General features: G+C 40.8%; 1 protein-coding gene and 1 pseudogene across 2 annotated transcripts; both read right to left on the bottom strand.

Moving 5' to 3' along the window:
- Window positions 1-6,654: 6,654 nt before the first annotated feature.
- LOC129043476 (nucleoside diphosphate kinase B-like) lies at window positions 6,655-7,350 on the bottom strand (annotated as a pseudogene).
- Window positions 7,351-30,363: 23,013 nt separating this feature from the next.
- Window positions 30,364-131,161, bottom strand: GDA (guanine deaminase). Of its 2 annotated transcripts, XM_054501935.2 has the most exons (15): window positions 130,836-131,139; window positions 86,453-86,541; window positions 79,271-79,442; window positions 71,486-71,573; window positions 68,587-68,692; window positions 63,100-63,127; window positions 59,376-59,483; window positions 56,824-56,931; window positions 54,573-54,670; window positions 51,388-51,455; window positions 41,289-41,435; window positions 37,316-37,446; window positions 35,157-35,184; window positions 34,254-34,320; window positions 31,641-31,839 (listed from the first exon to the last, which is right to left on the bottom strand). In XM_054501935.2, exons 1-15 carry the CDS (start codon window positions 130,956-130,958, stop codon window positions 31,785-31,787), a joined length of 1,416 nt encoding a protein of 471 aa, XP_054357910.1. In that variant the 5' UTR covers window positions 130,959-131,139; the 3' UTR covers window positions 31,641-31,784. The 2 variants fall into 2 exon arrangements, with proteins under 2 accessions (XP_054357909.1, XP_054357910.1); XM_054501934.2 differs by having other exon boundaries at window positions 30,364-34,320; window positions 130,836-131,161.
- Window positions 131,162-144,179: the final 13,018 nt, after the last annotated feature.

Below are 144,179 nucleotides of genomic sequence, written 5' to 3'. Positions count from 1 at the left end.
ACAGCCACCATGAATGAAACCTGCAGCATGACTTGGTCTTGCGTGTCCCTTGCCTGGGAGGCTTTCACAGAGAAATAGGTAGGATAACAAGGGGGCAAAAAAAGTTCCATTTTGTTCAGTGCATAGATTAAATATTCCAGGTTGGAAAGGACTTTCAAAGTCTTCTTCAGTCACCTAACCTGTGGTTGAATCACCCCCATGTCATCCCTACCAAGTCATTGTCCAAACTGTGTTCAGATACTTGCAGTGATGATAAACTCACCCTTCCCAAGGCAGTCTCCATTTCTTGTTTGGGCAGCTGTGATTGCAGAAAATTCTGTAGAACAAATAACATTGTTTTGTCTCCAAGTTTCCAGTGACTTTCTGAATGTTACCTTTAGAGTCATTTAAAACAAATTTGTAGGCCTTTATATATTGAAAGATGGCTCCCCAATCTGTAACAAATTTTCCTTTCTACAGGTTAAATATCACCAGTTTCTTTACCTGATGCTGCTTTGTCATGCAGCTTGGTCTCAGATGATTCTTAGATGGTCCCAATGAACATATTCCAGTGTTTCCATTGGAAAGAACAGACTCTAGATGAAGCAGGGATAAAAGCAAAATTTAAAGGCAATTTTCTAGCCATAATGAGAGATATGTGTTTAAAATTCAGGATACTGAGTTCTAGAGGTTTCTAGCCACATTGGGTGAGGGCCATGCTTACTCTACACTCCCACGAAGTATACTTAGCTTTAGGCTCCTTTTACCTGAAATATGTAGGCCCAGGTGACCTCTTCTCTCAGGTAACTGTTTCTCAAAACCATGTCCTCAGAACACCTGGATTAGAATCACTTGGGGTCCTATGACTAAGGTCTCACCTTAGTCCTATGAAATCAACAGCTTTTGTGGTAGGGACAGCGGAAGCTACTTTTTTTTTTCTTGAGACAGGGGTTCGCTCTGTCGCCCAGGCTGGAGTGCAGTGGCGAGATCTCTGCTCACTGTGAGCTCCACTTCCCAGGTTCCGTCATTCTCCTGCCTCAGCCTTCTGAGTAGCTGGGACTACAGGCCGCCCACCACCATGCCCAGCTAATTTTTTTGTATTTTTAGTAGAGACAGGGTTTCACCGTATTAGCCAGGATGGTCTGGATCTCCTGACCTCGTGATCCACCCGCCTCGGCCTCCCAAAGTGCTGGGATTACAGTCAAGAGCCACGCGCCCGGCCAGACGTTAAATTTAAACAAACTGCCCAGGTGGTTCTGCTGAATATGAAGGGGGAGAACCATGGTTCTAGCCTGTACTCTTGGCTCTGCTTGTCTTTCTCTTTATTGCACCAACTGAATGGGAATAATAGGAAAGCTCAACAAAGAAAAATGTCAAATGCTTCAGCAATTCTAAGAGGGAGAGCGAGGAACAGAAAAAGAAGGAGAACAAAAAGGAGGAGGAAAAGAAATAAAAACTTTCATTCCTTTTCTTATAACCCAAGATCCCCCTTCCCTAATGCTGTAGCTCCCGCAGGTACTTAAATTTGGCCTCAGCTGCAGCAGCCTGTGGGTGTTGGAGTAAAGGACCTCGCGCTCCCTCTAGAGGCCAACAGTACTAAGGGCAGGGAGAACTGAAGGGTAGTTGAAAGTGAGGTGAAAAGAGACGCTTGTTAACTAACTCCTTTGGCATCATTCACTCTACAGTCTTCCAGCACATCAGTTCTCAAAGTGTGGCCTGGGGAACCCAAAGAAGGGTCCACAAAGTCAAAACTATTTTCATCATAATATAAAAATCTGCCTTTTTTATTCTCATTATGAATATACAGAGATTTCCAGAGGCCACATGACATGCTGCACTCCTAACAGATGGAATATAGAAGCAGATATGATAATCCAGACTTTTTAAATTAAACCAGACATAAAAGTTATTTAAAAACAATGTAGCTGAGCGCGGTGGCTCATGCCTGTAATCCCAGCACTTTGGGAGGCCAAGGAGGGTGGATCATTTGAGGTCAGGAGTTCGAGACCAGCCTGACCACATGGTGAAACCCCATCTCTACTAAAAATACAAAAAAAATTAGCCGTACGTGGTGGTGCATGCCTGTAGTTCCAGCTACTCAGGAGGCTGAGGCAGGAGAATAGCTTGAACCTGGGAGGTGGAGGTTGCAGTGAGCCAAGATCACACCACTACACTCCAGCCTGGGTGACAGAGCAAGACTCTGTCACAAAATAAAATAAAATAAAATAAAAAAAAACAGAAAAAAAAGCTGCTGTTCTAATTTTTTTGAAAATATAGCTATTTCTCATTTTTAAAAAATGTTATTTATATTAACATATAATAGGTTTGTTATTACTTTTAAGTGAATGAATTAAACTTTTTGTTTTAACTTCTAATACAGTAAATATCTAAATATAATCGACATAAACAAAAACTCTGGGCTCCTCAATAATTTTTTTTTTTTTGAGACGGAGTCTCTGTCGCCCAGGCTGGAGTGCAGTGGTGCGATCTTGGCTCACTGCAAGCTCCACCTCCCGGGTTCACACGATTCTCCTGCCTCAGCCTCCCAAGTAGCTGGGACTATAGGCGCCCACCACCACACCTGGCTAATTTTTTTGTATTTTTAGTAGAGATGGGGTTTCACCGTGTTAGTCAGGATTGTCTCGATCTCCTGACCTCGTGATTCACCCGCCTCAGCCTCCCAAAGTGCTGGGATTACAGGCGTGAGCCACCGCACCCGGCTCCTCAATAATTTTTAAGAGAGGTGAGGGGTTCTAAGTTTAAAAAGTCTGAGAATCACTGTCTTCAAACTTGGCTGCCCATTGGAATCAACATAGGAAGCTTGAAAAAAATACTGGTGCCTGGATTCCACGCCCAGAGATCCCTATATAATTGTTCTGGTGTTCAGCCAGTGTATTGAGAATTTTTTAAGCTCTCAGGTGGCTCTAATGAGCAGCCAAGGCTAAGAACCACAGTGCTAGTCTAAGGATATTGTGGATGTCAAAACAAACACGGCCATGGCTAAGGATGGAGAAAGCAAATATGGTCCATAACAGCAAATACAGACAGAAGAGCAAGAAAGAGTGGACTATCATGTTACCCCAAAAGTACAACAGGGCAAAGGGGATATTTGTAGCTCTAGTAATCAGACAAAAAGTTTTTCTCCTGCCAAGGATGTTGGATTTATTCATACACCACTGCTTCACCAGCTGGGGAAAAGGAAACTAGATTAAAATGCCACCTAGGTGAGGATTTGAGCAGTTTGGGAGACATAAAGTAATAAAATCTGTCCGCACAGCCAGACCTCAATCATGGGAATCAAACCAAAGAAATATGCAGAACGCTCTTCTGGTTCCAAAGACTCCTGGTGAAGGCTAGGGGTGTGGGTTACGGAGGGGGATTCAGACCTATCAGGAAACACCCCACGGTGTGAGGGACACAGGTGAATTTTTATAGCCTCCAGCCTCTCTCAGAGGATCAATTCTTAGCATGACAAGCAGGTGCCAGGGGAGGAGGAAGTAGAGCTAAGTCCTTGGGCTTCAATTGGGTCCAGAGCTATGAAAGTGAAAGGGGTGATGATCAGACAACAGCTTTCAAGCTGAAAGAGCTCTCAAGCTTTCAGATAACCTGCTGCCCTTCAAAAACTTAAATGTTGCTTTAGGATTTTCTACTCAGATATTATGCTCAGATTAGGCTTTGAAACTAAACATTCAATTCAGTTAAACAATTAGCTGTACACTAATTTACAATTATGGCAGCTACTATGAAGATGGTCTGTCTCTGGGTGGAAAGAAGATAAAAGAAAAGAGAAGCTCAAAACAATAGTGATAACTAATATTTATTGAGTATTTACTATACCAGGTAATGTATTAAGAACTTTATATGCAGTCCAGGCACAGTGGCTCATGCCTGTAATCCCAGCACTTTGGGAGGCTGAGGCGGGAGGAGCACGAGTTCAGGAGATAGAGACTATACTGGTCAACATGGTGAAACCCCGTTTCTACTAAAAATACAAAAATTAGCTGGGCGTGGTGGTGCGTGCGTGTAATCCCAGCTGAGGCAGGAGAATCGCTTGAACCTGGGACGCAGTGGTTGCAGTGAGCCGAGATTGCGCTGCTGCATTCCAACCTGGTGACAGAGAGAGACACCATCTCAAAAAAAAAAACCAAAAACAACAACAACAACAACAACAACAAAAAAACTTTATATTCATTATCTCATTTAATCCTCTCAAGAACATGGTGTCTAGGAAATTGAGGCTAGGTGGCAGCTTGCCTCCAAGATGACCACCACGAATCTTATCTCCCTGGAATTCACACCTTCACATAGCCTCTTCCACATTGAATCAGGGCTGGTCTGTGTGATCAATGGTATATGAAAGGAGTGACAGTGTGTGACTTCCAAGGCCACATCATAAAATGCATTGTGTATTCCATTTTTATCTCTTGGATCACTTGTTTTGGAGGAAGCTGGCCACCGTATTGCTAGGACAATCAAACAGCCCTGTGGAGAGGCTCATGTGGAGAGGAGATGAAGCCTAAGGCCAAAAGCCAACATTAACTTACTAGCCACATTAGTGAGTCACCTTAGAGAGGGATCCCCCAGCCTCAGACAAGCCTTTAGATGATCATAGCCCCTGCAAACATCTAACAGCGACCTATGAAAAACCTAGAGCCAGAACTGCCCAGACAAGCTGCTCCCAAATTCCTGACCCACAGGAACTTTTTTCTTTTTCAGTGTTCCTGAGAGAACTGAGCCCACACTGCCCATGGCAGTAACCCTGATAATGTACCCTTCCTTATATTGATTTTCTCCTTCCCTGCTCATTCTTCCAGTTCCCTTTCTCCTGTTTCCTGGGATCACCTCCCATGTTCTACACCCGAGTTCTTTTCTCAGACTCTGTTTTTGGGGAGAACCCAAACTAACACAAACATCATGAGAAGTGTGCCTTTTTAACAGATTCAGATGATCTCCTGCTAAAAGCATATTAAACAAGGAGTTTAAATTTAGAGAACGAGTTCATCCCTATAAGGTTTTGTTGTTGTTGCTGTTTTTCCTGGCTACCAAGAAAATAGATTTAGAGATTCCTGAAAACTTCACCCAAATTGATACGCATGACTCAGTTTGATTTCATCGGTGTTTGTTACAATTTTCTTTTTTCTTTTTCTTTTTGTTTTTTAGAGACAGGGTCTCACTATGTTGCCCAGGTTGGTCATGAACTCCTAAACTCAAGCGATCCTTCAACCTCAGCCTCCTGAGTCACTGAGATTTCAGGCACAGACCACTGAACTTGTTTTTTATTGGCAATTTTCAACCATGAGTTTTTCTCACCTGCAGATTCTGACCTTGGAACTTTATTGTTAATAAAATTTCTCCCAACTTCAAGGGCAGCTGCCCTGACAATTGGGCTTTTAGCCAGCATGGCCTGTCTAGTCTTCCTGGAGTAAATTTTGACCTGAAACCAGAAATAATCAAGCTTTTAAAGAACAGTTTCTAAAGAAAGACTGGCTATTTATTGGCTCTTTTCTTGGGTCACCACAAAATCTTTCTTTGACTCTTAGCCAAGTCATGAATATTCTCTTGACATCCTTGGTGTCCCAGTTTTGGTCTGTGTAAAATATTACTGAACATAAAGATTTCCAGGGGAAGCTGTCGAAAATCATATTAAGATATACATATCCAGCCCTACTTAAAAGCTGGATTGCGTTGAGTAAAGTGAGCACAGATACTTTCCAACAGTCTGTCTCCAAAGGTTCTCACTAAGTTGACTTGAAATCAGTAATTGGGGGTGCAGTTATAAGAAACAGTTATTAGAAACAGTTATTCCTAGGGTGATCAACTCATTGTGGTTTGCCTGCGCCCAGTTCTAGTACTAAAATTTCCATGTCCCCAAATACCCTCAGTCCCGGGAAACCAAGACAATTGATGACACTACATATTTCTGATGGTTATGTTTCCAGATTAGTTCACAGAAGCCTAATTAATCCTTGATACAGCTGAAATTTAGTCCTGGATCATGGTTAAGATAAGATAGGTATTGCGGTAAGTTTGTAAATTTCAGGACTGATTAAGGAAAAGATGAGATGGCAATATTGCACAACAAGCTTATTTGATAGTGCTGTGACAAGGTTGCATAAGAAAAAAAGGATGTTCTTCCTACCAAGAGCTGGTCTAGAGAGAGCTGCGGGCATGGGGCCACCACCTGGAAGGGAAGAGGGCAAGAGAGCTCTGAGTGGAGAGGGAAATGGGAGAGGGGGTACACGGGTCTAGGCAGTGTCACTCAGCAGCAAGGTGGGGAGTCTCTGCGTCAGAGTTCTGAAGAGCAGCAAGTCTGTTGGGGTTTTTAGTAGCTACAGAATGTATCTTATATATGGCTAACAGGTGTTGGGTGCAGTTTTGTGGGATGTGCAAAGAAGTCAGGCTCTAATTGTCTAAAAACAGGCTTATTGGGGCTATATTTAAAGTAATATGTGTAAAAATTTGAATTGGTGCTGGCAGGCTTCGAGTTCATGGTCCTAGCCTGCTGCGAAGAAGTTCAACACATGAGGACCAAGAAATAGGGCCCATCGTTGACCCATTTACATCACATATGCATTCAGATTCCTTTTTGTTTGTTTATTTGTTTGTTTCCAGTTTCCAAAGGCTTTATTGCTAAATATCCTTTAGAAAAGAATGATCAATCCTGTTGCTTCCAAGTCAATGGAATGAAGAACCATGTCCAGGGACACTCCAAGCAGTGCTAAAGGAGACCACTTCTATGTCCACCTCCTGTTCATAGGCCCAGTCATAAGCACAAGACTTGTAATCAACCAGCTCTTCAGGTTAAGTTTTTCCCACTCACAGACTCTGACCTTGGAAATATGTAGTGCCATCAACTGTCTTGGTTTCCCAGGGCTGAGGGTATTTGGGGACATGAAGCTATAAACCATAGGCTGATTTATTTTTCAGCACTTTTTACTGAGTCACTGCCATGAATGATGTCCCTGCCAACCTGAATGCAGAAGTTCCCGCCAGTGGTGCCTGGCTTAGAATCCGTTGGATTGGTCTCCCCAAGCATCATTCGGCCTGTCTCCACTACACTCGGTCCCTACTCCATGGCCATGAGTTCATGTACTTCACCAGCCCAGGGAGGAATGGACAGTCTTTCAGGTCAGGGTAGAGCTGCTTCAGGTGTTCCTCAGAGGCCCAACGGTGGAATCCCTTCAGCTCAAAGTGCCTCATGACATTGCCCAGCAGGCCCCACTGCACACCGTGTGGCTTCATGGCGATAAAGGTGCGCTAGAGGTTGGACACGGTCTGGGAAGCTGATGGGGCAGGCAGTGGCTGCACTGCAGGAGTTGAGAGCTGCAGTGAACTGCACCCAGATTTCCTATCATGAGCATTAGAACACATATCGCTCCTGCTTCAGCCTTGCCAGTGAGAACAAGAACCCTCCTCTGCAGATAGCCCTGTCTCACTCCTTCCCATTCTTGTGCTTCCTTCTTCATACACCAGTGATGAATTTCCCATGACTTGGGGAGAAAAATCCAACTGGAAGTGGAAGGAGATAGTAGTGGTGGTGGTGGAGGGGGTGGTGCGGGGGAGAGGAAGAGTTAGTGATGAATCATGAATACTTAGGTAATATAATGGGACAGGCTTGGGCAGGAAGAAACACTGGGGCAGGACAGTTTATGTGAAGAACAAAAACGTTCTGGGAGATGTAGGTCAGAGCAGTGCCCTTAAGTCAAAACCACCGGCACTGTAGAGATGAATATTGTAAACAGCTTTTATTTTAATTCAGGCTGTCCCCACATCCAACCCCCCTTTTTTAATTTGCAGGAATCCTCCACCTTGTGTGGTGTCAGTGGGATGTGGTACCTCAACTCTTACCAAAGAATATCAGGATGAAGTCTTCCTCCTTCACACCCATCATGGAGGTGGGGGCACATGACCCAAGCTGGTTAATCCAATGCCCAGGGACTAGAGTTGAAGGGCAGTTAGCATCTTTCACCATGTACCACATGGTTATGGTATGCAGTGATAGAAGAGGCATTCAGTACTGGCATGTCCTCTGGAAGTGGAGAGCTGATTTTAGATAGCCCCAGTCAGTTGCTGTTACTTGCATCAAAGAGTCCTGATTACATCATGACCTCTCTTTGATCCAGAAGCTGTAAATTTCTACATGCCTTCAGGCAAACTCAGCTCTGTCTTCAAATAAAATAGAAGCAAATCACATACCTTTTTTCCACTTAAAGACAAATTCCTTCCAAGGATTATCAATATATTTATTAATCTCTTCTATTTATGGGCAGAAAAAAGTCCCCATGAATTTAAAATGTGAAAATATTTTTATTGACTTAAAGGTATAATAATTTTAGGGAAGCAAAATAGTTGTGTTCAATTATTGTCACAGCAAGATGCCTGTAAAACTTATATAATTGGATTGACTGGCACTGTTAATGACTCTTCAGATATGTACAAATCTAGTCATACACTCTAAAATTTGCAGAGACAAATCAATTTAATATGTTTTATTCACTTTCTAAGTTTAACATTGGGATATATTCTGATTGAATAAAACATTCAGATGTGCTCTAATTTACATTTTGCCCACAAAATAATTTCCAATTCTGTTTCATTCATACCATTGTTTAGTATTGTGGTTGTGCTCGTCATTTCTTAGCAAGGAGGACATAAGTTTCATCTATTACCAGCTGAATGATTTGACTCAAAAGGCAATTAAAAATCACACTCTTGGGAGGCCGAGGCAGGTAGATCATGAGGTCAGGAGATCGAGACCATCCTGGCTAACACAGTGAAACCCCATCTCTACTACTGAAACTACACACACACACACACACACACACACACGCACAATTAGCCGGGCATGGTGGTATGTGCCTGTATTCCCACCTATTCGGGAGACTGAGGCAGGAAAATCACTTGAACCCTGGAGGCGGAGGTTGCAGCAAGCCAAGATCATGCCACTGCACTCCAGCCTGGGCGACAGAGCGAGACTCCATCTCAAAAAAAAAAAAAAAAAATCACATTCAACCTAGACAATGTTACCAATTGAGCCACAGGTCAAGCCCAGGTTTAATGTAAAAGAGGACCACACTGGGAGTAGGCATGAAAACTGAGAGTCATGGTTCATTGGACACCATCTTTGAATGACTCACTTGGCCACCTGCTTTTTATTTTCTCTATAAAATGGATTAACTATTGCCTGACTGTCAATCACTATCACTTTCAAGATATCTTCACTTAATAACAGGTTGTTATAAGGATTAAATAAAGCTTGGGAAAATTCTAGTGACTTCTCCCTATGGATGAACAGAGATAGACTCAAACTTGAAATGATACAAATCTAGTGGGCATAGAAAAATTCTGGATCCGAAGACTTCAGTGGGTTAAAAGGATGGACTTACTTTAGGAACATGCAATTCAATAGAGGTAGAAGAAAACTCCAACAGTTGGATCTATAGATACTAATGAAAAAATTGATGAGTAGATGAATGACTTAATAGACCAATGTGGAAAAGAATGAAAGCTTTAAGTAGATAATAAAACAGTGAGATATGAAGAACTAAAAATGCTTCATCCAGATTTTTTTTAAATGCTTCAGTGGGACACATTAGTTATCTTCAAATATGTGAAGACTTTCATAAGCAGACATGGTAGACTTGTTCTTGAAAGGGGTATCAATGGGTTACAGGTGAAAGTCTGCAAGAACAATTCTGGCTGCTCAAGAGATATTCCAACGTGGCAAGAATGGAAAGAACATTGGGACTTAGTCTTGAGCTGCCCATCACTCTCAGGGCTTAAACAAGATTGAATATTCATTGCTGGAAATGTCAAAAAAGGGATCCAAATATCCCTTTGGCCAGTGAGCTGGCCAAGCAAGGTGATCTTTAGAGTGCCCTTCCAAACCTGAGATTCTAGATTTCCAAGCCTTGACACTTAACATCTGTCATGGAACCATTATAGCACCATCTGTCCAATTTCCCTGCTGATGATTTCACCTGACTATGTAATCCTGGAAGAGGGGGTGATGCCCATTAACTTGTAGCTGGTTTATATAAGCTAGAGCAAGCTGTGTGGTTTGAATCATGCATGTGTCCATAGGAATCTAAAATAATTGGCCAACTGTAAGCAGTGTTGTTGAATTTCATATTTTGTGAATATGTAAAATGCTTTGAATTACATTGAAACTTCCTAGGTTAAATTTAATATGTTCATGGACATTCATTATTTTCTCGTATTTCCACAAGTTAGAGATACCTTTCCAATGGACAAATCTTTGCCTTTTATCTTAAGGAGCTGAGGTGATTCAAGCAAGCCATTTGGAAGTTCATAATTTTGTGTTTTTTTCCTCGTAAAATTGTCTTCATGAAGGAATTAAGTAAGCAATATTTGTTTTCATTGAGAATATAATTTTATTTACAACTGATCTATTGTAGAATTTGGGTTCAACCTAGGAAATTGTTTTCCTCACATAAGAAAAAATATGTCCAGTTGCTTGCTAGAAAAAAATCATTACTTTTTTTGTACATTTAAGATCATGAATTTCTATTCTACTGGTTGTCAAAATAAAGTTAATTTAACTTATTTTTTCCTCTGCCATTGGCCCTTTTGGAGGGAGACTGGTCATTCCACAGTCGTTCATTCAAGCTTTGGCCACTAGGTGGAGTACTAGTTAAACATTGGCTGGCCTGCTTGCAATCTCACCTTGCACTTGAAAAACGCCAATTTTTTAGTCTTGTTATCAAAAGGCCAATTTCATTCACTTTAAAATAATCGTATTTATTCTAGCATTTGTCTCACATGGAAGTATATATATATTTTATCTGATAAATAATTTTTTATGTTGTCCTGTAAGAAAATAAGCCACTTAATAAAATGAGTTCCTCATCAAGGGAGCTGTGCAAGCAGAGGCTAGACAACCACTTGGCAGACAAGTTAGAAACAGAATGACGTTTTCACTGTAAATATTTTCGTGTGTAGTATTTTCTGAAAACAAAGATATTCTCTTACATAACCAGAGTGTGATGACCAATACCATTATCTTACCCAGGGGGTGGCAAATTTTGGCCTGAGACTCAGTCAAATCCAGCCCACCATCTATTTTTGCAGGGCGCCCTAGATAAGAATGCTTTTAGATAGTTAAGCTCTTTCTTTCCTTCCTTCCTTCCTTTCTTTCTTTCCTTTTTTCTTTCTTTTTTTTTCTTTCTCTCTTTCTCTTTCTTTTCTCTCTCCTTCCTTCCTTCCTTCTTTTCTTTCTTCTTGCTCTGTTGCCCAGACTGGAGTGCAGTGGCACGATGTTGGCTCACTGCAACCTCCGCCTCCCAGGTTCAAACGATTCTCATGCCTCAGCTTCCTGAGTAGCTGAGATTATAGGCATATGTCACCATGCCCGGCTAATTTTTGTAGACATGGGGTTTCATCACGTTGGCCAGGCTGATCTCGAACTCCTGACCTCAAGTGATCCACTGGCCTCGGCCTCCCAAAGTGCTGGAATTACAGGCATGAGCCACCGCACCCAGCCAGTTAAGCACTATTTAACACATGAATATATGATATTCATGTTTCAATGTTCATACACTAGATTTATCAGAACTCAGCATGCTCATTTGTTCACACGTCTGTGCCTGCTTTTGTGCTGCACATGCAGAATTTACTGCTTGTGACAGAGACCTGCCGAGGTTCTCTCACCGTTTGGTCTACAGAGCCTAAAATAGTTACTCTGGCCCTTTACAAAGAAAGCTTGCAGATCCCTGATCTAATCAACAAACGTTATTCAAATCTTTCCAATTGTCCCACTAATGTCCTTTATTTGGCCTGGAATCCAACCTAGTTATTTAACTTCTGTGGACCTTGGTTTCTCTCTTTGTGCGATTAAAATAGTAATAGTTCTTTCCCATTTAATTTTTGTGAAAATTTTATGAGTTGATTCAATAAATCTCTTGCAACAATGGTTGGCCTATAGAATAACCACCATATTAAGTGTTGGCAATTGTTACTACTTCAATCTTAGTTTTACTTTTCATTTTCAAAAATTCATATATTTGGCCAGGCGCAGTGGCTCATGCCTGTAATCCCAGCACTTTCAGAGACTGAGGCAGGAGGATCACTTGAGCCCAGGAATGTGAGACCAGCCTGGGCAACATAGCAAGACCCCATTTCTACAGAAAAAAGAAAAAAAATTATCTGGGCATGGTGACACATGTCTGTAATCCCAGCTACTCAGGAGGCTGAGGTGGGAGGATCGCTTGAGCACAGGAGGTTGAGGCCGCAGTGAGCCATGATTGCACCACTGCATTCCAGCCTGGGCAACCGAGTGAGACCCTGCCTCAAAAAATAAATAAAATGATATATGTATTTTTTAAATTAAGCAATACCTACATTCAGTACAAAAGTTAAATGGTACACATACAAAAGAGAATGCTGCAAAATGTTTCCCTGCTACTCTCTCCAAAGGCTACTGCTTTGGGAAATTTTAAATAACTACATAGTACTACATGGTATTTTTTAAAAACTTTTTTTTTTTTTTTTTTTGAGTCGGAGTTTCACTCTTCTTGCCCAGTCTGGAGTGCAATGGCAGGATCTTAGCTCACTGCAACCTCTGCCTCCCGGGTTCAAGTGATTCTCCTGCCTCAGCCTCCTGAGTAGCTGGGATTAAAGGCATGCGCCACCACGCCTGGCTAATTTTGTATTTTTAGTAGGGTTTCTCCATGTTGGTCAGGCTGGTCTCGAACTCCCGATTTCTGGTAATCTGCCCGCCTCGGCCTCCCAAAGTGCTGGGATTATAGGCGTGAGCCACTGCACCCAGCCAAAAATCTTTTTAAAATTAATTATTATTATTGTTATTTTTTTCGAGACAGAGTCTCCCTCTGTCACCCAGGCTGGAGTGCAGTGGCATGATCTTGGCTGACTGAAAACTCCACCTCCTAGGTTCAAGCAATTCTCCTACCTCAGCTTCCCAAGTAGCTGGGATTACAGGCATGTGACACCACACCCAGCTAATTTTTGTATTTTTAGTCAAGACAGGGTTTCAGCACATTGGCCAGGCTGGTCTTGAACTCCTGGCCTCAAGTGATCCGCCCACCTTGGCCTCCCAAAGTGCTGGGATTACGGGCATGAGCCACCGTGCCCAGCCACTACATGGTATTTAACCAGTGCCTTGTTGGTGTACTTTTAGGTCATTCCCAATTTTTTGCTATTATAGTTACAAAAATATTCTTGTGTTTGTGTATAGAGTAAATTCCTCAATGTGATACAGAAGTACTGGGAAGGAAAGAGCATGAGGCCTTTAAATGATATGAAAGCGAGGAAAGGAAGTGCTGGGTAGAGGAAGGCATGGTCCCTGGCTAGGACTCCACCCCCACAGACTTAGATGAGGACAGGCATTTCCTGCCCAAATGTTGCATTTCCCAAGACCACCCTGGCCTGCCACACCCCCATCCTGTGTCTATAAAAACCCGAGACCCTAGCAAGACAGACATACAAGCTGCTGGATGTTGAGAGGAGCACATAGATGGAGGAACACATGGGTGGCTGGATGTCGAGAGGAATGTACCAACAGTCACCAGCAGAACAATGAGTTTTGCTGGGGCAGCCAGAGGAGAGCCCAGGCTGCTGAGCAGCCCGACTCCAGAGGAAAACTTTCCCACTATATCCCCTTCTGACTTCCCCCAAGTTACCTCCACTCAGTAAAACCTTGCACTCATTCTCCAAGCCCACGTGTGATCCGATTCCTCCAGTACACCAAGGCAAGAACCCAGGATACAGAAAGCCCTCTGTGCTTGTGACAAAGTAGAGAGTTTAACTAAGCTGGTTAACACAAGCCACCCATAGACGGTGAAATTAAAAGAGCAAAACTAAAAGAGCACCCCGTAACACACGCCACTGGGGCTTCTTAGGAGTCATAAACATTCACCCCTAGACACTGCAGTGGGGTTGCAGCCCCACAGCCTGCCATTCTGTATGCTTCCCTAGAGGTTTGAGCAGCAGGCCACTGAAGAAGCAAGCCACATCCCCATAACATGCCCTACAAGGGGGACAAGGGAACTTTTCCCATTTCTACTGGGGGCTCGTGAAGGACATGAATATCTTTATTTTTGAGCGTTGTTAGCAAATTTCCCCTTTGAGAGATTGTTCCAATTTACAGTCTCACTGGAAGCATATGAGGGAAATGTTTCCTCCAAATATGAGATTATCGTTTTAGGAGTTTAACAAACTGATGGCTGAAAATTGGTAGTTCCCTTTTTAATTTAAAAATCTCTTATTAGTGAAAATGAACATCATTATCTATTAAGAATCAGTTGTATTTCCTCTTCTGTGAACACTCTATTCATATTCTTCGACCAATTTTTAAAAACAATTGGACATTTTCTTATGAGTTACAGATATTAGACATTTACAAAATTACGGCCGGGTGCGGTGGCTCACGCCTGTAATCTCAGCACTTTGGGAGACCAAGGTGGGCGGATCATGAGATCAGGAGTTCGAGATCAGCCTGACCAACATGGTGAAATCCCGTCTCTGCTAAAAATACAAAAACTAGCCGGACGTGGTGATGCTCGCCTGTAATCCCAGCTACTCAGGAGGCTGAGGCAGGAGAACAGCTTGAACCTGGGAGGCAGAGGTTGCAGTGAGACAAGATCACGCCACTGCACTCCAGCATGAGCGAGAGCAAGACTCTGTCCAAAAAAAAAAAAAAAAAGAAAAAATTACTCTGTGATATGAACTGTATTTTTAGCCCAAATTGTCAATTGTTTTTCAATTTTGTTTATGGTGATTTTTAAATCATTTGAACTTTACTGTAAAGATACAGAATGATAATATGATACTTTATGGAAAGTTCCAAATTAGTATAAAAATCTCAGCTGGTGAAATGTCTTGACTTACTAGGGGGACAGTGGAGTGGCATGCAAAGAACCTGGGCTTTGGGCGTGGCTAAGCTTGAGTTGAATCTTCTGCTTACTAGTGGTGTAGCCTTTCTGAACCTGTTTCCTGATCTGTGCAACAGGGAACGAAGGTGGCAGAATATGCCACTCTAACACATGTCTCTCTGGCATAGGGATTAGTTTGAGCTGAAAGCACTTGAAAAATAGCAAATGCAAGGAGAAGGTTTCTTTGAACTCCTCTTATTTGCCTAAAGATAGAAACTCCAAAAGGAACTCAGTTGTCATTAATCCCCTCCCCAGGAGTTTGATCAACCAGGGAAGATCAACTTTGATCACAAAATAGGAGACAAGAAGTCAGCACCGCACTCAGACAAACTTTGTCATGAACTATTAATGGGGTTCTGGACACAGTACCCCAAAATATGTTACCTTGGTGATATGGTTTGGCTGTGTCCCCACCCAAATCTCAACTTGAATTGTATCTCTCAGAATTCCCACATGTTGTGGGAGGGAACAAGGGGGAGGTAATTCAATCATGGGGGCCAGTCTTTCCCATGATATTCTTGTGATAGTGAATAACTCTCATGAGATCTGATGGGTTTATCAGGGGTTTCCACTTTTGCTTCTTCCTTATTTTTCTCTTGCTGCTGCCATGTAAGAAATGCCTTTTGCCTCCTGCCATGATTCTGAGGCCTCCCCAGCCATGTGGAACTGTAAGTCCAGTTAAACCTCTTTTTCTTCCCAGTCTTGGGCATGTCTATCAGCAGCCTGAAAACAAACTAATACAGTAAACTGGTACCAGTAGAGTGGGGTACTACTGAAAAATACCCGAAAATGTGGAAGTGACTTTGGAACTGGGTAGCAGGCAGAGGTTGTAACAGTTTGGAGGCCCCAGAAGAAGACAGGAAAATGTGGGGAAGTTTGGAACTCTCTAGAGACTTGTTGAACGGCTTCGCCCAAAATGCTGATAGCAATATGGACAATAAAGTCCAGTTTGAGGTGGTCTCGGATGGAGATGAGGAACTTGTTGGGAACTGGAACAAAGCTGATTTTTGTTATGTTTTAGCAAAGAGACTGGCAGCATTTTGCCTATGCCTAGAGATTTGTGGAACTTTGAACTTGGGAGAAATGATTTAGGGTATCTGGCAGAAGAAATTTCTAAGCATCAAAGCATTCAAGAGGTGATTTGGGTGCTGTTAAAGGCATTCAGTTTTATAAGGGAAACAGTGCATAAAAGTCAGAAAATTTGCAGCCTGACAATGTGATAGAGAAGAAAAACCCATTTTCTGGGGAGAAATGTAAGCTGGCTGCAGAAATTTGCATAAGTAGCAAGAAACCTAATGTTAATACCCAAGACCATGGGGAAAGTGTCTCCAGGCCATGTCAGAGACCTTCACGGCAGCGACCCCCATCACAAGCCCAGAAGCCCAGGAGGAAAAAATGGTTTCCTGGGCCAGGACCAGGGTCCCCGTGCTGTGTGCAGCCTAGGGACTTGGTGTACTATGTCCTAGCCCCTCCAGCCATGGCTGAAACGGGCCAACATACAGCTTGGGCTGTTGCTTCAGAGGGTGGAAGCCCCAAGCCTTGGCAGCTTCCAAGTGGTGTTGAGACTGTGGGTACACAGAAGTTAAGAATTGAGGTTTGGGAACCTCTGTCTAGATTTCAGAAGATGCATGGCAACGCCTAGATGCCCAGGCAAAAGTTTGCTGCAGGGGCGGGACCCTCATGGAGAACCTCTGCTAGGGCAGTGTGGAAGGAAAATGTGGGGTTGGAGCCCCCACACAGAGTCCCTACTGGGGCACTGCCTAGTGGGGCTGTGAGAAGAGGGCCACTGTCCTCCAGACCCCAGAATGGTAGATCCACTGACAGCTTCCACTGCGTGCCTAGAAAAGCCACAGACACTCAACACCAGCCCGTGAAAGCAGCCAGGAAGGACGCTGTACCCTGCAGAGCCACAGGGGCAGAGCTGCCCAAGACCGTGGGAACCCACCTTGTGCATCAGCGTGACCTGGATGTGCGACCTGGAGTCAAAGGGGATAATTTTGGAACTTTAAAATTTGACTACCCTGCAAGATTTCGGACTTGCATGGGCCCTGTAACCGCTTTGTTTTGGCCAATTTCTTGCATTTGGAATGGCTGTATTTACCCCCATTGCATCTAGGAAGTAACTAGCTTGCTTTTGATTTTATAGGCTCATAGGCAGAAGGGACTTACCATATCTCAGATGAGACGTTGGGCAGTGACTTTTGGGTTAATGCTGAAATAAGACTTTGCTGGACTGTTGGGAAGGCATAATAGGTTTCAAAATGTGAGGACATGAGATTTGGAGGGGCCAAGGGTGGAATGATATGGTTTGGCTGTGTCCCCACCCAAATCTCACCTTGAATTGAATCTCCCAGAATTCCCACATGTTGTGGGAGGGAACCTGGGGGAGGTAATTCAATCATTGAGGCTGGTCTTTCCCGTGCTATTCTCATGATAGTGAATAAGTCTCATGAGATGGGTTTATCAGGGGTTCCCACTTTTGCTTCTTCCTCATTTTCTCTTGATGCCACCATGTAAGAAGTGCCTTTCACCTCTCACTATGATTCTGAGGCCTTCCCAGCTATGTGAAACTGTAAGTCCAATTAAACCTCTTTTTCTTCCCAGTCTCGGGTATGTCTTTATCAGCAGCCTGAAAACTGACTAATATGCTTGGCTTTTGAGAAAACAGCAGAAGCAGGAAGGTTACTCTCTGACCTTCTCCCACCCATCTCCCCTGAGGTAGGTCAAAAAAGAATCCTCTGACCTTCCTCTGAAGCAGGTCATAAGACCCTCATTCTAGGGGTGGCCTCCCTATACCTGGAGAAAAGGAAATGTCCTTATCTCTGAAGACACAGGGACACAGAGAAGAATCTGACCAGACAGGCCTTGCTAAGTTCCCCCCAGTTTATTACCACTAGATTATACTTCCTTTGCCCAATTATACTTCTTCTGCACAACTGTCCACTTCATCAAGTCAAGCATAAAATACACACAGGTTTACTTGTTTCTTTGGGTCTTCATTTCTGAAGGCCCCTATGTCACATAAATGTATATTAAATACATTTGTATATTTTTCTCTTGTTGGTCTGCCTTTGTTATAGGAGCCTCAGCCATGAACCTAGCAAGGGATAAAAAAAGACATCTTTTCTTCCCTGCATTATCATATCTCCCATTTATTCTTCCAAGAGCCATTCATCTTTCCTAAAAATCACTTAGTCTCCCTTAAGTGGCTGACATCTCTCCTCCCCATGTCCTATTAAAAGAGTATATACACTGTCTAATCTCAGCACATTTGGGGGTATTCACATGTTTCCTGTGAGGCCCCCAAACACCTAATAATAAAAGTTAATAATTGTGGCCAGGCACAGTGGCTCATGTCTATAATCCCAGCACTTTAGAGGGCAGACGCAGACAGATCGCTTGAGCTCACAAGTTCGAGACCAGCCTGGGCAACATGGCGAAACCCCATCTCTACAAGAAAATACAAAAATGAGACAGGCATGGTGGCATGTTCCTGTAGTCCCATCTACTTGGGAGGCTGAGGTGGGAGGATGGTTTGTGGAGGTTTCAGTGAGTCGAGATTATGACACTGAGTGGCGGAGATTGCGCCACTGGGTGGCGGAGATTGCAGTGAGTAAAGATTGCGCCACTGTACTCCAGCCTGGGTGATAGAACCAGACCTTGTCTCAAAAAAAAAATAACAATAATCATGTATACTTTTTCTCCCATTGATCTGCTGGATGTAAGTCTATCTTATTGACCCAGCTACGGAACCTAGGAGGGTAGAGGAAAAAGTCTTTCCTCCCCTATAGGATAAAGGACGTACCTCATAAGGTGGTAGTGAGGATGAGAGAAAATGGTGCATGGCCAGGAGCAGTGCTTGACGGCACCCAGAATCCAACCACTTCCTTCCACCTCCACTGCCACTGCAGTGGACTAAGCATCGTCATCTCCTCACACACCCCATAGTCTATTCTGCACACTGCAGTCACAGATCCTGTGAACATTTAAGTCATATCACATCTGCTCAAAGCTTCCAACAACTCTCATCTCCTGGAGTAAGAGCCAAGGTCATCACAGTGGCCTCAAAGTTCACAAGATCATCCCCCACTCTAGCTACTGTCACTGTGTTGACTTTCGTCGTGAAAAATTTTTTTTGTTTGTATGGCCAAATTTATCAATCTATCAAGTGTTTGTGTAGTCAACTATGTCGATCTATCTTTTATGGCATGTGAGTTTTGAGTCTTGCCTTCCCCATATGGGAGTAGAAAAAGGATTCTCCCATGTTTTCTTTTTAGTATCATTACGATTTCATATTTTATACCTGAAGCTTTGATTAAATCAGATTGAATTAGAATTAGTTTGAATTATATTTATTCTAGAGTGACATATGAGAAAAGGAGTCCAAATTTTTCTTGCCTGAAGATTACCTGATTGTCCCAAATCTATTTATTAAGTAAACAGATGTTTTGCTTTTCAATGTTAAATGGGATTCTATTCTTTGACTATATCATAATGCATTTTCCAATCCCCTATTGCTGGGCACCAAGGTTATTTCTCTTTTTTGTTTTTTGCTATTTTAAATAGTGCTGAAGTATACAATAGTTAGTTTCTAGTTACAATGTTGAACCTTGAACTAAATATTTAAGGATGATTCTCTTTTTTTTGAGATGGAGTCTCGCTCTGTCTCCCAGGCTGGAGTGTAGTGGCGTGATCTCGGCTCACTGCAAGCTCCACCTCCCGGGTTCACACCATTCTCCTGCCTCAACCTCCCAAGTAACTGGGACTACAGGCACCCGCCACCACGCCCAGCTAATTTTTTTGTATTTTTAGTAGAGACGGGGTTTCACCATGTTAGCCAGGATGGTCTCGATCTCCTGACCTCGTGATCCGCCCGCCTCGGCCTCCCAAAGTGCTGGGATTACAGGCATGAGCCACCGTGCCTGGCCAGATGATTCTCAAATCATCTGTACTCTCAAATATTTGTACTCTCAAATGCTATGAAAATAAAAATGAGAAAGGAAGAACAAGTAGTCATACCTTATTTTCTGCTTTAGAACTCATTAGAATTGAGCAGTTTCAGAAAGGCCACTGAACTACTAGTTATAGAGACAGAAAAGTTGCGGATTTGTTTGAGGAAAGTTTAGTAAGTTGGAAAGTCAGTGCTTTTTCTAAATCATACCTGAAATCCCATCATTCATTTCTTCAAGTTGTGACTTTGCATCTCCGAGAATACTTTGTAGAAATGGAAATGTCTTTGTTTAGGCATGACACTGAGGATTTGGCACTGGTGCCTCATACAGGATTGGTTTCACATGTGAATACCAATGTGAAACCTGGCTGAGACTGAAGGGTTAAAGAATTTTGAGTAGCCATTGAGGAAAAAAAAAGTATAAAAAAATCTAGTCAATAGTTTGTCACTGTGGGCAGAATCTTATCCAATCAATTTGGCTTTGGGTAATAGAACAAGCTTTAGTCCAGTCCAGAAAGTTAGGAGAGGAAGGCAGGAAATTCTGGTCCTTCCCAGTGTGGGGGCTGCACCTGGCTGAGATTTCATATCTCAGAGGAAGTGATACCATCCTATCACGGACTGCAGAGTCCAGCGGCACAAGTCACTCATCCTGTCCTCTCATAAACTGTAAAGGGACATTCAGCTACTATCGGTATGTAGCTGAGAGGCGGGCAGGAGGTGGCAGTTATTTAAAGGCGGATGGTTATTTCACAAGTGTTAAGTAGAAACATAAAAAATACTAATTGGATAGTCAGACCAACTGATTGTAGTAACAGGGTTTTGTTTCACCTCTTCACTGAAGAATTATAACTCAAACTTGTGTTGCATAGTGGCAAGAAGACCCCACCTTCATTCCCACCCAATTCAAGAAATCAGCTGCCTGTTTGCTCTGGTCATAGGGAATAACAAAATTCCGTTTTAATGGCAAGTAGATCTTTAGTCAAGGGTTGTATGATTAGCAAAAAGAAGAAGGAGGAGAAGGAAGAGGAGGAGGAGGGAGGAGGAGGAGGGAGGAGGAGGAGGGAGGAGGAGGAGGAGAGGGAGGGGGAGGGGGAGGGAAGGAAGGAGAAATAGAAAGAAGAGGAAGAAGAAGAAAAGAAGGAGAAGGCAAAGAAGAAGAAGAAGAATTTTTTATTCCTTTCTTTTTTTATTTTTGAGATGGAGTCTCGCCCTGTCGCCATGCTGGAGTGCAGTGGCACAATCTCAGCTCACGGCAACCTCCGCCTCCCGGGTTCAAGCGATTCTCCTGCCTCAGCTTCCCAAGTAGCTAGAAGAATTACTTAATAAAATAAATCTTATGAGACCCAGGCCTTTGAGAGCCTTAACTGAAGGCAAAAAAAAAAAAAAATGTTATTAAGAGGACAACCCAGCTTCTGTTTTTCTCTGGGGCCTTGAAGTCTCTTCCATTTCTCCTGCTTCTACCTGCAGTTTGAATCTGCTTTCTCATCTGGCCCATTGGTGGCTCCAAACATCCACAGGCAAATGGGAACCTTGGCCCCTGAATTCAAATGTCATATGTGTCCAGTGACTCCAGCAAACTCTCTCAGCTTATTTGGGTCCTGAATCCAAATGCCGGTGTCTAGTTCATTAATAATCCTCTTGGAGCTAGTGTCATGCCAAAGGAGCATGGGGTCTGAATGAACCTTAGCTCTCTCATGTAACTAGTTTTGCAGTGGCTTAACCTCTCTGAGCCTCAGTTGACCCAGTTGTAAAGTTGGGGTAGTACAAATTCACAATTCTTATCTGAAACCCTTGGATCAGACATGTTTTAGAATTAAGAATTTTTCCCCCCAAAATACTGTGCTTCTACCTGCAGGTTGAATCTGCTTTCTCATCTGGCCCATTGATGGCTCCAAACAGCCACAAGTAAATGAGGAATTCAAATGTCATATGTGCCCAGTGCCTCCAGCAAACCCTCTCAGCTTATTTGGGTCCTGAATCCAAATTCCAGGAAGAGAGAATTGCACTGGTCTAGCTCGGATCAGTACTTATACTTGGCCAATCATCTGTGATGGTGAGGGATGGGATGTCAGAGTACAACATACTGCCGTTTTCCAGTATGAGCATGAGGAAAAGGCAGGAAATCCAAAAGCAGAGTATGGCCAGTGTGGAGAAATGGCTATCACCTTTGTAAGGGACAGTTCAGCCAAGGCTGCTGACTGGCAATTTAGGTCATGCAAATTTTTTTCCATAAAATAAAACTTTTTTGATTGCATAAAAATTAGAAATGTCTAACAAAGAACCTCCTAAACAGAATAATTAAGCCTTGGAAAATTACCTATGTAACAAAACTGCACGTTCTGCACATGTACCTCAGAACTTAAAGTATAATAATAAAAAATTTAAAAAATACATGATATTTGCACATGTATTTGTCCTTGTGTTTCTCCTTTAAGCCTTTTTAAGTGAACAGCGTCAATGAGTTTCTTCAGATAGACTTCTGTCAGTCTAGGTGATCTCCATTTTTCTGTTTTTTTTTTTTCTTGGGGGTCTAATTTCAAATTACCATCATCCATGTAATCTATTCTAAAGACAGAAGGCAAACTTAGTTTTGGATATTTTAACAGGTTTTATCATTTACAAATTATTTCGTTCATGTGTTTGAGTTGTCAGGAATTTTTTTCCTGTACCTTCAGTTCCATGCTCTTTCCTTCCATCCAGAAGCTTCTTGGGAAAGCAACTTGTCTTTCCTGAAAATGAGTGTTTTCACCCAGACCATCCATGATTTCCTCCTGAAGTTGTTTTACTTTCTCTATGGCGTTTTTGGCGTTGGTCACTTGGGAGTGACAGGATTTTGATACATCTTTGAGTGACTGTGTCTATCTTTGAGGTGAAGCCATCATCGCTCCATGAAATGAAAATGAGGGCTCATTTTTCTGTTTTTTGTGGAGAATGTGTATGACATCCTCAAGTAAAAATCTGAACCTGTTCAAATATTTATTAAGTCCTGCCAAATTCTCTTTGTAACTTCAGAGGAGTGGCTGCTTGATCAACTAGTATAATCAGTCTAATTGATTACACTGACTTTAAGATATTCTTCAACCTGAGCAGAAAATCTTTTGACTAGCTTTTTTTTTTCTCCTCCAAGTATGCTGGCTCTTTGCTATAATAATTGGAGCAGCATATATCAGAATCTCCCAGACAGATTCAGAGAGACTTAGGCCGTGTCTCAAGCATTCACACACCATCTCCAGAGACCTGCACAGCGGCTCCAGGAACAGCTGGCTGGGAAGACATTTTGCTGGCAATCGGCAGGTCTTCCATGGCTTCAAAAGGCACCACTGCTCTGCCTCCAGCTGCCAGTATCCTGTGGGCCACAACTAACTACAAAAAAGCCTGCAGCTGTGGAGCAGTCGGCTTCCAACCCAAACAAGTGCCTGGCATCCAGGACAGGCCATCAGTGGGTTGGGAGCCACGTTGTAGAAAGACAGCGCTCCCTGATTTTGATCTGCTCACTGCAAAAATAGAAAGTGGCCGGGCACGGTGGCTCACGCCTGTCATCCCAGCACTTTGGGAGGCCGAGGTGGGAGGATCACAAGGTCCGGATTTCGAGACCAGCCTGGCCAATATGGTGAAACCCCATCTCTACTAAAAATACAAAAAATAGCCAGGCGTGATGGTGCATGCCTGTAGTCCCAGCTACTTGGGAGGCTGAGGCAGAAGAATCGCTTGAACCCAGGAGGCAGAGGTTGCAGTGAGCCGAGATCGTACCACTGCACTCCAGCCTGGGTAACAGAGTGAGACTCCGTCTCAAAAAAAAAAAAAAAAAAAAAAGAGTTATTATTTGTACAGTGCATTTGGGCCAGTGGAAAATGCTGACTGCAGCCAGAGGAGATCATTCATGAGCTCTGACCATCCCAATCCCTGGCTGGCCCTGCAAGAAGCCTAGAAGTTAAAGCAGTGCCATGTCATTACCCATTCTGGGCCCACAAGTATGTCAGGTAGTAATGGTGGGGCACACTGCAGCAGAAGACCTGTGTCCACACCCATGGGTGAGGCTCTTTCTCCTGAGTCCAAGTTTCCTTTGGCAGCAGGGAAAGTTTGATCCCACCTACAAAGGTCACAGGACCTCTGTCCACTGAAAGGTCCTCCACCTGTTTGTGTTTGGTCAGTCCAGGTGGGCAGGGACAGAGCCCTGAAATACCTCAACAAGGGTATAAACTAACAGCCCTGGATTTCAATAACAGAATTAGCAATGTCTTAACATTTCACAGATTTTCTTTGGGGCCAGCTTCCCCATTCCAATCCATGGATTCCTGAATCAGGGGAAGACTCTCCCCCAGTGGTAACTTAAGCGGCCCAGACTCTTTACATCATGTTGCCCTGTCCTGTCCAGCTCATGGCTCCTAAGGGTGCCCTGCAATTGGTCTCCAGTCCACGAAGTCATCTTCAGAAGTGTGACTGCCTCTGCAGAGAAAACAGGTCATTTTTGACTGAATCTACCACCATTTATTTCTTTTCTTCTATTTTCTCTTTTTTTTCTTTTTAAGGCAGGGTCTTGCTCTGTTGCCCAGGCTGGAGTGCAGTGGCATGATCACAGCTCACTGCAGCTTCAACCTCTCAGGCCCAAGTGATCCTCACACCTCAGCTTCCCAAGCAGCTGAGACTACAAGTATGCACCACCATGCCCAGCTACATTTTTGTTTGTTTGTTTGTAGAGATAAGGGTCTCGTTATGTTGCCCAGGCTGGTCTCAAACTCCTAGCCTCTAGTGATCTTCCCACTTCAGCCTCCCAAGCTGCCAGGATTATAGGCATGAGCCACCGTACCTGGCCTCCATTTATTTCATTAAACAACATCTCCCTCTCTTAGTATTTCACTGGGATTCTGTCATGACTGACTCATCCTCAGTATCTTTTTTTTTTTTGAGACTAGGTCTAGCTCTGTCACCCAGGCTGGAGTGCAGTGGTGTAATCTCGGCTCACTGCAACCTTCACCTCTCAGGCTCAAGCCATCCTCCCACCTCAGCCTCCTGAGTAGCTGGGACTACAGGTGCACACCACTACATCCAGCTTATTTTTGTATTATTTTGTATTTTTTGTAGAGACAGAGTTTTGCCATGTTGCCCAGGCTGGTCTTGAACTCATGAGCTCAAGTGATCCACCCGCCTCAGCCTCCCAAAGTGTTGGGATTACAGGCATGAGCCACCACCTGTAATCCTATCCTCAGTATCTTTACAAGAGAACTGTCAGCAGAGGCTGATCTGGGGTCTTGGAAGATTCCAGGTTCAGGCTCCAGGTGCCCAGTGGAAGTGGAGGATGGCATCTCTGGCCAGGCTTGTGGGAGGGTAGAGAGTGGCCACATGCCTAATGAAGGAACAATGGTTTATCATTCATTTAAAAAGAAAATGGTCATTTCAAAGTTTATATCATATCTCTAAAGAATGTACTCACTGTGGGGGAAATAAGAAGGCTACAGAGGATTTTAGGCTGGGCTCTTTGATTTGCAGGTGACAGAAACAAAGCTGGAGGTAACTTAAGCCAACCTCAACTATCAAGGTGCCCCACAATATGTGGAGCAGCAGGAGTCACGGTAGCCCTGGGGCCTCGTGGGAATCAGGGAGTCACCCGTGCAGGGGCTACTCCGTCTGTCGCGGGTCCCAGAGTCAGGAAAAGGTCTCCAGGTGTTGATGGGTAGGGTTCACCCTCTCAGGTTTCTGCATGTGGTGGGAACTTGGCTGGCATTTCCTTCCCCACCTGCTGGGGCAAGGCCTCCAATTGGCTGGGTGCAGTAGCTCATGCCTATAATCCTAGCACTTTAGAACGCGGAGGTGGGAGAATCACTTGAGACCAGGATATCAAGATCAGCCTGGGCAACAACAACAAAAAGTTATCTGCCAGTGAATAGGAAAACCACCAATGTACGTGAGACCCACAGTTTCTGCACTCAGTGAGCCTGGTGCCTTCTCTTCATTAGCTTACACACCTGATTACACCTGGTCCTTGTCATACCCAGGATGGCTCTCCTCACTACACCCACTGCCTGACCATACCAAGGTATTTGTTGGTAATACAAATTCTTGGGCCCCAGGACAAACCTACTGAATCAGAAATATAGGGACAAGGGCCTGGAAACCTTCATTTTGAACCAATACCTGTGGTGATTCTTACGAAGACTGGATTCGTCCACTTCATTCTTATCTTACTTTTCCAGAAGTCAAGTCTTTATGATGAGCTGCTATTGCTCATGCTGAATGCTCTGCTCGAAATACCTTTTTGAGTTTTCACATGGAAAATAAATTCCCACTCTTCTTCCAAGCTTAGATGTCACTTCTGTGAAAGATTCACCACCACACTTAGCCCTCTGTAATCTCTGCGGACTATATACCCAACAGAACCCAATTTCCCCCTTAAACAACCTTAGCTCTCTATACATCTGTCATAAACATAACATATTGTCTATGTATTTCCTCTTACCTACCATCCCAGACTGTGAGTTCCTCAAAGAGATGAATGTTATTTTTAACCCTCAGAACTGACCCGTACCTGGTATTTATTATGCATTGGATGAAATGTTGCTTAAATGAATGTTGATTAAAATTTACAACTTCATGATTAGTAAATTAAATATGACTTAATAGGCCATTATTTTATGTTTTCTGCATGTACAGATTTCTATCTTCCAAAAAACCAACTAATTAACCATTTTTAAATCTTTCAAAAAACCAACTAATTAACCTTTTTTAAGTATGAAATTTACAAAGACATAAAAAGCATAAGAGAACAGCCAAGTATACTTCAGAGCAAACTGACTGATTAATTATAATTTCTTTTAGATTAAATTATGCCATGTTAAATGGTCTACAGTACTACAAACAACATTAAATGAGTATTTTATATGCATTTATACTGACTTATTTAGTCAGGGCAATAATTTTCTAGGGAATGTGAAGATTTTCTAGGGAATGTGAGTCTCATCATGAGTTTCTCCCATAAGTTACAATAAATAATACATCCATAAGAGATTGCAAAATTGTCCTGGATGACATAAAAAGCCTATTACCCAGGTCTAATAAATAAACAAACAACCTAAACTCCATAGCTTCTCTTTTACCCCCACGTTTCTGAGTCACTACCATGAGATTTTACGGGATGGATAGCATGCCATTGCATTATGCCAGGACACGTTTATGATGCTGGAGGGTTTGTTGTGGTTATATAAATTAGTCCAAAATACGTTAAGTTGCCAATTCATCTTTCATAGTTCCACTAAGAAAGTTTATGAATTGAAAGAAGTGTGTGCACTTGTATTTCTGAGCCCCTTAATTTATCCTTTTGAGGTAGGAGACAGGCACAACCTTGCTGACCAAAACAGGATCTGGTCTAAACCTTGTTTTCTGGTCACAACCTTGCTGACAAAAACAGGATCTGATCTAAACAGGATAAAGTGAAGAAACTGGTAGGAACCAGCAGATGGCTACCAAAGCAATCCATAGATGCCCTCATTGCTCATTAGCATAAGACACTCCCACCAGCACCATGACAATTTACAAAAGCTATGAGGATGACCTGGAAGTTACCACCCCTTTGCTAGAAAATCCTAAACAAACTGCCCCTCAATTTGCATTCATCCACCCCTTAATTTGCATGTAATTGAAAGCAGGTTTAAGTGAGTATAAATACAGTTGCCAAGAACTCATATGTTGTCAACTTTAACTACACTGCCTATGAGTTAGCCCTGCTCTGTAGGGAGCAGTACTATTCAATAAAAGATGCTGTCTAACACTGAATTCTTTCCCAGATAACCTTCCTGGGCAAAGCTCCAATTTGAGGGCTCATCTGTTCTGCAATACTTTGATAAATTAAGCCTTTCTTGCCTTTATCTGTTGCTGTGCTTCAGTCAAGGTTTTCAAAGTGCTTTATAAACACAAAGTCATCCTTCACTTGTTCCTTAACTCAGGTGTGGATGAAACCAACTTTTGTGGAAGAAAAACAAAAACAAAAAATCACCAAGGCCATTTGAAGTCTCTCAAGTGTTCCAGGACACCAAATTTAGAAATCTGAAACACACACACACACACACACACAAACAGAATTCTTGCTTGGGTTATTCATTTATGGGTTTTATTTGACAGCAGTTAACCAAAAGTCTGATCTGGAGACTGGCCCAGACTAAAAGGACAGAAGTTAATTTCACAGTGAAGCTACAAGTTCAGTTTTCAAGTGAGTGGATGTCATCTGACCAAATAACCATCTTCCAGGGCCGTTATTTCTGCAGTTTGATTTGACTGCTTATGACTCTGGGTTCTCCTTCTACAGACAGGGAACAAATGTTTGCTTCCTCTCTACAGAAGCCAGGCAATAGAGGAGGGCCCAAGTGGAGTATGAAATTCTGTGTGATCTGTTTTTGTTTTTTTGTTTGTTTTTTTTTAATTGCATTTTGTACTGGAGAGAAAACATTTATTTTTTACTTTTTTTTAGTTACCATTGAAGAATTTCCCAACAAAGTTTTTGTTATAGAGAAAATGCTTTTAGCTCTCTATCTATACTCCTGCTCCAAAATTTAGATTCAACTATTATAGAAGCATGAACAATTTTTTAAGTATGATAAATGCAATGTAGTCTTACAATGATGTGGTAGTAGGTTAGGGCAGGGCTAGAGATAAAAGTGATAAGTCTGAATTAGTTTAAAAAATTAATTACACTTTAAAATGCTGTCATATCAAAGACAGAGAACATCTCCCTTTTATCAAGTTTTAAAATAAGATGAAAACAAAACACCTGCTGCCATTGGTGAGAGTTACCTGTGACTTCTGTTCCAGTAGTTCCAGTAACTAAGTGGCCTCTTCATGGAGTCTTAGAACACCATAACACAAGTCCTGTTTTGCTACTGGGAGGTATTTATCTTATAAACAAATCTTTTTTTTTAAAATCCTGAATTTAGTACCATGCAATAATTTGCACGTTTATATATTATCTGTTGTAATGCCCAGTGTCCACAATGTGCAAACTGGACATATATTATTGCTAAATTAAGCATGTGAAATTTCTTTTCTGGATATTTTATACTAAATTGATCTTTAGGAGAAAAATAAAGTGCTTAGTAATTTGTGGGAAGCAGTTTCATCATGCCCACTGCATCTTGGGACCGCAGTTTCTACCCCTTGCATGAGTCTGGTGAGACAGAACAATCACACAGCAAAGTAAGTGAAGCAACTTTCTTCCTCACAGATAGGCAGCAAGGGACAATAAAAGCTTAAGATTCATGGCAGGTCTGTCAAGGCTCAGGATAGTTTCCCAGGGCAGTTAGAGTCAGCTACATGCAGTCTAGTCTGCATGTAGCTGAGGGACCTTCAAAGCATGCTCCACTCTGGGTTTCATACCTAGGGGATACTTGACATCCTGGGCTAAAGCACCATAAGATCCTGTTTCAGGAGGGATGGGAACACAGCCTAGTTTGATCTGGCCAGTTGCTCTTTATCTGAGAATGTTCCATTTCCAGCACATTCTACAGTTATTCTGAGAACTACAAGAGAGAAAGGGGGGATGAGCTGGGTCACCAGTGCAATCCGAAGACTTGTTCTGCAAGCTGCTCAGACATTGGGATGAATTTATAGACCTAATCTACTACTCTCTTTATGTTTCATATTACAAATAAAAAAATGAATATATAATACTGTTGAAAAAATCAGATGCAAAGTGTTTCTATGTAAAGGAGGATCCATAATATCACTTGATTTAGATTCTAAAATATATACTGATAAAAATATTTATAAAATTATTTCCATTTTTATTTGGTCTATATTAATTTTTAGGATAATAGCTACCAGATAGTGAGCACTCATTGTGTTCCAGCTGCTAGCTTAAGTGCTGCCTATGTATCTTTTTATTTAATCTTCATGACTGTAAGGCAGGCATTCATGTTATCTCCATATCACAGAGTTAGAAATGGACCCGTGGAAACTTAAAGTAATATATCTGCCACCCAGCAAGGCAATGACCAAACTTAGATTCAAACACAGATCAAAAGATTCTGGAATATTGCTTCTGAATTGCAGGTGATTCCTTAGAAGCTCAAGAAACCAACTGGGGAATCATCAGCACCATAAAAAAGTAGAGAATAAAATAAAATGACATAGAATAAAATAGTATAGAAAATAGCCCAGGGCATCACAAATAAAGTATTTTTCTGTGAAACTTTTGTTTTAAATACACATGCACATATGTCTGTGTGAACTGATTCTTCATATAGAGTGCATTACTCACTCTGGGTAATGTCTTAAAATATATAAAATATACACTATGCTGAAATCAAAAGCAATAGCAATCTGCTTCTAAAAGGCTGAACATTCGAGCTTAATTTTTAAAAGCTATGTATAGTGACTATCATAGGATGTTAGATACATGTTGGCTCACAGCTAAGTATTCTATTCTATTTTTTAAAATTCATGCTAAAAGAAGAAAAACATTGTAAAATCAATTTCTCTTCCAGCAGATTGATAGAATTCACAACAAAACCAAACAGAGAGAACTCACAACAAAAAATAACGTAAACACAAAGTCTCATTTATTTTTGTCTGAAGCACATAGGAGCTCACTCAGCACAATAACAGTAAGCGAATCATACAAATATTGAGAAAAAAATGTTCCTATGAATACATACATGTATATTCTTAAGAGTAGCGATCAGGAGTTTAACAACAAATGTAAAGTGGTTTTCTCTAAAGAATGCTTTCTGACAGGCTTTTGGGTTGGAAATGGACAGGTAAATCACTGTCACATAACAGGTAAGCTAAGAATAACTTCTGTTACCCAAGTCATTTGAGCCCTGTGGACTGTGAAAGCCCTCTTGGAATTTACATTTAATTTCATCATTGGCCTGGTTGACTCCACATTTCACTAAATTTGGACAAGATCCACAAAGCAATTCCTCAACTCTCAATCTTTCACACTCAGGGCTATGAGAAGGAAAGGCAGTGAGACCAGGTGTGAACACATGCATGGAGACCAATGTTAGGATTTTCTAACAGTATCCTTCTGTTTCTGCACTTCCAAAGTCATACCTAAACTGGCTAGTATATCTGAAATTGCTAACATCTCCTTGAAGCTGTCCAAAAAAAAAAAAAAATTTCAAAAATTCTTAACAATCCATACAATTTAAAAACCATTTCAAGTCATTGCCTATAACATACTTCTTAGTTTACCCGTTAATAACTCACACCATTGCTTTTAAGCATGTGAATGTTTCCAGCAATCATCATCAACTTTAAAAATGGACAACAATGAAAAGATGTCTAACAGTCTCCAGAAGCATCCAAATTTTGGATCTCTCCCACGTACAGCACAAGGTAGAATTGATACAATGTGCCTTCCAGCTTGCCTTTAAAGCTCTCCATATGTCTAGTTCTGAGGTGAAGAGATTAAAAATAGGAAGAGCCTGGTAGGGAGTGAAGATTCAAAATGCATTGCTAGATCTCACACCGGTTATATTTCCTCTCTAAGATCTCAGCTGCAGTTGCCAATGGGGATATTGGAGGGTACACTTTAAAGTTGGCTAAGCATTACGGGGAGAGTTTCCCACCATTTCTTTCCCTTTAACCTGTAGAAGTCTTTCTGAAGTAAAAAAGAGTTTTAATGGGGGCTCAATGCTCACAGCATTAACTTAGAAAGACCCTTGGCATGAAGGGAGCCTGTTCCAAGATTTCCTCTTGGGGTCTGATAATTCAACGAGAGAACCAGCCAAGAGAATAAATTAGGAAACAGTCTCCTTGGTCTGTTTAGGACAACCTTTCACATCCTAATCTTTTACTTCCCATGTTTCCCTCTCATTTGAAAATGAAATTTACCTTAGCTGACTAGCCTGCTTTTGTGTTCTGGTTGTAAAAATATTTTGTGAATTTATGATAATCGATACTTTTGAATTGTTTTTACCTTTCAAAGTGTATTCTGTTGAAAATACCATGGAACATTAAGGAAATGGTGGAGGATGGGGTGAGGAGGCTGGTAAGTGAATTGTTTCTTTCCTGTCAGAGAGCAAGATATTAAAACAAAAAGTGACAAATAAGATTGGCTTGGAAAAGTGCCTCTCCACAATTTAGAAAGTCAACCTACATTAGGCAAAGGCTACATTTCAAAGTGCAGAAAATCTGGCCCCAGGTATAGCTAATGCCTGTGGTACAGAAAAAAAAAAGCATATATAACATTCAGGAACACCGCACTTGGAGAAATAAAACACATAAGTTATAAGTGATGCGGAGAGATCAAAGTACATATAAACATTTCAACACATCCTATTTTTACTAGGAAAGATATTCAGGTCTTAACACACTATCAGAGCTAAATTTAAATGTTTAACAGGATGGTTGTATACGGCCATTCCTACTGCTTCTGATGCTACACTTATTTATATTTACTGCACATGAGTCCTAAGTCTACATGAAAACTGATGTTCAACATCAAAATGTACACCCTTAAAGAAGGTAAAAGTGTAGGATCTTGCAAATGCTAGAAGCAGCTACTGCCTGTAAGTGAATCTTACACATTTCATCCAAATTCCTAAGCCTACTCATTTGGTTAGACACCATGTAATCAAGTTCCTTTGGCAGGGGTTGAGGGATAAAGCTGAAGATTCTTGCTAGCCCCGTAGAGAAATGGGGAGAAATTTGGCAAGGCATCTTTGACATGGCTCAGGAATTAGAAATATTGGAAATACAGACTAAGACTGGAAACTGGGTTTACTAAGCTACTTATCTCACAAAACAAACTCTGTTGTTTATTAAAAAAATAAAACTAAACTTTTGTTCCCTCTTTAGGTGTCATGTATACATAATCAAATCTAAAAGTATTTCTATTAGGGAAAAAATGGGGCCAATTACTGCTAAATTAGCCAAGTATGTGAAAATAAAATTTATACTACAGGAGGGGGAACTGTGTTTTTTGTTCTGTAAATATGGAGTTAGCTATATTACATAAAGTTTTCTACTATAAGGTAATATTAAAGAGTCACCCCTAAGCTCTAGGAATGAGTGTTATAATATATGAAGAAAGTCTATTCCTTTTCCTTGCTCAATTATAGTATTTGTAATTAAATAAGAAAAATATAGAATTTAAATAACATTCACACCAATACTTAAAGATTTATCATAAGGTCATAATTTGGTTTTAATTCTAGGTTATGGAAGCATAAAAATATTCTTTGCTTTGTAATGTTCCTAGATGTCTAGTAAGAATTAAGTCCTATTAACATAAATATTAAGTAGGACATTATGTACTCTTCATTATCCGAAAATTCTAATATCCTAAAAATTATAAGGAGTTAAACAGAAAACTGGATAAAATTAGAAAATAGAGTGCTTTCAATACACAGGGTTTAAAGATTTTTAACAATATTTCTTTAACAGGATTTGTCCTTCATTTTAAAGTTCTAGCAGACTGATATCTGAGTATGGAATTTCCAGAAACTACAACACATTGTTTGGATGGAATAGGCCATGGCAATGGAACCTGTCCTGTTAGTATTGGCGGCTCCTGGATGCCAGCACTTGCCCCAGTTCACGAAGACTCCAGTCTACATAATTTCCATAAAGCATGGAATTTGTTTCTCTTCTAATAAAATGGAAGCAATAACATCTCACAGTTATAAGTTGATTTTAAAGTACACAAAAATACAACTATTTATGCCATGGAGTTACATGAATAATATTCCTAAGAGACTTTAAATCTTTAATACCCAACTTCTGTCAAACACTTTGAAGCACAAAACTATATTATGAAAGCATGTGGCATTCAATTTCTGACATTCATCCCCAAAGAAGGCAAAGCACAACACTAACACATCTCTGAAATGCAAATTCCATTAAGTGCAAATTTCTAAAACACAAGGTCAACCTAGAAACACGTTTTAAAATTCAACAAGTTCTCTTTTTAAATTAGTATGCTCGGTATATAATTTTCAAACACAATCTGAAGTGATTTTCTAACATTTGTTCTCAGTCTAACTTTTGCTCCCTCATAAAAATATACTCTCATGGGTCCATTTTCAGTCTTCTAATTTTTGCAATTATTAGCTCAAAATATCTAACCTTTTAGGAACATCTTTTCTTTCCATATTTTCAAATATGAAAAAGGCTTTGCTTAAGTCTTATCGTAGGAACACCACCAGTAATAGCATTCCCTTCTGTTTGAGCTTAAAGTAAGTCTGAGCAGCTCCAAAGGGAGACATTTTCATGAAATTTATGAACCCTCTCAACCAGAGTTGAGAATTAGGGCAACTTCCTTCGAACTATTTGTCAAGTGAATACTGTAACTAGACACAGAAAGGGATAGTCATCCCAAGAACAAGGTACTATTTTTTGACTTTCTAACTCCACCTGGGCACAAGGGAGATGCAGAACCACGCTAATCCCAGGAGAACTTCATAGACGCCCGAGGGTCTTACACTGAGCTGGAAAACGGAACCACCTGCTTTCCGCCCACATAAACCTCTTCAATATTTCGATCATCTCCTGAAAGAAAAATCAAGGAATCATGTATAAAATCCTTTTGTGTCAATAAGTATCTTCTTTGCCATTGGGAGAGATTTTTTTAGAGATACTTCTAGGAGAGGAAATACTAAAAGCTGCTTTCCCCTCACCCTCAGATTGTTTATAATCTGAACAGGAAGATATGACCAGTAGAAAATGCCATAGCTAATTTGATGATTAGGGTCTGAATTCTGCACCAGAGGCAGAAATCACATAAAGTTGAATCAACCCCCTATAGCTGTCCTTTCTCAGCTGAAGTGGTTGGTTTACATTTTGCCCCCACTGAGAAAGAAATACTACTCTTATGCTCCAGAATCAGCTCCACAAGAAGTAACACATGCGTCTTTCCATCTTGAGTTCACTCAGTCCTGGGCTCACTGAACAGAATGCGAGGCAGTGTCGAATCTTCTGCATTACTGCTTCTCTCTCTCTCAGTGAATGGAATTGAATGTGAGTACATCACCAGCACGTGTGGTGAGACTCTACTACATATTTGTCACAAAAACATGGTAGGGCAGAATGTCAGATACCAAATGAGTACAAGGGGGTTGAACATGAAGATGTCTTCACCTTTGGCCTTCCATTCCTCAGCTTAGAATTTATGACTACAGGGAGTCATGTGCATTTCAAATAGAACCTTTAAATAATGTGCCACCAATGGGCTTGATGCTTCAGAATGTTAAAAAAATAATGAATCAAAGCAAATTATCATCCATAGAGTTTAATATATGGTAGGATAAATACATAGAGCCATACCCAAGAAAAAGACAGGGAAAGGTTTTATTTAATATTTAGCATAGAGACATACATCTACCTACCTAGATAGAGGAACTTCTGGATAACAGCCTAAAATGGAAAATAAAAGTAATAAGAAAGACTAATTTGTGCTCTTAGAAAAGTAAATTCACAGCTGATAGTGGTTGACAAAGCCCAGAAATACGAATTTATTTCTCAATGGCAAAATCTACTTCTATTAATTAAAAAAGAAGTGGCTATGTGCTTTATAAAAACCTCCCAGAACAAAAAATAACCCACTGGCAATTAACAGAAGTTCACCTATTGTGTGAAAGTTCTGGGTATGTAACTTTTGAGTCATCAGAGAAAAGGTATTATATAAATTAAAGAAATTAATTTAGTAAAATAAATTCAAATATTTCAAGAGGGGTATGATGTAAGACAAGCTCATCCAACCTGCCTTATTTGTTGTTGTTGTTCTGTTTTGTTTTGTTTTGTTTTGTTTTAGGCTTTTAGCAGCCTGAAGCCATGGTTTTTAGTTTCTGTCTCTACTGATAAGCAGAAAAGGATGAGGGAGGGGGCTTTACTGGCACAACCCGAAACAGAAACTAAGAACTCCCTTGGACACCCCTGATACAAGAAAAATGACTAGGGCTATTCCCTAGAGCCCTATTCTTAGAAATTTACTCTAATCAGAGAGTAAAAGAATAAACAATGTGAAAATAATGATGGGGTCAGCACACGCTACCCTCAAATCAAACACAGGAAGGTCACTCTGACCCTCCCCTTACCCCTTACCCCAATGCAGGTCATGAGACCATCATGTAAGGGGTGCCCTCCCTATACCTGATCTCTGAAGATAAAGGATCACAGAGAAGAATCTGAACAAGCAGGCCTTGCTAAGTTCCCTCTAGCTTATTACCACTGAATCACACTCTTTGTCCAATCATATTTCTCTACAACTCTCCACTCTTCATCAAACCTAGCATAAAAATACCCAAGTTTACCCGTTTCTTTGGGTCTTCACTTCCTTATGAAGGCACCTGTGTCACATAAAATTTATATTAAATAGGCCGGGTACAGTGGCTCATGCCTATAATCCCAACACTTTGGGAGGCCAAGGCAGGTGGATTACCTGAGGTCAGGAGTTCAAGACCAGCTTGGCCAACATGGTGAAACCCTGTCTCTACCAAAAATTAAAAAAATAGCTGGGTGTGGTGGTGGGCGCCTGTAATCCCAGCTACCTGGGAGGCTGAGACAGGAGAGCTGCTTGAACCCAGGAGACAGAGGTTGCAGTGAGCTGAGATCATGCCATTGCACTCCAGCCTGGGTGACAAGAGCAAAACTCCATCTCAAAAAAAAATTTATATTAAATAAATGTGTATGCCTTTCTCCTGTTAATCTGTCTCTTGTTATAGTGACCTCAGCCTTGACCCTAAGATGGGTAGAGAAAAATATATTTTTCCTCTTTTATAATAACAAATGGTACAAACTTCATATAATACAGAATTTTTCTTTTAAAATCTTTAACATATTTATTATTGCAATTACTCTCATAAGTAGATCAATTTAGAAATGGCAATACTTAATTCTTTTTTTAGGAAGAACTCAATATCTTACAAGGAATTATTTTTCAGGTAAGATGAACTAGTTTATTTTATCCATAGAAAAACATTTTATAATAAGAGAAACAAAGTTCATTTTCTTATAAAATTAAAAACATTGACATAGCATAGTGCTCAAGAGCCTCGCCTCTCGTAGTCAGAAAGTCCCAGGTGTGAATCCAAACCCTGCCTACTAATCACTGGCTATGAGTCTTTATGTAAATCACTTAGCCTTCCTTAAGCCTCACTGCCCCTATAAATTAACATGGCAATATTAATAGTACCTACTCTCTTAGAGTTGCTCTGATGATTGAACAAAATTAGGTATGGAAGTACCTAATCCCATGCCTACCCAAGCACATAGCAAGTGTTCAGTGAGTGCTAGTTACATTATGGCTGTTTGTAGCCAAATACATTCAAATATACAAACACATTCAAAATATAAAAGTTTTGTTAATACCATTATTCTTAACATTGCTGTCATAAAATTATAATAATTATCAAAGGGCTCTAGTGTCCATTTTAAGATTTTCCTGCATTCCATTAAAAAGTTTCGGTTTCTATTTTCTTTTCTACAGGGAAGCTATTATGACGACTTTATGAAATAAATGCCTTTTGATTAACTTTCTTTTACTTACCTCAGAAATATCACCAAAAAAGTCCCCATAAAACAGGTCAATGGGAGAGTCGGATGCTTTGGGGTTGATCAGGATGGCATCAAATTCCTTGCCCACTTCAAAGTTTCCAATCTCACCATCCAGCCCCAGGGCTATTGAGAACAAGTGAATAAACAGTCAGGATTGCAAGCCATCAGACCACACTAATGTCTCAGTTTGTAAGGACAGATTTTGCCAACATGTCACTAGGAGAAAAAAAACATTAGTATCTTAACAGTGAGACAGAAAATCACTCTCATTCTAACAGGTCACAAGACTTCTACTTACATAAAGCAGAGTAAGCACAGGAAAGCAAAATCTGAGAATGAAAACAGTTCCCTTCATTACTGTATCATAACTCTGGTATGTCTCTATTTCAGCTCTATCAGTGCACTTCATAGCCCAGCTGGTCTATGCTTTTCATTTATCCCTCTAAGAAATGTGATGATTAACATAATACCTTTATTCTTTTTCCCTTCTATTCTCCCCCAACACTCTAACTCCTTGCCTTGCTTTTTTTTGTTCTTTCTGTTCCATGAAATAGCTGACAAGATTTATTTTCATGGCAGTGAAATGAACCTTGAATAAATAAAAAATAATTATCCTTTTGCATATTTGTCAATGCAGGCATATCCATCAGAAATTCCTTAGTTTAAATCCTTTGAATGGAAAAAAACTCACTTCTCAAAATGAACAGATTCTCATAACTCAAAAGTCTCAATGCTTTTGAAAACAGACCAATCTATTTGCAACCTCAAAGGTTTTCTGGTCACCAGAGAAGAATGGTCTTCTAAAATAGAGCACAGGCCAATAATATCTATTGACTTGGCTCATCTCATAGCTACAATTCATGTTCCAAGATTATTGGATATCAAGGAAGAACATCTCTCATTTTTATGATTTAGTTTCAGAAAGATGGGGGTAGTTGGCTTTCTTCGCCAACGGAGGTATTGGATCTAAAGTTCCTTAAAGCCTGTAATCTGAGGAAGGTGTACACTGGGGTCACAAATGGAAGTATGGAAGGTTAACCAGAGTGCAGTATTATTTATTTCAATTTTCTTTTTTTTTTTTGAGATGGAGTCTTGCTCTGTCATCTATGCTGGAGTGCAGTGGCGCAATTTCAGCTCACTGCAAGCTGTGCCTCCCCGGTTCACACCATTCTCCTGCCTCAGCCTCCTGAGTAGCTGGGACTACAGGTACCCACTACCATGCCCGGCTAATTTTTTGTGTATTTTTAGTAGAGATGGGGTTTCACCGTGTTAGCCAGGATGGTCTCGATCTCCTAACCTCGTGAACTGCCCACCTCGGCCTCCCAAAGTGCTGGGATTACAGGCGTGAGCCACCGCGCTCAGCCTTATTTCAATTTTCACATGTGTTTGTTGCATTCTATCACCGCTAAGACAAAGTTTCACGTGAAAATATTGAATCGATTACCTTTGTTAGGCAATATCTAATACACTATATTTCTACCTACAGGTATCCAGAAGTTGTGGCGTTTCTCTAAACACTGACTCAGAAATCTTACTTGTTCTTAAAAGATTCTTTAAAGGGCAACTCTTTTATTCTCAGAAAAGAAAAATGGCTTTTTAGCTAAAGTACTCTCTTTAGCAAGACAGGGGTATAAAAATAATCTGAAATGTTAAAAGGAGCCAGGTGACTTCTACTAATTGTATGGGAAAGGACTGAATGTAATAGAAAATCACTGAAAATTCTCCCCTCCTTCACTGATTACTTGACTTCTTTTTGCCCTTGACAAAGAAACATGTCAAGTATGAGTTTTTAATGACTGAATTCAACTGAATTCAACTGAATTAATGACTGTGCATTTAATAGGCCAGATAACCAGGTGCAATGACTAGGGTTTAGGCAAGTTTGATGGTATATATAAACCAACTAGGTTATTCAGTAGAGCCTGGAGACTTCAGGAATGAACCAACCAAAAAAGACACAATTCTTTTCAGTGAATTTGTAAACTGATATAAATTCAAATTGTTGCACAGAGATCCCACTGGGCTGGTAAGTGACTCAAATGCATTTCAGGAAATAGAGTTTTGCTGCCTTTGGAGTAAATGTTGGTTCTGTGAAGATCATTTCTGCTCATCTTGATCTTCTTGAGAATGAATGTAAAGGCCATGGCAGTTCTGGGAAAATGTCACACTTTAAATACAGATCCATCCATCTCATTTTACTCTGACTGTAGTAGAGAAACAAACTAAGGAAAAGAAATTCCATGAGTAAGCCCAGCGACCCAGAAAATAGATTTAAAAGCTACACAGCAAAGTAGAAATGATTTGGTAGGCACCCATGCTGACTTGATCAAAGAAACAGAATCCTGATGAAGTAACTCACAGAGAGCCTAGAACTCAAAAAGCACTCTTTAAATACAACTCGTTTGTACCACAAACACAGATGGTAGAATAACTACTCAAACTCAAATTCAGATGTGAAAAGACAATGGTGGTATGGGTGAAAGGTTGTAACACTTATTAAAATAGTGGGTGATTTGAAACTTGGGATTTTGGAAAATGAACCATAATACTTTGGGAAATCAAAAAAACAAAACAAAACAAAAACAAAAAAAACCCTGTATTTGTTTTTCTTGAAATGTGCTTATGGTGTTCATCATAGTCCCCAACACTCAGAGAACATCTGAGAAGTTTCTCTTCCCAGGATAATCTTGGCTTCGATCATCCTCCATTTGTAAGACTCAGGGTATCTATCATAAATCTACACCCAAATATGTTTCTAAATCTATATCTACATTTTAATTTCTCACTAGCTACCTATGGTTTCATGCTGTGTTTCACTATCATCCATTCTGATTACATTTATAATTCTAAAGTGACTTAAAGAAATACTGTGACCAATTTTTACTTTTTTCCATAACAATACAGTTACACGTGAGAATTGGGAAAAGCTGACGAGCAATATTTGCATATCAACCAACTAAATTTTTACATCTTTATCCTTTTAAAGAGGTTTGAGTAATTAGTGTACTTAAGTATATGAACCAAATGCATGGTCTTGGCAGGGATTTATACAGGAAGATACTGTAGTGGAAGGGCAGAAGGTAAGAAATCTGCACGCTGGCATCTGATTAGGTGGATTCAAATCATAGCACACTGTGGCTTGACAGCCGTGTAAGCCTCACTCAGGCTCCTTGTTTGTAAAACGAAATGAATAACAGTGGTGGTGAAGATTAAATAACAACACATATAAAGTATGTGGTATGATTCTTATCACAGGGGAAGAGCTTAGTAAGCATTGGCTACTATTTTACTATTATGATCATCACTTAGGCCACTGGAGAGGAAGTTACTTGACTCAGTGGAAAAACGGATTCTTTAATTTATTTATTTGGAGACAAGGTCTCACTCTGTTGCCCACGCTGAAGTGTAGTGGCACAATCACTGCTCACTGCAGCCTCTACCTCCCCGGGTTCAGATGATCCTCCCACCTCAGCCTCCCAAGTAGCCAGGACTACAGGCACACTCCACCAAGCCCAGCTAATTTTTGTATTTTTTTGTAGAGACGGGGTTATGTCACATTGCCCAGGCTGGTCTCAAACTCCTGGGTTCAAGCAATCTGCCTGCCTCAGCTTCCCAAAGTGCTGGGATTACAGACGTGAGTTACTGTGATTCTTAGGTACCTGGCCTAAGAATGGATTATTTTAAAGCACTCATATCCATGTAACCAATGTAATATCCATTAAAACAATTAATATGATAACTGTGTCTCAGACATCTATTCTACCAAAGACAGTGAATTCACTAAGGAATGATTCCTCCTTCAGTGAACTTCACTTTACTGGCTGAGTTCTGGGTATGTTACATGAGATGTGATCATCACAAATATTGGATTTTCCTAATACCAATCATGCACCTTCATACTACATCCAAAGACACAGATCAGCATGGTTGTATATTGTGTGAGAGAAAAATGTAATAGTCATTACCTTGGCTTCCTCCAAGAGTAGCTAGTCTGAAGACTTCTTTGAGGGTGAGGCTTTTCTCATTTACCTTATTAATTAAAAGGATATTGGAAACCATCACTGCTCTTCTGATTGCATCAAGCATGGAATATGAATAGCCACCAGCCACGTCTACAGTAGGTAAAATAAAACCAAAACAGTAACCTTGTGAGGATAAATGGAATAATACATATATAACATTGTTTTTATGACAGATATTCACTCCTTAATATACTTTTTTTTAAAAAGCTCTTAACTATAAACAAAAGATAGTCATAGACTAAGATTTAAAGCAATTCAAAATCTGTAATTAGTGTCAAATGCATACTTGTATTAGTTTCCTACAGCTGCTGCAACTAATTATCACAAATTTTCTAGCTTAAAACAGCAGAAATTTATTCTCTCACAATTTGGAGGTCAGAAGTCTGAAATTAAAGTGTTGGCAGGGCCATGATCCCCACAAGAGCTCTAAGGGAGAATTCTCCTTTGCTTCTCCCAGCTTCTGGTGGCTCCTGGCATTCTTTGGCTTGTGGCAGCATCACTCCAATCTCTGCCTCCATCCTCAAATAGCCTTCTTCTCTTCTCCCTGTGTCTTCTATTTGTCTCTCTTTTCCTGTCTCTTCTAAGGGTATTGATCACTGGATTTAGGACCCACTCTATTTTAGAATGATCTCATCTTGAGATCTCTTCCTTAATTATATCTACAAAGACCTTTATTCCAAATGAGGTCACATTTACAGATTCCGATAGACATCTTTTAGGGACCCACAATTCAACTCACCACAATACTCAAATGGTTTAAAGAGCCAAAAGAAACTCTTATCTCTGAAGAGTACATGAACTCTCACAGAAATTGTTGAAATATGCCTGCATAGTTATAAAGATAATTTAGAAAATATGTGGTTTAAAATAAGCTCATGGTTCTATTCACTAAAAATTTATCCTAACCTTGTTCTAATCCAGATGAGAACTTTGGGAAATTAAAAAGCCACTTCTTTGTAATTTTTATGAAGAGCTTTTAGAATAAACTTGTATATTTTGGGAAATTGGTGTAATAAATGAGCAGTGCTAATGTAGACAGCTCTATATTTTGGTAGGCATCATTAAATGAGGAATGAAATTTTAGTGATTTAAATAAAGTCCCTAATCATAATCAAATGAAATACTACCTTTAACAAGAATGAACATGGAGTTAAGTGAGTTTGTATAAATAAATTTCAAGTAAGTTAGTATGTTTTATTAAAGAAAAACGTACTTATAGCTAATAAAGTAAGCTTCATATTTCAAGTGTTCCTTCTGTCATTTCTAGGTAGACATATGTAATTGTTAGTGCCTCTATATATGTTGCCAAAACAAAATAACTGCCTATTTGGTAGTAACTCCAGATTGTAGCTCAATTTTATGCTCAACTATCCTACATGTCCTTAAACTTGTATTTAAATTAGAGAATCACCCAGCTCTCTAAAAAATTTCATTACATCTACTTAAATTACTAGTCTATGTTAATATGTAGTAACCATCCCTTAAATCTTCATTTTTATCATAGCTAGGAAAACAAATACTAAGAAAACAAATACAATTTGGGAACTACACACATTAAGCTTTGAAATTGTCTGCTGCTTCTTTCTTTATTGCTAAAACAACAAAAATGTTAAATATAAATAAAGGTGGAATAAAAATTATATCACTATGTGGTATAAAATATGTAAAGACTAACTACATTTTATAATATATGGGTAAAGACTGGAAGTAAACATAGATAAATGAAAGCAATGCAGTTAGGATGGTGTGAATATGGAAGACTTAAATACCTGCAGTTATAAAAATAAGGTACAAAATATCACAGAAAGTAGCATTTTCCTAAATACCTACTCAAAATTAACCTTACAGAAAGAATAAGTATAGATTAGGAAATAATGCTGTGCAATTTACTGGAAAAAAATTGAGAGATGCCTTATGATGTTGATTTAATCATCCTATATTCTTCTGGCTGCCAATGTTATGTCAGTAAAATAACTGTAAACCAAAAAACAATTTTGTGCTCATCAAAGAAAGAACTCTGGGCTGCATAATTTCATGGTATTTAGTAAGAGTCAAGCCTTTTTTTCCAGGGATTTCCACTGTGATAGTAACTTGCCAATTCTCCCTGACTGGATTAGCTTTGTAATTTTCCCCTTCCATCTACAACACATTTAATGTAGGTGGAATCCCTACTTTATCATAAGGCTAGAGGCACTGTGGCAGGACAGAAGGAGAAATCATGAATATCTACATTTTACAGACCTGGTTTTAAACTGTGCACATGGAACTTTTTGCTTTGTGGACCTTTGATCAGTTACTTAGGACCTGTGAACCTCAATTTTCTCAGAAAATACAAATAACATCACATATCTTAATAACTGCAGAGAAAATTCAGTTACATAACCAAAGTGCTGAAGAATGAGGACCAAAGGGTGGAAACTGTGTGGAGGAGGGAGGAAAATTGAAGCATTTTCTCAGAAGATCTGCCCCCTTACCCCACTACTCCCCCAGGACCATCACAATGAAGATGGTATCATTACTTGCTCGTCAGAGTCAACATTTGGACACTATTATTTACAAGAAGACTCTAACAAAATTATACAAGAGCAAAAACTTAAACCAGAGGACAATGGAAAGATTAAAAAATGATTTCATATGTATGTGCTCATTTCCTATGCATTCATTCACTTATTCAGCAATCATCTACTACACTCCTTACATGTGCTTGATTTACTTAAGCACTTGTAAATAAAACCTATGGGCTTCCCACACGAGCGAGCTAACTATCCTGTTGGGGAGAAAGAAAAGAATCATATAAACAGACACATATTAACAATAAATTGTTTTCACTTTAGTGATAAAGAAAATGGAGATGAAGGGCCCATTTTGATAGGATGGTGAGGGAAGACCTCTTTAAGGCAATGACATTTAAACTAGGACAAGAATGAGAAGAACTCAGCCATATAAACAGAGGCAAAAAGGGCATTCAGACAGAGAAACAATGCATACAAGACTTTTGAGAGAAGGGAGTATGATTTATAGAGAGGACAGTCAGGGTATTCATAAAAGCCATATCTATTCATAAAAGATAGCCAGGGTGAGGAGGAGAGAGTAGTGTGAGATGAGGCTGGGCAGTGGATGGGTGTCAAACCATTGCAGAGCTTTGTGGGCCTTGTAATGAGCCTTACACACTCAAAATCTCATTGAAGGGTGACGAGCACGAGGGGGTGACATGATCAGATTTTCATTGTGATTCTTTTGTAAATCACAATGGACTGGAAGGGCCTAGGGTGGGTATGAGACCCATTAGGAAGCTGGTGCAGCAGTTCAGCAAGAAATGATGGCAGCTTGCATCAGGTGGTAGTGACCAATGAGGGGAAAGGGGATGGTTCCAGGAGAGATACTAAGGAGTCATGAGGTTGGACATTGTGTTGGGGAAGAAGTGAGGGAGAAGAACGTCCCAAAGATAAAGATCAAGTTTCCAGTTAGCAAAAATGAATTCTCTAAAAAGGAGAGCTATTTTACAGAACTAGGTTTAAATATGTTTTGGGATAGAATGAAGTTCGGGGGTTCCTTCAGGAGGGGTCTAAGAGAAGGGAGAAGGTAGTCAGTTGAAAACAGGTTTAGAATTCAGAGAAGTCTGGGCTGGATATAAGAACCTGTGTGTCATCTGAGTATATTAAATCACATGAAGCCATGGTTGTGGATGGCACCTCCTAAGAAGAATGTGTAAAGTCAAAAAAGAGACTGCCAAAGACTGACCCTTGAAGCAAGCTTTCAAATGGCCAAGAGGAACAGAATCAGCCCTCAGAGAAGAGAAAGAAGGGAAGAACAAAGGTGCTTCACAGGATTCAAGATAAGATTATTTGGACAATGGAGAGAACAGTCAATCATGGCAAATACTGCTGACAAGTCCCATTGGATGAGGACAGAATGGCATCCTTTGGAGTTGGCAGCAGAGATTCCAGTGGTAGTACCCATAGGAGAAAAAAGCAAAGGCGGTTGTCATGGAGGGTGGGGCAAGAATCCAAACTGAAGTCAGTGGAGGAATGGAAAAGGGCCTAGAAAGCGGTGCCAGTGTGGATCCCCACTCTTTGAAGAAGCTTTGCCATGAAGGGAGGCAGACAGGTGGAGCAGGAGCACGAGGAGGATGTCTGATTAAGAGGGGGTTTTGTGCCGGGCGTGGTGGCTTATGCCTGCAATCCCAGCACTGTGGGAGGCCAAGGCAGGTGGATTACCTGAGGTCAGGAGTTCGAGACCAGCCTGACCAACATGGTGAAACCCCGTCTCTACTAAAAATGCAAAAAGTAGCTGGGTGTGATGGTGCGTGCCTGTAATCCCAGCTACTCGGGAGGCTGAGGCAGGAGAATCACTTGAACCCTGGAGGCTGAGGTTGCAGAGGGCTGAGATCATGCCACTGGCTCCAGCTTGGGAGACAGAGCGAGACTCCATCTCAAAAAAAAAAAAAAAAAAGAAGAAGTGGTTTTGTTTCTTTGCTTAAAAGAAGATACCAGAGATGTTTGTGTACCAGCAGGAATGATCCAGAAGGAAGGAGACACGGATGATACAGGATGGTCTATGGCCAAAGGAATTAGTTTATTGAGATGCTGGGAGAGGGAAAGAATACAGAACACACATCGGAGTATTTTGGTATTTTTGCCTTTGATTGGAAAAAGGGTTTTGTTGTTGTTTTTGCTGCAACAGGGCAAAGAAGAGAAAATCCCAGCAGATGCAGAAAGGTGTGTGAATTTCGTGGTGGGAGATTGAGGGAAGGATTTCTGGTTGTTTCTATTTCTCAATAACTTATGAGATGAGGGAGGCCTTAAACTAGAAGTTGGGGTAGAAAGTTTAAGAAGAAATGAGACAATGCTGTCTTGGCAAAAGGAGATATACGCTTATTACAGACTAATAACTGTCTCTATTGCCCAAGCGGAGGGCCATTTGGGATTTGAGAACAAAATTTAAAATGAAAGCCCACTGGAGGATTTTCTCCAGCAACTTCCAGATGCTCTACTGCAGGCACTGAGAAGGGGACTTTTGAGATAATCAAGAGTGGGGCTTTTGCAATGTGAATACAAAGAAAATGAGGGGAATATGAAAAGCGAGAATGTTTCCAAGGGAATGATTACAGTGATGTACTCTGACATCTAAGAATTCGAATTAGAATAATGGATTTTGAGAAAGCATGGAGTCACTGGACTAGAGTCTACAAGAGATCAAAGAACTGTTGTTTTTGGAATAATGGAAGAAGTAAGTTAGGATAGGGAATTGTCACTGAAAAGTGAGGCACTGGCTCCATGTATGTTGCTTGTTTTAATGAGTTTATAGGTCTTGTTTATGTAAACTTGTTCTATATGTTTAAATTTTTCCTTCAGATGACTATTTTTGGTTATTTGCTATGTTTTCTTTGTTTTTACGGTTTTTTCATATTTCACATAGGAGGTATCCTATCTTTAAAATTCTTCAAGTAGTTATCTCTAATATTTTTATACTGAAAAGTCAAAAGTAAAATATGTGCAATTCTCTTTTTTCTGAGACAAAGAATTTTTTTTTTTTTGAGTCTGTCTCTGTTACCCAGGCTGGAGTGCAGTGGTGCAATCTCGGCTCACTGCAACCTTCACCTCCTGGGTTCAAGCAATTCTCCTGCCTCAGCCTCCCATGTAGCTGGGACTACAGGCACATGCCACCACGCCCAGCTAATTTTTGTATTTTTAGTAGAAATGTGTTTCACCATGTTGGCCATTTGCCAAATACATTCTCCTCTCAGCCTTACACATAAACTACAACTTCTTGGGTTTTGTTAATAAAATTAGAAGACAGAATTATGTATTATACTCGGAAAATTCTTCCTTGCAGAGCATATATTTTTTTTTAATTTTGTGATAAAATACTGAAGACATTCAAATGACATAAGGAAAGCATAAAACCAAAATTCAAGGACCTAACACTCAGTTTTTAAAATAAGTGCCATGTATTTCAGTCCCAGGAACCTCTTTCCAGCCTGAGGGAAACATCTTCCTGATTTATGTTACCATTCTGATAGATTTTTAACATTGTGCCTATTCTCTCTTGAGATATATTTTTGGCTTTTACTTTCATTTTTTAAACTCCTTTACAATTCTTTGATCTTCTTATTCTGATTGATGTTAGCTTTCCATGACATCATCTTGTGCCATTATTTCCCCATATGGCCCTCATTTGCCTCATCTTTCACTGAATGGTGTAGATTTTCAAGTAAGTTTTTCAAAGGGTTCCTAAGGAAAATATTTTCCAAGTCTTTGTATAGCTGAGAATTTTGTTGCCTTCCTACATAAAGGAGAATTTGGCCAGATATATTATTCTTGGCTAACACTGCTTTGTCTCCAAACTCTTTTCTTGCCTTTTGGTATTTTGCGTGCCAACAAAAACATGTGAAAGCAAACTGGTTTTTAATTGTTTTGTTGATAACTGACTTTTTTCCTTGTGTCAATATTGTAGAAATTTTTTTATTGTAATTAAAATATTTTGCCACAATATGTTCAGTTATGATTTAGCGTAAAACAGGGTAAGCACTTGCAAGGCAGTTCTTTCTTAAGCTCAGAAAAGATTTACCCTTCAAAGCTCTGACTATTGCATCTTTCCCATTTGTTCTGGGTGCTCCATCAGAAAAAACCCCATGTGTTGGCTCTGTGCTTTCTGGGCTTCACATCGATCATCCTCAAACACCTTCTATCATCTTTGGTTGACTTTATTCTCACATCACTGATTTGATTTTCTGTAACAATAGTTCTGCTTCTCATAGCTTCCTACAGGGTTGGTGAGTTTGTCATTTTTTTAACTGAGGTATAACTAAAATATCATAATACATACATAACTTAGATGTTCAGTTTGGAGAATGTTAACAATTATATAGCATTAACTACTTTGCAAAAAAACCAAGATATTAAACCTTTCCATCACCCCAGCAAATTCCCTCATGGCCTTTTCCTGTCAATTCTCCAAATTCTTACCTACAACATTTGGCAACCACTTTCTGATTTCTACCAATATCAGTTAGTTCTGTCAGTCTGTGAGTTTCATACAGATGGAATCATGCAGTGTGTGCTCTTTAAGCCCACACACTGGCATATATTTACCCACATTTTGCATATATCTGTAGTGTGTTTTTTACTGCTAAATAATATTTCATTATATGAATATACCTCAACTTGCTTATCCATCCTCCTGCTGATAGATGTTTGGATTGTTTCCGGTTTGGGGCTATTATAAATAAAGCTGATATAAACATCCTCATACAACTCTTTTATTTATTTATTTATTTAGAGACAGGGTCTCACTCTGTCACCCAGACTGGAGTGCAGTGGCATGAACATGGCTCACTGTAGCCTCGACCTCCCAAGCTCAAGCAATCCTCCTGCCTCAGCCACCCAAGTAGCTAGGATTACAAGTGCATGTCACCATGCCCAGCTAAGTTTTGTATTTTTTGTAAAGACAGGGTTTTGCCATGTTTCCAAGGCTGATCTCAAACACCTGAGCTCAAGCAATCCTCCTGCCGTGGCCTCCCAGAGTGCTGGGATTACAGGTATGAGCCACTGCACCTGAGCCTCATACAACTATTTCTGCAAACATATATGTTTATTTCTCTAGGGTAAATGCCCAAGAGTAAAATTGCTGGGTCATATGTAGATGTATATTTAACTTTATAAGAAACTCCCAAAACATTCTCCAAAGTAGTTGTATCATCCACTCTCCTTCCATCAGTGTATGAGAGTCTATGTGCTTTTTAATCTGATTTTTTTCAGTTTTCTTCTTTGATTTCTAAAATTTCTACCACAATCTTTTCATAGTACCATGATTTCCTGTACTCCAGGGATGATGGCAATTTTCTGAAATTTTCTTCTGGATCCTAAAGCAGATCATTTTCAGATATTTGTTCACTTTCTTATTCTTTGTGATATCACTTTATCTTGATTTGCTATATTTCTGTTAAATTTCATGTGGGTTTCTTCTACCTAATATTTGTGCAAGTCAAGATCTGCCTGCACTTGTTATAGACAGGGTGTGTGAATTGCTCTTGGACCTGCTCTCTATTCATAGTATGAGGTATAATAATCTTCTAAAGTTTACAAATTGAAGGGTAAATTGATACATAAAAGTCACGTTTAGGAAATAGTAGAGTAGAGGGTGACTAAATTGCAAAAAGGACTAGGTAAAAATGAAACACCATCCTTTGAGGAAATAAGCTAATAGGTCATATTTAATCAAACGTTTGGTCAATACACCAACTTCGCCCTTTCCTTTTTAAGCCAGTCTTGATTGATTTGTGTCAGGTGCCAGGCAGGCACTGTGCTAACCATTTTGCATGCATTTTAAAATTTAATTCTCTAAACAGCTTGTAAGATAGACATAGTTGTAATTGCTAGTTACTATTGTTGTAGAAATCAGGAAATGAATCCTTGACTAAAAACTGCTAGAAAATTAATTTTCTCAAGGTCTTACAGATAATAAGTGACAGCTAGAACTCGACTTGAACTTTATAGACCATCACTAAACAATCCAAAGTCAAGAAAGGGAAGTCATGTGATGAACTTCAATTATGGAGACCAAAATCCTAGAATATCTGAAAACAATATCTGACTGATTTTTATGTGCCTGCTAAATTTTTCATATTAACTGACTATAGTGTGTAACCAAAACTCATGGCTATTTTTTTCTTATCCCTTGAAGCTTTTTTGTGAACTTAAAATCACTGGTTTCCTCCTTTAACACCTGTGACTTTATGTAGAATTATCACAATCTTGATGATTTCAGGCTTAAATTAGAATTTTCAAAATCTTGATTACTTCGATTCCCATAAAATTCGGAAAAACTTCTAATCTAATATATACCTCTTTCAAAATATCAGTAAAATCATTATGCATATTATTGTGTCTTACCAGTTAATTACTTTGTAAAATGTCTCACTATAACAAACTATGACTTGAGTTCCTGCAGAAAGTGATGAAAACCTCCAGTGTCAACATGCATACAGCCTGATGCTCTTACATATGAGGAAGACAAAGGCATCAAGGACAGAAAACACATCCTCCTGCCCCATACCCATTAAAAAAAAAATTAATTCAGTCATTCCGTCGTAAAAGAAGCTTCACAGAGGACACCTAGAAATTTGGGCCTGACTTACACTTTCGAAGCAAGCAACGCTTGCACACTCTCAAGAAACACAATTAAAATGTACTGTGAGGAAAGGAAACATCACTAATCCATCACTAATTCATATGCACTTAGAACGTCCCTCAGCCTAGTAGACAAGCAGACGGCCTGTGGATATGGAGAGGTCTCATTGGCTAAACATTGCTTAAAAGCAAAACCAATTCTTAACATACGTTCGAATTCTCAATTCTGTCATAGATTGAATCTGTGCTCACTATGGCAAGGACAAAAAAATTTCTTTTGAGACAGCATTTGTAATGACAGTTATTGAAAACTAAAAATATAGAAACCCAAACCATTAAAACCTAGCCAGAAGAACAAAACAAAACAAAAGTCAAGGACTGTTTTTAAAATACCTCTGAAACACGTCAGAAGGAATTAATCATCCTTTATAGCCTAATCTTTGAATAATAAACACGGATAACAGCTTTCAGGAGGTTAGTATCATCAAAAACTTCTCCCTTTGCATACATTTTCCTTTTTTTTTTTTTTTGAGACAGAGTCTCGCTCTGTCACCCAGGCTAAAGTGCAGTGGCGCAGTCTCAGCTCACTACAAGCTCCGCCTCCCGGGTTCACACCATTCTCCTGCCTCAGCCTCCCGAGTAGCTGAGACTACAGGCACACACTGCCACACCCAGCTAATTTTTTATATTTTAGTAGAGACGAGGTTTCCCAGGCTGGTCTTGAACTCCTGACCTCGTGATCCACCCGCCTCAGCCTCCCAAAGTGCTGGGATTACAGACGTGAGCTACCGCGCCCGGCCCAAAACTAATTTTTTTTTTTTAAACAGAACAGTCACCTGCAAATTAGTCACATTAGAAAATTACACAGTAATCAACCACTTTGCCATAGCTCCAAATGGTGAACTACTAACCTGTACCCAGCCCTATCTTGACTTCATGTTTCAGGACTTCTAGCACATTTAGAAATCCACTGCTGAGCCTGTAGAGAGAGGAGATGTCAGAACAAGGTGATCCATGTGGTTTCAATAAAAGATGAACACTAATAACAATCATGGTGATACCACCGAAAATTGTGCTTCCCAATACATCAGCTCTAATGTTGACACAAACATATTAGTCAAATCAGACCATCCAAGTCCTGGAGTAAATAGGATCATAAAATAGCCTAATCCTTGGGCCAAGGTTAATCTCAGGTGGGCACAAAGCAGCAAGAGCCAGAAGGAAAAGCAGGGGATCGTTTGTATGGGAAAAAAATGAAGAAATCAAACCTTGCAATTAATACAAAAGTCTTTTATCTGTCTTTAATATTTTCTAACCAACACATCTTTTTATGTTAGGAAGCAGAAATTATAAAGCATTACCTATTCTCTCTGCCTGGAATAATTTGTTACCCTGAATGAGTAGTGACTTGTAAGATTGAAAAAGGGGAGTACAACTAGAAAAAGGGGTGCAGCCTAAAAAGTCAGGACCTGACCGTTCAAACGCTGCCTCCGAAGACAGAGAAAGTAGGAGAGATGGTTCCTGGGCTGAATTTGGGACCTTGTGACCCTGAGCTTAAGAGATGTGCCATATATATATATATATATATATATATATATATATATATATATATATATACACACACACATATACATATATTATTATTATTTTTTTGAGACAAGAGTCTCACTCTGTCACCCAGGCTGGAGTACAATGGCACGATCTCAGCTCACTGCAACCTTCTCCTTCAAGGTAGGTTCAAGTGATTCTCCTACATCAGCCTCCCAAGTAGCTGGGATTACAGGTGCCCGCCAGCATGTTGAGTCTCTACTTTTAGTAGAAACAGGGTTTCGCCATGTTGGTCAGGCTGGTCTCGAACTCTTGACCTCAGGTGATCCTCCCACCTCGGCCTCCCAAAGTGCTGGGACTGCAGGCATGAGCCACCATGCCCACCATGTGCTGCCTTTCTAAAGAGACAAAGGAAAACTAAGGTGATCCTTAGAATTCTAAAAAGTTGCAAAGGTCAAAGTGGTCTGCTGGAAGATGCACATAACTCTAATTTCAAAAGCCCCGGTGCATACACAATAAATCTCTCAGTTGCTGGAGAAAGAACAGCAGTGACCATTTAAACAGAAATGTGTCCTGAAGAAATTTAACTTCAAAACTCAATTTGCAAAGCCAGATTATGCTTTAATTTAGAGGATATTAACACCCAATGGGTGTTAAATCCTTCCACTATCAAGTAACTAGACCCTAATTATAGTCACTAAGCTGTACATAGACAAGATTCCCTGTAACCGGTCACTCCTTTAAGTCTGAAAACTCAGAACCTCTGGGGTCCCTAAAGTACTCCAGAAATATGTCACTGTGGCTCTCAGCACCCTTCCCATAATGACACTGACATATATCTTTGTAATTTGCAAAGTCCCTAGATTTCCAACTGTGAATGCCTCCAGCTCTTTGCCTAGGAGCTTTCTCAGCAATCTCCTGTGCTAGAGCCTGCTCTGCCCTTGTTTGGGGACAGCCAGAAGTTCCAGGGAATTAATACTCTTCTCCACTCCACCCAGGAGCCCTCAACAAGAACCCATAAGCATTCGAGTATTACTATCACAGCCAGCTCCCTCACTTCTTGGGCAGGATAACTTTGAGTTCTGTTTTGGACACTGGTTACCTGAGTTTTCTATTAAATAGAAGGATTAAACTCCGGGAGCCCACAGTGGTAACCTCTGTGATGATACGATCTTCACTGACTTCTTTCCCTTCCCTGTTTTACTTCCCTGAAGGTGTTTTTTTTTTTTTTTTTTTTTTTTTGTGAGACGGAGTCTTGCTCTGTCGCCCAGGTTGGAGTGCAGTGGCGCGATCTCGGCTCACTGCAAGCTCTGCCTCCCAGGTTCATGCCATTCTCCCGCCTCAGCCTCACAAGTAGCTGGGACTACAGGCGCCCACCACCATGCCGGGCTAATCTTTTTTTTTTTTTTTTTTTAGTAGAGATGGGGTTTCACCGTGTTAGCCAGGATGGTCTCGATCTCCTGACCTCGTGATCCGCCCACCTTAGCCTCCCAAAGTGCTGGGATTAGAGGTGTGAGCCACCGCGCCCGGCCCCTGAAGGTGTTTTCTGAGATTACACCCACAAGCATGGGTTTTTAACCTAGCATCCATGGACTGGCATCATGAGATCTATGAATTCCCTGAAATTAGATGCAACACTTGTAATATCCATGGGCTTTTTTCCCCTGAAATTACAGGCTATAACTTATTTATTTTTCTGAGACAGAGTCTCACTCTGTCACCCACGCTGGAGTGCAGTGGTGCAATCTTGGCTCACTGCAACCTCCACCTCCCGGGTTCAAACGATTCTCTTGCCTCAGCCTCCTGAGTAGTTGAGATTACAGGTGCCCGCCACCACGCCCAGCTAATTTTTATATGTTTAATACTGATGGGGTTTCACCATGTTGGTCAGGCTGGTCTCGAACTCCTGACCTCAAGTGATCTGCCTGCCTCCGCTTCACAAAGTGCTAGGATTACAGATGTGAGCCACTGTGCCCAGCCAATAACTTTCATTTTATTCATTTATGGATCCATCACTTTTCAAAAGGTTAAGAAAGAGTTAATAAATAACACCTCTGTATTCTGGGGAATTAGAATAGGACAAGGTCCTCCTGGGCTTGCCTGTGTGGGCTGGCATTCCATCAGGTCCAACACGGTAACATACATCATAGTGCATTTGCTTTGGTATTGCTGTGTTTCCTTCTCACACTACAGCACAAACAGTAATGGGAGTGACTACCCTCTTCCTGGATTTCCTGGCTGACATATGGGTTCTTTCAGTACTTTCACTGAAAATTTTTTATGTTGTATTCCCTATTGTCCTTTTTTTGTTCAAACTCAGAGATTTCAGAAGATGCTGTGCTCTTCACATGCGTCCTCTGAGATAAATGTCCTCTCATGTGTTCTCTTTTACTCCTCAACAGCAAGAGTAAACGTCTATCTATCTGGTTCCTGCCAAACACAGGCTACAGGAGAGATCCTGAAGGAATGACAGAGGAAACAAAGGCATTTGGCTGCTAATCTGCAACCCAATCATTCGTAATCTACCAAACAATCATTGTCTACTTACGATAAATTAGAATTGGGACAGTGTGCGATGGATGCTCCTCGTTCATGGAATACATTCAGTTCTTCTGCAGAGAGGTAGCAGCCGTGTGCCATCACTGTCTGGAGAGAAGAGTGCCCTACGTGGAGTTTACCGCTCACAAATGATTCAATGGGTACTCACTCACAAGGTATTTTAGAGAGAGACCGAAGCTGTAGCTTGGCTGTTAGCACCTTCACAAGAACATTTATGATGATCTATATGTACAAAGTTGCTAGGTACAAGTTATACCTCAGAAAAGGCTTGTAAACACATTGTCTTACGAAAGTCTCAGCAAATTTGTGGAGTTTACTTAGATTCTTTTTGTTGATCTATAAAGTAATGAGGGTTTGGTCCAGGTGATCTACAGCACAGAATATCCATCCAGATGGAAGATAACATGATTTTCTCATCTCTACTTTAGAAGACTGTCAAGTTACTTTCTTTTCTAAGTTTATATGGTAAGCGAATGGTAGTGTTGTGCTTGCTCCAATTCTAAAAAAACTTTCTAGAACTAAAAGTCCCTTCTCAGTATGTGAAAGCCGTGAGAGTAATCCTGCAAAGCGCTGTTCTTTATTTCTGCTCCTAGCTTCAATATAAGTGCCAATGGCCTTGATATTTTCAACTAAATAAACTTTAACTCACCTATGTTTATATTTTCATAAAAACTACGAAATTTAACATCTTATAATCATTAATTCAGAAAGTAAAATTGATCCAAGAAACCAGGCACTGCACACACATGAGACCTCTCTAAATTTTTAATGTTGGTAGTATTTATTTGTAGATTTTCTTAAATAAGACTTTACTCTTTCAAAATTATTTTTCCCTCAGTACAAAACCTGTATCCAACTTGCTTTCTCCTTTGAGAGGCACGGTTCAGTGACTACAGAATTATTATTATTTTTTTGAGACAGAGTCTCGCTCTGTCACCTAGGCTGGAGTGCAGTGGCGCAATCTCGACTCACTGCAAGCTCTGCCTCCTGGGTTCACGCCATTCTCCTGTCTCAGCCTCCCGAGTAGCTGGGACTACAGGTGCCCGCCACCACGCCTGGCTAATTTTTTTGTATTTTTAGTAGAGACGGAGTTTCCCCATGTTAGCCAAGATGGTCTCGATCTCCTGACCTCGTGATCCGCCCGCCTCGGTCTCCCAAAGTGCTGGGATTACAGGCATAAGCCACCAGGCCCGGCCCAGTGACTACAGAATTATTATTAAAATATAACTTTCCCAATCTCTGTGCAAATAAAATTAACATGCAAATGGAAGGTTAATTTATTAATCATATGGAAATATATATAAAGAATGAAAATTATGGTGTAGCTTTTACATGATTTATGCAAAGTACTGACCTTTTAAATCAGTTATATTCGTATCTCCATTCACACAGTCACTAAGAAATTATTTGCTACAGTAAGCTCTCCATGCGGTTTGTACATTTCATTGAAGGCCAAGGCCAAGTAGTACATTATCGTAATGAGGTCTCTTCACACGTATTAATTTTAATTATAGAAGTAATGCATACTCATTTTTTAAAAGCACTCTCAGAGTATTTAAAAATAACAAGCAGAAAGTCCTTCTGGTTTGTCCCTCAGGAAGAGTCATTTTTAATACTCAAGTATGTCTTTCAGACAGTTTTTTTCTAAGTAAGCATGCATCTATACATATGTACATACACATCAAATAATATTACACAAACATTCTTCCTTGTAAGCCTGCATACATTCTTTGTGAATGCTGGATAAAATCCTATGTATGCTCTGTAATTTAATCCCTCACCAATAACAGTTTTTAAACTTTAATATATAATTAGCATCCCTATTCATATTACTTAGAGTGAATTCTTAGAAATGCATCTGCTGACTCAAAGAAACGTAGGTTTACATTCTAATAGATACTGTTAAAATGTCCTGGGACCAAATGACATTCCCATCTTTAATGAAGCCTTTACATTTAATTCACTAAGATGAAACTTCGGGCCCATTTTTAACTACACACACACACACACACATGCACACACACACACACACACACTAGGCTTTATTCTAGTTTAAGAAATGTATACACATGTACCCCATAGATATATAAACCTTCTGTGTACCCACAAAAATTAAAACTTTAAAAAAATTTTTTAAAGAAATGTATTCATATCAGAAATCTGAAGATTACTATTGAGATTTTAAAATTTAGATAAATATGCCTTCCTTTAAACAGATTATGTCATGATATAAAACTTACCTTATTTGTCAAAAGATTGTTTTTATCATACACATCTGTGTAGTTTTTATAACTGGGGTATAAGTTTTTCACAGCTTCAACTTCATCACGATTTTCACTTATATGGCTCTACAAGAAAAAAAAATATTTTCATTTTTCTTCTGTAAAATACCATTAGAAATTATACTTCCTACCTCAAAATGGTGTGAATGGTTTTCTACTTGCCTATTTAAGGGACCACATAGAAAGGCAATGAAGATTGCACATGCATTTTATTAGAAACAATTATATTCATCATCGATAATATAATGTATATGACAAAGAAACTGAATATTATGAACATGTAGTGTGTGTGTGTGGATGTGGGTGTGGGTGTGTATATGCATGTATAATATCAAGACAAATTTTTCCAACAAAGTCTTTTCAAATTCTGACCTACAGCTAGAACAAATATGAAGTCCTCCTTGAAGATAGTCAGGACCCTAGCAACCTGCCTCTTCTGGTGCTGGCCTTTCTTTTGTTTTGAGATAGGGTCTGGCTCTGTTGCCCAGGCTGGAGTGTAGTGGCACAATCTCCACTTACTGCAACCTCCGCCTCCCAGGTTCAAGTGAGTCTCCTGTCTTAGCCTCCTGAGTAGCTGGGATTACAGGCATGTGTCACCATGCCTGGCTAATTTTGTATTTTTAGTAGAGATGGGGTTTCACCATGTTGGCCAGGCTGGTCTCAAACTCCTGACCTCAAGTAATCTGCCGGGCTCAGCCTCTCAAAGTGTTGGGATTACAGGTGTGAGCTACCGTGACTGGCCATGCTGGCCGTTTAAGAAAAGAGCTCAGTGTTCATAAAAAAGCAGACAGTGGGGTTCACTTATATGAACACTGGAATTTGAGTAAAGAGAGCTGGGTTTAAGCCCAAGTTCTGACAGCTATGAGTCCTAGAGAAAGTCATTCTTTTCTTTGGACAGCAATTTTCCCATCTTTCAAAAAAAAAAAAAAAAAGGGTTGGGCTAGATGAGTGATTTTCCAAATTCTCTCAGCATTAAATATATTATTCATATAAAAATTCACAGAAACCCAATATACGGAAGGCATAAAAGCACTGCCCCTCAGGATGCAGCAGGATTGAGACTCTGGGACCCTGTCCCCATTTTGTGCCCTTTGTTAGTTTCCAGAATGAGTTCTCCAAAAAAGAGTTTGAAAATAGCTGAGCTAGAAAATTCCACAGTCATCAAGAAACAGCCCATAAGAATCTACATGCAAGCAAAACAATAAGTCCTATGCCCCCACACTGAAAAAGGCCCCTAAGACCTTTCTCTAGCACACCACAAAACCTGAGAGCATAATTAACACTTCCAAGAATGGCAATGCCATTTAGAACATGCATAGCTAAATTTTTAAAATAAAAAAATAGCAATGTTCTGAAAACACGTGTTTTACTCAGACAATGAACTCCATCCCTGGCCTTGAGGAAATCCCAGACCACCAATGAAATGCATGGACAGCAATAGAAGAGAGGACAATCTGATGATTCGAGTCATTTGGATAAATGTGAGTAAATGTGCATACATCTACATGCATCTCTCTAGCAAGGATAAACTTGATTTTGTTGTGTGTTCTTCTCATCTTATTTTTCATGTATTTTAAATGTTCATTTGTATTTTATTTTGTCGGCGACAGAAGCATTTTGTTTGCAAAGCAGAAACATCAGGTAAGTTTTGAATTTTATCTCCAGGAGAGAAATGTGTGGGACTGAATTAAAAATTCTAAAATTATAGGCTGCAAATAATAATAACAATAATAGGGAAGGTGAGAGCAGTTAACGGTTCCTAAGAAAATAGATTTGGGAAACAAAAATCAAAAAAACACTGATTTACAAATGGTAAAGAATCAATGTGTTGTCTCTGCCCTGCTGACCTTTCTTATAAGACCATCAACTCCTAAGAGGATAAATTTTAGTACAGTATGTAATTAAGCTTGGATGAGAGAAGGGGAACTCTCAATTTTAACCCAGATATAAGCTTTAAAAAAGTGTTTTATTCCTAAATTTCAACAATTTAATGACAAAGCAAGGTATACTTTTTGTTCTGATTTTAAATTAAGAAACTCAGAACAAAAGGGATTTTAAATGCTATTTTGTAAGGTGGAAATTCGGCTCTTTTTGCTTTTCAAATAATAGCTGGTTTCTCTAAGAATGAAGGTACAGAATACACTGAGAAAGTATCAAGTGAAAGAGAAGTAGGAAATAAATGCATTAAATGTATCCTACAGAGAAGAGATCACAGTCTGTTATTGATCTTGCCATTACTTATAATGATTTTCTTGTCTTTAGAAGACTGATCAGAAAACATTGAGGGTATAAGGAACTTCAGGTTTATTATCTGCAAAATGAAAGAATTGAATTAGGTGATATCTACAGGGGTCCTTTCTCTCCTGTTATGCTGTGACTCTAGGATATCTCAGTTGAAGAAATAGAGATTACTCAGTAAAACAACTATAGATTATTGGAGATGATGATGTAAGGGTGCTGAGAAATCTTGCAGGTCTGCATAGAGGCATAAAGAGAAGAAGAATACCCACCTGAATGTGCAAATCATGGGTTTTAGCAATGTTGCCGAGATCACCCATCAAAGTCTCAGAGCAGGAGAGGGAAAAACGTGGTGTCACTATGGGCTTCACTCTAGAATACTGGAGATAATTAAAAACAATTGATACCTCTTCCTTACATCATATACAAAAATTAACTCAAGATGGATTAAAGACATAAATGTAAAACCGAAAACTATAAAAACCCTGGAAGGGCCAGGCGCGGTGGCTCACACCTGTAATCCCAGCACTTTGAGAAGCCAAGGCAGGTGGATCACCTGAGGTCGGGAGTTTGAGATCAGCCTGACCAACATGGAGAAACCCTGTCTCTGCTAAAAAATACAAAATTAGCTGGGCGTGGTGGCTCATGCCTGTAATCCCAGCTACTCGGGAGGCTGAGGCAAGAGAATTGCTTGAACCTGGGAGGCGGAGGTTGTGGTGAGCCGAGATCTCACCATTGCACTCCAGTCTAGGCAACAAAAGAGAAACTCAGTCTCAGAAAACAAACAAACAAACAAACAAACACCAAAAAAAAAAAACCTTGGAAGACAACCTAGGCAATACCATTCAGGACATAGGCATGGGAAAAGATTTCATGACAAAGACACCAGAAGCAATTGCAACAAAAGCAAAAATTGATAAACGGGATGCAATTAAACTAAAGAGCTTCTGCACAGCAAGTGAAACCACCAACAGAGTAAACAGACAACCAACAGAATGGGAGAAAGTTTCTGCAAACTATGCATCTGACAAAAGTCTAATATCCAGCATCTATAAGGAACTTAGACAAATTTATAAGAAAAAAACAACCCAATTAAAAAGTGGGCAAAGCACATGAACAGACACTTTTCACTGTTTTTCATATGATTGATGCAGCCAACAATCATATGAAAAAAAAAGCTCAACATTACTGATCATTAGAGAAATGCAAATCAAAACTGCAATAAGATACCGTCTCATACCAGTCAGAATGGCTATTATTAAAAAGTCAAAAAAATAGCAGATGCTGGTGAGGTCGTGGAGAAAAAGAAATGCTTATAGACTGTTGGTAAGAGTGTAAATTACTTCAACCATTGTGAAAGACATGTGGTGATTCTGCAAAGACCTGGAGACAGAAATACCATTTGACTCAACAATCCCATTACGGGTTATATACCAAAGGGAAATAAATCATTCTGTTACAAAGACACATGCACACATACACTGACTGTAGCACTATTCACAATAGCAAAGGCATGGAATCAACCTAAATGCCCATCAATGATAGACTGGATAAAGAAAATGTGGTACATATACACCATGGAATACTATGTAGCCATAAAAAGAGAATGAGATCATGCCATTTGCAGGGACATGGATGAAGCTGAAGGCCATTATTCTTAGCAAACTAATGCAGGAAGGGAAAGTCAAATACTGCATGTTCTCACTTATAAGTAGGAGCTAACTGATGAGAACACATGGACCCATAGAGGAGAACAACAAACACTGGGGCCTATCAGCGGGTGGAGGATGGAAGGAGGGAGAGCATCAGGAAAAATAACTAATGGGTAGTAGGCTTAATACCTGGGTGATGAAATAATCTGCACAACAAACCCCTATGACACACATTTACTTGTGTAAACAAACCTGCATATGTACCCCTGAACTTAAAAGTTTTTTCAAAAAAAGGAAACTACGGATATCATGAATGTGAAGGGTACCCCAAAATGCGTATCATACAGCAAGATGATTTTGTGTCTTCATTTTGGGGAGCAGTCCTCCATTCTAACAGTTGGTGGAAGTACAGGGTTTCATGAAAACAGCTCAAAGTGGAGAATAAAGGAGGGTATCTTCTTCAGTACCCAAGTTCAACAAAAGATCCTATCCCAAATGACAGACGCTCCTCTGCTGCCACATTAAGGCTCCGATGAAGGCTAGACTGGGTAGACTTTATGAAGAGAAGTGGAGGCTGAAGTTTTAAAAGAGTGCTGGGGAGACTAAAAGTGAGGTGATAGCCGATTCCATTTTGGGAATACATCTTGTGCAGGTGTGCTGGTTACAGCCTTCCTGAGAACTATTCAGTTGTAGGATTGGCTCTGGTGGCACCTGAGGTGAGTGGCCAGGCAGGAGAGAAGGACTCATAGAGGGGTGGTGAGGATAAGGATCTACAAAGTTTCATCTAAATCTCCCAAAGTTAGATGGAAAGAAATTTTGAGATTTCTTATGATTTCTAATCAGGCCTCAAAAGATGATCAGGGAAGGGTCAGGCTTGCCAATCAAAGAGATTGCTTGATGGAGCCACATGCCAGCCTGTTAGGGGTGGAGGCAGGAAACAGCATTGTCTCCACAGGCTCACCAACACCAGGGGACCACAATGGGGGGTGCCTGCTGCATGCCTGCAGGCCATGTGAGGTGTCACACACATAGGGACCAAGACAGCCAGTGGCAGGGGCATAGGACTAGACACTGCCTGTGTTACAGAGCAGGCCAAGGGCACAAGTGGCCAGAGCCAATGTTGAGGTGGCCACCAAGCAGTCCCCAACTTCCAGGTGCCACCACTCAGCCCACGCCCATCAAGCCCTCTCCCTGCTTGCCAGAAACCAATCCTGTGAAATCAGAAGATCCCAGAGGGGGGTAAGGAAAACCACTGAGGAAGAAAAACCTACCCTGAGACGGTAACTCTAACCTGGGCAGTGACTGAGATTGTCCAAATAAAAATTGGATCAACTAAAAGCTTAGTGAAATTAAGACGAAGTTTACCTGCCTGACAAAATTTAGTTTTTCTGTTGCATGTAGGCATGGGGTTTGGGAACCAAGAAAAGTACACACAATTTTAAGAATAAAGCAAGTTTGATGTTTGTACATATGTGAACGATGTCTAACCAAATCCACTAAAATCATTAATATTTCATGATTTCAAAATGTATTTAAAACAAAACACAGAGGACTAGGTACAGAGCTGCCCCCAAGAAAGCAAAAAACGCCTGACCTCTGTTTCTATAAGTTTGACTTTTTTTAGATTTCACAAATAAGTGAGATCATGCAGTATTGTCTTTCTGGGGCTGGCTTATTTCACTTATTGTAATGGGCTGTAGGTTCATCCACATTGTCACAAATGGCAGGATTTCCTTCCGTTTTATGGTTGAATAATATTCCATTGTGTTTGTATATAGACATATACACTGCATTTTCTTTATTTACCTGTCTACAGACACTTAAGTTGTTTCCATATCTTGGCTATTCTGAATGATGCTGCAATGAATATAGAGGTGCAGATATCTTTTCAAGATGCTTATTTTGCATCTTTTGGATATACACCCAAAAGTGGGATTGCTGGCTTATGTGGGGAGATGATGGTCAAAGGGTACAAACTTTCAGTTATAACATGAACAAGTTCTGAGGATCTAGTGTACAGCATGTGTGGGAATAGATGTGTTAACAAATTTGATTCTAATAATCAATAAACAATGTATAAATATATCAAATCATCACATTGTACACCTTGAGTGGATTCAATTTTTATTTGTCAATTAAAAATTTTAAGATAATTTTTTTAAAATATCTGACTTCACTGAGCTGACAGTGACAGTCCACAGTGACACATCAGGCTCTAGGTAAATACTTCTACATGCATGAGATAAGCCAATTGTACACAGACTAATCACTATCAAGCAACTTTATGAATCCTACAGCTAATGCAAAGGCAATCTAAAAGCGAGCTCTGAACAAAGTTACTCACTTTCCTTTGGAGCATTTCTGACACAAATCTGAAATAAAGTAACAAATGGGTTAGAAAACTTGAGCATTTTCTTTTTTTCTTTTTTTTTTCTTCAGCCAGAGTCTGGCTCTGTGGCCCAGGCTGGAGTGAAGTGGAGCGATCTCGGCTCACTGCAAGCTCCGCCTACCGGGTTCACACCATTCTCCTGCCTCAGCCTCCCGAGTAGTTGGGACTACAGGCACCCGCCACCACGCCCAGCTAATTTTTTGTATTTTTAGTAGAGATGGGGTTTCACCGTGTTAGCCAGGATCCTGGGTCTCGATCTCCTGACCTCGTGATCCGCCCGCCTCCCCTTCCCAAAGTGCTGGGATTACAGGCATGAGCCACTGCGACCGGCCGAGCATTTTCAAATGAACATCTTAAAAAGGTAAAAACACGATTCTTACATATCCTGATTTTCATGCAAACATTTCTAATGCTGCACGTGTTCCACCACCACTAATTAAAGATTAACAAGTAGTAATTACTCTGCTTTTTTACTTGCAGCCAGAGATAGAGTGCAAAATCGCAGGGAAACGTAATGTTATCATCTAGCATCGATCGGGCTGTTCTCAAATATTCCCACAGCACTCAAGCTGTTCTACTAGCTCAAGCTCCGTTTGGAGAAATGTTGCAATATATTATGCTCTATGGATGTTAGAGTCATGAAGTCCTATGCACTTGGAGGCTTTTAGAAGCCATGAAGCTCTTTACTTCGAATTCTCCTAAAGTGGAAGCTACTTGTTCCCACAATATCACCATTTATTTACAAGGGCAGAGTTCTCTTGGGGATGAACCTTGGAGTAAAGCAGAAGGAAAAGGCGAGAGGTGGTTGTGAGGTGCATGGGGAATGGGATGGTAGTGATCCCACCAGTTTATGCCTGCAGGGATGGCAGCAACTGTAAAGAATATGAAATGGCCCTTTCTGCCCTCCCTAGGCAGCTGTAGTTTTCTGCCTTCTGGCATTCCTTTGTTTCAGAACAAAATAAGAATTAAGCTTTACTATCAACACAAAAATGGATTAACAGATAAGCTGGGATAGGCTGATGCTAAAGGAAGGCGGGTACTTCCTCCTCTCTGTGAGCATGTAAGCAGCCCCTCTGCTCCCTTTACAGAGGACACTTTTAAGGGGAAAGGGGTCTGGGGAACAGAAAAAAGCTGAACTTCTTAAACTTGCATCAGAATAGGTTTGGTCTTGGCAAAGATTTGTATCTAAAGCATTTTCTTCTTTATCTCTTAGATGTTGAACAGAATAAAATTACATTTTGGCCAGGTGCAGTGGCTCACGCCTGTAATCTCAGCACTTTGGGAGGCTGAAGCAGGCGGCTTACTTGAGGTCAGGAGTTCGAGACCAGCCTGGCCAATGTAGCAAAACCCCATCTCTACTAAAAACATAAAAATTAGTTGGGCATTGTGGCAGGGGCCTGTAATCCGAGCTACTAGGGAGGCTGAGACATGATAATCGTTTGAACCCAGGAGTGGGAGGCTGCAGTGAGCTGAGACCGTGCCACTGCACTCCAGCCTGGGCTACAGAAGGAGACTCCATCTCAAAAAAAAATAAAAAATAAAAATAAATAAATAAATAAACCGATATAATTTCTTGTCAAATCCTTAAGGTACTATAGAAAAGCCATTTTAAAATATAAGAAAAGTATTTATATGGTCAGTAGAATGTTGTATGAAAAAGAACATAATGAAAATTCATAATCTCAAGCCATAGTATGACCCACAACCAAAAGTAATTTAATGAGCAGGCCATACGTACTTAAAAGCAAATCCAATCTATAGGAGAAGCCCTGGTCTATAATAAACGGTAGGGAGAGGGTAAATAATTTACTTCATTTTACAAGAGGATTTACCCTAGGACTCCTATAGCAAGTTCCTGCAGGCTTTAAATATAATTTGTTACACAAAAATAATATTGACATTCAAGTTGGACAAACCCACACAGTGACCTTGGCAAATGGGAAGAATGCCTCAGTGCATTAATTCATCTTTCAACTTTAATTCGACGGAGTGTGTTAATACATCTTGAGCTTCTCAGGCCTTTTTTGGTTTTGGCTTCAACAATGTGTGATTAAGGGAGAAAAGTGAGGGAAGAATGCTAGAAGCATCAAGAGAAGCACTACTGTACCACAGGAGAAAATCACAGAGAGCTGGAGTCTCTGCAAATATGCTCGCAGCTATTTATTCTGTACAAAATCTTCCTTTTAAAAAAATCTAATCACTTTCTACTCAACTCTTACCTAAAGTGGATGTGAACTAGAAAACACAAATGTACATGAACACAATCTTACCCACATACTCCTATTTTTAAAAACTATTTATATCGAAGTATAATTTACATACCATAAAATTCACCTGATATAAGTGCACAAATCCATGATTTTTAGTAGATTTATTGGGTTTTACAACTACCATCGTAACCTAGTTTTTGAACATTCTCATCACCTCAGTTAGATTCCTTGGGCCCATTTAGTTAATAGTTATTCCTGGGCCGGGCGCAGTGGTTCACACCTGTAATCCCAGCACTTTGGGAGGCTGAGGTGGGTGGATCACGAGGTCAGGAGATCGAGACCATCCTGGCTAACACAGTGAAACCCTGTCTCTACTAAAAATACAAAAAATTAGCTGGGCGTGGTGACGGGCGCCTGTAGTCCCAGCTACTTGGGAGGCTGAGGCAGGAGAATGGCATGAACCCGTGAGGTGGAGCTTGCAGTGAGCCGAGATCGTGCCACTGCACTCCAGCCTGGGCGACAAAGCAAGACTCCGTCTCAAAAAAAAAAAAAAAAATAGTTATTCCTACTTCCAGCCCCAGGCAATCGCTGGTGTTCTGTCTCTATGAATTTGTATTTTCTATACATTTCATATCAATTAAATCATTTCATATCAATTAAATATTGGTTTCTTTGTCTTAGCACAGTGTTTTTAAAAACCATCCATGTTGTAGTATGTATCAGTGCTTCATTCCTTTTTATGGCTGAATAATATTCCATTGTATACCACATTTTGTTTATCCATTCACCAGTTATGAACATTTTGGTTGTTTCCACTATTTGGTGCAGGACAAGTTCTCACATGGCCTTGGTGACCCAGTTTCTCCCTTTTTCTTACTTGTAGTTATCAGAATAACTGTAGAATGTGCTGGAAATGCAACCACCCTGAGATATGGAGAAACTGGTCAGAACAGCCTGGGCTCTGTTCCCACTCCTCCTAGAACAGGATGTTCTACAATGTTTTAGCTCAGTGAGACCAGTTTCATCTGGGTATAAAACCACAGGTAGAGCATGCTCACAGGGTCCTTCAGCTATGATGTGATGTGGGGCATGCACATATGAGACTCTTGGGCAACTTTTCCTGAGCCGTGGAGGATCAGTTCACCTAGGCTTCTATTGTCCCTTGCTACCTATCTGTGCATAATAAACTTGCTTTGCTTAACTTGTTGTTTAAGTGTGCTGTCTCACCGGATTCATGCAAGTGGTGTGCAGTATTGGTGAGGTGTTTAGAGTCCTCCCCTGGGATTGATACCTATGTGCAGTGAACCTGCTCCGCATTTGTCTTCTATAAATGATGTCACTATGAACATTCACCTGCAAGTCTTTATGTGGAAACATGTTTTCATTTTCCTTGCACATCTTTACCTTTTATGAGTCTGTCTGTGTATGGTACCCTATTCTCTGAGGTGGAAATCTTTCCAAAGTAGGCTGTCCACAATCTTTGGGAATCCAGCTCAATGTCCAGCAGCAGCAGAGTGGGCCATGGTCCCTCCCATGGTCTCTCTAGCCTGTGTCACCACATAACATCCTCAGAGCTTTTATTACAGGTAGCAGAGTGAGGCCCTCTTCCCTATGAGCACAGATGTGGAACCAAAGCAGAAAAAGAAACCACATCTTCCCTCCTGTATGCCTGCATTTCAGCTTGCAGAGATGTTCTTTCAGGTCACCTTTGTGGAGAGGGGATATTCTAGATCCCTACATTAGCCTGTTATGGCCATTCCAGCATACATCCAGAACAACTTTCCTGTTCCCAAGGTAGGACGAAATAGTAGTGAAGGATGCATATACCACCTTGAGAAAACAATAAAAGATACGCAATTATGGTAACTTTTGGTGGTTTCGTTACAAAAAAAAAAATTCTTCTTTATACCTTTTTGTGCTTCTCTAAGTTCTGGACCATGGAAACACCTATTATTTTGGTATCTTTTTAAAAAATCCTTTTGTAGTGAAAGTCTTTCATTAACCTGTAAATATAACTCATTTTTCCTAACTTCTTGTATACTATTTTATTTCATAAATAATTCTTCACTTCCATCATCATTTTTAAATTAACACATGCCATAGCAAGTATTCTTGCATACCCTCTGTTTCTCTCTCTTTTATTCTCTTTATTTACATTGAATATGAGGTATGATCTATATCATGAGAGAAAGAACTTTGAGCTGGGCACAGTGGCTCATGCCTGTAATCCCAGCGCTTTGGGTGGCCAAGACGGGTGGATCACCTGAGGTCAGGAGTTAGAGAACAGCCGGGCCAACCTGGTGAAACCACGTCTCTACTAAAAATACAAAAATTAGCTGGGCGTGGTGGTGAGCACCTGTAATCCCAGCTACTTGGGAGGCTGAAGCAGGAGAATCTCTTGAACACAGGAGGCGGAGGTTTCAGTGAGCTGAGATCGCGCCATTGCACTCCAGCCTGGGTGACAGAGTGAGAGTCTGTCTCGAAAAGAAAAAAAAAAAGAACTTTGAATTTAGAGTCATAGACCCTGGTTTTGAATTCTGGGTCCACTACTTAAAAGCTGTATGACTGTGAGCAAGCCTCTTAGCCTATGTCAGATTCAGCTTCCTTATCATAAAAGACAGATGTGGGCCAGGCGTGGTGACTCACGCCTGTAATCTCAGCACTTTGCGAGGCCGAGGCGGGCAGATCACGAGGTCAGGAGTTCGAGACCAGCCCAGCCAACATAGTGAAACCCCGTCTCTACTAAAAATACAAAAATTAACTGAGTGTGGTGGCATGCACCTATAGTCCCAGCTACTCAGGAGGCTGAGGCGGAAGAATCGCTTGAACCCGGGAAGCAGAGGTTGCAGTGGGCTGAAGGTTGCAGTGAGCTGAGACCACGCCATTGCACTCCAGCCTGGGTGACAGAGTGAGACTCCGTCTCAAAAAAAAATAAAAATATAAATAAATAAATAAATAAATGAAAAGACAGATGCTTCATGGAGATTTCTATGAGGATCAAGTGTGGCACTACGAAGGAAAGCTCTTTGTAAATCATTAATGATTATCAAGTGTTTGATCAAATTCACTGTAGACTAGCCGACCCACTGCATTAAACAGAACATTCTGAGTCACTGTGTGCACATCCCAACTGGGTGATAACAGTATCCTGTTTCCTTTTTCCATCTCTAACTCCATCAGTGCAGCACAGGAATTCACCTGTAAGACAAATCAAGACAAATGGGCTTTTTACCTCTCGGTTTCCTTGATCGATTCCTCAGTGGTCTCATTGTATTCTGGAAAAGTGTCATTCAAATTCATGCAAACTTTGCCCACAAATGCCCGCTGTCCAAATTTATCTGTAAAGTATACACAAAAAGAATATGAAGGCATGTTTGTTTCTGAAACAGTACTTTTTCTAAGCTTTTAACAATAATTTTTTAATTAAAATCATTTATGGAAAACATAAATGAAAATGTAAAAGATCATCCACCATCACATCACTTAAGAACAATAACCACCACAAACTCCCTACTATATTTGGTAAACAGTAAAAGTTTTTCTGTTCATCACTTTAACCCACTACCTCCCCCATCCCCATTCTCCGGCTGTCAGGTGGGTTTTTTGGTTTTTTTGTTTGTTTGTTTTGTTTTTGAGACGGAGTCTCACTCTGTCACCAGCTGGAGTGCAGTGGCGCGATCTGGGCTCACTGCAACCTCCAACTCCCTGGTTCAAGCGATTCTCCTGCTTCAGCCTCCTGAGTAGCTGGGATTACAGGCACGCACCACCACGCCCAGCTAATTTTTGTATTTTTAGTAGAGACAGTGTTTCACCATGTTGGCCAGGATGGTTCGATCTCCTGACCTTGTGATCCGCCCGCCTGGGCCTCCCAAGGTACTGGGATTGCAGGCGTGAGCCACTGTGCTTGGCCGGGTGTTTTTAAGTTATTATTCAGTTTTTCCCTTTGCTTATCCAGTGTGTCTATATTTTCATTAAATATGCAACTATCTTTGCTCTCATTTTATCACACGGTAAAGGAGCAAACAGCCTCAGGTCCTAAAGAAAGACTCTCTTAGTCATTGACATACCTACACTCAGCTTCTCCCCCAACTTACAATCTCCCTCCTGTCTCCTACTCTACCACCGTCCCTTGAATCTCTCTCTCCCTCTCTCTATCATGGTCCTCTTCTAGATAAAACACGGAATGGTTGAGGGATAAGAACATGAGCACTGGAATTGGAAAGATTTGGACTGATTCCTTATTCCTCTGATTACTCCAGGTGGTGGATATTATTTGGTTAAGGTCTAAACCTATATATGTACAGTGTTCTCTGCTATGTGTAGGGTTGTGAGGAATACATGCAATAATATATCTAAGGTGTCAGGCATGTGGTTATCTAGGCAACATACCGCTACTATTCTTTTTTTTTTTTTTTTTTTTTTTAAGGTGGCGTCTCACTCTGTCACCCGGGCTAGAGTGCAGTGGCACAATCTCAGCTCACTGAAAGCTCTGCCTCCCGGGTTCACGTCATTCTCCTGCCTCAGCCTCCTGAGTAGCTGGGACTACAGGCGCCTACCACCACGCTTGGCTAATTTTTTGTATTTTTAGTAGAGACGGGGTTTCACCACGTTAGCCAGGATGGTCTCAATCTCCTGACCTCGTGATCCGCCCACCTCGGCCTCCGAAACTGCCAGGATTACAGGCATTAACCACCGTGCCTGGCCATACTATTCTTAACTGAAACAATGCCAATATTATCTGTGAGGAATTTTACGCAGTCTTACCAGCAGCTCTCAGCACTAGAACCTAGTCCTCATCAAAGGTGCTGGAAGAATTCTATTTCAGCAAGAAAGTTGAGGCTATATGGGACAATGGTAATTGTTTTTACAGTGTCTCCATCTCTGTCATATGAGATTTTCAAAAACCTTTCTGCCTCTCTCCTTCCCCTGTAATTCATTTAGATAACTGGCCATTAGATTAATCTTCCTTAAAATACCACTTTCATCACATCACTCACACCTGGACTCAGAACCTTTTTTGAGTCTTTGGTGCATATTTGAGCTCTTCTACAATCTGAACCCTCCCATCTGCCTACCCTCTTCTCCCACTGCCCCCAGGCGATGAATCCACTCCTCTAGTTAAACTACTGTAGTCCCTGCATCCACTATTGACACTCCTGTTCCCATACCTGGGTCCTTCCCCTATCTACAAGACAGTTTGTCCTCTCCTCATCTTGTCTTTACTTCAAAGCCCAGTTTAAAGGACCCTTTCATAAAGTCTTCCCAGATGTCGTAGTTCTGGGTTCTCTGTGCCTTCCCTGAAAACTGTAGTATCTATTTTCAGAGTCACCCATTAGGTCAGGTCTTTTGCATAAGCATAACAGTGGCATCAGTGTATCAGCCAACAGTATTTACTGAGCACCTGCTATGTGCCAGGTACTGTGCTGGGTACAAGTTTTGGAATCATCAACCTGAATCCAGAATCAGCTCTTCTTACTAGCTGTGCAACCCTGGGCATGTTACTTATCCTCTCTGAGCGTCAGTCTAACCATCTGTAACATGAGGACATCAGTAACCACTTCAGAAGGCTGTTTGCCACTGAACTAATTCTTACAGAGTGCTTTGCACAATGCTAGACATCTAGTAACAGCACCATAGTTGTTACTAAGGTTAGTAATCAATGGTGTAGGTATTCTGTCTGGCTTCTCAAGGGCAGAGACTATTTTTTATCTCATTGCGTTTCCAGCATCTAGCACAGTGCCCTGACTCTAGCCAACAGCCACCATGTATCTGCTGATATAAGAAACTATTACCACAACTAGAATTAGTAAAGTTTCCCTACAAAGCCCTAAATTAATACACAAAATTCAGACTCATATATATCATTCTGTAACCAAAAATTGTAAGTAAATAATCAGAGTACTTAGAAAATAGAAAACACTCTATGATACAGTTTTCTATCTTCTAAGTACTTTAGAAAATTTTCTAAGGGCCACAGTGACACATAGACACTTAATTACTTGCAAAAAATGTAATGCTCATGTTTTAGCAATTAAAAGGCAGGTCTGCCCACAAGTACATATAAGTTGTTTGCCACGATGGTCTGGCTGTCTTTGCTTGATGTGCCCATAAATCATGCTTCATTTGCTCACCTGTAATGTCGGCAAGGAGCAGAGATGAGTCAGTGTGAATTGTTGCAAAGTAACAAGCTGTGGTTGTTCCATTCTTTAGTGTTCTCCTCTAAAAATAAATCACAAAAACCGTGAATCACGTGTGCTCAGAAAAGTCACATGGTACATCCAGAGGAAAACAGAATTTTAGTTTTTAATTTTAAAATGTTTTTATTTAAAGGTATGCCATCTTGATGTAGAGTACAGTTAGGTAAATGGCAAAAGGTATTTATATTCCAAAAGTTAGCTGGAGGAGAAGCTGATACTTCTGATTTTTTCTTGATTCACACAGTTCTGTGCTTCAGAATTCATTAAAATGTGATACTAATGAATTCCTTCTTTCTTAGGATTATTTAAGGATATCCAAATTTTATTGCATCTGGGAGTACATAAATAAGGTTTTTCTTCTATTACAGAATAAAAATATTCAGCCAGACTTTAGCTCAACCTGGAAGGTTAATCCATATATCTATCTCCTTTCCTTCGCAAATTACAACAAACATGACAGTAAAGGAGTACAAACGTTATTAACCCACAAGAAGAACATGAGAGGAGAGACATGAGCAGAGAAAACATTTCAATATCTTCTTGGAAGACGAAAAACATGGACGAGAACCTGGAAGCAACTTGGAAAGGAGAGAAGTGTGTGGGTTTTAGCAGGGGACTGGCTGGAAGTCTATGTGGGTATGATTAAATCCTGGCAGGAACCTTGTTGAAATCAGCCAACCACCCTTAACTTCTTCCTTGTAAGAGAGATTTACTCTTTATAGAACCTGGATAGTATTTAGAGGGTACAAGCCCCAAAAGAGAAGGTAAAGCAGAGGTTTAAGTGAAAATCTGGCTGACCTCAAGGGCACTCAGTCATTTTCCCCAGAATACCACGTGTACTACTCCCACAACTCCTGGCAGGGGACTAAACGATTCTTTTCTAGAGAAAACGAATGGCTCTAAAAGAAAGATGTCTTCACAGTGACATTTGGGACCCAAATTCACTGCCTTCACTACTCATCCTATAATGAAGTTACCATCAACAAGTGATACCTCCACCCAGATATTCCAATCAGCACCTTATAGCATCACAGTATGAATGTATGTCCAGGGTTTGATAGGCATTGGAGGGAATCTGTTATCAAAAAGATAAGGAGGGGGAGAAAGAATCTGGAAAAAATCTTAGAGGAAACATAATCTATACGGTCAGAAGAAAGCTCAGTTAAAAAAAACAACTATGACTCACATCCTCAAAGAAATAAAAGACACTATTGCACCCACAAAACAAGAACAGAATGCTATGAAAATCAGAAAGCAGGAGCTCTCCAAAAGTAAAAATATTATAAATGAAATGTGGAAGCCAGTAGGAGGGTTGTAGGATAAATGACAAGAGAATTGCTCAGGAAAAGGAAAAGATGAAAATCAAAGGTGAGAACATAAGAAAATTAGGCTCAATCTAGGCAATCCAACATTTAGAATAAGAAATCTAAATTTTTTTAAATAAATGGAAGGGACAAAAATATGAAAAATAATATTCATCTCCAAAATTAAAATCCTCATAGAATTGTCAGCACAGGGAATAAAAAGAGAACCCAAAATAAGGCATATAATTATGAGATATTAAGTTCGTAAGTACAGAAAAGATGCTAAAAACTCCATGAAAAAAAAAAAAAACTGGTCACAGACAAATGACAGGACTCACAACGACATTGGATTTCTCACTAACAATGCTGGAAGAAGAACAATGCCTTCAAAGTCAACTCATATATATCATTCTGTAACCAAAAATCCTAAGTAAATAATCAAAGTACTTAGAAAACAGAAAACGCTCTATTATATAGTTTTCTATTTTCTAAGTACTTTAGAAAATTTTCTAAGGGCCACAGTGATACACAGACACTTAAGTACTTGCAAAAAATGCAATGCTCATGTTCTAGCAATTAAAAAGGAGGTCTTCCCACAAGTACATATAAGTTGTTTGTCACAACAGGAGTTATTTTAACATACAATTTTATACCTTGGTAAATTATAATCAAGTGTGAAGGTAGCATAGAAATATGATTAAGTACCGAAGGACTTGAAAATTTTACTCTCCATGAACTCTTTCTTAGGAAGCTTTTAGAAACTGTCTTTTAGTAAAACACAAGAGTAATCCAAAGTAATTCCTGGATCCAGGGAGTGGGCATTAAACGCAGGAAAGAGGCAAAGAGAATGCCAAGATTACAGTAGTGCTACAGAGAATACTGACCAGAAACAAGAGAATGGGAGGAGGTGAGAAGATCTTCAAGAAAGAAAATGGAACTGATATTGCCTGACCTGTCTGAGCACTTGGAAAAAGGACTAGTGGATTGAATACTTTGGGGCATGTCTTTAGCAGAAGCTTTTAAAGTGCAGAGGAAAACCCTCCAGACAGTGGCTCTTGCTTACGTTTTGCCTGTTATTAGCTATGTGACCTTGAGAAAGTTGCTTACATTCCATGTTTCTTCCTTTGTGAAAAAAGAGGGTTTTCGTGACTAGTACAGACATCAGAAGCTCACGTGTCTGCAGGATTGAAATAGTTTGGAGTTAGGATAATAGAAACGAACATGCCGTACCTTAGACAGTAGCCTGTAATTAGATCCAGTGTGTTCCATTTTTTGTTGTTGTTATTTTGGGTTTTGTTGTTTGAGACAGGGTCTTGCTCTGGAGTGCAGAGGTGCCATCACACATCACAGCTTACTGTAACCTTGAATTCTAGGGGTCAAGAGAGCCTTCCACCTCAGCCTCCCAAGTAGCTGGGACTACAGATGCATGCCACCATGCCTAGCTATTTTTTTTTTTTTAAGACAAGCCCTTGCTATGTTGCCCAGGCTGGTCTTGAACTCATGGCCCCAGGTGATCCTCTTGCCCTCAGACTCCCAAAGTTGTTGTTGGGATTACAGGCATGAGCCACCGCACCTGGCCCAGTCAATTGTTTCAAAAAAGCAAATGAGAACTCAGAAACATTGGTTAGTCCCAAAAGTCAAAAGAATTTGGAAACCTGTCAATTCTTCCAAATATTAAGATAATTTTCATGTAAAACAAAAAGATCTGGCCACCAGCAGAGGATGTTTAGAACCTGTCAATTACAGACAAGGATGAGCTCTCCATCACAATCCAGGTGGAAAGCCAATACCATGACAAAGGTATCAAATTTAATCTCCAGCAACTAGAAAAGTGTATGGGTTCTAGGATGTGCTCAGTAAATATTTACTGAACGAACACCTGAGTAAGCAGAATTACTAAAACAACAAGAGACATAAAATGAATGAAAAATAGCATCCTTTGATGAATAGGACAGGATGTTGTATCCTTGAAAGAGGAACAGGTTACTATAAATAGTAAGAGTGAGTTAATGATTTACAAAACTGGCCCATACCATTTCCTAAGAATGTAGTATGAAAGAAAAGTTTAGAGACATGAAAACAGAACAGAAGTTTCAATATTTTTCTAATAGTAATTATCAAAAGGAAGAATAGATTGAAGAGAGGAATATACTCAGAAAGAGAGAGAAAAAGAAAGAGAAATAACAGAATTCCTAGAAACAGAAGGAAGACAAAAGTTCTCTTATTGAAAGAACTATGTATTAAAGAGAATGAATTGAAGAATTAAACTGAGAATGAATTGGGATGATCAACAATTATAATTTCAGAATATCAGGAATGAAGAAAAATATCTCAAAGGCCAGAAAATTAACTAGAAAGAAATGAGAATCAGATTGATGTCAGCACATTGGATGCTGATAGATAAATAATTTCAAATAGAATTCTCTCTACAGCTAAGGCATTGTTCAAGAGTCAAAAAAAAAAAGTAGAGCCATTTTTGATAATTCTAGGTTTTAGAATGTTTATCACTCACCTGATTGGAAAGAATTGTCAGAGGATATATTCCAACAAAAATGAATGAAGACAGGGATCCAAGTAGCAAAATAAAAAGCAAAGCTCATTGTTAAATTATAATTATAATAACTATTATTACTGAGATGGAGTCTCGCTCTGTCACCCAGGCTAGAGTGCAATGGCGCACCTTGGCTCACTGCAACCTCCACCTCCTGGGTTCAAGAGATTCTCTCGCCTCAGCCTCCTGAGTAGCTGGGATTACAGGCACCTGCCACCATGCTTGGCTAATTTTTGTATTTTTAGTAGAGGCGGGGTCTCACCATGTTGGCCAGGCTTGTCTTGAACTCCTGACCTCAGGTGATCCGTCCGCCTAGGCCTCTCAAAGTGCTGGGATTACAGGCATGAGCCACCATGACCGGCCCTCATTGTTAAATTAAGTGCAGATGTTAAAATAAAAAACTGGAATTAAATTGAGATAATTTTTTAAATTAAACTTAAAAGTTAAATATTATCTTAAATACAGTATACATGGCAAAAAAAATGGAACTAAAATCTCAGATGATATAACATAGGACATAGCAAAAAGGGTAGGGATGAAGAAGGGAACAGAATGAAAATGCTCTTGTCTTACCATATGGGAGAATACGGAGCAAAAGAAGAGAATTGTTCAAGACTTTTAACAACTTCATCTCATAGAGATAGAAAAAAATGTCAAATCAACAGAGAAAATGCAGTCTTCTTTTAAAAAATCGCAGAATAATCATAAAAATTAACCTTTTATTAGGTCATAAATCTCAGCTATCCCCAAGAAAAATGACACATTACATTTACTAACCAAACTAAAATAAAACTCAAAATTAAAACGGATATGTAATCTAAATTTTTCTAAATTTTCAAAATTTTAAGCACCTTTCTACAATCTTGACTTAAAGATGAAATCGAAACGGAAAGCTGGGGCTATTTAGAAGCACTACACAAACACTGATAGTAAGCCCCTTCCTCAGTGTCAAGCCTAAACCAGGAGGTATAGGACTTATATGGGAGAAGATTTTAGTGAATGAGAAATTGAAGCTTCAAATTGGACTGTGTTAAAGCAAGCTAAATTTGGCCTGAGCATGCTTCTCAACTTTGAGTTTATATGGAACTGCAACCTAACTTAGTATATCAACTCACTGAAAGCCTGATTAGTAATATGCTTTTGTAACAAATAGCTGAGTCTCAGCCAATCGCAGCAGCTGAGCTCTAGCCAGTCACAGGTGCCAAGTGATCAGAACAAGTTTGAATAAGGCAAACCTAGAGCTGTAACAATCAAGCTTTTGCTGTACCTCACTTCCATTTTCTGTCTTAAATGCTGCCTGCCAACCTTGCTGGGCAGAGTCCTCTGAACCTTTCCTGGTTCTGAGAGCTGCCTGATTCTGGAATCGTTCTTTGCTCAATTTACTCTGTTAAATTTAATTTGTGTGAAGTTTTTCTTTCAACAACTGGAATGAACTGAAAACACTAGAAGGTTTGTGGGCCCACACTCATTCATTATCAGACACATAAGAAAGAACATAAGATATGTGCGCTGCAATTTTTTTTTTTCTTTTTTGAGACAAGAGTCTCACTCTGTCACCCAGGCTAGAGTGTAATGGCCTGATCTTGGCCCACTACAACCTCCTCCGGGTTCAAGCGATTCTCGTGCCTCAGCCTCCTGAGTAGCTGAGATTACAGGCACATGCCACCACACCCAGCTAATTTTTGTATTTTTAGTAGAGACGGGGTTTCACCATGTTGGCCAGGCCAGTCTCAAACTCCTGACCTCAGGTGATCCGCCCACCTTGGTCTCCCAAAGTGCTAGGATTACAGGCCTGACATCAAATACTTAAACAAATCTCTGATGTCAGAAATAATTTATATGGAGTACTGCCTGAAAAATATATAGTCTTTGATATTCTATCTCTCTAAACATAGAAGAATGATCTATCTGGACTTTTTGATGGTATAGAATCTTTACAATATATATTTTGACAGCATAGTATCTATCCACACTAAGGAATATTGAGATTAATTTTCTTAAGTTTCAGTATGAAGCATAGATAGGCTTTACCTTAACAAATGTGTTTTTTAATCATAAAAGCAGTGTAAATTTCATAACTAATTTCCCTCTTTGGGTCAGGTTCTAGAAATCTAAAGCCAAATTCATGACAAACTAACAAATGCATGGACCCCCACATTAGACATTGATTTCTTGGTTTTATTTTACTTTTCCTTCCCCCTTTTTTTTCTTTGCCTTGATTTCGTGACTCATTTTCTTTTGTTGTATACTACGCAATTTTCAGCTATCTCACATCTTTTTTAGAACAATGTGAGGTATAAATAAATTTTGAGAATAAAGATTTGGTGTGGTTAACACCATTCATTAACACAATGCACCAGCTACTTTATACATAGCTTTAGTCCTTCTCAGCTTTTCTAGTGTCATGTGGTGCATGCTAAATATGTAAGATCCACAATTGCACTGAATTTATAATTACGTGAGGCAAGTGTATAAATGTTAGCACTTGCTCGGCCGGGCGCAGTGGCTCATGCCTGTAATCCTGACACTTTGGGAGGCTGAGATGGGTGGATCATGAGGTCAGAAGTTCAAGACCAGCCTGAGCAATATGGTGAAACCCCGTCTCTACTAAAAATAGAAAAATTAGCCGGGTGCGGTGGCAGGTGCCTGTAATCTCAGCTACTCGGGAGGCTGAGGCAGGAGAATTGCTTGAACCTGGGCAGCAGAGGTTGCAGTGAGCCAAGATCACGCCACTGCACTCCAGCTTGGGTGAAAAGTGAGACTCTGTCTCCAAGAAAAAGAAAAAAAAAAAAAAAAAGCACTTGCTTTTACTCTTTGAGACTGGAATGATGCAAGACCAAAAAACTGGCAAGATGGTTAGGTCAGTTGATGTGGAAGGCTTATAATACTGCCACCACCACATGTAGTGAACACCTTAGGAGGAATCAATGGGTCCCACAAAAATCCATGAGTGTTCAGACCAAGTGCGCTGAACACCAGGACGTAATGGTCAGACAAGGCAGCATTTGCGCTTTAGCTCCTTTACTGCAGAAACTATTTCTGATTCCTGAGTAGATGCTGGTTCCGGGCATGGGATTGGAGTAAGAAAGGAACTGATTTTCCTGAAAGAGGAGAAGGAAGGACGCTTTCAGAGCCTTCAACATATGGCTGGCACACACTACTGCCACTGTTCAATGACTGTACTAGCCCCAGAGTTCCCTCTAGCGGTGTCAGTGCTCAAGTCACATTACCACGTGCCATGCAATATGGGACCATCCTATTTTCCTTCCTTGCAAAGCTCCCAGAATAACATGATATTCCTTCTAACAGTAATTTAAATTTTTAATTTTTAATTTCCTTGGGTATTTTTAAAGCAAACAAACAGAGCTCCTACCATGAGCCAGGCACTATTCTAAGAACTTCACAGATATTAACTTGCTTAATTATCATGAGAATCCTGTGAAATAGGTACTATCGTGATCTCTATTTTTTACAGATGGGAAAAGTGAGTCACATAACTTTGCAAAGGTCACATAATGAATCCATATGGTCCTCAGAACAGCATTATGGATTAGCAGGAGTAGGGAAATACACATATTCATTAAACCCAGATTTGGTAAAGTAAAACACAGAAAGTAAAAGAGTAATGTAAACCCACCAGATTGGGGTTTTGGAAACTTGAATTCAAATTCTCTCTTTGCCACTGACTAGCTGTGTAGGTGAGGTGGTCACAAACTCACTGGACTGTGAAAAAGAAACTTAAAAATTCTCTATGGCCCATCTTAGGCTTAAGTGCTTATGCTTTATAATTTAAATCTGTCCTAGGAAACTGATATTTCTATAGATGACCAAAGAGAATACTATACTCACACACAAGATACTTACGACAACTCTGGTATATACTTCTTCCGCAAAGTCAGTGTTCTGGAATCTGTGTTCTGCAGGAAATGTGTACTTGGTCAGCCACTCCAAGAGTGGCAGGTCTATGTTACTTCCAGCAAAGGAATACTGAGAGGCATGGATGTGTGTATCAACCAGCCCAGGCATGAAGAACTCACTGGAAATTAAGATGAGAATAAAAGTATTTAATAATATCTTCAGTCATTTCCCATATTTTTAAATCACATTTTTTCCCAAGCATGATTTCACTGTTCACCCCACACAGGTTTATAGGTAATGCAATCAGACAACTGTCAATTCTCCAATTATTTGGAGGTCAGGACATAAAAATGAAGCTCTGCTAGGAGAGATATAGCTCCTAGGTTGGAATGGCTGGTCGGGGGTTAACCAGAGATGACGAAGGGAGGGAAAAACACAGCATTGAGCAGAAGCAAAGCAGTGGTGGCACAAGAAAGGACGGGAACTCTGATTTAATCCTATGACTTTGTTCTCACAACTGATGGTTGTAGGTCAGAGATCAAGAATGGAAGAGGAGGTCTTTAAAACTTCTAGAGCCGTGCTGAGGAATGTGCACACGAGTCACTAAGGGCGACTAAAGGTAAGAAACAGACTGGCTGCAATTTTAGACGCAGCAGTCATCTTGATCTTGTCTGACTACAAGAAACCTAGTCTTTTCCCACGTGTTACAGAAACTGAGTTCTGAAATAGAAGCAGCAAGAGCAAGCTGGTTAGGGACAGGTGATCTCAGGAGATGGACCACAAACGGGCACTGGTGTAAGTAGTGAAGCGAAGAGGGAATTACATATGATGCTGTGACAACCATGTTCAGGATGCTTGTGATCACTAATGCTGCCACCTTGATCCACCAATTAATATTCATATTTCTATTGATTCTTATAATTAGAAAGTCCTGGAAAGTGTTCAGAGGCACTACCCACAGAATCGAGGCAGTATGGTGCTAACAGACACTTCATGCTTTTCTAAAGAGCTAATGCAGTTCACCGCAGTCACTATTAAGTATCCAACCTCATCCAAACAGATGTAGGCCAAAAGATGGGACCCTCTACTGCCACCATTATCCTAGGTAAATATTCAATCACATAAGCAACTTGAACTTGAAACCTAACATCACAAATAATTCCTTATGCTATCAAATCAAATGTATACATACCACCTAACTGTAAGCCTAATAAAGCCATGAGTAACTCTAAATGCTTTATTTTAAACCAAGAGCAAGGAATGGTAGACTCAGCGGTCATCTTGATCTTGTCTGACTACAAGAAAGCCTCTACATCACATGGAAAAGACTAGCTTTTTTGTAGTCAGTTATTATAATAATGATGGTGACAGCAGCTAATGTTTCCTGAATATGTACGTTCACTAGGCACTGGCACAGCGTTCTACATACATCATCTCATCTGTGGGCAGCAGTTGAGTTAAAGTGTATACATTCTGGTTTTGGCCTGCTAAGATCTGAAATCAGGTTTGACCATAAATCAGCAGTTAGATATTTGACATATTAAAAAAAAAAAAAAAAAACTCTGTGTGACTCAGTTTCCCCTTATGTAAAATGGAGATAGTAGTAGCGTCATAGGGCTGTCGTGAGGATGTATTTAGTGTGTGTAAGAACAATGCCTAGATAATGGAAAGCATCAATAAATGTTATGGATGATGACGATGATGATGTAATGTTCACAAGAAACTTAGTAAGTATGAGAGTACTGTTACCCTCCTTTACATAAGGGTAAGCTAAAGCTCAGGGAATTTATGTAGCTTGAAAAAAAGTAACTGTTAACTAGTCAGCTTTGGAGCTGAGATTCAACCCCAGGCAGTTTGTCTGTAGGTTCAGTACTCTCGGTCACTATGTTCCATGTGATGGAATTGTTAATTCACTAACTATGGAAATAAAGAACAGTGACAACTTTTTAAGGACGTCAAGAAGGCAGCATTAAGTGGGCCTATAATGTGGGAAGCACTCTGAGAGGGAGGGTGGAATATGGATTTCTCTCAGGTATCAGTCACTGATCTCTCCACAATGTCAGTCCTTTGGGTCTTTGCTTTCTCTCCCGTCATAAAACGGAATAGCAGTGTAACTTCTTCATGCAGTTAAATTGTTTAACCAAATAATATTTCCCAAATGTCTACTATATTTAGGAAACTGCCAAGCCCTGTGGAGAGTCCAGAGAAAAATAAGGCATATTGTCCTGAAAGACTTTATAATCTAGTTGAGGAGGTTACAGGTGAATGAGGGAGACAGAGAGGAGGAGGAAGGAAAACGAGGAGAAAGAAAAAGGAGAGGAGGAGAAGAGGAAAAGGACGAGAAAGGAGGAGGAGAAGGAGAAAAAGAGGAGGAGGAGGAAGAGGAGGAGGGAAGAAGAAGAAGAGCAAGAAAAGGAAGAAGAAGGAGAAGGGAGAAGAGGCAGAAGAAAAGAAGGTGAGGGGGCTGGGCACGGTGGCTCACGCCTGTAATCCCAGCACTTTGGGAGGCCGAGGCGGGCAGATCACGAGGTCAGGAGATCGAGACCATCCTGGCTAACATGGTGAAACCCCGTCTCTACTAAAAATACAAAAATTAGCCGGGCGTGGTGGCAGGCGCCTGTAGTCCCAGCTACTCGGGAGGCTGAGGCAGGAGAACGGTGTGAACCCAGGAGGCGGAACTTGCAGTGAGCGGAGATCGTGCCACTGCACTCCAGCCTGGGCAACAGAGCGAGACTCCATCTCAAAAAAAAAAAAAAAAAGAAAGGATTCAGATTCGAGGGTCTTCTTATATAGGTAACTCTAGAAGTTGGCGATGCCAGAGATCTCTGTGGAAGAAAGAACAAACCAACATCTTAAGCAGCACCTTCGACTTCAGGAGTAAGACTGAGAAAGAAAAGATCAGGATCAATCTTGGCAGAGTTATTGTCAGGAGGGTAGAGGGAACCCAGGACGGAGAGGTGTCAGGGACAGTAAAGAAGAGACATTCAAGAAGGAACAGGGCAGTGACTAGTGCCAAAAACTGCAAGGGTCAAAAATGCATGGCCTCAGGAATAATCCTAAGACCCCCAATTTTGGAAAGATTTAGCTCTTCCTTTAAAAAGTAGTCACTGAGTCTCTAGAATGTTTTGGTTACTGCACTAAGTGCTAAAAACAGAGTGTTTGAGAAAGTCCTGTGCAGATGGAGAGCTCCCTTTTAAAATATTTGGTAGTGAAATTTAGGATGAAGAAGAGTTCAAGTCACTTTATGTTTTTCATGTAGGAGAAATGAGCATGTTCATTGTAGCTGAGATGAGAGAGTGGAAGATGATTCAGAGTACAAAGTCTTCAGAGGCAACAGAAGCGCAAGAATTTATTGCATCTGAAGTGTGATTTTTTTACCCAGAAAAGTTACAATCCTTTTAAGGAAATAGTAAGCATCGTGAAATGATTATTAATAAAAAGATTCCCAGAATCAAGGTTACAGTCCAGGCTTAATTACAGATAATATTGGTATACACAGAAGCATGGAATGTGAGAGTGCACATGAGATTAGAGGTCAGTGAGCCCACCTACTCATTTTATAGAGAGAACAAAAGGAAGGTCTGGGATTGCAAGTTTATTTTTGACTTGCAATTTGTTGGCAGCTCAGCTAGGATTCAAACTCGGTTCTCCACTCACAACATCACTTATGGCTATATTGTAGCTACTAAAAGCCCAGCTGCAGGCAAAGCAGAGAAGAGATCTGAAGGCAGCAGCAGAAGGTAAAAATGCTCTCCTTTCTCCCTTCTTTTAAGCTTTCCTCTTCTCACTTTACTTAATCAGCATCATAATTTCCTCAGAGAATCTCAACTTCCCCCAGGTATTCCAAATCTGTAGTGTTGGTCAAGCCATATCATAACCTGAGCAAAAAAAATTATATATATATATATATATATATCCCCATATATATGCTTATCAGAACATCCACCTATCTTTTCACCAAATGGAAAACATTCATAAAGTTTTATAATCAGAAAACAATACAGGTATATATCAATACATGTGTGTATTGCCCAAACCATCATCACCATCATCAACCTGCCCTACCAGTAATGCAATGGCATCATGGGCCTGGGAATCCATGTTATTTGAAAGTGACTGTTCCATTGCACACACACAAAAAAATACATGGCTGTAAAACAAACAACATCCTGTCTTTATTTAAAATGTTGGCATTTTGTTCATCATGAGTTTTTGCATTAATTTTTTTTTTTTTTTTTTTTTTTGAGATGGAGTCTTACTCAGGCTGGAGTGCAGTGGTGTGATCTCGGCTCACTGCAACCTCCGCCTCCCAGGTTCAAGCCATTCTCCTGCATCAGCCTCCCGAGTAGCTGGGACTACAGGCGCCCGCCACCATGCCCGGCTAATGTTTTGTATTTTTAGTAGAGATGGGGTTTCACCGTGTTAGCCAGGACAGTCTCAATCTCCTGACCTCATGATGTGCCTGCCTCGGCCTCCCAAAGTGCTGGGATTACAGGCGTGAGCCACCACATCCGGCCCACACCTGGCTAATTTTTGTATTTTTAGTAGAGACAGGTTTCACCATGTTGGCCAGGCTGGTCTTGAACTCCTGACCTCAAGTGATCCGCCCGTCTCGGCCTCCCAAAGTGCTGGGATTACAGGGTGAGCCACCGCGCCCAGCCATGCATTACTTTTTATATTTTAAAATATTGCCTTAAAAGTATTTATCCTGATTACTGAGTTTTTGCCCCTCCCCCGCTGCTTTTAAATTTTGTGCCTGAGGTGAATGCCTCACTCCCCTCACCCTAATCCTGGCCCTGCAAACCTGTCCACGGTCCATGGCCACCATCTGATTCACTCCTACCACAGCACTGCCCATGGTACTCCAGTTGTGATTTTCCTTTTCTAAAAATCCACACAGTACTGAGATAGACCTGTAGATACACTGTGTATTGGGCCAAGGCTATTAAAAACTGTCTGAGACATCCCTTTATGGTATTTTAATCATGACTTAAATTCAACTGCACATAACTTGTGTGCTTAAGAATCTCTTTGCATTTTAAATATAATCTTTCTTCAAAGACTTCAGTCTTCTACTAAAATTTAAATTATTTCTTACCTTACTACTTCTTTGTGTGCAGTACTTACATACAACCCCCAGAATCTGCATTTCTGATGGATTTAATTTCAAAAGCAACCTCATAAAGAGGAAGAAAAGGATGTGAAGACCCACAGTTACGTTTACCCTCCTCCCCATCCTCCAACTGCTTCCACCATTCTCTCATCCCATCTCAGCCTCTACTTCAACTGCTTCCAAACCTTCTTCTAATCCTCCATCACAAAGACACGCAAGCAGGAGACTATAAATGTCAGTTGTTCCTCATCATAGATTCTTACGTGAAAATCTAGCAAGAGGAAGTAGATGGTAACAGCAGAAGCTACTATATTCATTTCCATGCCCAGTGCCCACACACTTCCAAGCCCATAGAGAGGCAGCAGGGAGAGGGAAGGAGGCAAGGGATGTGAGTAAAACTGCAGGTGGAGTGAAACTTTATAAATAGTCACTCTGTCTCTCTGGACTATGACCAGGGATGAGCTTCATAGTCTAGATGAGCTCAAAGAGGGAAAGTGGCTTGCTTGACTTTTAACATCTGCAAAGCTACAGTCTGTGGATTCAAACCAGGTATTTTCATTCCTAGTTCAATGTTCCTCTATTACGTGAAACAGTGTTCCTCTATATTATGTGAAAGTCAATTCCCAAGTTATCAAAGTGTTTTCAGAATATAAATGGTACCAATTTTATTGGCCTTGGAACTTACTTGGCCTGAAACAAGATAAAATATTTTAGCTTTAAAAAAGTCTTCCCATTCATGTCCTTTGCAGGGACATGGATGATGTCAGAAGCCATGACTTTCAGCAAACTAACACAGGAACAGAAAACCAAACACGGCATGTTCTCATTCATAAGTGGGAGTTGAACAATAAGAACAAATGGACACAGGGAAGGGAACATCACACAGCGGGGCCTGTTGGGGGGTGGGGGGGAAGGGGAGGGAGAGCATTAGGACAAATATCTAATGCATGTGGGGCTTAAAACCTAGATGAAGGGTTGATAGGTGCAGCAAACCACCATGGCACATGTATACCTATATAACAAACCTGCACGTTCTGCACATGTATCCCAGAACTTAAAGTAAAATAAATAAAAAATAAACTAAAAATTATAATCAAAAAAAGTTTTCCCATTTCCATAAAGCATATCAACCAGGCTATGAGGAAACTGAGTTTTGTTTTGTTTTGTTTTTTGTTTTTTGACAGAGTCTTGCTCTTTCACCCAGGCTAGAGTGAAGTGACATGATCTCGGCTCACTGCAACCTCTGCCCACCGGGCTTCAAGAGATTCTCCTGCTTCCTTCAGCCACCTGAGTAGCTGGGATTACAGGCATCATATGCGCCACCACGCCAGGCTAATTTTTGTATTTTTAGTAGAGACGGGGTTTCACCATGTTGGCCAGGCTGGTCTTGAACTCCTGATCTCAGGTGATCCACCCGCCTCGGCCTCCCAAAGTGCTAGGATTACAGGTATGAGTCACCATGCCTGGCCCAATCATTTCTTTAAGAACTGTATAACACATATTAAATATATATTATATATAAAATATAACAAATATTAAAAACCACTAAAAGTAGTTGAAATATAATATCACAGCTCAAGTGTGTTTCTGAACTTCCCCAACCAATTGATTCTCAAATTTTCTTTCCTCCCTACTTCTTAATAGTTAACCTCTATCATACCCCTCCTCACCTTGTTTCCTTCCTTACAGAAGCTATCACAATCTACCATGGTCTTGCTCAGGTATGTGTTTGCTTGTTTACTGTCTTTGTCCTCCATGAACTGTAAACCCTGTGAGGACAAGGACTTTGAAGATCTTTTTCACCTCCAGACCCTCCAGTACTGCACATAGCATGCTCAACAAATATATGCTAAAGAAATTGATGAATGATGGCAGCCTCTAGCTCTCTAAGTTTCCATCCTTCAGCTTCCTGTATACCTTCTCCTTCCCATCTCCTCCCTTAACAAATAATTACTACAAAATAATTATTGTTAAATTAATATTATTTTTTAAAGTCTCTCTGTCTCTCAAGGCAGGTTTTCTATAATTTAAGCTTATTAGTGGCACCCAGTAAAAGGGAAGAAGAAACAACTTACTGGTGGCTCAGTTCTCTTATTTCACATGGCTTGAAGCACCATTCTTTGGCCAGTTTTTCTTGTTGAGATGCTTCTTCTAAAAACACTATCTTTAAAAGAAAGAAAGAAAAGAAAAGAAACACATATTAGTGAGTCACAGTCATTTGTTTTTTATTAAATATGTAAATATTCTTAAAAGAGACTATAGCTGAGTTAAAAGGTATTTGATACCAAATGGAATTGAGTTTAGAGGCAAAAAAAAAAAAAAAGGTGTTTGCTTTTGGTCATCCAAAGACAAGCTGTGTGTGATTCCTCCTTTTCTGCCATAATATCAATGTGAGACTTCAAAAATTCTCAACTGAAGATACAAGGTATTAAAAATGGCTAATTGAAGAGGCGGAGCAAGATGGCAGAATAGAAGGCTTCACCAGTCACCCCCTGCAAGGACAACAATTTGACAACTATATTAAAAAGCACCTTCATAAGAACTACAAATCAGGTGAGCAGTCATGGTACTTGGTTTTAACTTTATCTCACTGAAAGAGGCACTGAAGAGATACAAAAACCAGTCTTGAATTGCATATGCTACCCCTTCCCTACCTCCGGGGCGTGGTGGGGTGGTGTGGTGTGGAGAGCATTTCTGGGCACTCGTGGAAGGAGAGCATAGCAATTATGAGCCACTGAACTCAGTGCTGTTCTGTTATAGCAGAAAAGAAAAGTGGACCAAACTTAGCTGATGTCTGCCCACAGAGGGAGCATTCAAACCAGACCTTGCCAGAAGGGAATTGCTGATCCCAGCAGTTGGGACTTGAGTTTCCACAAGCCTAGCCACAGACTACAGCGGGCTAAAGTGCCCAGGGGCCCTAATAAACTTAAAAGACAGTCTAGGCCCCAAGGACTACAACTTTTATGTGAGTCCTAGTGCTGAACTGGGCCCAGAGACAATAGGCTGGGCTGGCGGGGAGCACAACCTCCTGAGACACAAACTGGGGTGGCTGCAGGAGTGCTAGCATCACCCCTCCCCTAACTCCAGGCCACACAGCTCATGGCTCCAAAAGAGACTCCTTCCTTCCATTCGAGGAGAGGACAGGGAAGAGTGGGGAGGACTTTTTCTTGCATCTTGGATACCGGGTCAGCCACAGCAGGATAGGGCACCTATCACGGGTGTGAGACTATCTTTCCAGGCCCTAGCTCCTTGACAGCATTTCTAGACATACTTTGGGCCAAAAGGGAACCTGATGCCTTGAAGGAAAGGACTCAGTCCTGGTAGGATTCATCACCTGCTAACTGAAGAGCCCTTGGGCCCTGAATAACCAGCAGCAATACCCAGGTACTACGTTGAGGGTCTTGGGTGAAACTCAGCACATTCCCAGCTGTGGTGGCTATGGAGCAAGACTCCTTCTGCTTGAGGAAAGCAGAGGGTAAATGGTACTTTGTCTTGCACTTTAGGTACCAGTTTGGCCACAGAAGAATAAAACATCAAGCAGGCTCCCGGAGTCCCCAGTTCCAGAACTTGGCTCTTAAACAGTATTTATGGATCTGCCCTGGGCCAGAGGGAAGCCTACTGCTCTGAAGAGTTAATCCCAGGCCAGGCAGAATTCACAAGTTGACTAAGAATCCTTGGGATTTAAGGGAACATAGGCAGTAGTCTGGCAGGACTTCCAGGGGACCTGTGGTGGCAGTGGACACAAGGTAAGGCTCCTCCACCTTCAAAAAGGGGAAGGAAGAGTGGGAAGGACTGTATCTTGTGGTTTGAGTTCAGCTCAGCCACAGTACAACAGAACACCAGGTGGCTTTCTAAGTCTTTTGACTCTAATCGCTAGCGCCCTGACAGCACCTCTAGAACTGCCGGGGAACTGGGGTGACTTACCATCCTGAAGGGAAGAATACAAGCCTGGCTGGCTTCACCACCTGCTGATCGTAGAGCCCCAGGGCCTTGAGTGAACATAGACAGTAGCCAGGGAGTGATTACAGCAAGCTGTGGACAACACCCAGTGCTGTGCTGGCTTCAAGTCTGACCCAGCACAGTCATAGTGATTGTGGCCACAAGGGTGATTGTGGCCACAAGCGTGCTTGTGTCACTCTACCCCGAGCTTCAGGTGGTTAAGAACAGAGTGAGAGACTGTTTGGGAGATAGTAAGGGAAGAGAACAAGAGTCTCTGCCTGGTAAACCAGAGAATTCTTCCAGTTCTTGTCCAGGACCATCAAGGCACTACCTTTACGAGTCTGCAAGAACCACACTGTTACTGGGCTTGGGGTGCCCCCTAAAGCAGATATAGCTTAGATCACAACACCAAAGTCCTTTCAAATACCTGGAGAGCCTTCCCAAGAAAGACAGGTACAAACAAGCCCAGATAGTGACAAGTACAATAAATACCTAACTCTTCAATGCCCAGGCACAAACAAACATCTACAAGTATCAAGACATTCCCAGAAAAAAAATGACCTTACCAAATGAACTAAATAAAGTACCAGGGATTAATCCAGGAGAGAGAAAGATATGTAACCTTTCAGAAAGAGACTTTACAATACTTGTTTTGAGGAAACTCAAAGAAATTCAAGATAACACAGAGAAATAATTCAGAATTCTATCAGATAAATTTAACAAAGAGATTGAAATAATTAAAAAGAATCAAGGAAAAATCCTGAAGCTGAAAAATACAATTGGCATAATGAAGAATGCATCAGAGTGTTGTTGTTTGTTGTTGTTGTTGTTGTTTTGAGAAGGAGTCTCGCTCTGTCACCAGGCTAGAGTGCAGTGGCACCATCTCGGCTTACTGCAACCTCCACCTCGTGGGTTCAAGCGATTCCTGTGCCTCAGCCTCCTGAGTAGCTGAGATAACAAGCCTGCACCACCACACCCACCTAATTTTTGTATTTTTGTATTTTTAGTACAGACGGGGTTTCACAATGTTGGCCAGGATGGTCTCGATCTCCTGACCTAGTGATCTGCCTGCCTTGGCTTCCCAAAGTGCTGGGATTACAGGTGTGAGGCGCCGTGCCTGGCCCAGAGTGTTTTAATAGTAGAATTGATCAAGCAGAAGAAAAAATCTGTGGGCTTGAAAATAGGCTATTTGAGGCCAGGCACAGTGGCTCATTCCTGTAATCCCAGCACTTTGGGAGGCCGAGGCAGGTGAATCACGAGGTCAGGGGTTCAAGACCAGCCTGGCCAACTTGGTGAAAACCCATCTCTACTAAAACTACAAAAGTTAGCTGGGCGTGGTGGTGGGCGCCTGTAATCCCAGCTACTCAGGAGGCTGAGCAGAGAATTGTTTGAACCCGGGAGGCAGAGGTTGCAGTGAGCTCAGATCGCGCCACTGCACTCCAGCCTGGGCAACAGAGTGAGACTCGTTCTCAAAAAAAAAAAAAAAAAAAAAAAAGGCTATTTGAAAATACACAGTCAGAGGAGACAAAAATAAAAAGAATAAAAAACAATGAAGCAAGCCTATAGGATCTAAAACCCCACAAATTCAATAACTCATAGATTTGCCTCTAAAGAGGAGGTAGGAAAAGAGATAGGGATGGAAAGTTTATTCAAAGGGATAATAAAGAACGTTCCAAACCTAGAGAAAGATACCAATATCCAAGTACAAGAAGGTAACAGAATACCAAGCACACTTAATCGAAAGAAGAGTATCTCAAGGCATTTAATAATCAAACTCTCAAAGATCAAGGATAAAGAAAGAATCCTAAAAGCAGCAAGAGAAAAGAAACATGGCTGGGCACGGTGGCTCATGCCTGTAATCCCAGCACTTTGGGAGGCCGAGGTGGGTGGATCACCTGAGGTCAGGAGTTCAAGCCTGGTCAACATGGTGAAACCCCATCTCTACTAAAAAATACAAAAAATCAGCCAGGTGTGGTGGCAGACACCTGTAATCCCAGCTATTTGGGAGGCTGAGGCAAAAGAATCACTTGAACCCCGGAGGTGGAGGTTGCAGTGAGCCAAGATCGCGCCATCGCACTCCAGCCTGGGCAACAAGAGCGAAAAGAATCAAGCTACTCGGGAGGCTGAGGCAGGAGAATGGCGTGAACCCGGGAGGCAGAGCTTGCAGTGAGCCAAGACAGCACCACTGCAGTCTGGCCTGGGCAAAAGAGCAAGACTCCATCTCAAAAAAAAAAAAAGGAGCCTTCCCTTTACTTTCTCCCTGTACTTTTGCCCAGTCCACCAGCCATCTTCTTCCTCTGTTTTCCTAGTCGAGGTTAGATTCCACCATCTATTATTTCATATTTCCATTGTCTTTTACTTAACTTACACCTGGTAAAAATAACTGAACCCCACTTTCCCTTTTTCTGGGCTGCACCTGAGTAGCCACGCAGTACTGGAACAAGGCATGCGGTACAGTGGATGGAATAGCCATAGTCACCAAGCTCAAATGTGCCCCTACCAAGGCTTCTGCCTGGCACCCTACGATATTTCTCTAGCATTGTGGTCTTTAACTGTCAATGAAATGATAGAAGACCTCATTGCTTATCAATTGACAGATCATTAAAGATATTTTTGATAGATTAATATGTAATTTTATCACATAACAAGTTCAAAGAATTGAATGATATTGCTACAATGAAACTTTTTCCATTTGCATCTACTTGATTTATGTTAAAATTATTCCTAAAACTCACATCTATTAAAATGGAAAATAAGAAAAAATTGATGCTGCTCCTTATTTTATTCTACCAACAAGTAACAATCATTCATAGATATATTATCAAACTGGATGAAAAAAACTTTTATTTTACACTTAACAAATTACCTTCAAAATGTGTAATACAATTTTTTTTTAATTTTCTTATATTCCCAGGCCACTGTAAATGCTTAAATCTATGTACAGACATTTTACTACAATGGTTGATCAATAGAAGGCTTTCAAGTATAAAAATATATTGCATTAGTAAAAAGTCTGTGAGGGAAGTAGAATAGAATTAGTAATTCAAGAAGAAAAGGGGATTACAGTTGCCCCTTGAATAATGCAGGGGTTAGGAGCACCGTAGTCTAAAATGAGCGATAACTTTTGATTTCCCAGAAACTTAACTACTAATAGCCTACTGTTGGCCAAAGACTTACCAATAACATAATCAACATAAAGTTAACTAACACATATTTTCTATATTATATGTATTATATACAGTATTCTTCACTAAAGTAAGCTAGGAAAAGAAAACATGGGGGGGGGGGGGTGAAGTGGCTCATGCCTGTAATCCCAGCACTTTGGGAGGCCACGGCAGGCAGATTGCTTGAGGTCAGGAATTCGAGACCAGCCTGGCCAACATGGTGAAACCACGTCTCTACTAAAAATACAAAAATTAGCTGAGTGTGGTGGCAGGTGCCTGTAGTCCCAGCTACTTGGGAGGTTGAGGCAGGAGAATTGCTTGACCTGGGAGGCGGAGGTTGCAGTGAGCCAAGATCATGCCACTGCACTCCAGCCTGCACAACACAGCAGAGACTTCGTCTCAAACAAAACAAAAACAAACAAACAAAAAAACAAGAAAAGGAAAGAAAACATCAACAACCTACTCTCACAATAACTAACCCACTCCCTTCATAATGGCATTAATCCATTCATTAGAGCTTCATCCCTATGACCCAGTCACTTTTTAAAGGCCCTACCTCTTAATACTGTTACAATGGCAATTAAATACTAACATGAGTTTCAGAGAAAACAAACATTCAAACCATAGCATTCTGCCCTGGCCGTACAAAACTCATGTACTTTTCAAGTACAAAACATATTCATTTCTTTTTTTTGTTTTGTTTTGAGATGGGGGTCTCACTCTGTCACCCAGGCCGGAGTACAGTGGCATGATTTCGGCTCAGTGCAACTTCCACCTCCCAGGCTCAAATGATCCTCCCACCTAAGTCTCCAGAGTAGCTGGGACCACAGGTATGTGCCACCACGCCTGGCTAATTTTTGTATTTTTGGTAGAGAAGGGGTTTCACCACGTTGCCCAGGCTGGTACCGAACTCCTGAGCTCAACTGATCTTCCTGCCTTGGCTTCCCAAAGTGCTAGAATTACAGGCATGAGCCACCGTATTTGGCCTAAAATAGATTCATCTCATTCCAGTAGTCCCAAAAGTCTTAAGTAGTTGTTCCAGCATCAATTCAAAAGTCCAGAGTCTCAGGTCAGGCGTGGTGGCTTACGCCTGTAATCCCAGCACTTTGGGAGGCTGAGGTGGGAGGATCAATTGCACCCAGGAGTTTGAGACCAGCAGCATAGCAAGACCCCATCTCTACTAAAAAAATCAAAAAAATTAGCCAGGTATGGTGATGCATGCCTGTAACCCCAGCTATTCAGGAGGCTGAGGTGGGAGGATCACTTAAGCCTGGGAGGTCAAGGCTACAGTGAGCTGTCATCACACCACTGTAGTTCCAGCCTGTGTGACAAAGTGAAACCCTGTCTCCAAAAAAAAAAAAAAGTCTAGAGTCTCCTCTGTATCAGATGTGGGTGAGACACCAGACAGGATTCATCCATAGGCATATTCCTACAGCTGTGAGCCTGTGAAATCAAATTTGAAGTTATCTACTTCCAGAATACAATGGTGGGGCAAGCATAGGATTGACAGTCCTGTTCCAAAAGGGAGAAATAGGCAAAAACAAAAGAGTAACAGACTCCAATTAAGTCCAAAACCCAATGGGAAAAAAACACTTTAAGCCCTAAATTTAGAGAATAATCTTTGACTCCATTTTCTGCATCCTGGGCACACAGGTCTTGGGCAGCCCCACTCCTATGGCTTTCCTAGACCCAGCCCATGCTTCATAGGTTGGAGTCTCCTGCCTGCTGCTCTCCCAGGCTGAGGTTGCACACTAGTAGCTCCACGATCCTGGAGTCTCAGTGCCAGTCCTGCTCCCAGGGCTCCACTAGGCATTACCCCAGTGAGGACTCTCTGTGGCAGCTCTGGCACTAACCCCAACCCCACATTTTTGTGCAGTATTGCCATAGCTGGGGCTCTCTGCAGTGGCTCTGCTTCTGTGACAAGTCTCTGCCTGGGGCTCCAGGTTATTTGCAACATACTTTGAAATCTAGGTGGATGAAGCCATGCCCCCATAGATCTTGCATTCTGCATGCCTGCAAACTTAACACCACATGGATGCAACCAAGATTTGCCACTTGCATCTTCTGAAGTTGTGGCCTGAGCCACACATGGACCTGCTTGAGCCGTGGTGGGAACGGTGAAAGAGCTCTGCGCTGGAATGCAGGAAGCAGCGACGTGAGGTGGGTCTGGGCAGTGAGCCTGTGTAGGCTGCTCCTAGCCCAACCCCTCAAACTATTCTGCCCTCTTAGAACTCTGGGCCTGTGATGAGCAGGGCAGCCTCAAAGATCTCTGAAATGCCTTCAGGGTCTATCTTCCATTGTATTGATGGTGGCTGTCTTCTGTCTGTATTAATCTCGTCAGTAAATGGTCTCTTGGTTCCACACTAGAACGCTTTTTTGTTGTTTACATGGCCAGGCTGCAAATTTTCCAAATCTTTTCACATAGCTTCCTTTTTCATTATAAATTCCATCTTTAAATCATTCCTTTCCTCTAGCATCTTACTATAAGCGGTTAAAAGTAAACATGCATCAGCCTGAATGCCTTGCTGCTTAAATATGTCTTCAGCTAGATATCCTATTTCATCACTTTTAAATTCCACCTTTCACAAAGCCCTCAGTTATAGACACATTTCAGCCAAGTTCTTTGCTACTTTATAACAAGGATGGCCTTTGCCCCAGTTTCCAATACCTTGTTCCTCAGTTCCATCTGAGATCTCATCAGAACAGCCTTTACTGTCCATATTTCTGTCAACATTCTGGTCATGACCACTTAGGTAATCTTTAAGAAGTTCAAAACTTTCCCCAGTCTTCTCTTCTTCTGAGCCTTCACCAGAATCACTTTCAATGCTCCATTTACAGCAATCTAGGCTTTTTCTAGCCTGCTTCTCCAAATTCTTCCAGCCTTTACTCATTGCCCAGTTCCAAAGCCACTTGCATATTTTCAGGTATCTATTATTCCAACAACACTGGTCTTGGTACCAATTTTCTGTCTTAGTACATTTTCTCCTGCTACAACAGAATACCACAGATTGGTAATGTATAAAGAGCAAAATGGGTTTGGCTCACCGTTTTGGAGGTTAGGAATTCCAAGAGCATAGCACCAGCATCTAGCCAGAGTCATCATACAGCAGAAAGGTGGAAAGGCAGGCAAGAGCATGTGAAAGAGGGAAGCACTCGAGGCCAGACTCATTTTATAACAACTCACTGTCAAGATAACCACTACCATGGTAACAAGATTAATCCATTTATGAGAGCTCCGTCCTCACGGCCTAATCACTTCTGAAAGGCCCCACCTCTTTAATACTATTACAATGGCAATTGAGTTTCAACATGAGTTTCTGAGAGGACAAACATTCAAACCATAGCAGGTGTCTAAATAATGACAGTGGTTATCTCTTTAGGAAAGAAGTTGAGAGTGACTCCACTTTCATCTTTACTCCTTTTTAGATACAAAGTTGTTAATAATAAATGTCTTATTCTAGCCAATATAATAAAAATATGCATTAAGTGTATATGAAAATGCAAAGTATGAAAAACAGAAATATATATGCATAGTCTCTACTCATAGAGCTTAAGGTTTAGGAGTTAAGACAGGCAGAGGTAGAAAATGAGTTAGACATGAGAAGGGAGGATGAGGAAGTGCAATGGCCCTGTGGGTTCCAATGGAGAGATAATAAGTGTGATCAGTGAAGATTTCAAAGAAAAGGCAGAACTTGGACAGTGATTGGTAGGATTTGGTACTTGGTAAGTATCCAGGGTTGTGGGAAAAGGGATGGAAGGGGTAACAACAGGAGCAGCGGCAAAGAGGCAAAAAGCTACAAGATGTGAAATAGACAGGAGTATTCTATAAATAACATGGAAGCGTTGGGTTGGGGAAAACCTTAATTCACAAATCAAGTACTTAATAGATTTTTGTCTTGCTTTCATTCATGTTTTCACTCAGAAAGTACTTCCTGAGTGCTTCCCGTATGCTCAGGATTATTCCAGAGACTGGGAACAATAAATTGATAAAGATATACTGCATAGTGAGTGTTATGGTGAAAATAAAGGGAGGTAAATAGACTAAAATGTAGAGTGTGATGGTTTCTCTGAAGAAGGAGGTTTAAGCAGAGACTTGCATAAAAGGAGAGAGTGAACCACTTAGACATTTGGGGAAGAGCATTCCAGGCAGAGGGAATATCTAGCAAGGACCCCAAAATGGGAGTGTGCTTGGCAGGTTCTGAAACACCGGAGAGGCTAGTGGGGATACAGTACAAGGACTACAAGAAAGACTGATAGGAGATCAGATCAGAGGCAGCCAGGGATCAGCCCTGAGATTTATTTTCAGGAAATCTCTAAAAAAAATTTGGAAAGCAAATGTGGCAAAATTACAAAGTATGATTGATGCTTTCTTCATGGGGCTACTGCTTTTTCATCCCAAGGTTTCCTGGATTTATGCAGGAAACCTGTTCACTCGTTCACCATCTAGTGGGTACCCACCATGGCTAATTGGCCTTCCCCTTCACAGGCCACACTCTAGGTGGGCTGTTAAGCATATACACAAGTCATTAAAAACCAAGTTTCACAAATAATAAAGTCATGGTCCCAGCTGGCAGGTATCTTCTCAACTGACCCCTTGTTTTCCAGATGAAATTGACTCCCTTCTGCTAAGAAAACAACTCCAAGTGCTTTCTTACTTGAAACTAGGACTATTTAGGATGAGCAATAATGAGAATGTCGGGAATACTAAAGCCAAAAGCAGATGAGTAATGGCTGTCAGCTAATGAAAAAAACTGCTGCAAGATACAGGCTTCAAACACCAGATGGCAAATTTGGGCAAGAGGCTTGTTGCTATGGAACAAAGTAAACTGCTCTTTGAGCCACTGTGAAATAGCTCAGCCATCCAACAAAATAAAATAACATATTTCAATCCATTATACAAAATCCACTCTTACGTCACTGGGAGGGGAGATAAAACCAGATAAAAATATGAGGTCTCAAAGATTTCTTGAAGTTTTTGAACAGAGACAAAAATTGCCATATTAGCTCAATTCATGTCAAACAGATTAATGGAAAAGAGAGATGAAGTGAGATTGCCTTAAAATAAAAACCAAAGCGGGGGAAAAAACCCTGTCGGACTAGTACAATGGGGCGAATAATGTTACAAAGGCATCAAAGAATAGCATGAGGCATGAGGGACTTAGATCTTCAGATCCAATATTCTCATTTCATAAAGAAACAGGCCAGGTTATTTTAAATGCCTAAGGTGCAGGGGAAGCCAGGAGTATCTCCTAAACTAGACATGTCTTCTGAGATTCTTCCAAAACTTTATGATTGCTTCTGTAATAGTATAAACCAAGGATCAGCACAGTTTCTCTAAAGGGTGAGACAGTAAATATTTTAGGCTTTGCAGGCCATATTGTGTCTATTGTACTACTTAAATCTGTCACTGAATTGCAAAATCAACCATAGACAATATAGTAGCAAATGGCTATGGCTATATTCCAATATAACTTTATTTATAGGAACTGAAATTTGCATTTTATGTAATTTTCATTTGTTATAAAATCTTCTTCTTCTTCCTTTTCTTCTTCAATTTTTTTCAATCATTTTAAAACCATACTTAGCTCACAGGCCATATAACTCAGGGAGCTGGATTTGGCCTGTGGCCTACAGTTGCCAACTTCTGATACGAACTCCTAAAAAGATGCATGTAAATTAAAATTATATAACTTGAAAACCATCCCAGTGGCTTTCACTAGCATTTCTCTGAAACTTTATATTTATTTATGATTAGCTTCCAAATGGAAATAACATTTAACATTTTTCTTTCACATCAGGGACTGATCAAATGCCCTTGGTATTTGATCAGAGTACAGACTCTGGTGGCTTACAAGTATCATTTTGTAGTAGAAAACAAACACTTCTTGATAGATGAAGGATGTACATTTAGGAAGCAACCAAGATGTCCTTCAGTAGAAGAATGGATAAATAAACTGTGGTACATCCAGAAAATGGAATATTATTCAGCAATAAAAATAAATGAGCTATTAAGCCACGAAAATACATAATCTTACATGCATATTACTAAGTGAAAGACACAAATCTGAAAGAGCTTCATATTATATGATCCCAACTATATGACATTCTGGAAAAGGCAAACTACGGAGACAATAAAAAATCAGTAGTTGTCAGGGGTTGGAGGAGGAAGGATGAATAGACAGAGCAGAAGAATTTTAGGACAGTGAAAACACTCTCTATGATACTATAATGGTCAATACATCATTATACAAGTGTCTAAAACCACATAATGTACAAATCCAAGAGTAAGCCCTAGTGTAAACTGTGGACTTTGGTTGATAATGATGTGTCAATGTAGGTTTATCAGTTGTAGCAAATGTAGCACTCTGGTGGGGGATATTGATAATGAGGGGGCTGTGCATGTATTCCAGCAGGGGATACATAGGAAAGCTCTGTACCTTTCTCTCAGCTTTGCTGTGAACCTACAACTTCTCTAAAAATTAAATTTTTAAAAGATAAGTGCAAAGACTCAAGATTTGTAATAGTAATTTAATGTAATGCTTATGTTGCAAAGTGGTATAAGGTATAGACAGTCAAATCTGAATAAAGAAAACAATATTCATGGCAGGAAAAAAAGTAACTTTAATAACTCTTCTGATCTCTGCAGAAGACACCACTAATAAATCATTGGTATTTAACACATTTTTATTAGAAATATAAAGCAACATATTTTAAAATGATGGGATGTCTGATAATAATAAAAAGATTAAAATATATTTCCTATGTGCCAAACACCATCCTACATACTTTACATGCATTAACTTGTTTAAACCTCACAAGAACCCTGTGAGGCACTATTACTAGCCCCATTTTGCAGATGATAAAATTGAGGCACAGAGATGTTAAGGACCTTGCCCAAAATTACACATCTGGCAGGTAATAAATCCTGGATTTGAACCCCAGTCTGCCTACAGCCTAAGGGCTATTAGACACTACATTATGTATTTTTTCATGTAATATTTTAAAAGACAAACAGCCTTTTCCTTTTCTTTTTTTCTTTATAAACTATTTCTTTGTGCCTTTCCTTTCCTTTTCCTTCCATTCATACAGCCCCAGCAGGTGGGCCTGGTGGATCCAGGAATGCAGAGGTAGTTGGGGCTAAGGGAGCAGTCAAGGCTGAGAATGCTAATAGGGTCAGGGGAACTGGGGTTGGAGAAGTGCAGTGTCAAGGAGGCAGGTGGAATGGGCAAGGCTGTAGCCGAGGAGACAGTCACCAGGGTCAGGAGATTGATTACATATAGGAGTAATATATATTTACATATATTTACATACATATATATTACATGCACACACACTAGCTTTATCTGCTGAGAGGCCTAGAGACAATGAAACCCAGATGCAATCAGCACCCCTAGTTCTCAGATCTTGGTTTCTAAATACCATTCTCCACAAAACAGAACCAAGTGACTCCAGGGCTCATTCCAGGGCTCTGGTAAAGAAAATACAAGATGAGTCTAGAACATAATTTTGTGCCAAAAGTAAAGAAGTGCTAGAATATAGTCGGAAAGTAGTCAAAAGGACAAAGAAGCCACTCTAAACAAACTCTCACTAGGTAAATCTGGGCCAATTTGAGCATCAAAATAATAAAAATACTAACAGATTAAACTCCAAAGAATAATATGGGAATCCATGAGTCCACAATGATAAGTAAATGAATGAGTACATGAGTGAGAATGGAGAGTTCTTTCTTCCAGTGGAATTCCAACTAATATATGTGGAAGAAATGACACAATTAGAAAATGAGCATTTGGCATCCATCATCATAAAAAAAAGATTCATGCAAAAATCATCAATGAACACTAAAACTAGTGCGTGAAAATTTGTTGAGAAACAGGATATTTATATAATTATCAAAGTATCTCCCCACAAAGTTTATTTTACAAAGAGATGTGCAGAAAGCTGGCCCACACCACCTCAGCCAAGTGACCAAAGTTAACATCACCAATAACGGGACAATTCCACATCCTGTGCCTCCTGATATGATGCACTGAGAGCACAGCATCATTTCTCCGATGTCCCTGCCAAAAATGCATGACTTGAATCTAATCATGAGGAAACATCTGACAAACCCAAATTAAGGGACAGTTTGAAAAAAGAAGAAACTGTTCTATATTCTTGAAAATTATCCAGAGCATGAAAGACAAAGAAAAACTAAAGACCCATTACAGATGAAAGGCAACTAAAGGAATGTGATACATAAATGGAGCTTGTGGTTCTGGAGTGGATTCTGAACAAGAGGAGGGGAAATAGCCACCAAGGGCATTATTGGGCCAGTGGGCAAAGTTTGAATGGGTCTATAGATCATGTGGTAGAATTATACCTATGTTAATTTCCTGACCCAGATAATAATTCATGATTATGTAAGGCAGTGTCCTTATTTTTTAGGGAAAAAAAATAAAGTATTTAGACTCCAACAGCATGTCTATAACTTACTCTCAGTCCAGAAAAATGTGTGTGTGTGCGTGCATGTGTGTGTCTACCTATATATGTAGAGAGAGTAGAGAATAATGAAGCAAATTTTGTAAAATATTAGCACTGAGAATCCGGGTGAAGTCAATAGGAGCGTTATTTTGTATATTCTTGTAACTTTTTGAATCATTTTTTAATGAATTAAAAATAAAAAATTTTAACTGAAAAACTAAACAGTATATTATTTAGAAACGCAAATATAAAAAGTGAAAGTATAGGCTGGGTGCAGTGGCTCACACCTGTAATCCCACACTTTGGGAGGCTGAAATGTGAAGATTGCTTAAGCCCGGGAGTTCAAGTTTGCAGTGAACTACCATCACGCCACTGTACTCCAGCCCAGGTGACAGAGCAAGACTCTGACTAAAAGAAAAAAAAGAAAGTGAAAAAAGATAGTGAGGCCAGGCGCGGTGGCTCACGCCTGTAATCCCAACACTTTGGGAGGCCAAGGCGGGTGGATCACCTGAGGTCAGAAGTTCAAGACAAGCCTGGCCAAGATGGTGAAACCCTGTCTCTACTAAAAATACAAAACTTAGCTGGGTGTGGTGGTGGGCGCCTATAATCCCAGCTACTCCGGAGGCTGAGGCAGAGAATTGCTTGAACCCAGGAGGTGGAGGTTTCAGTGAGCCAAGATCGCTCCACTGCACTCCAGCCTAGGCAACAAGTGAAACTCTGTCTCACAAAAAAAAAAAAAAAAAAAAAAAAAAAAAAATAGTGAAAGTATAAGTAAAAGTAAGGACATGATAAGCATAAAATTTAGTATAATGGTGATAAGGGAAGGGAATGGATATTGAGAACACACAGAGCTTCAAAGATAACCACAGTTCGTCACATCCTAACCTTATTCATTACACCTTACATAGACATTAGAACTCTACTTTCTTTACCCAATGAGTTAATTAAAAAGAAGAATCACTTCAAAAAAATAAGTAAAATGCAAAAAGATCACCAGAAAAATGTATGAGCAAAACCAAATTTTCTACTCACAATAAATGTTATTTTTAAAAAATCAAAATCTATTTCATGTGAAATGCACACATTGGTAATCTGTGGAACACCCAAAGTGACCAAAAGGAAAAAACCACAGAAGAAGCGAAGGCAATAAGGAAACACAATAATACAGATCTCACATTTGTAGCACCTCAACACCAGCAATCTAAAACAAGGTCATAATCAGTCCTGTGTTTTGATAAGTAGTCGGTAATATGCTAAACAACCCTTGAATATACTTTAAAACTTGTGAATCACTTTGGGATGCAAATTGTTACTGCCTAATTTATTTTTTTTTCCCTAAAGTCAGAATCCTTTGATGCTTAACCAACTTGTGGAAGAAGGAAACTGCTTAGATATGTGTAAAATTAACACCAGGCTCGGAGTGAAATTCACCATAAATCTCAGCTCTAAAGTTAAATGACACATTTGAATCCTGAAATCATCAAACAAGCAAATAATCTCAGCAGCTGCCTCACAAAAGACATCTTCAGAGACTACATTCAGCAAGTAGACAACTAAGAATTAATTAGGAAAAGCACTCACTCTCTCTCTTTTGAAAAACTGAAAGGCAGTATCAATTGACCATAAAGTTGATCTCAATAGACTGTATCAGATACATAGACATTGATTTAAAAATGCAGGCACACATAAAAGTACTCCCTACACAAGCCTATTCCTTTGGGCCTTTTTTATTTTTATTTTTTTGAGAGGGACTGTTGCTCTGTTGCCCAGGCTGGAGTGCAATGGCGTAGTCTTGTCTCACTGCAACCTCTGCCTCCCGGGTTCAAGCAATTCTCTTGCCTCAGCCACCTCAGTGGCTGGGATTACAGGCGCCCGAGACCATGCCTGGCAAATTTTTGTATTTTTAGTAGAGATGGGGTTTCACCATGTTGGCCAGGCTGGTCTCGAACTCCTGACCTCATGATCCGCTCCTTTTGGCCTCCTAAAGTGTTGGGATTACAGGCGTGAGCCACCGCGCCCAGATGGCCATTTTTAAAAAAACTTGAAATCTGCCTTAAAGACCTGGTATGAGTTGAACCTCTCCTCCCACCTCAATTTAATATGTTACAGTCCTATACCCCCCAATAATTCAGAATGTGACCTTATTTAGAGATAACATCTTTACAGAGGTAATCAAGTTAAAATGAAATCATTAGGATAGGCCCTAATTCAGTATGACTGGTGTCCTTTTGGACATAGGAACACACATAGAAAATGATTTGAAGAGACATAGAGGGAAGACAACCATCTATGAGCAAAGAAGACAGGCCTGGAACAGATCCTCCTCTCAAAGTCCTCAGAAGAAACCAACTCTGCTGATTCCTTGATCTTGGACTTCAAAATTCTAAGACAATAAATTACTGTTGTTTAAGCCTCCCTGTTTGTGGTACTTCATTACAGCAGCCCTGGGAAACCAGCACAGACCCTATAGGAGGAGGGTTACAAGACTGATCTGTCCTAAAAAATCGACAGGAAAACACTGCAGAAACTCCCTTTTTCTTGCCTGTAGTCACTTCATCTGAGATAGTTTGAGACGGTCAAACACATTGGATTTACTGAAGGATCAAGATTCTGCTGTTTACTAGCTCTGTGAACAAGGGCCGATCCCTTAACCTCTCTGATTTACCATTTTTGAAAATAAAGTAATGATATCTGCCATATCTCCCTTCAACTCTATATAGACAAAATATTTTAAAATAGAGATATGCCAAACACTCCAGTGAACTGTAAAAGTTCTCTGTAAACATAAGGTATTATCCATAGTGTTAATTTTTGGTAGGGTAACCAGAGTGGCATTTTAGGACACCACTACTGACCCAATATGCTTTGATTTCAGAAAGGCATCTGATGGCACCAGACAGATAACTTTGTTGGACAAGCTCGAAAACGTCAGGCTGGATGACAGCAGAGTTGGAGAAATTCATAGCTGCTATATATTCCTACTTAAAAGGTTGATTAATAGGATGAGGGAAGTATGGCTGGAGAGCTCTTAGAGAGCTCTGGAAACATATCATTGAGCTCGGCCCCAGCCATGTTCTTGCTAATGGCTTACTGTGAAAAGGATAACAATTTGGAGAAGACAGTTTGTTTACTGGATAGCACAATCCAGCTTTAAAAAGGCAGAGACCCCATATATATGTACAAATATTATGTATCAGAAAATTTTAAAAATGTCAAAAATACAGCCACAAGCTAAATGGAATGTATGTAAAATCCTACACTTATATTTTACACAATTCAAATGCATAGGTAAAGACATATGAGACTTGATCACAGCGAGGACCAGGAGCTTAAAATAAGCAGCATAGAACAGTCGCCCATAAAAATCGATTCCAGGCTGGGTACGGTGGCTCACGCCTGTAATCCCAACACTTTGGGAGGCCAAGGCGGGCAGAACACCTGAGGTCAGGAGTTCGAGACCAGCCTGACTAACATGGTGAAACCCTGCCTCTACTAAAAATACAAAAATTAGCCAGGCGTGGTGATACATGCCTGTAATCCCAGCTACTCAGGAGGCTGGGGCAGGAGAATTGCTTGAACCCGGGAGGTGGAGGTTGCAGTGAGCCGAGATTGCACCATTGCACTCCAGCCTGGGCAACAAGAGTGAAACTCCATTAAAAAAAAAAAAAAAAAAAAATATCGATTCCAACTCCAGACCAATTCGTAAGCCTACAGGCAGACTTTGCTTTGCATGAATCTGATGTACATAAATTTCCAATACCATGATTTAGTTAAATAATACCAGTCCCCCAACAACATGGTTCAAATATCAATTACCACGGTATGTTAACTGTGAGTAATTGAACAAAGTGCAAACTTAGCTTCTAGTTCTGTAGTCCACAAATCATTACATACATAACAGATGTGCATCATGATCAGTAACCAACCACACTCCTTATTCCAAAGTATGTGTGGCTAGTCACTGTGCATCTATTATTCAGGTCACACGCTGACATCAAAGCATGTAGCTGTGTTGCTTCCTTGCTTCCCAGCAGTAAATCCATGTGGCACTTTATAAGAATGGATAATTGAGAGAGTGAATTGGTCAACAAAGATGAAAGTACAGCAAAGAAATGAAAAGTGACAACACAGTAGTGAGGTGGGAATCGGACCTAAATGTAATTATACAGCTAACCATAGCAATGTGGTCACTGCCACTGTCAGAGACTCTAAAGCCTGCAGCCAGAGGAACTTAGCAAAGGTGAACTTGTCAACATAAATGTGGATAGTGATTAAAGGTGTCTCCAAGGAAATGATACCAGCAAAAACAACTTCACATTAAAGGAACCCTCAGAGATGTTTTACAATACTGAAAGCTCAAAGGATATAATGTTGAAAGCTGATACAAATTTTAAAAGCAGGATGACAATTTGCCAAAGCAAAAATACTCACTCTGTATTATTAGTTATACAAGAAGAAGGAGGTAGCAAGCACTGTTCAATCTACTATTGATGTTTTTGTTTGTTTTTTTCTTTTGTATTTTAAATTCTCTATATTTTTAATGTAATATGTAATATTTTAATTACAGAATACTAATGAATACTAAATGAACACTAGTTTTACTAATTTTTGCATTTAAATTTGAAATAAAATTTTTAATTTTAACAAGTTTTAAAGTTTTAAAAACAGATGTTTTGTCTGGGCACGGTGGCTCACCCCTGTAATCCTAGCACTTTGGGAGGCTGAGGCAGGTGGATCACGAGGTCAGGAGTTTGAGACAAGTCTGGCCAACATAGTGAAACCCCATCTCTATTAAAAATACAAAAAGTTAGCCATGTGGTGGTGTGTGCCTGTAATCCCAGCTACTTGGGAGGCTGAGGCAGAAGAATGAAGTGAACCCAGGAGGTGGAGGTTGCAGTGAGCAACAATCGTGCCACTGCACTCCAGCCCAGGCAACAGTGCAAGACTCCATCTCAAAAAAAAAAAAAATAAAAATAAAAAAGCAGTTTATAAAGGCCTCAGAATGATCATCATTTTTCCCACTAAGATGACTTTGCATTTTTCCCACTAAGATGACTTTGCATTATTTCAGGTTTCACAGTCATTTTTCAGTCCTCCACTATTATGCAAAGTGAGGAAACCCTTGCTGTGTCCCTTTATACTTAGCTCGGGCTACAGAATTAGTAGTGTGTTTTCCGTTTTGGAAGGATAAACTGAATCAGAATGTTTTCACAAGGAGGTGACCAGAATGTGGAAGAAGCCTGGAATTAAAACACGAGAGGAAGCTCTGAATGGAACAGATAAAGTTTCATCTGGAGAAGAGAAAAGTTAAGATTACCACAGTTGCAAATATTGGAAAAGCCATGATGTAAAAGTGCCATTCTAGAGCAGCAGAACTAGCTTTAATAATGGAATATCCACAATAGAGCTTTCAATTTCATGAACAGAAAAAGCTTCTAACAATTAACACTGGATATAAGTGGAATTCACTGACTCACAGTGTAGTGAACTCCTCATAGTTGGAAGTGGCAAGCAGAGGGCTGAATGACCATCTGTCGGGGATGCTGTACCCGAAATTAATTCCTACACAGGGTGAGAGGGGAGGCCCCATCCACAGCTCAGATTTCAAACACCCATGTGGTGTTCTAAAACATGCCCACGAAATCTTCGACACTCTTCCCTTCAGAAGGTGGAGCCGAGTTCCCTCCTTCACCCTTGAGGTGGGCCAAACATAGTGACTTGCTTGGAATGAAGCACTCACCACACTGTGTGACTTTTAAGACTCGCTCATAAAAAGGATGGCTTCCATCTGGCCCTCTCACTGTTAGGTTGTCTAGGGGGAGCTTTCTAGTCATAGGGTAAGGACACTCAAGTAGCTCTGAGAGAAGCTCTTATGGCAAGAAACCAAGGATTCCTGCCAACAGCTAACACTAGCTTGCAGTCATGTGAATGAACTTTAACCTCAGAAGTGGATCCTACAACCTCAGTCAAGCTTTCCGATGACTGAAGAACTCACTGACATCTTGCCTGGGACCTCTTGCCTCCTGAGCTCGAGCCACCCAGCTAAACTGCTCACAGATTCCTGGATGCACAGAAACTGTGAGGACAATACATTTTTATTGTTGTTTCAAGCCCCTAAGTTTTGGGGTAATTTGTTATACAGCAATAGCTAACAAATACACTCCCTTTTGACTTGAACACTGAGGTTACATTGCAGTCTTAAGAAGCCTTCTCACACAGCTTTTTGGTTATTTGTTCTTTGTCTTGCCGGTTTCCTTATAACAGACTCAAACCACAATTTCCAAAAACTAGTTCCTATTATTGAAGGCTAAATGATTATCCAAAGGTATTCTGTTGTAAAAGTAGAAAGTGGGGAAGGACTCTAAAATTAATTCTTCCCACTCTGATTTTCACCCCACATTCAAATCTACAACAAAAGATTAATGCAGTCTCACGAGTAGAATTTAAAATTCTCCTTAGCACCATAGAAGTCCTTCAAAAGGTTCATCTTTCAATTGCCAAAAGTCAGTGACACAAGGGCTGGACTTAAAGGCCCAGCCCAGACATCTTCTATGAACTCTGGATCCAAATATTTGAAATATTCCTTCACATCTCATTTGTGTTTCTCAAAGTCAACAGGTCCAAAATAGAGTCCATGATCTTATTCCTGAACATGTTCTCTTTCCTGGGTTCCGTTCCAGAGAATGAGACCACATCAATTCAGGGCACAATCCAGAAACCTCTGACACATCTCTGTCATACCCCCTGAATAGAACCTCAATGGGGCTGGATGTGGTGGTTCACCCCTGTGGTCCCAGCACTTTGGAAGGCTGATGTAGGAGGATCGCTTGAGCTCAGGAGTTCAAGGCTGCAGTGAGCTATGATCATACCACTGCACTCCAGCCTGGGTGACAGAGTGAGACCCTATCTCAGAAAAATGAAACAAAACAAAAACTTAATGGCAATGGCTTCCCATTGCATTAGGATAAAGAAAAGGGTTTATAATATGTCCTATAGGGTCCTGGGTGATTTGGCACCTACCTGCCTCCCCAGCCTAATCCCACTGCAGCCATCCTATACCTTGCTCCTCCCTCTGCCTTTGCTCTCTCGGCTCTACCTGGTCCCATTTCAGATCCCCTAAGCACTCCGCTCCTTGCCTCCATACAGCCTTGACACATGATCTTCCCTCTGGATGGAACACTTTTCCTTTCTTCTTGTCCAATTAATGCCAAGGTATATTTCCAACTTCAGTTTAGCTGTCCCTTCCTTAGGAAGCTTTTCCAATTCCCCATCCCCACTCTGTCTCTCTGTCTCTGTCTCTGTCTCTCTCTCTCTCTCTCTCTATATATATATATATATATATATATATACATATACATACACATATGTATACATACGTATATATATATATGTATATACACATAACCTCAACAGTTCCCAATATATAACCTCAACAGTTCCCAACAGACTGGCATACCACCAACTGTGTACGTCCTCAACACATCACTTATGAGGCACTTTTGCTTCTCTCTGTGCTTCTTTCTACCCTGGTCCCACTCCCAATTAATGATCCTCATAGCAACAGGCACTTCTCTTTTATCAAAATATGACAGTGGTTCCATACACAAAATCCAGAACCAAGCTACCTGGCTTAAATCCTTTCCAGCTATGTGAATTTTAATCACTTAAACTTTCTGCACCTGTTTTCTCATCCATAAAGTAGGAAGTAGCAGTTATGAACAAGCTGTGAAGATTACAAGAGACAGTATATGTAAAATTCTTAGGATGATGCTAGATGGATAGCAGGCATTACATAAGTCTGAGCTGCTGTTTTATTGTAATTGCAATTTCACATTTCTTCATAATTATTATTTTATTCATATCTGTCTTTCCTATTAGACAGCAAAATCCCCAAGGGTGGACATGCCTACTTTTACCCACTATCATACTCTCAGTGCCTGGCACAGTCTTAACACATGAGAAATCCTAATGAGAACCTGCTGAATAAGTAGAAGTTGATATAGGTCTTGAACTCCAGAGAATCTTGAAGTGTCATGCTAAGGAGTTCAGAATTTACTCTCTAGAATTTTTTAAACAAGAGTCAAATAGAACAATTAATGGAACAATGGTTGTAAGGTAAGTTGGGAGGAGAGCTTAGAGACAGGGAGAACCCTTAGCTGACCATTTGAATGTTTATCTGAGTAAGGGCATCAACCAGTGTAGAGAGGAGCAGAGAGAAAGAAGAAAAAGAAATACCCCATGGGTGGTATTTTGAGGAAGGACCCACACAACTTGCTAGTACACCAGGTCTGGAGGAAACTGTTGAGGATACACACACACACACACATACACATACACACACACACAGAATGAGAAAATGAGGACAAAAGAACAGAACTATAAAAGTCAGGGATCTGTGAGTGTTATCTTATATGGCAAAAGAGACTTTGCAGACATGGCTAAATTATGGATCTTGCTACGGGAAGATTATCTCAGATTAGCAGGGTGGACCCTAAATACAATCACAAGTGTCCTTAGAAGGGGAAGTCAGGGCTAGGCTTGGTGGCTCACATCTGTAATCCTAGCACTTTGGGAGGCTGAGGCGGTTGGATCACTTGAGGTCAGGGGTTCGAGACCAGCCTGGCCAACATGGTGAAACCCTGCCTCTCCGAAAAATATAAAAATTAGCCGGGCGTGGTGGCACATGCCTGTATTCCCAGCTACTCAGGAGGCTGAAGCTGGAGAATCACTTGAACCCAGGAGGTGGAGGTTGCAGTGAGCTGAGATCGCACCATTGCACTCCAGTCTGGGCAACAGCGAGATTCCATCTAAAAAAAAAAAAAAAAAAAAGGGGGAAGTCAGAGCAAGATTTCACTAGAAGAAGGCAATGCGATCACTTACGCAAGATGCTGCATTCATGGCTTTGGAGATGGAGGGAAGTTCCTGGAACTCAGCATAAAAGGAATGTGGCTCCAGAAACTGGAAAAGCAAAGGAGAATCTAGAGATTCTCCTCTAGAGCTTCCAGGAGACTGCAGCCCTGTTGGCACCTTGATTTTGGACCAGTGAAACAGATTTCAAATTTCTGACTTCTAGAAATGTGAAAGAATCTGCGTGTGTTGCTTAAGCCACCAAGTTTGTAATAATTTGTTATGGCGGCCATAGGAAACTAGTACAAACACTTAACTCACTGTGTTATAATTTGCAGTTAGGGTATTTGTCTCCCCACTAAAGTACAACCTTCTCAAAAGACAGTTATGTTCTTGTATCTTGGTATTTCCAGCACCAAACAGAATGCTAGACATATAAAGGCACTCAAATAAATGTTTACAGGAGGGTTGGAAGGAAGGAAGAAATTAGAAAAAGAAGAAAAGAGAAGAGGGAGTTTCAAAATAGAGTAAGTGGCTAACAAAAGCCTATCCTTAAACACACGAAACTAACAAATATAGATGCAGAGAACATGGGCAAGGTTGAGTTTTGCGCCCTCCATCTCATTCCCCAGGAAGCAGCAATCCTAAAACACACTTGCACAGGCCACATCTAGGTATGGTGTAGGGGTTAGAGAGGAGATCCTAGCGCAAACCCTAAACCCCAGCCTTTACTCCAACTCTTGTCCTAATCCACTACAGAGGAGTTAAAGATGTCAACCCCCAGTCAGCTCCCTGTGAAAAGCCAAAGTGTGCAGGCCCAAGAACCACAAAAACCTAGGTTTGAATCCTAGCTCTGCTTCTTACTATCTGCAAATTCTTGGACAAGTTACTTAACTTTTGTAATACTCAATTTCTCACTTACAAAGTAAAACTAGTAATTCCTCAGAACAAATGAGATAATGAATGAAAAGTAACAGGCATAGAGTAAGTATTCAAGAAATGTTACTTTTTGTTATTTCTATTTTTCTAGCAAAATCAGACACATAATGTATAATAAATATGATATACTATAATATATATATTAGATTGTATGTTTTGTACACGACCCCTAGAAAAATACGTAAGAAACTGGTAATAGTTGCCTCCTGGGAGGGGCAATGGCATGTCTAGGGCACAGGAACAGAAAAGGACTTACTATTCACTATATAGCCTTTTGTACACTTTGAATTTCCTATCATGTGCATAAATTTTTTAGATGTTTCTTACAATCCCAGCTCTATTCGCTGTGTAACATTATCAACTCATGTAGCATGTATCAGCTGTGTAACATTGGCAACCTGTTACTTAATCGCATTGCACCTCAATTTCTTTATCTGTGAAATGAGAATAAAAATGTTACTTGTCCTCATGAAGTTGTTGTGAGTGTTAAATGAGCTAACACAAGTAAAATGCTCAAAAGAATGCTTGGTACAGGGTAAGCATTCAATAACATCAGCAATTTCACTTTTAGAAATATGGTGGGCAAGATACCCTGAGGGGCCTTTAAGTTATAAAATAACATTATAATGTGCAAGACCTTTTAGGTAGCACTTTGCAGGACCTAAGGGAGAATATGAAGGTTAAAGGGGAAAAAAGAGGAAGATAAAAAGAGATTATAAGCTGAAATGGGAGCCGTGAACAATAAACCCACACAAAATGCATGGTGGCCCCAGTGGTCACTATCTCTGAACAGGAAAAAAAAAATGTTTTCTGGAGGACCACATCTTGAATTTCTGCCTCCAAATTTTCCCAGGTTAAGATTAACCAAAACTGAACCCATAAAAAATAGGTCACCAAAATCAAAAGGAACAAACCATCCCAGGTAAAGGCTAGCAGAAGCTACAAAGTCCAGATTTAGAATCTCAAGGAGTCTAGATGATCTGATACAAAGTATACACAAGTATACATGGTATGCTTAAAGAAATAAAGAATGGAATCATAAAATGGAATAAGCAACAAGAGACAATCAAAAATGATCAAGCAAATTTGAAAAAGAACTAAGTGGAACTTTAGGAATTAAAATTATAGTTGTTGCTATAGCAAGGTCAACAGATGGAAGATACAATATATTTGACAAGATTAACAGATGGAATATACAATAGCTGGAGAAAGTATACATGAACTATAAGAGAGCTGAAAAAAATGACCCAGAGCACGGTGGACAATGGCTCACGCCTGTAATCCCAGCACTTTGGGAGGCTGAAGCGGGAGGACTGCCAGAGCTCAGGTATTTGAGACCAGCCTGGGCAATGTGGCAAAATCCAGTCTCTAAAAAATATACAAAAATTAGCTAGGCATGGTGGTACACGCCTCTAGTCCCAGGTACTTGGGAGGCTGAGGTGGGAGGATCACTTGCACCCCAGGGGATTGAGGCTGCAGTGAACTATGCTCATGCCACTGCACTCCAGCCAAGGTGACAGAGTGAGGGCCTATCTCAACAACAACAACAATAATAGTAATTCATTGGCCTCACTGGATCTCATGTGTAGAGAGACAAGGCGCCTTCATCTTTGTGGCCCCTATCACCTATCATGGGCTGGTACGCAGCAAGCACTCCTTAAATGTTTGCTAACTTGTAGCTCTTGCTGATTTGCTCATGGGAAAACAAAAGAAGAACTCTAAAATGCAAAGGTTATCAGGAGACATATATTTGAAATGGCTGGTAAGAAAATAGTAAGCCTCCCCATATCCATTTTACAAATGAGGGAGACAGGCCCACTGACAAAGGATACTGACTAGCCCATGATAACACAACTCTCTGAGTGATAGAATCTCTTTTATATAGCTCAGCGATTCCGGCTTGTGCCCAAATATATTTTTCACATTATTTAACTTGTAAAATCCACAAAAATCTAGTTATGTGCTAAGAAAGATCTATACTGGTATGAAGACAGCTATGAGCTTTATTTTTCTCTTTGTCTATATATACATTCACTGCTTCTTGCTGTATCTTTTATATAGAACCAGGAGAGCCATTTTTGCCAAGCAGGATTCTATCTTTAAAAGTAATATGCACAAGTGCCCCAGAAGCTACTGCACTTGGTTCATTCCAAGAGCTCAGGAATAATTATGTGTTTTCATAAGCACAGCATTCATTAATCAAATCTGCGAGTCTAATTCAACTTTACTGTTGTATTTTTATGGCAACCAGAAAATGATCTTCTTTGTCATATCCCGTAATATTAAAGGGGAAAAATCTTTATGCCCCATTGTGTTTGTTTAATTTACAAGTTGTCTCTCTTCATTGCATTTGGTCACTGGGACACAGATGTATGGAATACAGAGAACACCTCCTCCTGGATGCTTAAATACAGAGGACCATCATCTGTCCTCAGAGCTGAAGGATGAATTTAATTACATTTTTTGTCTCTCATATATGGTGCAATTGAAAACTTCTTCGCTTCAGTTTTCCTTCTGACACATTAATTACAAAACCATTCCCAGTTCCCCTGGAAAACCAAATGTTTTATAATTTCTAATTCTAGTGTGAGCTCATTAGCTTGCTTGTTATCAGATTGACTGCATGTAGGAAGTTGGATGATAACAGAAAAGCAAAATGTTGGTCCAGTTTGTTTCTGCCCAACAGAACTTCCAAGACTTTGTGTCTGCAATTTGAGAGAGCAATTTGAGAGTCGCACCAGGATATTTAGTCCACAGTTTGATTTACAAAGCCTACTTACAAAATTTATACGAACCTGCAAAGAAATTATAGTGGACGTGGAGAAAGCATGCATTCAGCGTAGCCACATTAAGTTAGATCATGGCTCTATTTCCAAAAGAATAGATTTAAAAAATAAAATCCGAGTCCAGTAAGAAATATTTTGTGTGACTTGACACTCCCTCCCTCCTTGTTTATCTATGTCCTCTTCACAGTGGCTCAGAAATAGATTTGGCATTAGGTTTCACATGATCAGCATATTGTGAGCTTTATTTACTTAATTCAACAAGCCTAACTCCTGAAACTAATAAAAGAAACTCAGAATAAGCCCAGCTACTTGCCTTGCAAATTCCTCTCCTGTATAAAGATGCTAGCCATGCATCAATTACTAGTCAGCTTTCCCCCACTCCCCAAAACCAATATCTATTTCACCTGCTTCTAAAGCCCTGACATGAAACAATGTAATAGTGTCAATGAAAACTGCTTAAGAATTAGCAATTTGGCAGTCTTGGAAGGGTTTAGAAAGTTTGCTAACAAATTACCAGAATCCCTTAGGAGTTTGCCTTAGCAAGACAAAAAGCCAAAAGCAAAAACAAACAACAAGCGTGTAACAGAGGCTGGTGACTATATCTTGAGGCTTTCATGTCCTCCCACATATCTGAATAGCAGTATAGCATTTAATTTATTCCATATGAGAGCTGTTAAATGTAAAGTCAGACCATGTGGATTATAAATCATAACTCTACCAGTAACCAGCTATGTGACCTTCAACAAGGCACTCAAACTGTTGGTGACACAGTTTCCTCATCTGAAAAACAGAGATAAATAATAGTTAATTTATAGGGTTGTTGCGATGATTAAATGAGTTAATATATGTGAAAGATTTAGAGCAGTGCCTGGCACATAGTAAGTGCTATACATTCTTCATTTGTTTGTTTGAAGACAGGGTCTCAGCACTTTGGGAGGCCAAGGTGGGCAGATCACTTAAAGCCAGGAGACTGAGACCAGCCTGGCCAACATGGCAAAACCAACTCTACTAAAAATACAAAAATTGGCTGGGCGTGGTGGTGCATGCCTGTAATCCCAGCTACTTGGGCGGTTGAGACACAAGGATCATTTGAACCTGGAAGGAAGAGGTTGCAGTGAGCTGAGATCATATCACTGCACTCCAGCCTCAGCAACAGAGCGAGACTTTATCTCAAAAAAAAAAAAAAGACAAGGTCTCAGTGTGTTGCCCAGTTTGGAGTGCAGTGGTGCAATCACAGTTCACTGCAGCTTCCTAGGTTCAAGCCGTACTCTACCTAAGCCTCCTGTATAGCTGGGACCACAGGCATGCACCACTATGCCCAGCTCGTGTTTTTTGTTTGTTTGTTTTGTACAGAAGGATCTCCCTATGTTGCCCAGGCTGGTCTCAAACTCCTGGGCTCAAGTGATCCCCCTGCTTTGGCCTCCCAATCTGCTGGGATTACAGACACAAGCTACCTCACCCTGCCCAATCTTTTCCTTTCATTAGAATAATCATTTTCTTATTTAGCCATTCCTCAAATATATGCTGAGCACATTCTATCTCCCAGGTGATGTACCCCAGCACTAGGGAATGATGTGAGTAAGACCTAATCCCTGCTCTCAGGGAGCTCATAGCCTATGGCAGCAGCAACACTAGTAAAAATTTACTAGTTTGATAGGTGCACATCTTCCTTTGGTCAGCAATTTTCTCAAAACCACTGTAACACTTTACTAAAATGCTAAGCTTTGATTGTTTTTCAACTACTTCTTGAGAGTTTCTGCATATATGACAAGGGCAAGACATTACACTGAGGTATTGATGCTGATGAGCAGCAAGGCTCACTGGCTGGTGAAGGGATACTGATTAGCGCATCAATGTGCTGCTCTTGAACATATACCTCCACAAAATTACAAATTATCTTCCAGGTTCATTTGTGAAAATTAGACCTTCTGAGGGCCTGTGAGAGGCTGTATGCCAATCACACATTGCAGGCAGAGGCTGGGCGCAGAAACACCAGTGTTGGACAGAAAGTTGCTTAAGCTATGCTTCTTAGACCACTTTTTGCCATGTTCAGAAATGCAGCATTTCAACTGATAACAATTCAAGGAATCCTTTATTTCTTAAATGTATGCCCAGCAAACTGCTAAGCGTTCAGGTAAATATATAAGAAGTTGTTACCGAAACACCACTGAGACAACGATTATTGCCAAGGAAGAAGGCTTTAATTGGGTGCTGCAGCTGAGGAGACGGGAGATCAGTCTCAAATCTGTCTCCCTGATGGACTAAAATGAGGGGTTTATATAGCAGGGAAGAAAGGTATGAGAAAACAGGAACTCCAGAGGGGTTAAGGAAGCAATCATGATGAATGAGAGGCCTGGCATTTCATTGTCTGGATGTGATATCCGGTTAGTTTCAGTTCTTTGATACTTTTGAGAGGCCTAGGGGTCATTTCCTAAACAAGGAACTCAAATAAAACAAATGTAAGTTTCAGGCTTTAAGACCAAAAGCATCAATTTCTATGTTTATCCAAAAACAAACAAACAAACAAAACAACAACAACAACAAAAAAAACCTGTCTATGGAACTATTGGGTCAGTTTCAAAATCATCTTTGCCTGTCAAGAATTTACTTTCTGGTAGAGAAAATAAAATCTACATGCCTATGAAAAATCTAGAACAATGCACAATGATATGTTTCTAAGCACCAAATTGGCATTATGGACTGATCTATGAAAACTCTGAGAAAAAGGAAATTGGTGAGGACAGAATAACCAAGGTGTTTCTAGAGGAAATGATGAGTATGGTAAATATAGGCGAGAAAACAGAGTAAGGGCATTAAGAGTGTGAACAAAAAGGTGGAGAAGTCAAAAGACATCAACAAATATAAATTGATACATAACTTTACACTGGCACAATTACATTTTTAAGTTTTTTTACTGATAAATAATATATTACATATTTATAGGGTACATGTGATATTTGTTACATGCATAGAATGTGTAATGATCAAGTCAGGGTATTTGATCCCTCATCTTGAGTATTTATTATTTCTATGTGTTGGGAACATTTCAAGTTCTGTCTTCTAGCTACTTTGAAATGTAGAATACATTGTTGATAACTTCTATCTAGCTGCCCTTGCACCCACTGACTAACCTCTCTTCATTCCCCCACCCACACATCCTTCCCAGTCTCTGGTATCTATCATTCTGCTTTCTACCTCCATAAGATCAACTTTTTCAACTCCTGCATATGAGTGAGGACGCTGACATAACAGTTAAATCATTTCCTTTCCAAATCTTGTTCTCTTATTGTCTTCTCACTTACTCTATCGCTCAATGATTTGGCACTTTTGAAACATCCAATCCTGTCTAGATCACAGGGATAGTTTTCCTTCTAATTGCAACTGAAATAAATCTAGCATAAATCTTATTTTTCTCCTTCCCACTTGATTGTCAGGACAGTGAAAAACAAATGATTATACAAGCCTCCATTCATACATACAAAGGTTGTATGTGAGTCATCTATGTGTTGTTTTTCTCAACTAGATTAAATCTTCATTGTACAGTCATTCACCCAGAAGGGAAGAACAGAAGGAGGGGTAAGATTTTCTCTCTTCCCTTGGGGAAGGGGGAAATCTTAAAATGCTTAACTAGGAACAAGCTGCATTTTTTGTTTTTTTTTTTTTTTTTTGAGACAGAGTCTCGCTCTGTCACCCAGGCTGGAGTGCAATGGCATGATCTCAGCTCACTGCAACCTCCACCTCCCGGATTCGAGCAGTTCTCCCCCTTCAGCCTCCCAAGTAGCTGGGATTACAGGCACCTGCCATCATGCCCGGCTAATTTTTGTATTTTTAGTAGAGATGGGGTTTCACCATGTTGGCCAGGCTGGTCTTGAACTCCTGATCTCAGATGATCCACCCACCTCAGCCTCCCAAAGTGCTGGGATTACAGGCATGAGACACCACGCCCAACCCAAATTGCATTTTAAATTTTATTTTTATTTTCTTTTTAGCCATTCCCTACACATACCTCACATACCAACCGCATTTTTAAACAGAGAAAACATCTGCTTCTATTGTCTTACCTGGTTTTGTTTGTTTTCATTTCAAACAACCTCACATTTATAGGAAAATAATGCTTTACTTGCTTGACGTTAATAAAATGAAGTGTTTCACTGCTGGTATCCTGTACTTCCAAACAAAAATACTGACTACCTACCAAGATTTCCAGTGACGCTGAAATGCTAGATTATATTTCTGAGATAAAATAGTAAAATGATTATTAAGAAGGCTGCAACTAACTCTAAGCTCTGACACATATATTTGCCAATGCTTTGGCATCCTTTGAAATTAAATATTTGTAAATGGGCAACAGCAGCATGCTTTCTTAACTTTAGAAACGTCCTTGGAAAGAAGTAATTCACCATACAATACAGGAAGGCTGGGAAAAATCATACAAATACAGGAATATGAGCACAAGTGAATTGTGATTCAGTAGATTGAATGTGCACTTAAGTCACCTGAAATTTAAAGATTCACAGAAACCTAAGCAAAGTATTTGAAGTCCAGAGGACAGCCAGAGCATTTTTTTTTTTTTTTTGAGATGGAGTCTTGCTCTGTCGCCCAGGCTGGAGTGCAGTGGCTCCATCTTGGCTCACTGCAAGCTCCGCCTCCTGGGTTCACACCATTCTCCTGCCTCAGCCTCCCAAGTAGCTGGGACTACAGGCGCCCGCCACCACGCCCAGCTAATTTTTTTTTTTTGTATTTTTAGTAGAGACAGGGATTCACCGTGTTAGCCAGGATGGTCTCGATCTCCTGACCTCATGATCTGCCTGACTCGGCCTCTCAAAGTGCTGGGATTACAGGCGTGAGCCACCGCGCCCGGCCCAGCCAGAGCATTTTTTCCTCAGAATGCTACAAATGCAAATGTTTGTATAAAAGTCCTCTGATAACTTAAGCAGTGGCAATAACAGGTATGTAACTTATTTGCATTTTATTGCTCTTGGAAGCAATTATTTTTCTCATATGATAAAACACTACACATTTTTTTTAATCTCAAAAGAGTTGTCTGTGATTACTATCTGCAAGTCTTTGTCTTCCACTCATTCCAAAACCTAACCCAAGCTGATTGCCACCCTCTCCCTGTGCTAAAATAAGCTCCCTAGGGTCAACAGTTACCTGAGGTTTCTAAATCCACTGGACATTTTTCCAGTGTTGTTCTTATGTCTGAGTAACATGACACCCGCCCTACTCCCTCCATCTTGAAGTATCCCCATCTCTTGCCTTCTATGACAATACCCTCCCATTGTCTTCCTCTGATATTTGGATTGTCCTCATCCTACTTATTCTCTTTAACTCTAAACTCAACAAGAGGAATTAGTCTAGTTCCTGTTGTCTTCTCAACCTTTACTCTACATTTTATATCGCCCGTTCAGATATCTCCTCTGAGCTCCAGACCAGCAAGTCAACATCTGCTTCAAATCTCCATGTAGACGTCACAGAAGCATCTCAACTCAGCATGACCAAAGCAGACCTCTGGATCCACCCTCCCTGGCTGGACCTCTTCTTCTCTTCCCTATGTGAAAGTTAATCAACAAATGTGTCATTCTTGTCATACCCAACTAAAACAGAGAGGTCAGGGGTAAAAGCACTCAGGGAACAAAACATTGCTCCAAGAACGTAATGCTATGCAAGCCTGGCTGCTGAAACTGCCTTCTGCACCTGAAAGAGTTTTATCTAATAGCTGCTGAAACAATCTCCTGTGACTTTAAGAATAGTTGGCCGGGCATGGTGGCTCACGCCTGTAATCCCAGCACTTTGGGAGGCCCACGCAGGCGGATCACAAGGTCAGGAGATGGAGACCATCCTGGCTAATACAGTGAAACCCCATCTCTACTAAAAATACAAAAAATTAGCCAGGCATGGTGGCGGGCACCTGTAGTCCCAGCTACTGGGAAGGCTGAGGCAGGAGAATGGCGTGAACCCGGGAGGTGGAGCTTGCACTGAGCCGAGATCGTGCCACTGTACTCCAGCCTGAGCAACAGAGCAAGACTCAGTCCAAAAAAAAAAAAAAGAATAATTTTACCTGTTACTGTCACTTAGCAATCAAAACTTCCAGCTCCCTCAAACCTTACTAGTGCCAATGAACTTTCTCAAAGAGCAATATGTAACATTTCTCTTTTTTATAAAACTTCTTTCTCTTTGTTCATGGGACATACTGAAGGCCAGTCGGTCTGTGTGCATGCCCCCCAAATTGCAATTTTTCTTCCCAAATAAAATGTTTTCATTTCAGAGATTTGTCTCTATATTTTATTTGACTTCAAAAACTCAGTGACAGCCACCACATCCATCCAGTTGTACAAGCCTAAAACCCAGGAAAGCTCTTCCCTCTCCCTCTGTATCCATTTGTCATCAAATCCCATTGATTTACCTCCTTCTCATCTCACAGATCTCCCTGTTTCTCTCCATGTCTATCACCATCTACTTGTCTCTTTTGTGGTCCACTGCAGTCATTTTCTAACTCATCTATTCCAGCAAGTCTTGCTCTGCTCCATTCTGCTCCTTACTCTGAAATTATTTTTAATATATTTTTTAAAAGTAAATCTGACCTACGTCAGGGCACGTTCGCTCACGCCTGTAATCCCAGCACTTTGGGAGGCCGAGGCAGGTGGATCACGAGGTCAGGAAATCGAGACCATCCTGGCTAACACGGTGAAACCCTGTCTCTACTAAAAATACAAAAAATTAGCCGGGTGTCGTGGCGGGCGCCTGCAGTCCCAGCTACTCGGGAGGCTGAGGCAGGAGAATGGCGTGAACCTGGGAGGCGGAGCTTGCAGTAAGCTGAGACCACACCATTGCACTCCAGCCTGGGCAACAGAGCAAGACTCCATCTCAAAAAAAAAAAATGTAAATCTGACCTATCTTCTTCTGACACCCTTCATAGGCTTTCCATTGCTCTTGGGCTAATGGGAATGACTATTGTTTCTCTCTGCCCTCATCTAGTTCCACCACCTCCTCCTCCTCCATTCTTTGCCACCTGGTTCCTGGTTCCTCCTCCCCTCTGGGTCTTTGCACAGGCCGTTCCCCTCCCTCTCTCTGCCTAGTTAATTCCCATTTAACCTTCAGACTCAGCTCCAACATGACTTCTTTGGGGTTACATTCTTGAAGCATCTCCTCAAAATAAGCCAAGTCCTCTGATTTACATCTCCAGAGCACTCTGCATTTTTTCCTTTTAGAAACTGTATACTGATCCATACTAATTTGATTATTGACTCCGAGTGCAAATAAGGCAGGAACCGCATCTCTTTTGCTTACCATTTTATCCCTAAGACCTTGAGATCCTTGCTCTCCATCAGCTATTGTCAGCTGTCATGAGCTCCAAGCATAGTAGCACCACAGACCATTGAGTCCACGCTCTGCGGGAAGGTGAGGAGGCACAAGTGTCCCCACTCATCTAGGAACCCGGAATGGCTTCTGTGTTTTGCATTCCCAAAAAGGGTTAAAGGGTACATGAGACCACTCTACACAGGCTGAAAGGAAACAATTTATAGGTTAAATAGCTCAGGAGAAAAACTCTGCGTCAGTGTGTGGAAGTCACCAACGATGTTACTTCTTGTGTTGCACCTTCAAGCACATTGGCTACAACCATCTGAGAATGTTGATTAACTATTTCTTGTCTACTCTGTGCAGAGCATATACCCATTCTATTCATTCTTTCATTTCAAAGCATGCATTGAATGCTAATTTTGTGCAAAAGCTCTGTGTAAAATACTGTGATGGACAGGCGATGGATAACAAGAGCTATTGCTTATGGAGGGTCTACCATGTTCCAGGACTGTAAACTGTAAGTGGCATTTACAAGCAACATTTCAAGTAAATTCCCATCTTATGAAAAAGCAAACACTTAATAAACCATAATACAAAACCAAAAGAAGCAAGCAGGGCTTTATAATCTACATTATTGCAGGTCCTTAACATAGTCAGAGTTAAAGGCCTTTGAGAACTTCATGAGGTCTCAGAGTTCGAATTAAAATGTACTATTCTAGGGTTCTTAATTACTCACCAGGACATAAAACTAATTACAGCTCCCAGTAACCACATACATTGGCATCTAGATTAGAAAAAACCAGAGTTCTTATTCAAACAACTGGTTATTTGGAAGATAACCTGGTTATCCTGTGGTGAAAAAAATCCAAGCACCAGTTATTGAAGAAATATTCATCAGAGTGCTCACCATGTGTTAAGTGCTGTCAACACAAAGGTGATAAAGTTGTGAACCTGCCTTCAAGGTCAGGTTTTGGGGAGACTCATGAGATCAAGTAAGAGTTGTAAGGAGGCACTGAGTAGAAAGTAGGACACAGGCCAGGGGCGGTGGCTCACGCCTATAATCCCAGCACTTTGGGAGGCCGAGGTGGGCAGATCACCTGAGGTCAGGAGTTTGAGACTGGCCTGGCCAACATGGTGAAATCCTGTCTCTACTAAAAATACAAAAAAAAAAAAATTAGTTTGGCGTAGTGGCAAACACCTGTAGTCCCAGCTACTTGAGAGGCGGAGGGTGGAGAATTGCTTGAACTTGGGAAGCAGAGACTGCAGTGAGCCAAGATTGTACCACTGCACTCTGCCTGTGGAAGGAAGGCAGGAAGCTATGTCAGCAATGACCTCATTGAGGAAGTAACACCTAAATTTAGTCTTGAAATGTGTGTCCATCCAGCAGATGGAAGGTGAAAAAGGAGCATGGACAAAGACACAAAGGAATTTAACAATGTGGAAGGTTGGGCAAACAGTCAGCAACGCCAGGCCTGGGTTTATCACAGGGTTAGGCAATGGGAAGCCATACAAAGATTTCTTTAACCAGCTGCTTTTTTAAACATGTGCATGAAATATTTATAGCAGCACTGCTGACAAATAGCCAAAGGGCAGAAACAACTCAAATGTCTATCAACTGATGAAAGGATAAACAAAATGTGGTATATCTACACAATGGAATATTATTCAGCCATAAAAAGGAATGAATTGTGACACATGTCACAACATGGATGAGCTTTAAAAACATTATGCTAAGTCTAAAAAGCCAGACACAAAAGGTCATGTATTATATGTGTCCATCTATCTGAAATATCCAGAACAGGCAAGTGGATAGAGAAAGCAGATTAGTAATTGTTGCAGAGGAGAAGAGAGGAAATAAGGAATGACTGCTTAATGGGCAATAAGTTTCCCTTTGGGGTGATGAATATATATATTTTTTTGTTTTGTTTTGTTTTGTTTTGAGACAGAGTCTCGTTCTGTTGCCCAGGCTGGAGTGCAGTGGCGCTATCTCGGCTCACTGCAAGCTCCGCCTCCCGGGTTCCGGCCATTCTCCTGCCTCAGCTTCCGAGTAGCTAAGATTACTGGCACCCGCCACCACGCCCAGCTAATTTTTTTTCGTATTTTTTTGTTTTTAGTAGAGACGGGGTTTTACCGTGTTGGCCAGGATGGTCTCTATCTCCTGACCTCGTGATCCGCGGGCCTCGGCCTCCCAAAGTGCTGGGATTATAGGCGTGAGCCACCGCGCCCGCCGATGAATATATTCTTGAACTAGATCATGGTCAGTGTGGTGGTAATTGTACAACATTCTGAATATAATAAATGCCACTGAATCATATACTTTAAAACGGTGAATTTTATGTTATGCATCTTTTACTGCAATTAAGAAAAAGAATACAAATTTTAAAATAAAATAAATTGGTTTTAAATTATAAAAGCAAAACAAAAATTTTAAAAACTGCAATACAAAAATAAAAATTACCCTCCATAGCTCCAAATCTCCATTCCCAATCTACAAAAGTAATTATTTAAGTTTTTATTTTAATATCTTCTTCCAGAACTGTGTTTTGTAGATGAGTGTATAAGGGTGTGCATGTGTGAGGGTGGGGGAATGTATGATCTTATGATGCACTTTGTTTCTCCATTTAAGCTTCTGGAGAATCTTGGAATTTTAAAATTCTTATATCATTATATATAAGTTTAGAAGAACTCACTTTAAATTATAATTACCTTGTGATTGCTTTGGCCTTCAATTTTTTTTAAATTCATGAATCAATGGGCTGTAAACAAACATATTGACACAGTTGGGTTTTAAAGTGGGGTTTGCTGAGAAAGGTTTGTTCTATCAAACTCATTTTTTTTCTTTTCTTTTTTTCTTTTTTTGAGACAGAGTCTCACTCTGTCACCCAGGCTGGAGTGCGGTGGCACAATTTCAGCTCACTGCAACCTCCACCTCCTGGGTTCAAGCAGTTCTCCCTCCTCAGCCTCCCAAGTAGCTGGGATTACAGGCACCTGCCATCATGCCTGGCTAATTTTTGTATTTTTAGTAGAGACAGGGTTTCACCATGTTGGCCAGGCTGGTCTTGAACTCCTGAGCTCATGATCTGCCTGACTCGTTTTTGTATTACACATCACATTCAACACACTTTACTGACCACCTACTTTGTGCTAAAACAACATGACAATGTTGAAGGGGCCTTAAGGACAATAGAGTTTTGGCCCTCTCCATGACAGAAGACAGCAGGGACTCCTGGAGAGCACGGACCTTGGACATCAGACAGGCATGGCTCTGAGTCTTGCCTTTGCCACTTATTTGCTGTGACTGCAGCCAAGTAACTCTCTGAGCCTCCGTTTCCTCATTTGTAAAGTAGAGATGATGATGATGATGGTGTCTCAAGGTTGTTGATTTACCTTACCTTGTCTCAAGGTTGTTGATTTGTAAGGGATTTGGCAGAGTGTCTGAAATACAGTATGACTTAGTAAGTGTTACCTTTTCTCCAGTTCACCTCTCTTTTTCCAAAAACTTTAAATCATTTCAGTGAGTGAGAACATTCTATAAAGCTAAGTATAATCAAAGGCAAATTTGAATAACTACTTCAGAGAAAGAAAGAAAAATAATAACAACATACTATCTCACTTGCCTCATAACTCTATCAAGGTGCTATTAATCCACATTTTTTTTTTTTTTTTGGAGACAGAGTTTTGCTCTTGTTGCCCAGGCTGGAGTGCAGTGGCGTGATCTCAGCTCACTGCAAGCTCTGCCTCCCGGGTTCAAGGGATTCTCCTGCCTCAGCCTCCCGAGTAGCTGGGACTACAGGTGCCTGCCACCACACCCAGCTAATTTTTTGTATTTTTAGTAGAGACGGGGTTTCACCATGTTAGCCAGGATGGTCTCGATCTCCTGACCTCGTGATGCGCCCACCTCGGCCTCCCAAAGTGCTAGGATTACAGGTGTGGGCCACTGCGCCCAGCCTTAATCCACATTTTTAAATAAGGATGCTGAGGCTCAGCTATGTCAGAAAATTTGTCCAAGTAAGTAGCAGAGTTTTGATTTGAATTCACATAATCTGACTCTAGAAACCATGTTCTTAACTACCTGTAAAATACTGATTTGAAATATACGAAAAATTTTATGGAAGAACAGAGGAAGGGGCAATTTATTTCAACTTGGGAATGGTGGTCGAAAAGCCTTTGTGAAAAAGAGAAGATCAGAGCTGGGCCTTAAAGCAAGAGCAAGATTTCATTTTGATAGAAGTAAAATGGAAATGGGGATATAAAAAGGAGGACTATTCCAGGCAGAGAAATTGGTGCCAACAATGTGGAGGCATAAAAGGACATGATGTGCTGGAAAACAGGGAGAAATCTGCATGGATAGACATCCTTTGGCTCATGGATACAATATGGTGTAAACCAGTCATGGTAATCCTATTCCCACTTGCCAGACAGAGAAATGAAGCAACAGAAAGAATTAGAGAACAGGTTGGGGCCAAATAATGTCATGCCTAGAACATCTTCCAGGACATTTGAACCTTAGAGGCAACAGTGAGCCACAGATGGTTATAGAAGAGTAGATACATGACACTACCCATGGTCCAAGAAAACAGTTGTCAGTAATGTGGGGGAAATATTAGAATGAGAGAAAACAGTTAAGGGTCTCCTGTTATATTTTAGCTCAGAGACACTAAAGGGTAGATGGGGGCAATGGAAGTGAATATGCACACAGATATTCCAGAGGAAAATTGGCTGGGCTTGACTATTGATATGGGTGCCCGGAAAGGCCAATAAGGAGAAGAAGGAGAAGGTAGTTATTCTTGTAAAGTGTAAAATATTGTTCATTGAAAAGCAGTGTAGTAATGAGGGTGCATTGGGCTGCAATGAACAGTACCCAACTAACAGAAATTTAGACAATAAAGACATTTCATATCTCACAAAAGAAGTCTGGGCTGGGTATGGTGGCTCACACCTGTAATCCCAACACTTTGGGAGGCCAAGGTGGGTGGATCACCTGAGGTCAGGAGTTCAAGACCAGCCTGCCCAACATGGCGAAACCCCATCTCTACTAAAAATACAAAAAATTAGCTGGGCATGGTGGTGAGTGTAATCCCACCTGTAATCCCACCTGTAATCCCACCTACTCGGGAGGCTGAGGCAGGAGAATCGCTTGAACCCAGGAGGTGGATGTTGCAGTGAGCTAAGATCGCGCCACTGCGCCCCAGCCTAGGCAACAAGAGTGAAACTCCATCTCAAAAAAAAAAAGGAAGTCTAGAAGTCTGATGGTAGACAGTTCCAGGAGTAGGGGTAGTTCAACTGCTCAGTGATGTTAGAGAACGGGTTGGTGTCTCTGAAATCCCCTTAACCTTTTCCTCACAGTCTCACATGGTGGCAGCAGCAGTTCCAAGTATCTTTTCTTCATATGAGAGTATCCAAAAAAGGCAGGGCTTCTCTTCCCACATCCTAGAAGCTTCTGAGCAAACTTCCTGTATGTCAGAATGTTATCACTAGCCACCCTCAGCTACCAGGAAGCTGGAAGAATAAGTATCTGGTAAATGGAGATAGGATTACCATGACTGGCTTACACCATGATGTATCCAGGGCTGAGTCTATCATGGACTGATCAAGTTCAGGCGTTAATAAGGAAAAAGAGGTCATGACTGCTGAGTGGGTAACCAACAGTGTTTGCCATGAGCATTTTGAACAAGCAGTCAGCCTTCTAGAAAATGGGAATTTGCAAGATGATCTTGTAATAATTGGGAGTGAAAGCATCTTTCTGATGAAAGCCAAGCTCCTATTCAGCAGCCTCAGAAGGGAGGAATTAGCCCAATTTCCTTTCTCAGGACCAACAGCATATTTTGAGTTGCTGAGCTTGGCAGGAAGTGGAGGAAAGGATGATACACAATCACTAGGATTTGTGATTCAGACTGAGAGAACTTATGGTAAAGTAGCCTCAGGTGAGAAAGAACTCTTTCTCCTCCCAGCAGTCTTCAGAACTGAAGAACATTGGGTCACTCTTTTCACCAGGGCTACATAATCCTCTTTTGCATGTTCCAGTCCTAAAAGGTCCAATTCAGCTACTATTTCCTTCAAGAAGCTTTTCCTATCACTGGTCAACTTGTGCCCCCCACTGTACTATTTACACACATTTACATACATTTTGCGATCACTCTTGATGCACTTGCCTTCCAAACTTACATATGTAAGCTATCATCAAATCCAGTCAACTTGATCTAAATAGCTACTGATTCTATCCACCTCTCCATCTTCATTACTGACAATAACTGCTGAAGTCTAATGGACATGTACTACATGCCAGGCATTATTCTATATATTTTACACTTATTAATCCATTTTATCCTTTCAACAACCCTATTAGGTAGACCATAGTAATTATTTTATGCATAAAGAAATTTGGAGATACAAATGGTAAGGAACTTAATCAAATTCACATAGGTAATAAGTGATAGAGGTACTCTTAGGAGTTCATATCTCAATTGATAACTACACTGCCTCTCTCATGTAAACCACATTCCATTTTACCTAAATACTGCAATAGGCTCCTATCTGACCTCCTTGCCTGCACTCAACTTCTCTTCAATGCATTTATCCTGAAGTTAGAATGACCTTTATAACCACAAAATATAATCATGACACAATCCCACCATCCCCGATGCCCTCCATAACATAGCCCTGCCTACCTGTCCTGCCTTATCCTGTGTTAGCCTTCTCCTCAACCTTTGGACTCTACCTTGACTGTTTCATTCCTTCCTACCCCAGGACCTTTGCACAGGCAGTCACAGGCAGTTCTCTCAACCTAGAAGGCTCTTCTTTACTTCCAATCCTGTCCACCTTACCTATTGGTATGGTTTGGATGTGCCTCCATCCAAATCTCATCTTGAATTGGACTCCCCTAATTCCCACGTGTTGTGGGAGGAACCCAGTGGGAGATAACTTGAATCATGGGGGCAGTTTCCCCCATACTGTTCTCACGGTAGTGAGTAAGTCTCACGAGATCTGATGGGTTTATTAGGAGTTTCCGCTTTTTCATCTTCCTCATTCTCTGTTGCTGCAGCCATGTAAGAAGTGTCTTTCACCTCCTGCCATGGTTCTGAGGCTCCCCAGTCATGTGGAACTGTAAGTCCAATTAAACCTCTTTTTCTTCCCAGTCTCGGGTTGCTTTTGTCAGCAATGTGAAAATTGACTAATATACCTACTTAACTTCTGATTTTCCACTCGCAATTTTGATGTCACTTCATGCTAGGGAAAGCCTTCCCCTAACTAGTTCAAGTTCTGACAGGTCATGGCAGATTCTGTTAATTTATTACTAGATCATCAACCTCAAGAGGGCAGGGCAGTATTTGCATACTTTGTTCATCAATTTATCTCCGGCGATAACCCCAGTGTTTGGCTCAAGAATGAGTCCACTTTTATTACAGCTACAAGTCTTAGCTCCCTTGCCAAAGTGCAGATTCTTTGAGGTCCAGGACTGTGCCCTAGAGAAGCAGTCAGCTACAGTAAAGAGAACATGGCCTTTGCCCCATACTAATTCAAAATCCAGCTACACCACCACCGTATCTGAATGCATGGTTTCTCAAGTCTCAACTTCCTCATCTGTTAGTGGAAATAATGACATTGTCAAGTCTAAAAGAGACACTAAAGATAGCTTGCTACTGAATCTAGCACCAAATGCTTCTTGATCTTTCTTCCAGGGTGCATCTTTGGGTCCCAGGGGATCAATGACATAAGCAGTGAGAATAAAAAGCTAAGGTTCTGCGACCACCCTATACAGTTCATCACAGGCCGTGGCTTCCTTCTCTACCACTTGGCATGTCACCATGTGAAAACATGCAAAATGTCACAGTGAGCAAGAGGTTAAGGATTTGCTAGGAGGCAAAGGGAATAGAATGAACACGGTACATGTTAAGTATCCACTAAGTGCTAGGCATTTTCATACATTATCTCATTTAATACATAGCAAAAGGAAATCTGACTCTACAAATGAGGAAACGGAGGCTCAGGCAGGTTAGGTCTCACCTGTGGTCTCAGCACAGGTAAGTGGTAGAGACTCTGACCTGAACCCAAGTCTCTATTTCTCCATTGGACTTGCTCCTGCCACCCCAGGGCACAATCTCAAAATGAATCTCTTCCTCACTCTTGTTTCTGGGTAAGTGTGCATTAAAAGGCCCAAGGCATGTTTATGCATCTTTACTGTCAACCTGACCCTGATGCATCTGGGAAGAATCAGGCAACTTAGTAATATTTGAGCATGCGATATCTCAAGATTAAATATTTGCAAATGAATTAAACATGTTAGAGTCTATATTCTTAAAAGCTACGTGCTACTTGAGCAGAAAGTATAACTCTGTATTTTGCTTTATATCAAAAAGTTGGCTAGATAATTTCTTTTAATTAACCTGCTTTTGAATGAGCTTTAATTTAATGCATTAAGAGCAGTTAGTCATTAGCATTCTCTGGGCCTAAATGAAGTTATACAAAATAAGGAATAAAGTTTAAAAGCGAGACCAGAAGGACAGAGTAAGCTCTGTGCCCTCTCGCTGAGATGCTACCCCAGATCTGAAACTTGCAATGGAGAAATAAGCTCCTGATACTTCACACAACTTGTCCCATCACAGAAACTATGTGCTACAGTTATTCAAAATATAATCCACCCGCTACTATAATCCACCCGCTACCTGTGTCTGAATCTCCTGAGATGCTTGTTGGAATGTCACTTTCTGGGGCCTACTCCAGGTCTATAGATTCAGAGTCTCTGAGGTTGATTCCCAGAAATCAGCATATTATCAAGCACCCCTAGATATTTCTGATTCATTGCAAGGTTTGAGCTCCTAAAAATTTAGGAGTAAAAATTTACAGATCATTGGCCGGCACGGTGGCTCATGCCTGTAATCCCTCACTTTGGGAGGCCGAGGCAGGTGGATCACGAGGTCAGGAGATCGAGACCATCCTGTTAACACATTGAAACCCCAACTCTACTAAAAATACAAAAAAATTAGCCGGGCGTGGTGGCGTCTGTAGTCCCAGCTACTCGGGAGGCTGAGGCAGGAGAATGGCGTGAACCCGGGAGGCAGAGCTTGCAGTGAGCCAAGATCAAGCCACTACACTCCAGCCTGGTTGACAGAGCAAGACTCCATCTCAAAAAAAAAAAAAATTACAGATCATAATAATTCAACATATTTCTGTATTCCAAAGGGATATTATTTTCTTTTTTGAACCTTGCAATGTTTAAATAAATAATATATTTATCCCAGCAACTCTAAAAGTAAGATATTCTCCATTTCAAAATGGGGCATGTCAAGTTTTGAAATATGTATGGCATGCCCTCTCTTTAAACACAGCCAGGTATCAACTGCCTTGCACCTAGGAGGAGAGGAGAGCAACAGTTAGCAATCCACTGGTTCAGGAGCTCTATACCATACATTCCAGCCACTGACTAACTCACCTTTGTATTCAATTCCTAGGTAATTTTGTCTTGTGGGGGAAGGGCATGTTTTCTAAATTTATAACTTCAGTTTGATTTTTAGTTAGGAATAGACTCCCTGACTCAACTACTAATTGCGTGTTCAGGAAACTCTTTTATTCTTCTTCTGTACAAGCACCAGAAAAGGTATTTTTATTACTTCCTTTTCTTATTCCTCTCCACTGGTAAAGCCAGTTGCCTGCTACCCTACCAATTAAAATTCTGGATATGGGAAATTAATTTTTAAAAAAGAAACCCAAGAGTTGAACAGCTTCTTGTGATTAAAATAACACCTCTAATCTTACACCAGTTTAGCAATCTCCGTTCCTTTGCTTCCTGGGACTTGCCCCAAACCTGAGTTCCCTGAAACTTGAGGACCAAATCCCCAAGCATGGGTTCATCAGTCTCAGGGTTTACCAGAATCTCCCTGGGAGAGCTCTGAGAGTTTTATCACCTTGGAAACACAACAGCAGGCTCCCTGAACGTGCATAGAAAGAGTATTTTTTAAAGCACCATGAGAAAACAGTGTTTAGTTACCCCCAAATGTAAGAGTCACGATTCAAAACTGTCACCGACTCGGTAGCATCTTAGTCAAGAATAGTATCTTCAACTTGACAAATCACAAGTATGTGTACTTTTGCTAAGCAAGCCAGTAGTTGGAAAACAGCTCAAAAAATCCCATCTCCATATTCATTTTATCATTTTTTTCTTCTAAAAAATGGAATGGCTTCACTTATCAAACTTGCCAGGCCATGGCTGATATAGTCACTATATGTGTGTATGGAACAGTAAATAGTAGACATCAAGTTACCTGTGTCATTTGTAGAAATCCTGATTTTGGAAAAGGAAGGGTAAAAGATACATTCAAAGAAGACATTTTGAACCTTAAAATGGAACTGCTTGCTTTGATGCAAATGGCTATGGTGTGTGTGTGTGTGTACGCGTGTGTGTATGAGAAAGAGAGGAAGGAAAAGAGATGGATGAATTATTTCTTTCGGACTATCCCTTCTAGTATTACAAGTTGTGGAACCTGCATCGTTAGTATATTATCTCTGTTGAATGATAGGGTGAATGTAATCAGTTCTATTTATTCTATGTTCTGGACACGCTAAACAACATCAATCAAATGACCCCCTCCTCTTATTTCTTTCACAATAAATTCAACCACATTTATGGAGACCCTCCTGTGCCAGGCACCGCGCTAGGTGTTGGAAACAAAGATGATTGAAGCAAGATTGAAGATTATTGCCGGTATTTTAGGATTGGAACGGGGGGCGGGGGCGCGAGGGGTAACATCCTTATTCCCGGCTCTACCGCAGCCCGGACTGCTGTCGAGCCAGTTGTGGCGTTAGCACGCCACTGCTCCCGACTTCTGGGAACTCCCCAGCCAGCCCACGAACCTAGCGCCAGGGTTCTCTCTGCGTTGCCCAAGAGCCAAAGACTCAAGTTCAACTCCGGAGCCGCGGCGCTCCCTGCGCACCGAGCGAACGCCGGGCTACGCGAAGCACCGCGCCAGGTTCCTTGCACCTATCCTCCCGCCCGTCGGAGTGCGCTCGACCCCGCGCCTGCTTACTTTGCCGCTGTCGCTCACGCCGAGGAGGTGATCCCGCAGCACCTCCATGGGGCAGGTCCAGGTGGAGTGGACGAACGTCCCTCGGAAGATGTGCGCCAGGGGCGGCATCTGAGCGGCACACATGTCAGCGGCGGAGCGCAGCGCGGGTCTGCTGGTCGAGGAGGGCGCACGCGGCGGAAGCGCAGCGGGACTCTCTGCAGCTGCGGGCGGCTGTCGGGCGGACACCGGCTCCGGCCTTATCCTGCCCCCGCTTACCCGGGCGGTTGCCGGTACCCTGCAGGCCGCGCCCAGGGGCTGGCTCCCTACCTCCTCAATGCCAATAGGATTTTTCTTCCGCGAGTTGGCTCCGCGCTCCCGTGGGGTGTGGTCTTTCTCTCCACCGTTGCGTTAGTTTTGGTTGTGTTAACTCTTTGAGTTATCAAGATCAACCACAGCTGAGGCTCAGAAGATCAGCTTCCTCCACCTTCTATGAGTTGTGTCAGCCTGGCTTCTCTGACCCTTCAACTCCTAGGATCACTTACTTCTTCAACCTGTAGCATCCAGGTCCTGTACTTGCCTTAGTTCAGGCACAGGTGAAAGGTCAGCTGGGGCTGCCTACCTTATGACCAGTTTCATTTTTAGTTTATGTAGACTGCAGAATTAGTATTGGTCCTCACCTGGAAGGTTCTGGAAGCATGTCTTACAGAACCTCTCGGGGGACCCCTAAACTGGGTGTCATTGTGGACCCCAAGGTTCCTCTCTTCACCTTGAGGCTAATGTTTTTGGTTCTTGTGTTTGTCCGCAAACAATTCCAATACCAATTTTTCTCGTGTAAAATGAATGAATCTCTTTTATTTACTTCCAGTTGTACCAGGGGAGAAAATTAAGTTCTCAAGTCAAATAGGCAGCGGTGGTACCATGGGTGCTGAATTGGGAATCAAGAGACTGTGTACAAGACACGTGGGCCTCGGTGTCCTTATCATCCCCGCTTATGAAAGTGGAGCTTGGACTGGGTCATAACTAGGGTCAGCGTTCCCACCCTACACAATGACCACAGGGTCCTTCACTAAGTTCCTCCATGAAACCCAGCTGGCTTCCATTCAGGGCCCTCTAACGTGCTGTTCCTTCTGCCCCTAATGCCTCTTGTGGCGCTTTACTTGGCAGCTCTTCTCACCACTGATTTGTCTCAAATGTCAGGCTCTTTGGAGTCACCTTTCCTGACCACCAAGTGGCACCGGACTCCCAGCAGTTTCTACTCCACTAATCCATCTTGTTTCTGCCATTGCATTTATTGTGTCCATCCTTCTTTATTTTGTGTTTTTTAGTTTACTCCTGTTTTCCTCTCACCAACACACACACACACACACACACACACACCAATAACAGAAGCACCACAGGAGCAGGGAATGTGTCTTATGCCTAGAACAATGCGGGTGTTCCATACATGTTTATTGAATAAATGAATGGATGGTTTTTCTGTGAGCAGAGCCATAACCTGAGACAAATAACTATTTTGACAACTACATAAAGGGTGGGGGTTTCATTGCAGTGTGTGAGCAGTTTTTCTCTGAATTGCTGCTTTTATGACACAAGGCCGGCTTATAGAAATGATTCGTTCCCTTCTCAGTTCCTTCAGCTCCCCCATAACCAATGTCTAAGGTGACCAACTCATCCTGGTTTACCAGGCACTTTCCTGGTTTTAGCACTGAAAGGCCATTCAGGAAAACCCTCAGAACCATGCACACAGATGGTTGATCACCCTACCAGGGATCCAGAATTAGGAATCTCTGCAGCTGCGGTCATTACACTTGTCCCTGCTCCTTGTCACTTCCTCCTGATTCTGCCGACCACACTCCCTCCTAACAGGACCAACAGCCAGCACACTGAAAACATTCCCTTGTATACACAAAAACCGCAGACAGAAAGGTGAAGAAAATGGCTTTTGAGATAGGATTCAATCAGATGTTTCCAACAGATGTATTACTTTCCTAAAACAGATACGGTTAATAATGTTTTTAATGATTAGGTTTTAATGAAAACCTAAATGTCAAAAAAAAAGACTAGTTTTATGAACTAGAATATATCTACTTGATAGAACATTATACAGTTATTAAAAACAACAGGAGAAATATATAGCCACAATGTTAAGCTTTCAAAAATGGCTTCTGGCCGGGCACGATGGCTCACACCTGTAATCCCAACACTTTGGGAGGCCGAGGCGGGTGGATCACGAGGTCGAGATTGAGACTATCCTGGCCAACATGGTGAAACCCCATCTCTACTAAAAATACAAAAATTAGCTGGGTGTGGTGGTGCGTGCCTGTAGTCCCATCTACTCAGGAGAGTGAGTCAGGCGAATTGCTTGAACCCCGGAGGCGGAGGTTGCAGTGAGCTGAGATCACGCCACTGCATTCCAGCCTGGTGACAGACCAAGACTTGGTCTCAAAAAAACAAAACAAAACAAACAAAAAACAGCTTCTATGCTACGATTAAAACCATGAAAAGCTATAAGCATATTGGCTGGAATTGAAAAGGTACATCAAACAATGTATGTTGTTCTGTTGAGATAATGGAATTGCTAGGTAGAGAATTTTGTTTTGATGTTTTTTAATGTTGTTACTATGTGGTTTATAGGATGAATAATCATTATGATGCTTTTAAGAAAATTAATTGTCCTAAGCAGAAGGATTGGCCATGAACCTCCAGGTGACATGGCATTAGTGCTCCTCAGGTAAATTTTAGCTCTTTTGAGCAATGCATAGTTCCACTTCCATTCCCAGTCAAGTTGTAGGTACCTGGGCCCAGGATCCAGAAGCCCTGGGTGCTATACTGCCAGGCAGCATGGCTCAGCCACATGTCAGAAGTCGTGGCTTCCCAGCCAGGCACGGTGGCTCATGCCTGTAATCCCAGCACTTTGGGAGGCTGAGGCGGGCAGATCACTTGAGGTGAGGAGTTCGAGACCAGCCTAGTCAACATGGTGAAACCCCGTCTCTACCAAAAATATAAAAAATTATCCAAGTGTGGTGGCGCACACCTGTAGTCCTAGCTACTAGGGAGGCTGAAGCAGGAGAATCGCTTGAACCCGGGAGGCAGAGGTTGCAGTGAGCCAGGATTGAACCACTGCACTCCAGCCTGGGCAACAGGGTGAGACTCCACTCTCGGACTTGGCAACTCCTTTAAATTGCTGATCTTCCTGCAATTTTGACTCCCATTCTGGTATCCCCAGGGAAATATTCTCCTGGCTACGGAGGTTTGGAGGAAAGAGGGAGTACAGAGCTTTCATATTCACCCTCAAAACACAGCCCAAGCATCATTAGTGCTCCACCCCCACATATCACTTCCTTCAGAAAAAAAGAGCCCCGCCTTGGCATGGAATATTCCCTGGCTGCTTCTTCAGGCTTGGCTACCTCCACTCTCCCATATGCTGTGAATCCGCTTTGCTCACACTCTTCTCTCTGCCTGTGGTGCCCTTTTACCACCTTACACCATGTCTGCCTCATTGTCCCACCCACTCCCCCCACCCCCCTCACCTTTATCCAGGATATCTTTACATTTCTGCTCTAGAGTGTTAAGTGTTCCTCCCCTGAGTTTGTGGGTGTGCTGTAATTGTTCCATTACTCATCTATACCCCAAAGAAGATGTGTTTTTGTGAAGGACCATGTCCTCTTTCTTTCTGTATATCCATCCCCTTAACACAGTCCCTGGTCACTAGGAGGTGCTCAATAGATTTATATGAATATTGAACTGCAGGAGATGGCTCTAGTGCCTATATTTTAGTGATAAAAATTAAGAGGCTATAGTGGGTGTGTGCTAATGGTGAAAAATTCATTGGGACTAGAACTTAAGGATGAGTTTTATTTCATTTATTCAGTTTTCCAACATTTTATGAGAATGTTCAAACATAGAGAAAAATTTTAAAGCTTCATTTCTTACAATCTCAATTTTCTCTATTTCAGATGGAGCCAAGTAGTCCCCAAATTCTCCAACTACTGGGGTGGGATCAGCGTGTTCTAAACCTCCAGTTGCCTGAGGCCAAAACCTAGACCATAGCATGATTAGCTTTGACATTTTGCTCATCTCATGAATGTAATTATACCTGTAGCTTAGTCAGTCAATCCTTTTTGCTAGATAGAACCTGACTTTGAAAAGGCTTTCTCCTCTACTATCTAATTTTGAGCCTCTCAACAACCCTATAAAATAGGAAGAGGATGTATTTTAAACATTCCACAGATGGGGAAACTGGGGTTCAGGGAGGTTGGCTTGCCTGTGCAGTTAGTATAGGATGGACTTGGATCTTGAGTCCAGTTGTTCTCATACATTGTCTCATCACAGTAAACTCCCAGGAATGATTCATTCAGTTTTGCCGTGACTCACGTGGCCACTGCACTGTGGGCTGTCATCTACAACTTTCACATTGTACATGGTTTTCCAACAGTTGCTGGTGACACTCAGATCTAGCCTGCAGTAAAACTAAAGGGAATAATGGGCCTTGAGAAAAACAAGAATCCAATCAGCATAGGTCAGTAGATTGGGCTAGCGAAAATAACTCAGGTTTTCACGAGATACAGAGAGTGCAGGGAAGCAGTTTAAATGAGAAGCCACTTTTCCTCTCTTATCTAGGAGAGAAGTTGTCATTGTACAGTGAAATAAATGCCTGCCTATTTTATTTATTCTTTTCATGTAGCTAAATCTATCAGTTTCCATGGTGCCCTGTGTTCACCATGGAAACTCTGACAAGCTCGTTATGTTTTAGAGAAGAAAAAAAAAGATACACCAAAAATTTGAGATGGGATAAATGCGTTCCTTTTAAAACTGTGTGTTCTTCTGAGTGGGAAGCCTTAACGGATAGCAAATCATAACGATCTCCATTTTCCAGTTCTTAGGTGAGAACCCAGGTTTGCCTATCCATAGAGGCAGCACCCTCGGCCCCCCAAAACTACTTTATCTGTATAGTGCAATTATGCCTGTGAGTATCCCACCTCTGTATTTACTGACAATAGAGAGATGGCTCAATTCATATTTTGTCCATTTTTATGAGAATATAGTGCTAGTCCCTATAAATATTCTTTAACAGTTTGTTCACTTAACAAATATTTATTGGACATCTATATTATGATAGGCACCATGCTAAGCACTGTGGGTATGACTGTATGAAACAGATATTGTCTTACCCATATGGAACTAATATATTTTCTCTCTGCCACCTCTAGGAGTAGAAATTAATAGCTTTCATAGTATTACTGTAACATTTCCCTAGCATAATTAGTGAATGTCGTATTATTATATATACTACATGTCAAATCTTAAGTGATACGAATATAATACAAGGCACTTAACAATTGATGCTGAAGTGACACATTGATAACAATGCTCTAGTATGCTATTCAACATTACTTGTTTTAAAGAAGTCTATTGTTACTATTACTAGTATTTTGAGGCAGAGTGTCACTCTGTCACCCAGGCTGGAGTGCACTGACACCATCTCAGCACACTGCAACCTCCGCCTCCCAGGCTCAAGGGATTCTTCTGCCACAGCCTCCCCAGTAGCTGAGACTGCAGGCGCCTGCCACCACACCGGGGTAATGTTTGCATTTTTAGTAGAGATGGGGTTTCACCATGATAACCAGGCTGGTCTCGAACTCCTGGCCTCAAGTGATCCATTCTCCTCAGCCTCCCAAAGTGCTGGGATTACAGACATGAGCCACTGCGTCTGGCCAGAAGTCTATTATTTTTAAATAGCTCCTATATTACTCTTGAAAAATCAGCATATGTTTATTTTTTAAGATTTGAACATTTTAAAATACCGTATCTCACTATCCAGATATATTATCACCATTAGCACCCTTGTGGTTTATTTAGAAAAGTTCAAATATAGAAAAGACAAAAGATAGTAGCCTAGAAGTTTGTAGATGAGAAAAGTAGGGAAGAGGAAAGCTACCTCTTCTTTTTAGAATAGCAATTAAGTTTGGAGAAATGCATACATTTTTACCTGAATTTTATAGAAAAAGGGAAAACAGAACGAGAGGAATGAGTTGCAACTTGACTTAGGTTTTATGCCAGGCAGGTGCAGGGAGATATTTTTCTGGCTGGAAGGTTTTAAGTAGTATGTAGGCAGCTGTTTCCATCACCTACTCATACTGCTGATCCCTCAAATCAGGTAGCACGTTAGTAAAATTTAGCTGATGCCAGCTTCCTACCATGACAGCAAGCTCAAAGCAAATATTCTTGGGCCGGGTGTGGTGGCTCATGCCTGTAATCCCATCACTTTGGGAGGCCTAGGCAGGCGTATCACCTGAGGTCAGGAGTTTGAGACCACCCTGGCCAACATGGAGACCCCGTCTCTACTAAAAATACAAAATTAGCTGGGCGAGGTAGTGCTTGCCTGTAATCCCAGCTACTCAGGAGGCTGAGGCAGGAGAATCACTTGAACCCGGGAGGCTGAGGTTGCAGTGAGCCGAGATCATGCCATTGCACTCCAGCCTGGGCAACAAAAGCGAAACTCCACCTCAAAAAAAAAAAAAAAAAATTCTTGACCTATGTTACTTTGTGTACATCTATGCTCCAACATGGATTATAAAGGTATTCTAGCCAGGTACAGTGGCTCATGCCTGTAATTTCAGCACTTTGGGAGGCCAAGGCAGGTGGATCATCTGAGGTCGGGAGTTCGAGACCAGCCTGACCAACATGGAGAAACCCCGTCTCTACTAAAAATACAAAGTTATCCAGGAGTGGTGGCGCATGCCTGTAATCCCAGCTACTCAGGAAGGCTGAGGCAGGAGAATCACTTAAACCCAGGAGGCGGAGGTTGCAATGAGCCGAGATCACGCCATTGCTCTCTAGCCTGGGCAACAAGAGCAAAACTCTGTCTCAATAAATAAATAAATAAATAAATAAATAAATAAATAAATAAAAAGGTATTCAACTTTTACTATCAAGGGATAAGCAACACATACAATCAATATCTATAGGTTCCTATTCCAGCACAGTCACAAGCCAATGATATCTTGGCAAAGCCATTCTACTTTGGGCCTTGGTTTCTTCATCTGCAAGATGAAAGGTCACCTGCTATCACTGGTTCCATACTTCTTTTTTTTTTTTTTTTTTCTTCGAGACAGAGTCTTGCTCTGTTGCCCAGGCTGGAGTGCAGTGGTGCGATCTCGGCTCACTGCAAGCTCTGCCTCCTGGGTTCATGCCATTCTCCTGCCTCAGCCTCCCGAGTAGCTGGGACTACAGGTTCCCGCCACCATACCCGGCTAATTTTTTTGTGTTTTTAGTAGAGACGGGGGTTCACCATGTTAGCCAGGATGGTCTCGATCTCCTGACCTCATGATCCACCCGCCTCAGCCTCCCAAAGTGCTGGGATTACAGGTATGAGCCACCGCACCTGGCCAGGTTCCATACTTCTTTATTCCCAAGGATTCATTTCCTTATTCCTGCTACTTACACACCTGAAGTTTTACATTGTATCAAGAAAACCGGTACAAGATAGAAACTCAATAAAAGCTGTTAAATGAAAGATTTCCCCACTTTTCATTCATCAAAGACCAAAATAACTACCAATCAGAGCTTCTGATGAACATGAACTATCTAGCATGTCGAGTTCACATAATTCAAACCAAATGCAGGTCTAACATTTTACTTAGCCCATGCAACCTATCTCAAGTTGGACAAATTCTGTTAAACCTTTGTGAAAAGTTAGAGACTCAAGAAACACAGCTTGAATTTGTTGAACAATCCTCCTAAGCATCCTGGGACTCCACGTTGATCAATATTGAAGTAGAGTCGGGAAGCCACTGAAATGATTTCACACATTTTTGGGAGCTAGTTTGCCACTTTTCTGCTTTGAAATAGAAGAATCTATACATCTCTAATGTGCCACATTGACAGCTGAGACCTAGGGCATGAAATGAATCCCATTAGGCTCTCATTCTGGGGATCTCAGAGAAGGACTGGTTTTTCTTAAGGTTATTAATGTGCAGCTTAACTGGTTTGAGCTGACAGTGGATCTAAAATGAAAAGACGCTTACCCCAGCTAACAATGCATGCTAGCCGAGGTGCTGAGAGTCATTGCATGCATGTTCCTAGACGCCATGTTCCTGGAAACCATAATGAGATTGGACTCCACTCTAGCAGAAAGCCAAACATTATCATCCCCACAGATGCTACACAATTAGTGCCTCTTTAGATAGGTGTAAATTTCATACAGAAAGTAAAAACCAACTGAAGCTCAGGTTAAATTGTCATAACAATGATTTTAAGGAAAAAAGAAAATTCTAAGAAATTCTCACAATATTATTTAAATAGGTAAAATTAAACTTATTTGAAAAACTACAAATGAGTGTCAAAACTTATATAAATGAAATTTACCATTTATGTAACACTCTTCCATATAAAATGCAAAACCCACTAACGATAGTTGTGACAAGAATCCAGCCCTAATAAGAAGGAAGAAACCATCTCTGAGAAGCAATTTTTGTTGTTGCTTTTAGAAGTGTGGTTTGTGTTTTTGGAATTCTTTGTGGAATGGCATATAATAGGGAATCAGTAAATATGAATATTAGACAAATTAATGCTAAGTTATATATAATAAAACTCCAGTTCAGAATCACTCATTCTCCCCCATGGAGCATTAAAATTGCCATAGTGTCCGTATTACCAAAATATGCTATGAAATGAAAAACATGTGATTGGGGTTTGGAGCATGTGTAAGTTCAGACAAGGCTGAAAGTGACAGAAAACCTCAAGCGATCCTCCTGCCTCGACTTCCCAAAGCCCTGGGATTACAGGTGTAAGCTACTGTTTGGCCTGGAATGACTCTTCTCACTTTTATTTACAGACTTTGCTTCCCTTAGATCTCAGACTAGAGACTGCATGGATTCAGGTCAGAGGTATGGTCACCATGACTTAGAAGAATGGCATTTAACATTTTGGTGCCGTGAGGTGTGTACTTCCTTTTAGCTAATTACAGTCATTTCCAGATATGGGACATTTTGCTATACTTATTTCAATGGAGAAATATTTTAATGGCCCGGAACACATAATATGACAACGTCAATTTTATCATTAATATGTATAATTTTTACCCATTCCTCATGTCATCCTAAGATTGATTACAAAATCAAAAACCAGCTAAAACTCCGCAGTCTAAGTGGGAATGGGAATATATTATTTTGCATAACAACAACAACAGCGAAAAATCTGTGGTCACACTCTTTCTGGCAGCGCAGCTTTGTTGTAGGTTCAATCACTGTCTACAGCACCCAACTTCTCTCTGTCTCTCTCTCTCTCTGCCCTCTTTCCTCCTCTTTTCCCTCTCTTCCCTTCTCCTTCTCTCCTCCACACAGACTCCATTCTCTGACGTCTCCCTCCTCATGATCACAAGGTGATGACAACAGCTGTAGACTTTATACTCTCAAATTCAGGTGGAGAAAAAGCAAAGCAACCTTTCCCAAAAGTTTCAGAAAAATACAAAAACCAAACTCATCATCTTATTTGCCACAATAGGCTGATATGCCTAGCCCTAACAACAATAACAAAAGCATTATAGCCGGGGCAAGGTGACATGTGACACTCTGATCTGGGTCTCATGCCCCATCTGTTAGTTAAGGAGCAGGTAGGTGAGGAAGTACAGGCACTCAGGGTAGGGAACGCGGGGTTCCCTAGCCAACTTGGAATACAGTGTCCAGAAGAAGGTGAATGGGTTCTGGGCAGCAAAAACAGCAGGTGTTTATTAGGGTGTGGTAGGTACAGGCTTTTGATTAAAAGTTACCTACAACTAACTGATAGGCACAGATGTAATTAGAAATATAACCTGCATAAATATTGATAAAATATAGTAGAATACATGATGTAAGTTTAATAGTTATTGCAAGATGCTTTCATTTTCCTCTCAAAACAAAACCTTATTTTGTGCCTCTTATGAGTAAGATGCTATGCATTGTGTAGGATATAAAACTGAGATTCCCTGCCCTCACACTAAGAATCACAGGAGGAAGGTAAAAAGATGAAATGAATAATGGAGCATTTTTTTTATTAGAGGCGAGGGTCTCCCTACACTGCATGCAATCTGGTCCCGAGCTCTTGTCCTCAAGCGAACCTCCTGCCTCAACTTCCCAAAGCCCTGGGATTACAGGTGTAAGCTACTGCACTTGGCCTGGAATGACTCTTCCCATTTTTATTTAGAGACTTCTCTTCCCTTAGATCTGAGACTACAGACTACATGGATTCAGGTTAGAGGTGTGGTCACCATGACTTAGAAGAAAGGCATTTAACATTTTGGTGCCATAAGGAATGTACTTCCTTTTAGCTAATTGCGGTCATTTCCCAGTATGGGACATTTTGATATACATATTTCAATGGAGAAATATTTTAATGGCCCAGAACATATAATATGACAATGTCAATTTTATCATTAATATGTATAATTTTTACCCACTCCTCATGTCATCCTAAAATTGATTACAAAATCCAGTAAAGCTGCATTTGACCAACTACACCAAAATGCTTGGTTCAAACAAGTCACATAAAAAAAGCCCTACTTTGATCATTTCTGTTCATCAAATTTTTACTTGCTAACCTTAAAGTAAAGTGCTTGAAAGAGGAATAGCAGCCCATGCCTTGTCCATATTTTTAGATATTCTTAGATGTGTTAGGATGATGGAATATGACCATAAAAACAATATAACATGAAATGCATGGAAAGATACAACGACACAAATGTTTCATAAATGCAACAAAAACTTAATTACATAAATTATCCTCTTTCCCTAGTCAATTAAATATGATTGATGTTGATGTTGTCACTGTTGTTTAATGTGCTGTTACCAGTTCTCGCCTTTCCCCAATCTCTTACTTTCTCATTCATTTAGTCTGTGAACATTTGTTGAGCACCTTCTATATGCCAGGTATTCTGTTAAGCCCTAGAAATTGAAAGATTTTTAAAAGTCATGACTCTCATCCTTAAGAAGCTTATAAGATAATAGCAGAAACCGACAGACACATGTGGCTGTGATAAACCGTCTGCAGGTTTCTCTTCCCCCTTCAACTCCTGCATACTCCATCGACCCATCATAGGGCTCTGTGAGGAGCAGATCTGTCTCCTTTACTGCTATGGAAACAGTGTTTAATGCAGTACCTGGCATGCTGTAGACACTCAATAGATGATTGTTAGATGCGTTAAGTGCAACAGTAGAAGTATGCAAGAAATATTGATTCCTGCCTCAGAAGAAGAATAGATGCATACAGAGAAGTGGGTCTGGGGCAGTGATTTTCAACTAAGAGTGGTTCTGCTCCCTGAGAGAGCAGGAGCACCATCATCTTGGACAAACACTACCACTTTAAGTTCCAGCTCCCTTTCTAGCCTCATGCGTTTCAAGGCAATCACTTCTCTTCTAACTACAAGGCACCGGAAAGAGCAGACAGTAAAACACAGATAAAACAGCTCGGGCACAGAGGGAGGTAGTGGGAAGTCCCTTGGGTAACTGCCAAACTTCACCCTTATACAATGGGCCCCAGTAAAACAGTGGTCCTTAATAAGCACATTCCTTCTCCTTCAGGTGCACTAAGATAGGGAAGCCAAAAGCAGACTCGGGGGTATGCCTGCAGCTGCAGAAAGATGTATGGGAACAGATACACAACTCTCCCTCCCATATAAGCACAACAAAGAGACACAGAAGCAGTCTCAGCCTCTGATAAACTCTCCCACCCTGAATCCTTAAAAACTCTTAGTCTGTAAGAGAGTGTGGCTCTGACCTAACTCAGCCAGAAGCCTTTCTCAGGTTTGTTTAAAATAAACCTGTCTCTGTTGACTGTAGAGCCACCCTTCGTGTTTCTCTCCTCTTCATTTAATTCTTACACTCCCCAGGGAGCACTTGGCAATGTCTGAAAATAATTTTGGTTGTAACAATTGAAGGTGGAGGGTGGTTATGACTGGCATCTAATAAGAAAAAAACAGGGATCAAAGATGTTTAGCAGCACAGCCTCCCACCACAAAGTTATTCACTCCAAAATGTCAATAGTGCTGAGACTGAAAACCTTAGTGTGAGGTAAGATCCTCAGTTATAGGATCTTAAATGTTTAGTGATCTTTGAGCTTCTAGAAACACCACAGAGTCTTAGAAAATTGTGGAGTTAAAAAGGATCTTAGGGCCAGGCACGGTGGCTCACGCCTGTAATCCCAGAACTTTGGAAGGCTGAGGCGGGCACATCACGAGGTCAGGAGATCGAGACCATCTTGGCTAACACAGTGAAACCCCATCTCTACTAAAAATACAAAAAATTAGCCGGGAGCGGTGGCAGGAGCCTGTAGTCCCAGCTACTCGGCAGGCTGAGGCAGGAGAATGGTGTGAACCCGGGAGGTGGAGCTTGCAGTGAGCTGAGATGACACCACTGCACTCCAGCCTGGGCAGACAGAGTGAGACTCCGTCTCAAAAAAAAAAAAAAAAAAAAAAAAGAAAAAGATCCTAAATTTTAAAGGATCTTAAATTTCACTCCAATTCCCCAATGAAATCATTTATTCTTGGAAGATGGTCTGCTATTAATTTTCAGAGGCAGAAAGTTTAGTTCTTTGAGTGACGATCATTTCCTTTGTTAGTTTTAATATTCATATGTATGTTTTTGTTGTTGTTGTTGTTTTCTTTTTGAGACGGAGTCTCGCCCTGTCTGCCAAGGACCAAGGCTGGAGTGCAGTGGCGCGATCTCCGCTCACTGCAAGTTCCGCCTCCTGGGTTCACTCCATTCTCCTGCCTCAGCCTCCCGGGTAGCTGGGACTACAGGCACCCGCCACCATGCCCAGCTAGTTTTTTGTATTTTTAGTAGAGACGGGGTTTCACCGTGTTAGCCAGGATGGTGTCAATCTCCTGACCTCGTGATCCACCCACCTCGGCCTCCCAAAGTGCTGGGATTACAGGCATGAGCCACCGTGCCCAGCCTCATATGTATGCTTTAATGAGCCAAAAATTGCATTTGAAAATGTCACTGTTTGTGCTAGGTAGCACTTTCTGGGGCAAACAAGAATAAACCAGTATTCTCTCACATGTCAATCTTCCAGGATTTGAAAATGGTGGTGATTGCCCTAAGACTTTTTTTCCTCATGAGATTCATCATTCTACTATTTTGTAAGGCAATTTAGAAGAATAGTACAGTGTATACTAGAAAATATTCGATATGAACAACTGATAAAGTGTGAGATGACATTAGGTGCTTCAGGACTGATCTCACAGGCACTGCATTAAGCAATATTGAATTTCACATAATCACATAATGAGAACATTGTTTACATTTGAATTTTTTAACCCTTCTTAAATCTAGGACACAGGCTCAGTTTGGTATGAAAAATATTTAACATTTCTGTAGCCTTGTTAATTTA

Source organism: Pongo pygmaeus, chromosome 13 (assembly GCF_028885625.2).
Source record: "Pongo pygmaeus isolate AG05252 chromosome 13, NHGRI_mPonPyg2-v2.0_pri, whole genome shotgun sequence".
In the NCBI taxonomy this organism is placed as follows: domain Eukaryota; kingdom Metazoa; phylum Chordata; class Mammalia; order Primates; family Hominidae; genus Pongo; species Pongo pygmaeus.
This window is presented reverse-complemented; position numbering and strand designations above follow the sequence as displayed.

Coding starts and splice junctions, on each gene's coding strand:
- GDA (XM_054501935.2), bottom strand. CDS start 130,958: ATGTGTGCCGCTCAGATGCCGCCCCTGGCGCACATCTTCCGAGGGACG. Junction 54,671..56,823: donor ACAATCTTTTGACAAATAAG/GTAAGTTTTATA, acceptor TCTTCTCTCCAG/ACAGTGATGGCACACGGCTG. Junction 34,321..35,156: donor CCAGAAGTTCCTCTATCTAG/GTAGGTAGATGT, acceptor TTTTTCTTTCAG/GAGATGATCGAAATATTGAA.